Here is a 144,179-nt window from a genome sequence, read left to right as displayed (position 1 = left end):
GAACATGGAGAACTCTCTGAAGTTGATCTCCCCATCATGGTTCTTATCCAGGTTGGTCATCGCCTCCTGGAGCACTGCTGGTTCCACCTTTCCCTGAGACACACACACACACACACACACACACACACACACACACACACACACACACACACACACACACACACACACACACACACACACACACACACACACACACACACACACACACACGAAGGTATGTAGGCTTTCTAGGTATCTTGTAGACATCATTATGCAGTGGTACGTGTATGTTAATAAAACATTACTACTATGTTGTGGTATGGATATGTAAAACATGTGGATAGGCTGTGTGTGTGTGATAATAGAATAATATACCATTTAGCAGACACTTTAATCCAAAGTGACTTACAGTTATGCATGCATCGATTTTTCATATGGGTGGACCCAGGAATCAAACCCACTACCCTGGTGTTACTGGCACCATGCTCTACCAACTGAGCCATACAGGACAACACTGAGTTTGTGTGTGTGTGTGTGTGTGTGTGTGTGTGTGTGTGTGTGTGTGTGTGTGTGTGTGTGTGTGTGTGTGTGTGTGTGTGTGTGTGTGGTGTGTGTGTGTGTGTGTGTGTGTGTGTGTGTGTGTGTCTTACGTGGAACTCTGGGATGACCAGCTCTTTCTTCATCAGCTCTGCGAGCTCTGTACCGCTAAGCTGGCGATTCTTATCATCCTTTGTAGCATACTCCTCAAACACCTCCACCATGGATACAATGGCCTTCTCCAGACGAGACATACTGTACCTGGGGGAGAGAGAGGAGGAGGCAGGTGGACGGAGAGAGAGTTGGGAAGAGGGGATGAGAGAAAGAGGGAGGCAGGGGTGTGGGGTAGGAGGAGAAAAAAATTGAAAAGGGGGGAAGAGAGGAAGAGAGGGGGGAGGAAAGCAGGTAGAGGGGAAGTTATGAGTGAGGATATCACAGGGAGGAAGAGTATTGGATTATAGAGAGTAAAGCGAGGGAAGGAGGAGAAGAGAGAAGAGAAGATAGGATGAGAGTGACATGAGTATTCATCCTGTCTATGTCTGGTTATTACAATGGAACATATGATTCACAACAAGACAGAGGAAGATGAGAAGGCTCAGCTACACTAAAGATGAAAACATGTTTAATGTTATAAGACCCAGGAAATGGAATGTGTTCAGGTCTAGACCGTGTTGTTCTACAGTGTGTTTACAGCTGGTGTTTCCTGAGTAAATGAATGCAACATAAAAAAGGATCACATTGAAACATTGATTTGGCAAACAGTTGCAAATGTATAGTTATTGGCACTTTATAATGGAATGGCTGATGCATCTGTTCTTCATTCATCCATCCATCACCCGTCATCCATCACACACACACACACACACACACACACACACACACACACACACACACACACACACACACACACACACACACACACACACACACACACACACACACACACACACAAACACACACACACAAACACACACACACACACACACACACACACACACACACACACACACACACACACACACACACACACACACACAAACAAATACACACATCGCTATGCTCCGAATTTAGTCCATTCATTCATGTCCCGCCCATCTATCCAATTCTCATCTCTCTCATTCCCTGCTTCTAACTTCTCTACCTTTTTCATTCCCTCATTCCTAACTGTATATAATAGAACAGTTCTATCTTTATGTTCCTAACTCTCTCATTCCTCCCTGCTCCTTCCCTCCTCTATCTGAGAGTTGCAGCAGCCCCCCTCCCCCCTCCTAGCTCCCTCTCTACTCACCTCAGAGCAGAAGATAAGATCTATGATATGTGTAGCTGACCGGCTGGGTCCTGATGTGAGACTGATGTGAGACAGAGAGAAGAAAAGCTTCCTCTTAAAGTGAAAAACACCCCCTCAAGCAGAGCAGATGTGATCAGCCCACAAGCAGCCATTGATGCCCTGAAAATGAGGTCAGCTCCACCCAGACCTGCTCCATCAGACTTGATCTCAAATGATCATATGCCAATGCTATCATTTGCATTAATTCATGCTTTAAAGGTCAATAATATGTTCAATCTTGTTTTGAGGGTGTGAAGAGAGAAGCTTATTCCTTAATTGTATTTGGCATGTATTTGCTTGTGTAATAGGCCAGGCCCCAGCTGTGGTAACCTTCTATGTTATAACACTCCAACATGTTGTCGCCCTCCATATTGCCTTCCACAAACCTGGGGTTGGTTTGTTCTCTACAAATTGTGTGGAAAGTGGAGCTGTGGAGATTCCAGACTGCTCTAAAAATTGGTAATATGAGTCACAGCTCTGAGGCATGCCCTTATTTGTGTGTGTGTTTGTTAGAGCCCCTGTTTATATCACCACAGGGAGCACGCCTCTTATTTATCCAGCCCAACTGTTGTATAACCTAACCACTATTTTCCATCACTCTGCTACAAAACCCTGGGCTGCATTTTCATTCCAAAAAGTTATCCCCTCCTCTCTGTCCTGTTTCACTCCCCTTGGCAGATCTGAGAAGGCAGGCTAGGTGTAAGCAGTGGCCCCACCTAGAGTCTGCCATATTGCTTTCATTCACAGCATACCTATCAGATATTTGAAGTGGAGTGAGCTAGGGCAGAAGGGAAGAAACAACTTTTTGGAATGAAATGCAGCCCTGCCTCTTATCAGTACAATACAATCTGAGACATGTGTGTTACAATAGTGCTGTTAGATAACTGAAGACAGCCTGTTTGGCACTAGCAGAACTACTATTACTATACCTGCTCTAGTAGTATTACGAGAATGCCTGCTCTAGTGGTACTACTATTAGTATGCATGCTCTAGTAGTACTACTATTAGTAAGCCTGCTCTAGTAGTACCACTATTAGTATGCCTGCTCTAGTAGTACTACTATTAGTATGCCTGCTCTAGCAGTACTACTATTAGTATGCCTGCTCTAGTAGTACTACTATTAGTATGCCTGCTCTAGTAGTACTACTATTAGTATTCCTGCTCTAGTAGTACTACTATTAGTATGCCTGCTCTAGTAGTACTGCTATTAGTATGCATGCTCCAGTACTACTATTAGTATGCCTGCTCTAGTAGTACTACTATTAGTAAGCATGCTCCAGTACTACTATTAGTATGCCTGCTCTTTTAGTTCTACGATTAGTATGCCTGCTCTAGTAGTACTACTATTAGTATGCCTGCTCGAGTAATACTACAATTAGTATATCTGCTCTAGTGGTACTACTATTAGTATGCCTGCTCTAGCGGCAATACTATTAGTATGCCAACTCTAGTAGTACTACTATTAGTATGCCTGCTCTAGTAGTACTGCTATTAGTATGCCTGCTCTAGTAGTACTACTATTAGAATGCCTGCTCTAGTGGTACTGCTATTAGTATGCATGCTCCAGTACTACTACTACTAGTACTACTACTTGTGCAGCTTAACTAGGTCTTTCCTTGCAGAGCATCTCTTTATTATGGCTAGACCTCTAACCATCTTTCCAAACATTGAATCTACAGTGCCTTGCGAAAGTATTCGGCCCCCTTGAACTTTGCGACCTTTTGCCACATTTCAGGCTTCAAACATAAAGATATAAAACTGTATTTTTTTGTGAAGAATCAACAACAAGTGGGACACAATCATGAAGTGGAACAACATTTATTAGATATTTCAAACTTTTTTAACAATCAAAAACTGAAAAATTGGGCGTGCAAAATTATTCAGCCCCTTTACTTTCAGTGCAGCAAACTCTCTCCAGAAGTTCAGTGAGGATCTATGAATGATCCAATGTTGACCTAAATGACTAATGATGATAAATACAATCCACCTGTGTGTAATCAAGTCTCCGTATAAATGCACCTGCACTGTGATAGTCTCAGAGGTCCGTTAAAAGCGCAGAGAGCATCATGAAGAACAAGGAACACACCAGGCAGGTCCGAGATACTGTTGTGAAGAAGTTTAAAGCCGGATTTGGATACAAAAAGATTTCCCAAGCTTTAAACATCCCAAGGAGCACTGTGCAAGCGATAATATTGAAATGGAAGGAGTATCAGACCACTGCAAATCTACCAAGACCTGGCTGTCCCTCTAAACTTTCAGCTCATACAAGGAGAAGACTGATCAGAGATGCAGCCAAGAGGCCCATGATCACTCTGGATGAACTGCAGAGATCTACAGCTGAGGTGGGAGACTCTGTCCATAGGACAACAATCAGTCGTATATTGCACAAATTTGGCCTTTATGGAAGAGTGGCAAGAAAGCCATTTCTTAAAGATATCCATAAAAAGTGTCATTTAAAGTTTGCCACAAACCACCTGGGAGACACACCAAACATGTGGAAGAAGGTGCTCTGGTCAGATGAAACCAAAATTGAACTTTTTGGCAACAATGCAAAACGTTATGTTTGGCGTAAAAGCAACACAGCTGAACACACCATCCCCACTGTCAAACATGGTGGTGGCAGCATCATGGTTTGGGCCTGCTTTTCTTCAGCAGGGACAGGGAATATGGTTAAAATTGATGGGAAGATGGATGGAGCCAAATACAGGACCATTCTGGAAGAAAACCTGATGGAGTCTGCAAAAGACCTGAGACTGGGACGGAGATTTGTCTTCCAACAAGACAATGATCCAAAACATAAAGCAAAATCTACAATGGAATGGTTCAAAAATAAACATATCCAGGTGTTAGAATGGCCAAGTCAAAGTCCAGACCTGAATCCAATCGAGAATATGTGGAAAGAACTGAAAACTGCTGTTCACAAATGCTCTCCATCCAACCTCACTGAGCTCGAGCAGTTTTGCAAGGAGGAATGGGAAAAAATTTCAGTCTCTCGATGTGCAAAACTGATAGAGACATACCCCAAGCGACTTACAGCTGTAATCGCAGCAAAAGGTGGCGCTACAAAGTATTAACTTAAGGGGGCTGAATAATTTTGCACGCCCAATTTTTCAGTTTTTGATTTGTTAAAAAAGTTTGAAATATCCAATAAATGTCGTTCCACTTCATGATTGTGTCCCACTTGTTGTTGATTCTTCACAAAAAAATACAGTTTTATATCTTTATGTTTGAAGCCTGAAATGTGGCAAAAGGTCGCAAAGTTCAAGGGGGCCGAATACTTTCGCAAGGCACTGTATATGTTTTGACCATGACAGTTTACAATCTAAGGTATCGCAAAGTAATTTAGTCTCCTCAACTTGCTCTGCAGCCACACCATTCCTTACCAGAGGTCTAGCACTTCAGGAATGATTTGTACCAAATACTATGCTCTTAGTTTTAGAGATGCTCAGGAACAGTTTATTACTGGCCACCCATTCCAAAACAGACTGCAACTCTTTGTTAAGGGTTTCAATGACTTTATTAGCTGTGGTTGCTACTCGTAGTATGCCTCCTCTAGTCGTATTACTATTAGTATTTAGTATTTGAGTAGGATCCCCATTATCTGTTGCAAAAGCAGCAGCTACTCTTCCTGGGGTCCACACAAAACATGAAACATAATACATAATGACATAATACAGAACATCATTAGACAAGAACAGCTCAAGGACAGAACTACATACATTAAAAAAAGGCACACATAGCCTTCATATCAGTAGATACACACAAACTATCTAAGTCAAATAGGGGAGAGGCGTTGTGCCGCGAGCTGTTGCTTTATTTGTTTTGGGAAACCAGGTTTGCTGTTTATTTGAGCAATATGAGATGGTAGGAAGTTCCATGCAATAATGGCTCTATATAATACTGTACGCTTTCTTGAATTTGTTCTGGATTCAGGAACTGTGAAAAGACCCCTGGTGGCATGTCTGGTGGGATACGTGTGTGTGTCAGAGCTGTGTGTAAGTTAACTGTGCAAACAATTTGTGATTTTCAACACATTAATGTTTCTTATAAAAAGGTGAAGTGATGCAGTGTCACTGGAATTTCATAATTCCTATTAATTGTACATTAATTAAATCACTCAGTTAATTTTATAAGAATTTGTAAGATTCCTATTTGCATAAAATAGACAGAGGAGCGCGCTGCCATGAAACCACGAACAACAGTTTATATACAAAATATGACGTCATAGGTTATAAATTGTCCTTTCTCCCAACAGTTCAAAAGTTTATTCCCACCCCTTCTCTCTCTCACTCCAGACAAACAGTTAAATTGACATTAAAACTTCTGAAGTCTTCATCCATCACCATTCAGCAGACAGTTCCAGCTAATGGAAAACCTAAGAAAACACACACTGCCTTATCTAAACATCCCAGAGCTAAGTTGAGTTGGTTCAACCATAGGTTAACGACCCTTTTTGCTTACTTAAAAACCCACAATTCCAGTCTTCTCCAACCTGGCTGGAATGGTATTTATTTAATTTAGTTACCCCCTGTTTCATGCTCCACAATCCCTTCCTTATGAATTAATATTTTTAATCAGATATAATAAAACAGAGTAGAGTTTAATTAGTTATAGTTATATGTAAAATGTAGATATTGTTTAGTCATTATTCATAAAATTCCTAACATGCAGTCAGTCTCTCCTCGACTCTTAGCCAAGAGAGACTGGCATGCATAGTATTTATATAAGCCCTCTGATTACGATTAAGAGCAAAACATTCTGGGCCAGCTGCAGCTTAACTAGGTGTTTCCTTACAGAGCATCCCTTTATTATGGCTAGACCTCTAGCACTTAAGTAATGATTTGTATCAAATACAATGCTCTTAGTTTAAGAGATGTTCAGGAACAGTTTATTACTGGCCACCCATTCCAAAACAGACTGCAACTCTTTGTTAAGGGTTTCAATTACTTTATTAGCTGTGATTACTGATGCCTATATGGTTGAATCATCAGCATACATGGACATACATGCTGGGTTTAATGTCAGTGGCAGGTCATTGGTAAAAATAGAAAAGAGTAAAGGTGCTAGAGAGCTGCCCTGCGGTGCACCACACTTTACATGTTTGACATTAGAGACCCTTTGAGTACTATTAGATAGATCAGAATCCACATTATAGCAGAGGTTGAAAAGACACAGCATTTACGTTTTTTCAACAACAGGTTACGGTCAATAATATCAAAGGCTGCACTGAAATCTAACAATACAGCGACACACAATCTTCTTATTATCGATTTATAAGCATGCTGAAAGTCTGTTGTTAATTTGTTTACAGATAAATAGCATTGTATTTGGTCAAACACCATTTTTTCCAACAGTTTGCTAAGAGCTGGCAGCAAGCTGATAGGTCTGCTGTTAGAACCAGTGAAGGCAGCTTTACCACTCTTGGGTAGTGGAATTACTTTGGCTTCCCTCCAGGCCTGAGGACAAACACTTTCCTCTAGGCTCAGATGAAATATATGACAGCTAGAAGTGGCTATAGAGTCAGCCACCATCCTCAGTAGCTTTCCATCTAAGTTTTTAATGCCAGGAGGTTTGTCATCAATGATCGATAACAATAATTTTCCCACCTCTCCCACACTAACTTGCAATGCTTTTCTTTCATTATTAGCTTTTTTATGCATGAATACAATTGCTCACTGTTCGTTGCTGGCATTTCCTGCTTAAGTTTGCCCACTTTGCCAATGAAATAATAATTAAAATAATTGGCAACATCAAATGGTTTTGTAATGAATAAGCCATCTGATTCGAAGAAAGATCGAGTTGAATTTGTCCTTCTGCCCATCATTTCATTTACAGTACTCCAATTTTTTTCCATTGTTCTTTATATCATTGATCTTGGATTCATGAAAACCCTAAAATACACAGAAACATTTTAATACCAAAAACCCAAATACACATGTATTTGGACCCAGGTCTCCTCTCTACAAACTGTGGTCTACAAGTTTTTACTTCAATTTAGAAATGATGTTGTTTAATTTAATTGCATTGCTGGCTGCACAATTGACCCTTGTGGGATGAATAAAGTACAGTACTTAATGTACAGTTACAAAAGAAGAATATGTTTGCGTGTAACAACGCAGAGGGCTCTAATTAATCTTCCATGGAGAGAGGGCTCACCCTTTCTTTTGTTGCTTTGTTATGGTTGACCAATCTCCTGGCGGCTTCATCAAATGACAGTTTGGTGAGGAACTTGTTGACATTTTGTTGAACGTGAGGTAACAGACTTGGTTTATTTAGCAAAAATATATGACAGAAAGGACTCTCCAAACAGAGAGTCAATGTTGATAAGTTTTGTAAACAACAAACATTCATCCATCTATGTACAGACTACTGATGTAAGCAACTGGCATGGGTTGTTCACAGTTTGACTGACACCTGTATGTAGAGCGTCTGCAGGCCTCGTACCTCCCTCGTGGTGGGTCATTTTGAACTAGGTGGGGAGCGGCAGACATTCCTCTGGGCTGGTCTGGAAGAAGAGAACGGACAGCTTCCTCAAGCTGCACCACTCACAGCTAATCAGCTCCGCAGCCTCACCATCTCCAGTGTCCCCCTCAGGACTTGGGTAATAAAGCACTGGAATGTCACATACTGTTAGGTTGGCTAAATTCCAGTAACCTTTGTAAAAGGTTTTGTATTTACAAAACAGGGTGCAGGAAAACGACAGGTCCAGGGCAGGCAGAGGTCAGTAATCCAGAGCAGAGTCCGAGAGGTACAGAATGGCAGACAGGCTCAGGGTCAGGCTCAGGGTCAGGGCAGGCAGAGGTCAGTAATCCAGAGCAGAGTCCGAGAGGTACAGAATGGCAGACAGGCTCAGGGTCAGGCTCAGGGTCAGGGCAGGCAGAGGTCAGTAATTCAGAGCAGAGTCCGAGAGGTACAGAATGGCAGACAGGCTCAGGGTCAGGCTCAGGGTCAGGGCAGGCAGAGGTCAGTAATCCAGAGCAGAGTCCAAGAGGTACAGAACGGCAGACAGGCTCAGAATGTTCAATACTGGGAAAACTGGAAAACAGGGACTAGAGCGAAAACAGGAGTACAGGAAAACCGCTGGTAGGCTTGACTAGATAAGACGAACTGGCAACAGACAAACAGAAAACACAGGCATAAATACACAGGGGATAAACGGGGAAGATGGGCGACACCTGGAGGGGGGTGGAGACAAGCACAAAGACAGGTGAAACAGATCAGGGTGTGACAGTGTGGGTTTTTCCTTAACATTTTATTTTCTAAGGCAAATCTAGCGGGCATCCTTTGTGGGTATCTTTTAGGACCCTGTTTTAGTTGCTTTGCCAAATTTCAGTGTCTTTCATGGGTGTCTTTCAGTACCCGTTTGAAACCCATTCTCTTTTGGTTTGGGTGTTTAAGTGCCTCCTTTCCCAATGTTGTGTTACAGCGTTAAAATTGATTAAATTTAGATGTTGTGTCACTGGCCTAAACACAATACCCAATAATGACAAAGTGGAATTATTATTTATAGAAATGTTGACAAATTAATTAAAAATGAAAAGCTGAAATGTCTTGAGTCAGTAAGTATTTAACTCCTTTGTTAAGGCAAGCCTAAATAAGTTCAGCAACTGGGCGCAAATGGAGGCCAGGAAAAGCAGTCCAGGAGGCAAGAGCAGCCCTCAGACATGCTGACATTGTGGGTCATGTTCAGCAAGGGAGAGGAGGCCTTGGGCTAACTAGCCGTGCTGCTTGGAGTAAGGCCACTGCACCAGAGCGGCGGAAGATGGTAGTGCAGGAAGTACGCCATCAGGAGGAGGCTGCAAGGTGGGCCAAGGCAGTCTCTCTTTCCAAACAGGGACAGTGGACTCGATGGGACAGTGTGGAGAAGAGGAAGATAAGCTGGAAGGATCTGTGGGCCATGGAAGCGAGGCGGTTGAGCTTCTCCATCAGAGCAACATATGACGTCCTTCCAACACCAGTTAATCTTCACCAATGGTATGGTGAAGATCCGGACTGTGCCCTCTGTTCCATGCCAGCCAACCTCAGGCACATTCTCACAGGGTGTAAAACAAGCCTCACTCAAGGACGCTACACTTGGCGTCACAACCAAGTCCTTAAAAACCTTGCGTCCGCCCTGGAGGACAAGCGAGCTGCCACCAACTCCCTACCACCCCCAGCAGCATCACACCCCTTACGGACAAACTTTGTCCGCGAAGGGGCTAAACCACCGAAGCGCGGCTCGACACCATTAGAGCGAGACCAGCTGCGCTTGGCCCGCGACTGGAAAATGCTAGCTGACATTGGCCGGCAACTTGTGTTTCCTCCGGAGATCGCGACCACCACCCTAAGACCTGACATGGTGCTCTGGTCCCGTTCACTCAAGAAGGTCTTCATCATTGAGCTCACAGTACCCTGGGAGGACTCAGTAGATGAGGCTTATGAGCGAAAGCATCTGCGCTATGCCGATCTAGCTGCCGAAGCACGGCTGGAACACAGAAGTCCGACCAGTGGAGGTGGGCTGCAGAGGTTTTGTGGCAACATCTACAACCAGACTGCTTAGAGACCTTGGAATTAAGGGCCAGAGCCAGCGTTCGGCAATCAAAGCTGTATCGGAGGCGGCAGAAGGCAGCAGTCAGTGGCTCTGGATGAAGAGGAAAGACCCCAGCTGGGCCCCGAAGTGAGAGGGCCAGGAGGTATGCGGTCAACAATGCTTGACTCAGGGAGGAGGATGCCCCTGCCATGCATAGTCCCATGGGATGTTGGCTATCATCAACAAGGCAACTCCTATGACTAATTGGGAATGGGACGCAAGCGTAGGATTGATCACCCTGTCGCTGGCCGCCTTTGGGGAGGGTGTATAGTGTGAAAGGCCGAAACACCCTAGGAACCAAAGGTACACTACTGATGATGCGCTCCCCAAATTTCACCAGGCTCACTGTTCATTAACTCTTGGAAGTGCTTGCACAAAGGATAGTAACATCTCATCCTGTGTTCTTGGAATCTGAATATCTGGACTTGTCCAGTGACTGCTGAGAAAGATCAGCTGACAACAGGGGAAAGTCTTTGTGGCGGCACGGAGAGACGGCTGACAGGAGGGAATAGACCCCACTGGGACAGTCATGGGGTAGCTTCCCATTTCTGTAGTTTCCCATGCTTCGCAGTATGTTGGAAACACCCGCTTTTAGCTACAGAAAGTCAACATACGAGAATACCCCTAGAGTCTGCGAGAGCGGGGGCGGAAGATGACTCATCGGCTGACAACATGGTAACGACTGGACCGGAAACGACTACGAGTAATGAGAGCACAGCACAAGAGAACACCACAGCAACTGTCACAAGTTCTGCTGCAACAGCGGGCCACAAACAGATGCAGGTATGTGTCTGTGGTTGGAGGAAAGTTACATCACACCATGGGTTGAGGATCCACCAGGGGAAGAAGGGGTGTTTGGGTAAAGAGAGACAGAGGCCTCGCATTGATTACTTTCTGCGAAAGCGATCAAATCAGTCGAATGAAGCACAGCAACTGGACGCAAACCATAGTTTGCAGTGCATCAGCACCACTGTCATGGAGGACGTAAACTCAAGCACCGAAGTAACAACTGAGGTGGAACCAACAACAGGAGTGGAACTCACCGAGCCTCCCAGACCTGCAGTCGAGAGGAGACTACCAGGGCACAGGCCGTATGTGAAGTGGCCTGGCGCCAGTGACAAGAAGTTGTGGGAAACAGTGAATACTGACCTTACCTTGACCCTCGAGAAACTTTGAGGCACAGTGGAGAAGAAGTTGGAGAGGATGGGGGACATTATCTATGAGTACGGGACAGAAAGATTTGGAGTGGAAGAGGCAAAAGGCGGGAGAAAGGTTCCAACCCCACCAGTTTCCAGGAGGCAACAAGAAATCAAGCGCCTCGTTCAAGAAAGGCGACAGCTTAAGAAACAGTGGAAGAAGGCCTCGGAAGTGGAAAAGGAGGGCATAGAGGCACTTCAGGCTGATATCAAAACCCGGTTGGCATCCCTCCGCAGAGCAGAGAACCTACGGAAACGCAGAAGGAAGAAAGAACAAACTAGAACTCGATTCTATAAAGATCCCTTCAAGTTCCTTAAAAGTCTCTTCACGAAGGAAAAAAGTGGAGCTCTAAAAACAACAAAGAAAGACCTAGAGGAGCACCTGAGAACAACAAACTTTGACTCAAAGCGACATGAACATCTGGCCATCCCATCAGATATCCCACCCATTGAACCCCCGGAACATCATATTGAGACCAGCCCTCCGACATGGAAAGAGGTGGAAAACACAGTTCGACGGGCAAGAACAGCATCAGCCCCGGGGCCAAATGGAGTCCCGTACAAAGTGTATAAGAACGCACCAGACATCCTGAGGTTCCTCTGGAGGCTTATGAGAACAGCTTGGAAAAATAAGATAATACCCAAAGTGTGGCGTAGGGCAGGCGGGGTCCTGATCCCTAAGGAGAAGGATGCAGTGAACATCAGCCAATTCCGCCCAATCTCCTTACTGAATGTCGAGGGTAAAATCTTCTTTAGGGTCATTGCCCAGAGGATGGCCGAGTACCTGCAAAGGAATGCGTACGTCGATACATCTGTACAGAAGGCAGGAATATCAGGGTTCTCTGGCTGCTTGGAACATTCCAGCATGATCTGGCACCAGATCCAAATGGCCAAGGTGGAAAAAAGGGACCTCCATGTAGTCTTTCTTGACCTCACCAATGCATTTGGCTCTGTGCCCCATGAACTCCTGTGGTCTGCCTTCAGATTTTTCCACATACCGGACACCATCACAACCCTGGTGAAGTCGTACTTCCAGGATCTGCAGTTCTGCTTTACCACCTCAGAGTTCACCACCTCATGGCAGTGCCTGAATGTAGGTATAATGGCGGGATGTACCATTTCTCCGTTGGCATTCATAATGGCAATGGAGGTTATCATCAGATCCTCAAAATGGGTTGCTGGTGGACAGCGGGTCGACTCTGGTTTCCGCCTCCCTCCACTCAGAGCCTACATGGACGACATTACAACATTGACCACCACTGTCCCATGCACCAGGAGACTGCTCAGAAAACTCGAGGAGAACATCAGCTGGGCCCGTATGAAGATTAAACCATCCAAGTCACGCAGCCTCTCGATTGTGAAGGGAGTACTCTCTGACCTGAAATTCTTCATCGGAGATGACCAAATCCCAACAGTGTCTGAGCAGCCGGTAAAAAGCCTTGGAAGGTGGTATGATGCAAGCCTGAAGGACAAAGACCAGGTGCAACAGCTGCGCAAAGACATCAGTAGTAGCCTACAGTCCATCGACAACACCCAGCTACCTGGAAAGTTAAAGGCCTGGTGTCTGCAGTTTGGTCTCCTACCCCGGGTGTTGTGGCCCTTAGCAGTGTATGAGGTTCCAATCTCAACAGTGGAGAAGATGGAAAGAGGAGTCACAGGCTACTTAAAGAAGTGGCTCGGAGTTCCACGATGCCTTACCACCATAGGCCTCTATGGAGATGGTGTCCTCAAGCTGCCCCTCACCAGTCTAACAGAGGAATTCAAGTGTTCAAAAACCAGGCTCCAGATGACACTGAATGAATCTCGAGACCCAGTGGTGAGCAACAACGCGCCGACCTTGGCAACTGGGCGCAAATGGAGGCCAGGAAAAGCAGTCCAGGAGGCAACAGCAGCCCTCAGACATGCTGACATTGTGGGTCATGTTCAGCAAGGGAGAGGAGGCCTTGGGCTAACTAGCCGTGCTGCTTGGAGTGAGGCCACTGCACCAGAGCGGCGGAAGATGGTAGTGCAGGAAGTACGCCATCAGGAGGAGGCTGCAAGGTGGGCCAAGGCAGTCTCTCTTTCCAAACAGGGACAGTGGACTCGATGGGACAGTGTGGAGAAGAGGAAGATAAGCTGGAAGGATCTGTGGGCCATGGAAGCGAGGCGGTTGAGCTTCTCCATCAGAGCAACATATGACGTCCTTCCAACACCAGTTAATCTTAACCAATGGTATGGTGAAGATCCGGACTGTGCCCTCTGTTCCATGCCAGCCAACCTCAGGCACATTCTCACAGGGTGTAAAACAAGCCTCACTCAAGGACGCTACACTTGGCGTCACAACCAAGTCCTTAAAAACCTTGCGTCCGCCCTGGAGGACAAGCGAGCTGCCACCAACTCCCTACCACCCCCAGCAGCATCACACCCCTTACGGACAAACTTTGTCCGCGAAGGGGCTAAACCACCGAAGCGCGGCTCGACACCATTAGAGCGAGACCAGCTGCGCTTGGCCCGCGACTGGAAAATGCTAGCTGACATTGGCCGGCAACTTGTGTTTCCTCCGGAGATCGCGACCACCACCCTAAGACCTGACATGGTGCTCTGGTCCCGTTCACTCAAGAAGGTCTTCATCATTGAGCTCACAGTACCCTGGGAGGACTCAGTAGATGAGGCTTATGAGCGAAAGCATCTGCGCTATGCCGATCTAGCTGCCGAAGCACGGCATCATGGCTGGAACACAGAAGTCCGACCAGTGGAGGTGGGCTGCAGAGGTTTTGTGGCAACATCTACAACCAGACTGCTTAGAGACCTTGGAATTAAGGGCCAGAGCCAGCGTTCGGCAATCAAAGCTGTATCGGAGGCGGCAGAAGGCAGCAGTCAGTGGCTCTGGGCCCCGAAGTGAGAGGGCCAGGAGGTATGCGGTCAACAATGCTTGACTCAGGGAGGAGGATGCCCCTGCCATGCATAGTCCCATGGGATGTTGGCTATCATCAACAAGGCAACTCCTATGACTAATTGGGAATGGGACGCAAGCGTAGGATTGATCACCCTGTCGCTGGCCGCCTTTGGGGAGGGTGTATAGTGTGAAAGGCCGAAACACCCTAGGAACCAAAGGTACACTACTGATGATGCGCTCCCCAAATTTCACCAGGCTCACTGTTCATTAACTCTTGGAAGTGCTTGCACAAAGGATAGTAACATCTCATCCTGTGTTCTTGGAATCAGGAGTAAAAATGTGCTTAACAAATCATAATAAGTTGCATGGAATCTGTGTGCAATAGTGTTTAACATGATTTTTGAATGACTTTCTCATCTCTGTACCCAACACATACAATGACCTATAAGGATGGGGGAATAATGGCACATTGTCTGATTGTCATATTTTGCTGATGATTGTTAAATTGTAAAAAAAAAATGCTAACAATTGCATTTAAAAAAAAATATATACAATTATCTATAAGGTCCCTCAGTCGAGCAATGAATTTCAAACACACATTCAACTACAAAGAGGTTTTCTAATGCCTTGCAAAGAATGTCACCGAGTGGTAGATGGGTAGAAATAAAAAAGCAGACATTGAATAGCCCTGTGAGCATGGTGAAGTTATTAATTACACTTTGAATGGTGTATTAATCCACCCAGTCACTACAAAGATACAGGTGTCCTTCCTAACTCAGTTGCCGGAGAGGAAGGAAACTGCTCAGGGATTTCACCATGAGGCCAATGGTGACTTTAAAACAGTTACAGAGTTTTATGTCTGTGATAGGAGAAAACTGAGGATAGATGGATCGTGACTGACACTGTCTATTCTGTCTTACACTTACGGGACAAATTACAGGCCAAATACAACAGACAGACACACGTCAGACAAATGTGACAAACAGAGATACAGAGTGGGAAAGCCAGTGTTTATTCACAACAGTAAGACTTATTTATAAAAATGACACATATAAAAACAGCCATCTCTGCTTCTCTTTCTTTCTGTCCTGTCCTCCTTCACTTCTTGGCAGAAGCCTTCTGGGTGTGGAGCTGGTAGATCTGTTCACAGGCGATGGAGAGGCCCACCACCAGGGAGACAAACTCCTCAAAGTTCACCTTCCCATCACCATTCTGGTCCAGATCCTTCATGATCTTGTCTATGGCGGCTGGGTCCTTCTGGGACTGAGAGGGAAGGAGAGATGGAGGAGATGAAGTGAGTGAGTGAGTGAGTGAGTGAGTGAGTGAGTGAGTGAGTGAGTGAGTGAGTGAGTGAGAGTGCTAGAGGCGTCACTACAGACACCCTGGTTTTATTCCAGTCTGTAGGGCGGCGCACACTTGGCCCAGCGTCGTTCAGGTTTGGCCTGTGTAGGCTATCATTGCAAATAAGAATTTGTTCTTACTAACTTGCCTAGTTAAATAAAGGTTAAATGTAAAAAAATAAAAAATAAAATAAAAAGAGAGATGGAAGGAGGGAAGAGGAGGTTAGATTAACTTTGGGTGCTTTTTATTCTAATATAGTGACAGAGAAAAATCTGAAAGAAAGTGAAAAGAAATACAGGGAAAGTATAGAGGGACAGTGAGATAAAAACAGAGAGAGAGAGAGAGGGATGTCAGGGTTACCTTCAGGAAGCTGGCCAGTTCTGTCTGCATCAGTTCTTTCAGCTCCTTCTTGCTCAGTGTGTTGCAGTCACCGTCCTTGTCGGCATAGCGATGGAACACTGTGATCAGGGACTCCATGGAACTCTCCAACTGAGACGGCATGGCTGCAGAGAAGGATACACTGCGGAGGGGAGAGAGGGAGCGGGGAGATGGGAGGGGAGAGAGGGAGGTGGAGATGGGAGGGGAGAGAGGGAGCGGGGAGATGGGAGGGGAGAGAGGGAGGGGGAGATGGGAGGGGAGATAGAGGGAGGAGGGAGGTGGGAGGGGAGGGGAGAGAGGGAGGAGGGAGATGGAAGCGGAGATAGAGGGAAGGGGAGATGAGAGGGGAGAGAGGGAGCGGGGAGATGGGAGGGGAGAGAGGGAGCGGGGAGATGGGAGGGGAGAGAGGGAGGGGGAGATGGGAGGGGAGAGAGGGAGCGGGGAGATGGGAAGGGAGAGAGGGAGGGGGAGATGAGAGGGGAGATAGAGGGAGGTGGGAGGGGAGGGGAGAGGGGGAGGAGGGAGATGGGAGGGGAGATAGAGGGAGGGGGCGATGAGAGGGGAGGGGAGATAGAGGGAGGGGGAGATGGGAGGGGAGGGGAGAGAGGGAGGGAGGGGAGATGGGAAGGGAGGGGAGATGGAGGGAGGGGGAGATGGGAGGGGAGATAGAGGGAGGTGTAAATTGAAGTAGCAGATACATACTCAGTACAGTGAGTGTCTTGATATCACTAATATGTTGACTAATGGTGAACTATCCCTTTGCAGAAAACAAATGAACAATGCACATTTAGGGAGGATGGGAGTTGGCTTTCTTTGTCTCTGTATACAGTCTTTGGCTGGTGTTACTTCCTGGCATTTAAACTGTGATCTTCCACTCCTTTACACATTCCTTCTACCTCAGACCCCTCCTCTTTCTTTTGGTGCCTCCCACATTCTTTGGTAACATTCAACATCCAGCTAGGTCTAATAGAGTTCTAAAACAAAAACATTGCTTCAATGTTCAAAGGTTTTCCTATAAATAAACTATGACATAATGTAATCAGTAAATAGTATGGCCCGTCATCCTGCATAACAAACCATAGAAGAACATATTTTGGAATCAAATCAAGCGAAGACTAATGAACATTATAGCCTACAAGTTTGCCGGACAAGACAGATCAGTAGCTAGTCACACTTGGAAACAGTTGTTACAGTTGTGTGAGACCTGTTTATTACACTAGATAACCTCCTCTGTTGAACCAAAAGACACCAATAGTAATAGTAGAATAGGTGAAGAATGGTTACTTACCAAACAGAAGAGAGACGCTATCAGAACAGGGTGGGGAAGTAGGGTACTGCTGAATATATACCAATGATGCTGAATCTACTGCGCAAGAGCCGTGGGAAAGATTGTTCAGGAATGTATAAAGAACAGGCAACGCCCTTCTGATTATGAGTGTGTGTAGCCTATAGTGAGGGAGGGAGGGGGTTCGAGTTTAGACTTGATGTCTTTCAGTCCTCATCCTTGAATTCAACATGATAAAATAGACATGGGATCACCTAGAATGTTTTCATATCGCATTAACACACGGATCTCATTCACACAAATCTATACCAATGATGCTGAACACAGACCGATAGAGGGGTGACAAGAGTATATTGGTCATGTTTGCCATCTTCAGTTTAATACAGCATACAGTAGTCCTCCTGACCAGAATAAAAAGTCATTGGCAAAGCATGTGTTCTTCTGACACCATTGTGATGGATATTCCAAGCTGATGTTCTGTTGCTCCCCGTCATTTAGTAGGCCGTCATGGTAAATAAGAATTTGTTCTTAACTGACTTCCCTAGTTAAATAAAGGTTCAATAAAAAAAGTATATATAACATAACAGCCAGTCACTGATAGTCATGAGACTCTCCTTCTTCTGGGTCTTGTGTAACATACAGTAGTATAAGTAGCCTTTCCTGCAGTCAAATGAACAAAAGCGCCCTCTAGTGGTCTCATGGGTGGAATGTTATTAATCATTTTCATAATTTCATAATTGATCAGAAATAAATACAAATTAAAACACAGAAAGTCTGGTGTTTCAATGTCAAACGGTGTTGTTATATTTCAGTCTTCTATGATGTATAAAAGTGTAATATAGGGATGCAAACTCAAAATTGAATACATTTTAACTCTATTTCTGACACAAGCCTATAACCATGTGTGTTAGGTGTATACTTTTGTTTCAAAGTAGACTTGTTTAAGACTACCAAGAAACAGTCTTGACCCTGATGTATCCCAGTGCAGTAATGGGCTGCCCCTTACCTCTTTCTATATCCAGATATTATTGACCTCTTCTTCTATCTTTCATTCTGCAAAATACACATTAACTAGCCGACTGTATGTGACTGTATTACAACCCTCAAGTGTTAAAGAACAAGAAACATATGTATTAAAATTCTTACTACATTATCAGGAAACTCATTAGTAAAGGTATCAAGCATGACAAATTGCATATCAACTTGAAAGTCATTTCAGTGCCTGGGGACATCCTGTGGATTGTGTAAGAGCGTTCATCCCTGCTCCTCTTGGAGTATGTGGAGGTCTGAGGTTCCTCCCCACCCTCCCTGCTTCTCTTACTGGACTGGGAGAGCTGGGAGGGGAGGTCCTGACAGATCTCTCTGGATCTCTCCATGTGTCTGTGGTAGGAGGGTGGGTCTGCTGGTTCTCTCTGGATCTCTCCATGTGTCTGTGGTAGCAGGGTGGGTCTGCTGGTTCTCTCTGGATCTCTCCATGTGTCTGTGGTAGGAGGGTGGGACTGCTGGTTCTCTCCATGTGTCTGTGGTAGGAGGGTAGGTCTGCTGGTTCTCTCTGGATCTCTCCATGTGCCTGTGGCAGGAGCGGGGTCGTTCCCAAGTTAATTTACTGCATTTCTATACAGTTAGAAAACTTTCAAATGCTGTTTGGAGAACAGCAAAAACAAGCAACTGACCCCAGCCATTATCACCTTGGCTGCTGTAGGTTCATTCAGCTCAGTCGATCTACAAACACATAGTCTATTAGCTATACAATTGATTTAGTCAGAGTCAGCAGTAGCTTATAGGTCTATACTACCCTGTCATTTTTGTCATAAAAAAAAAACTTTTTGCTAATGTCTCCAGTCATATAAAGTGTAGTAGAATTGCATGAAAAAGAAAGGAGAAGAAACGTACCTGACATAGCTTATAGCTTAGGCCTCCTCTACGCCAATACAGGGGCAGCCATGCATTGTACACTGCAGTCTTTTAACACAAACAGTGATTGAGTTATATTATTAGCCTAAATGATCTAATCTACTCATCACATTATGAATAGTTGGCTTACTAGGATATTTTACATAAGTCTGCAAAAGCGATGACAGACAGATGCATGGAATGCTTTACTATAAAGGTGTATTTTTATGGTGAACATTAGCTTCCCAAAACTTGAAACTCAGGCGCTTCCTATGAGAGAGGGGAGAAGGACAGAGAGAGAGAGACCTGATTTAACTCAAACTAAACTGTCCATTGTACAGCAGAGTGGGTGTCCAACTCCAAACCCCAAAAACTGAATAGATAGGAGCATGTCATGAGTGCACCGCTTACATACCAGCGCTGAGAGCTCTCCATACAGAATGGGGAACATATACACTGCTCAAAAAAATAAAGGGAACACTTAAACAACACAATGTAACTCCAAGTCAATCACACTTCTGTGAAATCAAACTGTCCACTTAGGAAGCAACACTGATTGACAATACATTTCACATGCTGTTGTGCAAATGGAATAGACAACAGCTGGAAATTATAGGCAATTAGCAAGACACCCCCAATAAAGGAGTGGTTCTGCAGGTGGTGACCACAGACCACTTCTCAGTACCTATGCTTCCTGGCTGATGTTTTGGTCACTTTTGAATGCTGGCGGTGCTTTCACTCTAGTGGTAGCATTAAACGGAGTCTACAACCCACACAAGTGGCTCAGGTAGTGCAGCTCATCTAGGATGGCACATCAATGCGAGCTGTGGCATGAAGGTTTGCTGTGTCTGTCAGCGTAGTATCCAGAGCATGGAGGCGCTACCAGGAGACAGGCCAGTACATCAGGAGACGTGGAGGAGGTCGTAGGAGGGCAACAACCCAGCAGCAGGACCGCTACCTCTGCCTTTGTGCAAGGAGGAGCAGGAGGAGCACTGCCAGAGCCCTGCAAAATGACCTCCAGCAGGCCACAAATGTGCATGTGTCTGCTCAAACGGTCAGAAACAGACTCCATGAGGGTGGTATGAGGGCCCGACGTCCACAGGCGGGGGTTGTGCTTACAGCCCAACACCGTGCAGGACGTTTGGCATTTGCCAGAGAACACCAAGATTGGCAAATTCGCCACTGGCGCCCTGTGCTCTTCACAGATGAAAGCAGGTTCACACTGAGCACATGTGACACAGTCTGGAGACGCCGTGGAGAATGTTCTGCTGCCTGCAACATCCTCCAGCATGACCGGTTTGGCGGTGGGTCAGTCATGGTGTGGGGTGGCATTTCTTTGGGGGGCCTCCATGTGCTCGCCAGAGGTAGCCTGACTGCCATTAGGTACCGAGATGAGATCCTCAGACCCCTTGTGAGACCATATGCTGGTGCGGTTTGCCCTGGATTCCTCCTAATGCAAGACAATGCTAGACCTCATGTGGCTGGAGTGTGTCAGCAGTTCCTGCAAGAGGAAGGCATTGATGCTATGGACTGGCCAGCCCGTTCCCCAGACCTGAATCTAATTGAGCACATCTGAGACATCATGTCTCGCTCCATCCACCAACAGACTGCACCACAGACTGTCTAGGAGTTGGCGGATGCTTTAGTCCAGGTCTGGGAGGAGATCCCTCAGGAGACCATCCGCCACCTCATCAGGAGCATACCCAGGCGTTGTAGGGAGGCCACACACACTACTGAGCCTCATTTTGACTTGTTTTAAGGACATTACATCAAAGTTGGATCAGCCTGTAGTGTGGTTTTCCACTTTAATTTTGAGTGTGACTCCAAATCCAGACCTCCATGGGTTGATAAATTTGATTTCCATTGATAATTTTTGTGTGATTTTGTTGTCAGCACATTCAACTATGAAAAGAAAAAAGTATTTAATAAGAATATTTAATTCATTCAGATCTAGGATGTGTTATTTTAGTGTTATTTTTTTGAGCAGTGTATAAACATCCCATGTTTTTTCTCTCTCCTACCCCAATCCCATGGTCATTTATATCAATAATGCAATGGCAAAACATTTAAGAATTTTTTTACAACCCAAATTCTTCCTCTTTTTCTATTTCACTACCAGGAGTTTTATGCACATCCAAAATGACAACAGATGCTGCCTAAAATATTGTACAATACATATATAAAATAATGTACAATACACATATAAATAATGTACAATACATAAAATAATGTACAATAAATAGATAAAATAATGTACAATACATATAATAATGTACAATACACATATAAATAATGTACAATACATATAATAACGTACAATACACATATAAAATAATGTACAATACACATATAAATAATGTACAATACATAAAATAATGTACAATAAATAGATAAAATAATGTACAATACATATAATAATGTACAATACATATATAAAATAATGTACAATTCATAGATAAAATAATGTACAATTCATATATAAAATAATGTACAATACATAGATAAAATAATGTACAATACATAGATAAAATAATGTACAATACATAAAATAATGTACAATACATAAAATAATGTACAATACATAAAATAATGTACAATACATAAAATAATGTACAATACATATATAAAATAATGTACAATACATAGATAAAATAATGTACAATACATAGATAAAATAATGTACAATACATAAAATAATGTACAATACATAAAATAATGTACAATACATAAAATAATGTACAATACATAAAATAATGTACAATACATAAAATAATGTACAATACATAGATAAAATAATGTACAATACATAAAATAATGTACAATACATAGATAAAATAATGTACAATACATAGATAAAATAATGTACAATACATAGATAAAATAATGTACAATACATAAAATAATGTACAATACATAGATAAAATAATGTACAATACATAAAATAATGTACAATAAATAGATAAAATAATGTACAATACATATAATAATGTACAATACATATATAAAATAATGTACAATTCATAGATAAAATAATGTACAATTCATATATAAAATAATGTACAATACATAGATAAAATAATGTACAATACATAGATAAAATAATGTACAATACATAAAATAATGTACAATACATAAAATAATGTACAATACATAAAATAATGTACAATACATAAAATAATGTACAATACATATATAAAATAATGTACAATACATAGATAAAATAATGTACAATACATAGATAAAATAATGTACAATACATAAAATAATGTACAATACATAAAATAATGTACAATACATAAAATAATGTACAATACATAAAATAATGTACAATACATATATAAAATAATGTACAATTCATAGATAAAATAATGTACAATTCATATATAAAATAATGTACAATACATAGATAAAATAATGTACAATACATAGATAAAATAATGTACAATACATAAAATAATGTACAATACATAAAATAATGTACAATACATAAAATAATGTACAATACATAGATAAAATAATGTACAATACATAGAATAACGTACAATACATATATAAAATAATGTACAATACATCGATAAAATAATGTACAATACATATATAAAATAATGTACAATACATAGATAAAATAATGAACAATACACAGATAAATAGGGATGTCCACTCATTGTTTTTTTGCTCCCAAACTTGATATTTTAATAAAGCTTTGGTGATTAAGATTTATTTCAAGGAGGTCTCTATCCAAGCCCTTTATTGATAGTCTTGAATACTTTGGGAATGCATTGGGCATGACAAAAAAGGGCTTCATTGAGACTAATCTTGTTTTTTTAACCAAATGAAACTTAATGGCAAAAAAACAATTGTTATTTTTTTTCTAAATACGAGGTTTACAGGCACGAAAAACACATCTCTCTTGTTTGAATGCGCTTATTGGCACTGCGCGTCACAGCTGGATAGGCTGCGCTTCCGCTGTCAAAATCCATACCATAACCAACCATGTTAGTACCGCAAAGTGTTTAAGGAAACACATCAGATATTGCCAGCCCTCCCACCTCAGCGCAAGCGAGATCATATGAGACAGGTCAATTACCAATCCAAGCGTTAGAAAATAGAAGAGCGCTTGCTTTAACAAGTCGAAATGGCCAAGCATGTGTTTGACAATTGCACTGGCTCAAAGTCAGCCCAAAATAGAGCCCATAGTGCAGTGCTTCCCAAACTAGGGGTCACCACCCCATGTGGGGTCACCTGATTTGAAAATGGGGAGAAAATGTGCGTTTGGTTCATAGAACCGAGGTTACATCTTCCTTCAAGTGTGGCTCAGGAACACGTTGGCAGGGTTGGGGAATAACAGATGACATGCAATCTGTTGCAGACGGTGCTTCTACACCTGCATTGCTTGCTGTTTGGGGTTTTAGGCTGGGTTTCTGTACAGCACTTTGAGATATCAGCTGACGTAAGAAGGGCTATATAAATACATTTGATTTGATTTGATTTGATTTGATGATTACAAGAAAAGTTTACTGTAATCTGTTACGTTACCAGCTAAAATATTGTAATCAGATTAGACACTTTTGAAAAACTAGATGATTACTTCGAGGATTACTTTTAAATTCAGAAAGGATGTTCGCTATTCAAATCAGCATTGACAAAAGACGCAAGTTTAAGTTTGTTCCACCTGAGCGAGTCTGACCACAAGTCAGAGATCACCATGATGACACACCAAATGTGTTTGATGTATTGCGGGAAAAGAGCAGGAATAGGCTTTTGTAGGGTCCAGTCCAAGCTGCTATCGGCATCGAAAGATTATCCAACTTGAATAACCGCTTGGAGGTAAGGACGACTGCCGCAATGTAGTTTACGGTGATACGGATATAACTTATTATTGATATCTACATAGCGCATTGATGTGAATCACACTGCTGCTCTCTCATTTAGCTATTTGTGCCTTATGGATTGTGGTTGTTGTGGATGGCTGTTCACAAATCTACAGTGCCTTGCGAAAGTATTCGGCCCCCTTGAACTTTGCGACCTTTTGCCACATTTCAGGCTTCAAACATAAAGATATAAAACTGTATTTTTTTGTGAAGAATCATCAACAAGTGGGACACAATCATGAAGTGGAACGACATTTATTGGATATTTCAAACTTTTTTAACAAATCAAAATCTCAAAAATTGGGCGTGCAAAATTATTCAGCCCCTTTACTTCCAGTGCAGCAAACTCTCTCCAGGAGTTCAGTGAGGATCTCTGAATGATCCAATGTTGACCTAAATGACTAATGATGATAAATACAATCCACCTGTGTGTAATCAAGTCTCCGTATAAATGCACCTGCACTGTGATAGTCTCAGGAGGTCCGTTAAAAGCGCAGAGAGCATCATGAAGAACAAGGAACACACCAGGCAGGTCCGAGATACTGTTGTGAAGAAGTTTAAAGCCGGATTTGGATACAAAAAGATTTCCCAAGCTTTAAACATCCCAAGGAGCACTGTGCAAGCGATAATATTGAAATGGAAGGAGTATCAGACCACTGCAAATCTACCAAGACCTGGCCGTCCCTCTAAACTTTCAGCTCATACAAGGAGAAGACTGATCAGAGATGCAGCCAAAAGGCCCATGATCACTCTGGTTGAACTGCAGATATCTACAGCTGAGGTGGGAGACTCTGTCCATAGGACAACAATCAGTCGTATATTGCACAAATCTGGCCTTTATGGAAGAGTGGCAAGAAGAAAGCCATTTCTTAAAGATATCCATAAAAAGTGTCGTTTAAAGTTTGCCACAAGCCACCTGGGAGACACACCAAACATGTGGAAGAAGGTGCTCTGGTCAGATGAAACCAAAATTGAACTTTTTGGCAACAATGAAAGACGTTATGTTTGGCGTAAAAGCAACACAGCTCATCACCCTGAACACACCATCCCCACTGTCAAACATGGTGGTGGCAGCATCATGGTTTGGGCCTGCTTTTCTTCAGCAGGGACAGGGAAGATGGTTAAAATTGATGGGAAGATGGATGGAGCCAAATACAGGACCATTCTGGAAGAAAACCTGATGGAGTCTGCAAAAGACCTGAGACTGGGATGGAGATTTGTCTTCCAACAAGACAATGATCCAAAACATAAAGCAAAATCTACAATGGAATGGTTCAAAAAGAAACATATCCAGGTGTTAGAATGGCCAAGTCAAAGTCCAGACCTGAATCCAATCGAGAATCTGTGGAAAGAACTGAAAACTGCTGTTCACAAATGCTCTCCATCCAACCTCACTGAGCTCGAGCTGTTTTGCAAGGAGGAATGGGGAAAAAATGTCAGTCTCTCAATGTGCAAAACTGATAGAGACATACCCCAAGCGACTTACAGCTGTAATCGCAGCAAAAGGTGGCGCTACAAAGTATTAACTTAAGGGGGCTGAATAATTTTGCACACCCAATTTTTCAGTTTTTGATTTGTTAAAAAAGTTTGAAATATCCAATAAATGTCGTTCCACTTCATGATTGTGTCCCACTTGTTGTTGATTCTTCACAAAAAAATACAGTTTTATATCTTTATGTTTTAAGCCTGAAATGTGGCAAAAGGTCGCAAAGTTCAAGGGGGCCGAATACTTTCGCAAGGCACTGTATATGTGTATTGGAACCCAATAATGGTTGAATTCAAGAAGTTTAAACTGCCTATGAATCATTGATTTTGATACCAGTGGCAGACCCAAAAGCAGAACTACTGCTGCTCGTTAACCTACACTTCCTGTTCAGCCTCATACAGATTCTATGGTACCAGTTGTGTTTACGTAGATCTGTCCATGAGAGATTAGACCATTCAATATGTCATGTTAAGTATTCCCTGATGAGTTTGTTTAAGTTTGTGTTTACCACCATATCATTTCAACGTGGAGAATTGGGTAATATTTGGTGTATATGTTGATCAATAAGATTACAACCTTATTTCACCCACTAAAAATTATAGCCAAAATCAAATGTTATTGGTCTCATACTCATATTTAGCAGATGTTGTTTTGGGTGTAGAGAAATGATTGTGTTCCTACCTACCTCCAACAGTGCAGTAGTATCTATAATTCACAACAGTACACACAAATCTCAAAGTAAAAGACTGGAATTATAAATATTACGTTGAGCAATGTTGGAGTGGAATTGACTAGAATACAGTATATACATATGAAATGAGTAAAACAGTATGTAAACATTATTAAAGTGAACAGTGTTCCATTATTAACGTGACCAGTGATTCCATGACTGTGTACATAGGGCAGCAGCCTCTGAGATGCAGGTGTGAGTAACCGGGTGGTAGCTAGCTAGTGACAGTGACTAAGTTCAGGGCAGGGTACTGGGTGGAGGCCGGCTAGTGATGGCTATTTAACAGTCTGATTGCCTTGAGATAGAAGCTGTCTTTCAGTTTCTCTGTTCCAGCTTTGATGCACCTGTACTAACCTCGCCTTCTGGATGATAGTGGGGTGAACAGGGCATGGCTCGGGTGGTTTATGTCCTTGATGATCTTTTTGGCCTTCTTGTGACATCGGGTGCTGTAGGTGTACTGGAGGGCAGGTAGTTTGCAACCTCTGGAGAGCCATGCGGTTGCCGGCGGTGCCGTTGCCGTACCAGGCTGTGATACAGCCCGACAGGATGCTCTCAATGGTGCATCTGTAAAACTTGTGAGGGTCTTAGGGACCAAGCCATATTTCTTCAGCCTCCTGAGGTTGAAGAGACACTGTTGCGCCTTCTTCACCACACTGTCTGTGTGGGTGGACCATTTCAGATTGTCAGGGATGTGTATGCCAAGATACTTGAAGCTTTTCACCTTCTCTACTGCGGTCCCGTCGATGTGGGCGTGCTCCTTCTGCTGTCTCCTGAAGTCCACGATCAGCTCCTTAGTTTTGTTGACATTGAGGGAGAGGTTATTTTCCTGGCACCACTCCACCAGGGCCCTCACCTCCCTGTAGACTCTCGTCATTGTTGGTAATCAGACCTACAACGGTAGTGTTGTCTGAAAACATAATGATTGAGTTGAAAACGTGCGTGGCCACAAAGTCATGGGTGATCCATGAGTGGGCTGAGCACACACCCTTGTGGGGCCCCTGTGTTGAGGATCAGCATAGTGAGGGTGTTGTTTCCTACCTTCACCACCTGGATGCGGCCCGTCAGGAAGTCAAGGACCCAGTTGCACAGGGTGGGGTTCAGACCCAGGGCCCAGCTTAGTGATGAGCTTGGAAGGAACTATGGTGTTGAAGGCTGAGCTGTAGTCAATGAACAGCATTCTTACGTAGGTATTCCTCTTGTACAGATGGGATAGGGCAGTGTGCAGTGCAATGGCAATTGCATCGATTGTGGATCTATTGGGGCAGTGTGGAAATTGAAGTTGGTCTAGGGTGTCAGGTAAGGTAGAGGAATTTGGTATTTGGTATTTGGTATTTTATTAGTATTCCCATTATCTGTTGCAAAAGCAGCAGATACTCTTCCTGGGGTCCACACAAAACATGAAACATAATACAGAATGACATAATACAGAACATCAATAGACAAGAAGAGCTCAAGGACAGAACTACATACATTAAAAAAAGGCACACATAGCCTTCATATCAATGCATACACACAAACTATCTAAGTCAAATAGGGGAGAGGTGTTGCTTTATCTGTTTTTTGAAAACAGGTTTGCTGTTTATTTGAGCAATATGAGAAGGGCTCTATATAATACTGTACGTTTTCTTGAATTTGTTCTGGATTCAGGAACTGTGAAAAGACCCCTGGTGGCATGTCTGGTGGGATAAGTGTGTGTGTCAGAGCTGTGTGTAAGTTGACTATGCAAACAATTTGTGATTTTCAACACATTAATGTTTCTTATAAAAAGGTGAAGTGATGCAGTCAGTCTCTCCTCGACTCTCAGCCAAGAGAGACTGGCATGCATAGTATTTATATCAGCCCTCTGATTACAATGCAGAACAAGACGTGCTGCTCTGTTCTGGGCCAGATGCAGCTTAACTAGGTCTTTCCTTGCCGTACTGGACCACACGACTGGACAATAATCAAGGTTAGACAAAACTAGAGCCTGCAGAACTGGCTTTCTAGAGTGTGGTATCAATAAAGCAGAGCATCTCTTTATTACGGACAGACCTCTCCCCAACTTTACAACCATTGAATCTATATGTTTTGACTATGACAGTTTACAATCTAAGGTAACACCAAGTAATTTAGTCTCCTCAACTTGTTCAACAGTCACACCATTCATTACCAGATTCAGCTGAGGTCTAGCACTTAAGGAATGATTTGTACCAAATACTACGCTCTTAGTTTTAGAAATATTCAGGACCAGTTTATTACTGGCCACCCATTCCTAAACAGACTGCAACTCTTTGTTAAGCGTTTCAGTGACTTCATTAGCTGCGGTTGCTGATGCGTATATGGTTGAATCAGCATACAAGGACACACACGCTGTGTTTCATGCCAGTGGCAGGTCATTTGTAAAAATAGAAAAGAGTAGAGGGCCTAGAGAGCTGCCCTGCGGTACACCACACTTTATATGTTTGACATTAGAAACGCTTCCATTAAAGAAAACCCTTTGAGTTATATTAGATAGCTCTGAATCCACAATATGGCAGAGGTTGAAAAGCCATAGCACTTCAGTTTTCTCAACAGGTTACGGTCAATAATATCAAATGCTGCACTGAAATCTAACAATGCAGCTCCCACAATCTTCTTATTATCAATTTCTTTCAACCATCACTCATTTGTGTCATTGCAGTATGTTGAGTGCCCTTCTCTATAAGCATGCTGAACGTCTGTTGTTAATTTGTTTACAGATAAATAGCATTGTATTTGGTCAAACAACATTTTTTCCAACAGTTTGCTAAGAGCTGGCAGCAAGCTTATAGGTCTGCTGTTAGAACCAGTGAAGGCAGCTTTACCACTCTTGGGTAGTGTAATTACTTTGGCTTCCCTCCAGGCCTGAGGACAAAGACTTTCCTTTAGGCTCAGATTAAAAATATGACAGATAGGAGTGGCTATAGAGTCAGCCACCATCCTCAGTAGCTTTCCATCTAAGTTGTCAATGTTTGTCATTATTGATCTTTAACAATAATTGTTCCACTTCTCCCACACTAACTTTATGTCATGAACCGGCTCAAAGCCCGTAACAAAAGGGAGACAACGTGGAGATAAGGAGTAACAAAACATATATTTATTAAATACAGTAACTAAGTACAATATACAATGGTGTGTGTAATCAGTAATCAGTAGTGTAAGTGAGTGTTTTGCTTGCATGAATGTGATAATGCAGGGTGTTGAAAGATGCCAAAGCAACCAATCAAAAACCACCAAGAAACACAACTAAATCTTTAAAGGTGTCTGCATGGAGAGAGTCTCTTCCATGAATGTGGAAGAGGTCTATTTATCCTGGGACACACCTGGCCCAGGTGTTTCCCATGTAGCTGACGACCCTCCCAACTCCGCCCACCGGCATCCTAATAAGGAAACAACAAAGAGAGAATACAGCAGACAGAGTGGGAGGGTCGTCACACTTTAAAAAATTCAAACTTGCACTGCTTTTCTTTCATTATTAGTTTATTTTTATTTTTATGCATGAATATTTTGTTTTGTTGAATAATCTTTAAAATAATTAGCAACGTCAAATGGTCTTGTGATGAATAAGCCATCTGATTCGATGAAAGATGGAGATGAATTTGTCTTTCTGCCCATAATATAATTTAAAGTACTCCAAAGTTTTTTTCCATCATTCTTTATATCATTGATCTTGGCTTCATAATACAGTTTCTTCTTCTTTGTGTTGAGTTTAGTTACATCATTTCTACATTTGCAGTAAGTCAGCCAGTCAGATGTGCAACCAGACTTATTAGCCACTCCTTTTGCCCCATCTCTTTCAACCATACAGTTTTTCAATTCCTCATCAATCCATGGAGCCTTAGCAGTTCTAACAGTCAGTTTCTTAACAGGTGCATGTTTATCAATAATTGGAAGAAGCAATTTCATAAATTCATCAAGTGCAGCGTCTGGATGCTCCTCATTAATCACATCAGACCAACAAATATTTTTAACATCATCCACATAAGAGTCACAGCAAAATCTTTTGTATGATCTCTTATACACTATTTTAGACCCAGCTGATGGAACTTTGGCTTTCCTGGATATAGCCACTATATTGTGATCATTGCATCCAATGGGTATGGAAACAGCTTCAGAACAAAGTTCTACAGTATTAGTAAAAATGTGATTGATGCATGTGGATGATCTTGTTCCTGTAGTGTTTGTAAACACCCTGGTAGGTTGATTAATAACCTGAACCAGATTACAGGCACTGGTTACAGTAAGAAGCTTCCGCCAGACGGAACTCACTCCTCAGTAAAAGGCACATGACAGCCCGTTTGGAGTTTGCCAAAAGGCAACTAAAGGACTCTGACCATGAGAAACAAGATTCTCTGGTCTGATGAAACCAAGATAGAACTATTTGGCCTGAATGCCAAGCGTCACTTCAGGAGGAAACTTGGCACCATCCCTACGGTGAAGCATGGTGGTGGCAGCATCATGCTGTGGGGATGTCTTTCAGTGCCAGGGACAGGGAGACTAGTCAGGATTGAGGGAAAGATGAACGGAGCAAAGTACAGAGCGATCATTGATGAAAACCTGCTCCAGAGAGCTCAGGAGAGCTTTTCCCAGGCTCTCTTTTCTCTTCCTCCTGGTTTTGACCCTTGCCTGTCCTGACTCAGAGCCCACCTGCCTGACCTCTCTGCCTGTCCCTGAGCCAGCCTGCCGATCTGTACCTCTACCCCCCTCTGGATTACCGACCCCTGTCTGTCCCTGAGCCTGCCTGCCGACCTTTACCTCTGTCCCTCTCTGGATTACCGACCCCTGCCTGTCCCTGAGCCTGCCTGCCGACCTTTACCTCTGTCCCTCTCTGGATTACCGACCCCTGCCTGTCCCTGAGCCTGCCTGCCGACCTTTACCTCTGTCCCTCTCTGGATTACCGACCCCTGCCTGTCCCTGAGCCTGCCTGCCGACCTTTACCTCTGTCCCTCTCTGGATTACCGACCCCTGCCTGTCCCTGAGCCTGCCTGCCGACCTTTACCTCTGTCCCTCTCTGGATTACCGACCCCTGCCTGTCCCTGAACCTGTCTGCCGACCTTTACCTCTGTCCCTCTCTGGATTACCGACCCCTGCCTGTCCCTGAGCCTGCCTGCCGACCTTTACCTCTGTCCCTCTCTGGATTACCGACCCCTGCCTGTCCCTGAGCCTGCCTGCCGACCTTTACCTCTACCCCTCTCTGGATTACCAACCCCTGCCTGTCCCTGAGCCTGTCTGCCGACCTTTACCTCTGTCCCTCTCTGGATTACCGACCCCTGCCTGTCCCTGAGCCTGCCTGCCGACCTTTACCTCTGTCCCTCTCTGGATTACCGACCCCTGCCTGTCCCTGAGCCTGTCTGCCGACCTTTACCTCTGTCCCTCTCTGGATTACCGACCCCTGCCTGTCCCTGAGCCTGCCTGCCGACCTTTACCTCTGTCCCTCTCTGGATTACCGACCCCTGCCTGTCCCTGAGCCTGCCTGCCGACCTTTACCTCTGTCCCTCTCTGGATTACCGACCCCTGCCTGTCCCTGAGCCTGCCTGCCGACATTTACCCCTGTCCCTCTCTGGATTACCGACCCCTGCCTGTCCCTGAGCCTGCCTGCCGATCTGTACCTCTACCCCCCTCTGGATTACCGACCCCTGCCTGTCCCTGAGCCTGTCTGCCGACCTTTACCTCTGTCCCTCTCTGGATTACCGACCCCTGCCTGTCCCTGAGCCTGCCTGCCGACCTTTACCTCTGTCCCTCTCTGGATTACCGACCCCTGCCTGTCCCTGAGCCTGCCTGCCGACCTTTACTTCTGTCCCTCTCTGGATTACCGACCCCTGCCTGTCCCTGAGCCTGTCTGCCGACCTTTACCTCTGTCCCTCTCTGGATTACCGACCCCTGCCTGTCCCTGAGCCTGCCTGCCGACCTTTACCTCTGTCCCTCTCTGGATTACCGACCCCTGCCTGTCCCTGAGCCTGCCTGCCGACCTTTACCTCTGTCCCTGTCTGGATTACCGACCCCTGCCTGTCTCTGAGCCTGCCTGCCGACCTTTACCTCTGTCCCTCTCTGGATTACCGACCCCTGCCTGCCTTGACCTGTTTTTGCCTGTTACTTTGACAGTCTGCATCTGGGAATAGTGGATATTACATTGAAGATCTGATGTTGTTTCAAAGTAATGCATTCAACATATTTATATAAGATTTGTCTGTTGAAATTTGGTTAACCAGTTTGTGCCCAGTGGGTAGTTAAAGTAGTTTTAGCATAGGAACTAGAAAGGCTTTGCGCCAGTTGTGTCAATACTGAACTAGGAAGTGACTGGTACTGTCTATTCTGTCTTACACTTACAGGCCAAATACAAGACACACATCAGACAAATGTGACAAACAGAGACAGTGGGAAAGCCACTGTTTATTCACAACAGTAAGACTTCTTATAAAATGACTTATTTGACATATAGAAAAGCAAAATGACATATAGAAAAGCATCCATCTCTGCTTCTCTTTCTCCTTGTCCTGTCCTCCTTCACTTCTTAGCGGCAGCCTTCATGATGTGGAGCTGGTAGATCTGTTCACAGGCAATGGAGAGGTCCACCACCAGAGAGACAAACTCCTTGAAGTTTACCATCCCATCATCATTCTGGTCCAGATTCTTCATGATCTTGTCTATGGCGGCTGGGTCCTTCTGGGACTGAGAGGGAAGGAGAGATGGAGGAGATGAAGAGAATGAGTAAGAGAGAGAGCGAGAGTGAAAGAGAGATAAATGGGAGGAGGGGAGAGAGGGGGATAGATTGACTTTGGATACTCTTTAATAAAGTGAAAGAGAAATCAGAACGAAAGGGAAAGAGCGTGAGATGAGAAAGACGGAGAAAGTGTTGAGGGACAGTGAGATAACAACAGAGAGAGAGAGAGAGAGCGCGCGAGAGAGAGAGCGAGAGAGAGAGAGCGAGAGAGAGAGAGAGCGAGAGAGAGAGAGAGAGAGAGCGAGAGCGAGAGAGAGAGAGAGAGAGAGAGAGAGAGATCTATGGTACCTTCAGGAAGCTGCCCAGTTCTGTCTGCATGAGTTCTTTCAGCTCCTTCTTGCTCAGTGTGTTACAGTCACCGTCCTTGTCGGCATAGCGATGGAACACCGTGATCAGGGACTGCAAGGATCTCTCCAATTGAGACGGCATGGCTGCAGAGAGAAGGATACACTGAGGAGGGGAGAGAGGGAGCGGGGAGATGGTAGGGGAGAGAAGGAGGAGGGAGATGGGAGGGGAGACAAGGCGGAAGGGGGTGTAAATTAGTGTGACAGATTAAGGTCAAGACTAAGATTGATTCGTAAAACACTGGCTCTGACACTCGCCGGATGTGGCAGGGTTTGCAAACCATTACAGACTACAAAGGGAAGCACAGTGACATGAGCCTACCTGGTGAGCTAAACTGCTTCTATGCTCGCTTTGAGGCAAATAACACTGAAACATGCATGAAAGCACCAGCTGTTCTGGAAGACCGTGTGATCACGCTCTCCGCAGCCGATGTGAGTAAGACCTTTAAAAAGGTCAACCTTCACAAGGCCGCACGGCCAGACGGATTACCAGGACATGTACCCCGAGCATGCGCTGACCAACTGGCAAGTGTCTTCACTGATATTTTCAACCTCTCCCTGTCTGAGTCTATAATACCAACATGTTTTAAGCAGACCACCATAGTCCCTGTACCCAAGAACACTAAGGTAACCTGCCTAAATGACTACCGATCCATAGCACTCACGTCTGTAGCCATGAAGTGCTTTGAAAGGCTGGTCATGGCTCACATCAACAACATTATCCCAGAAACCCCAGACCCACTCCAATTTGCATACCGCCCAAACAGATCCACAGATGATGCAATCTCTATTGCACTCCACACTGCCCTTTCCCACCTGGACAAAAGGAACACCTATGTGTGAATGCTATTCATTGACTACAGCTCAGTGTTCAACACCATAGCGAGCTCATAGCTCATCAGTAAGCTAAGGACCCTGGGACTAAACACCTCCCTCTGCAACTGGATCCTGGACTTCCTGACGGGCCGCCCCCAGGTAACAACACATTCGCCACGCTGATCCTCAACACAGGGGCCCCTCAGGGGTGCATGCTCAGTCCCCTCCTGTACTCCCTGTTCACTCATGACTGTACGGCTAGGCACGACTCCAACACTACCATTAAGTTGGCGATGACACAACAGTGGTAGTCCTGATCCCCGACAACGACGAGACAGCCTATAGGGAGGAGGTCAGAGACCTGGCCGTGTGGTGCCAGGACAACAACCTCTCCCTCAATGTGATCAAGACAAAGGAGATGATTGTGGACTACGGGAAAAAGAGGACCGAGAGCTTCATGAGAGCTTCATGTTCCTTGGTGTCCACATCACCAACAAACTAACATGGTCCAAGTACTCCAAGACAGTCGTGAAGAGGGCACGACAAAACCTATTCCCCTTCAGGAGACTGAAAAGATTTGGCATGGGTCATCAGATCCTCAAAAGGTTCTACAGTTGCACCATCGAGAGCTGGTTGCATCAATGCCTGGTATGGCAACTGCTCGGCCTCCGACCGCAAGGCACTACAGAGGGTAGTGCATACAGCCCAATACATCACTGGGGCTAAGCTTCCTGCCATCCAGGACCTCTATACCAAGCGGTGTCAGTGTAAGGGCCTAAAAATTGTCAAAGACTCCAGCCGCCCTAGTCATAGACTGTTCTCTCTGCCACTGCACAGCAAGCGGTACCGGAGCTCCAAGTCTAGGTCCAACAGCTTCTACCCCCAAGCCATAAGACTCCTAAACATCTAATCAAATGGCTACCCAGACTATTTGCATTGGCCCCCCCTTTACACGTCTGCTACTCTCTGTTGTTAAAATCTATGCAAAGTCACTTTAATAAGTCTTCCTACGTGTACATATTATCTCAACTAACCGGTGCCTCAGCACATTGACTCTGTACCGGCACCCCTCTGTATATAGTCTCACTATTGTTATTTTACTTGTTACTTTTATTACTTATTCTACTTATTCTTATTCTTATTTTATTTTATTTTTTAGCTGCATTGTTGGTTAGGGGCTTGTAAGTAAGCATTTCACTGTAAGGTCTTCCTACACCTGTTGTATTCGGCACATGTCACTAATAAAATTTGATTTGATTTGATATCAGCTGATGTAAGAAGGGTTTTATAAATACATATAAATACAATTTTGATTTCATTATGATAGATACTCAGTACAGTTGTTGGTGTCAAACCCTGATCTGTTTCACCTGTCTTTGTGATAGTCTCCACCCCCCTCTAGGTGTTGCCGATCTTCCCTGTTTATCCCCTGTGTACTTATACCTGTGTTTTCTGTTTGTCTGTGCCAGTTCATCTTGTTTGTTCAAGTCAATCAGCGTTTTGTGTCTCAGCTCCTGGTTTTTCCACTCTCTCTTGTCTCGCCCTCCCGATTTTGACCCTTGCCTGTCCTGACTCCGAGCCACCCTGCCTGACCTCTCTGCCTGTCCCTGAGCCAGCCCGCCGATCCGTACCTCTGCCCCCCTCTGGTTTACTGACCCCTGCCTACCCTGACCCTGAGCCTACCTGGCATCCGGTACCGTTGCCCCAGCTCTGGTTTACTGACCCCTGCCTGCCCTGACCCTGAGCCTGCCTGCCGTCCGGTACCGTAGCCCCAGCCCTGGTTTACTGACCCCTGCCTGCCCTGACCCTGAGCCTACCTGCCGTCCGGTACCGTTGCCCCAGCTCTGGTTTACTGACCCCTGCCTGCCCTGACCCTGAGCCTACCTGCCGCCCGGTACCGTTGCCCCAGCCCTGGTTTATTGACCCCTGCCTGCCCTGACCCTGAGCCTGCCTGCCGTCCGGTACCGTTGCCCCAGCCCTGGTTTACTGACCCCTCCCTGCCCTGACCCTGAGCCTGCCTGCCGTCCGGTACCGTTGCCCCAGCTCTGGTTTACTGACCCCTGCCTGCCTTGCCCTGTTTATTGCCTGCCCCTGTTTGCAACATCAAACTATTGTTTATTCGACATGATCTGCATCTGGGTCTTCCCTTCATACCTGATAGATGGTACTAATATGCTGACTAATAGCAAACTATCCCTTTGAAGCAAACAAATTAACAATGCACATTCAGGGAGGATGGGAGTTGGCTTTCTTTGTCTCTGTAAGCACAGTCTGTTACTTAGTGGCATTTAAGCTGTCATCTTCCACTCCTTTACACATTCCTTCTACCTCTGACTCCTCCTCTTTCTTTTGGTGCCTCCCACTTTCTTTGGGAACATCCAACATCTCTAGCTGTGTAGACTGTCCTTTAACCAAGTTTTGCCCAGGGAAGGCCGTCATTGTAAATAAGAATTTGTTCTTCACTGACTTGCCCAGTTAAATAAAGGTGAAATAGCTTGACCATGTTGCACATGTGACGTATCATTATAACTGTCAAAGGGTGGGTATTTGGGGATGGAGAGGGGTGTGACAGGAGAGGAAAGGATTTTGCAACAGTTCAGTGTAAAGAGATGATAATTGGTGAGTAATGCCTATAAAATGACTTGAACCTGCCGAGAAAAACATTGTAGGCCTAATAGAGTTCTAAAACAAAAACATTGCTTCAATGTTCAAAGGTTTTCCTATAAATAAACTATGACATAATGTAATCAGTAAATAGTATGGCCCGTCATCCTGCATAACAAACCATAGAAGAACATATTTTGGAATCAAATCAAGCGAAGACTAATGAACATTATAGCCTACAAGTTTGCCGGACGAGACAGATCAGTAGCTAGTCACACTTGGAAACAGTTGTTACAGTTGTGTGAGACCTGTTTATTACACTAGATAACCTCCTCTGTTAAACCAAAGACACCAATAGTAATAGTAGAATAGGTGAAGAATGGTTACTTACCAAACAGAAGAGAGACGCTATCAGAACAGGGTGGGGAAGTAGGGTACTGCTGAATATATACCAATGATGCTGAATCTACTGCGCAAGAACTGTGTGAAAGATTTTATAAAGACAAAGAATTTATAGAGAACAGAACGCCTGCCTAATAGTGAGTGTTTGTAGCCTATAGTGGAGGTGTGTGTGTGTGAGAGGGAGGGAAGGAGGGAGGGGGTTAGAGTTTAGGCTTGATGTCTTTGAGTCCTCATCTTTGAATTCAACATGATAAAATAGACATGGATCACCTAGAATGTTTTCATATCGCATTAACACACGGATCTCATTCACACAAATCTATACCAATGATGCTGAATCTATACCAATGATGCTGAATCTATACCAATGATGCTGAATCTATCCCAATGATGCTGAATATTTACCAATGATGCTGAATCTATCCCAATGATGTTGAATCTATACCAATAATGCTGAATCTATACCAATGATGCTGACTCTATACCAATGATGCTGAATCTATACCAATGATGTTGAATCTATACCAATGATGCTGAATCTATACCAATGATGCTGAATATTTACCAATGATGTCAAATCATACCAATGATGCTGAATCTATACCAATGATGCTGAATCTATACCAATGATGCTGAATCTATACCAATGATGCTGAATATTTACCAATGATGTCAAATCATACCAATGATGCTGAATCTATACCAATGATGCTGAATCTATACCAATGATGCTGAATCTATACCAATGATGCTGAATATTTACCAATGATGCTGAATCTATACAAATGATGCTGAATATATACTAATGATGTTGAATCCATACCAATGATGCTGAATCTATACCAATGATGTTGAATCTATACCAATGATGCTGAATCTATACCAATGATGTTGAATCTATACCAATAATGCCGAATCTATACCAATAATGCTGATTCTATACCAATGATCCTGAATCTATACCAATGATGTTGAATCTATACCAATAATGCTGAATATATACTAATGATGCTGAATCTATACCAATAATGCTGAATCTATACCAATAATGCTGAACACCGACGTAGAGAGGGGTGACAAGAGTACACACTAGTATGTTTGGAAGAATAGTTCTATGGATGAAGAGGATGGGATGAAGTTTCTTGAATTAAATGCCATTTTGTCACGTATACTCCCTCTATGGTGTTCGAGTTCGCCAGTCTGGTCATCATTACGTTCACCTGTCACCATTGCTAGGTGCACCAACGCCTCATCAGACTCACCTGTGCTCCATCACCTCCCTGATTACCTCCCCTATATCTGCCACTCCTCTTGGTTCCTTCCCCAGGCGTTATTGTTTCTGTTTCAGTGTTTCATGTCTGTACGCTACTCGTGTTTCTTGTTTTGTTCCTTGTGTTATTTATTATTAAAGTCACTCCCTGTACTTACTTCCCGACACCCAGCGTCCACAAGTTACACTCTGCCTCAGCACACAGTGGCCTACCACTCCCTGTGTGTTATGGAACAGTCAAGCAGATCAGTATCTACTATTTTCTAGAACAGTCAGCTTGGCAACACCATACAGAGAACAGAGAGAGAGAGATGGGAGCATAACTCTCTCTTGCAGGCTGAAACATGCAGAAAAACAGGAAAGGTCACATAGGCCACTCCGGACTCAACTCCTAATGTTGGCATAGCATTGGCTTTGAGACGGTCATGAATGTGTGCATTTAACTGCCACAAAAATATATAGATAAAAAGCAACACAATCGCATATAGATTGTTCAATCTCCAAAATGAAGATTGGTGAACTGCAATGCGCTATGCACACTTATCAGGAGTTGGATGTACATTGGTCATGTACATTGGTCATGTTTGGCATCATCAGTTTAATACAGCATATAGTAGTCCTCCTGACCAGAAGAAAAAGTCATTGGCAAAGCATGTGTTCTTCTGACACCATTGTGATGGATATTCCAAGCTGATGTTCTGTTGCTCCCCGTCATTTAGTAGGCCGTCATGGTAAATAAGAATTTGTTCTTAACTGACTTCCCTAGTTAAATAAAGGTTCAATAAAAAAAGTATATATAACATAACAGCCAGTCACTGATAGTCATGAGACTCTCCTTCTTCTGGGTCTTGTGTAACATACAGTAGTATAAGTAGCCTTTCCTGCAGTCAAATGAACAAAAGCGCCCTCTAGTGGTCTCATGGCTGGAATGTTATTAATCATTTTCATAATTTCATAATTGATCAGAAATAAATACAAATTAAAACACAGAAAGTCTGGTGTTTCAATGTCAAACGGTGTTGTTATATTTCAGTCTTCTATGATGTATAAAAAGTGTAATATAGGGATGCAAACTCAAAATTGAATACATTTTAACTCTATTTCTGACACAAGCCTATAACCATGTGTGTTAGGTGTATACTTTTGTTTCAACGTAGATTTGTTTAAGACTACCAAGAAACAGTCTTGACCCTGATGTATCCCAGTGCAGTAATGGGCTGCCCCTTACCTCTTTCTATATCCAGATATTATTGACCTCTTCTTCTATCTTTCTTTCATTCTGCAAAATACACATTAACTAGCCGACTGTATGTGACTGTATTACAACCCTCAAGTGTTAAAGAACAAGAAACATATGTATTAAAATTCTTACTAAATTATCAGGAAACTCATTAGTAAAGGTATCAAGCATGACAAATTGCATATCAACTTCAAAGTAATTTCAGTGCCTGGGGACATCCTGTGGATTGTGTAAGAGCGTTCATCCCTGCTCCTCTTAGAGTATGTGGAGGTCTGAGGTTCCTCTCCACCCTCCCTGCTTCTCTTACTGGACTGGGAGAGCTGGGAGGGGAGGTCCTGACAGATCTCTCTGGATCTCTCCATGTGTCTGTGGTAGGAGGGGTGGGCCTGCTGGTTCTCTCTGGATCTCTCCATGTGTCTGTGGTAGGAGGGTTGGTCTGCTGGTTCTCTCTGGATCTCTCCATCTGTCTGTGGTAGGAGGGTGGGTCTGCTGGTTCTCTCTGGATCTCTCCATGTGTCTGTGGTAGGAGGGGTAGGTCTGCTGGTTCTCTCTGGATCTCTCCATGTGTCTGCGGTAGGAGGGGTGGGCCTGCTGGTTCTCTCTGGATCTCTCCATGTGTCTGTGGTAGGAGGGTGGGTCTGCTGGTTCTCTCTGGATCTCTCCATGTGTCTGTGGTTATAGGGGTGGGTCTGCTGGTTCTCTCTGGATCTCTCCATGTGTCTATGGTAGGAGGGGTGGGTCTTCTGGTTCTCTCTGGATCTCTCCATGTGTCTATGGTAGGAGGGGTGGGTCTTCTGGTTCTCTCTGGATCTCTCCATGTGTCTGTGGTTATAGGGGTGGGTCTGCTGGTTCTCTCTGGATCTCTCCATGTGTCTATGGTAGGAGGGGTGGGTCTTCTGGTTCTCTCTGGATCTCTCCATGTGTCTGTGGTTATAGGGGTGGGTCTTCTGGTTCTCTCTGGATCTCTCCATGTGTCTGTGGTAGGAGGGTGGGTCTGCTGGTTCTCTCTGGATCTCTCCATGTGTCTGTGGTAGGAGGGGTAGGTCTGCTGGTTCTCTCTGGATCTCTCCATGTGCCTGTGGTAGGAGGGGTGGGCCTGCTGGTTCTCTCTGGATCTCTCCATGTGTCTGCGGTAGGAGGGGTGGGCCTGCTGGTTCTCTCTGGATCTCTCCATGTGTCTGTGGTAGGAGGGTGGGTCTGCTGGTTCTCTCTGGATCTCTCCATGTGTCTATGGTAGGAGGGGTAGGTCTGCTGGTTCTCTCTGGATCTCTCCATGTGCCTGTGGCAGGAGCGGGGCCGTTCCCAAGTTAATTTACTGAATTTCTATACAGTTAGAAAACTTTCAAATGCTATTTGGAGAACAGCAAAAACAAGCAAAATGACCCCAGCCATTATCACCTTGGCTGCTGTAGGTTCATTCAGCTCAGTCGATCTACAAACACATAGTCTATTAGCTATACAATTGATTTAGTCAGAGTCAGCAGTAGCCTATAGGTCTATACTACCCTGTCATTTTTGTCATATAAAAAAAATGTTTTTGCTAATGTCTCCAGTCATATAAAGTGTCGTAGAATTGCATGAAATGTGTTTATTAACACAAAAAGAAAGGAGAAGAAAGGTATCTGACATAGCTTATAGCTTAGGCCTCCTCTATGCCAATACAGGGGCAGCCATGCATTGAACACTGTAGTCTTTTAACACAAACAGTGATTGAGTTATACTATCAGCTGTCACGTTCGTTCCACATCATTTTAATGATAAAGTGAAACTTAACAAAGACAAAAAACAAATAAACAATAAACTAACAATGAACCATGACAACAGAGATGCTACGTGCACTAACTCAAACGTACAATACATAGATAAAATAATGTACAATACATAGATAAAATAATGTACAATACATAGATAAAATAATGTACAATACACAGATAAATAGGGATGTCCACTCATTGTTTTTCTGCTCCCAAACTTGATATTTTAATAAAGCTTTGGTGATTAAGATTTATTTCAAAGATGTCTCATTAGCCAAACCCTTTGTCGATAGTCTTGACTACTTGGGGAATGTATTTGGCATGACAAAAAACAAACAAAGACGCTGTGACCACAAGTCAGAGATCACCATGATGACACACCAAATGTGTTTGATGTATTGCGGGAAAAGAGCAGGAATAGGCTTTTGTAGGGTCCAGTCCAAGCTGCTATCGGCATCGAAAGATTATCCAACTTGAATAACCGCTTGGAGGTAAGGACGACTGCCGCAATGTAGTTTACGGCGATACGAATATCACTTATTATTGATATCTACATAGCGCATTGATGTGAATTACACTGCTGCTCTCTCATTTAGCTATTTGTGCCTTACGGATTGTGGTTGTTGTGGATGGCTGTTCACAAATCTATATGTGTATTTGAACCCAATAATGGTTGAATTCAAGAAGTTTAAACTGCCTATGAATCATTGATTTTGAAACCAGTGGACAGCCAGTGAAATTGCGCACTTGCAACAGCTGCATAGCACGGTTCCAAGCCTTTTATTGCTCAATCTAATTAATACTCATAGAAAACATATATACATATATATATAAAAATCATATATACAGTACCAGTCAAACGTTTGGACACACCTACTCATTCAAGTGTTTTTATTTATTTTGACTATTTACTGTAGAATAATAGTGAAGACGTCAGAACTATGAAATAACACTTAAGGAATCACGTAGTAACCAAAAAAGTGTTAAGCAAATCCAAATAGATTTTAGATTTTAGATTCTTCAAAGTAGCCACCCTTTGCCTTGATGATATATTTGTACACTCTTGGCAAAGTATGCCATTCCATGAGTGCAGCATTTATTATTCAACTAGAATCAATGAGCCCAATCAGTCCTCATTGACAACAAAATCATAAACAACAGAGTAGGGCTGGCTGGGGCAATAAATCAGACTGAGGTGAAAAGATAATCAATGATGTTCTTTTCTACACAGAAAATCATACAACATGATTATTGCCTAATGATCTTTGGAACTTCCCAATACCTTTCTGATGCATTTCAGTCACTTCAAACCATTCTGTCTTTAGATTTAAATACTGTCAAAAATACTGTCAGACTGATTCGTAATAGACTGTCATAGTCCAAATGAACAAATAAACAGAAACTGTGGCATAGCGATATCATCATTGAGGGAGAAAGGAAAGAGAGGGATGAGAGATGGAGGACAAGCAGTACTTTAAGAGTTCTCATGACATCTAGTGGTGAGTTTTGGATGATTTTTTATCTCCACAATCAACACATTGAACATTGATGATATCATCTTAAACCACAGAGCTACAGACAGACAAACAGACAGACAGACAGACAGACAGACAGACAGACAGACAGACAGACAGTATAAATTAAATAAAGTATAAATTAAATAAAGTATAAATTAAATAAAGTATAAATTAAATAAAGTATAAATTAAATACTATAACAAAGTATCAAATTAAATTATTTTAAGTAAAGGTTTGTAAAGGTTTGTGTATCATGAGTTAATATTACAGGGAACAAAGGGATATGTGTAGTCTTGGTTAACCCAGGTAATTGTTCACCCAGGTAATTGTTCACCCAGGTAATTGTTCACCCAGGTAATTGTACTAGAACGAGGAGAAGAACTGGAACGAGGACCTCCAACCTCTCTTTTTGCAAGTTACGGGCAGAATATCCCCTCCCCTTCAAAATTCGAAAGATGCTGACACCTGTGAAATCGTGATTTGTGCAAATAACCAGTGAAGAAAAAACCCAAAAGCAGAACTACTGCTGCTCGTTAACCTACACTTCCTGTTCAGCCTCATACAGATTCTACGGTACCAGTTGTGTTTACGTAGATCTGTCCATGAGAGATTAGACCATTCAATATGTCATGTTAAGTATTCCCTGAAGAGTTTGTTTAAGTTTGTAACTGTTTACAGTCACATCCTTTCAACATGGAGAACTGGGTAATATTTGGTGTATATGTTGATCAATAAGATTACAACCTATTTTCACCCACTAAAAAAGACAGCCAAAAGTTTCAAATCAAATCAAATCTAATTGTATAGATATATATGTATAGGTCACATACACATATTTAGCAGATGTTATTGCGGGTGTAGCGAAATGCTTGTGGTCCCAGCTCCAACAATGCAGTACTATTTTTCAATTCACAACAATACACACAAATCTAAAAGTAAAATAATGAAATATATAAATATTACGATGAGCAATGTCGGAGTGGAATTGACTAGAATACAGTAGAATACAGGACATACATATGAAATGAGTAAAACAGTATGTAAACATTATTATAGTGACAAGTGTTCCATTATTCAAGTGGCCAGTGATTCCATGTACATCAGGCAGCAGCCTCTAAGGTGCAGGGTTGAGTATCCGGGTGGTAGCCGGCTAGTGACAGTGACTAAGTTCAGTGATTAAGTTTCAGTTTCTCGGTCCCAGCTTTGATACACCTGTACGGACCTTGTCTTCTGGATGACAGCGGGATGAACAGGCCGTGGCTCAGGTGGTTGATGTCTTTGATTATCTTTGTGGCCTTCCTTTGACATCGGGTGCTGTAGCTTTCCTAGAAGGCAGGCAGTGTGCCCCCGGTGATGCATTGGGCATACCGCACCACCCTCTAGAGAGCCTTGCGGTTGCAGGTGGCCCAGTTGCCGTACCAGGCGGTGAAACAGCCCGACAGGATATTTTTTTTTATTTTTATTTATTTCACCTTTATTTAACCAGGTAGACCAGTTGAGAACAAGTTCTCATTTACAACTGCGACCTGGCCAAGATAAAGCAAAGCAGTGTGACACAAACAACAACACAGAGTTACACATGGAATAAACAAACGTACAGTCAATAACACAATAGAAAGAGAAAAAAAGTCTATATACAGTGTGTGCAAATGGCGTAAGGAGGTAAGGCAATAAATAGGCCACAGTAGCTAAGTAATTACAATTGAGAAAATTAACACTGGAGTGATAGATGTGCAGAATGATGTGCAAGTAGAAATACTGGTGTACAAAATGGCAAAAAAGTAAATAAAAACAATATGGGGTTGAGGTAGGTTGTTGGGTGGGCTATTTACAGATGGGCTGTGTACAGCTGCAGCGATCGGTTAGCTGCTCAGATAGCTGATGTTTAAAGTTAGTGAGGGAGATATCAGTCTCCAACTTCAGGGATTTTTGCAATTTGTTCCAGTCATTGGCAGCAGAGAACTGGAAGGAAAGGCGGCCAAGGGGGGTGTTGGCTTTGGGGGTGACCAGTGAGATATACCTGCTGGAGCGCGTGTTACGGGTGGGTGTTGTTATGGTGACCAGTTAGCTGAGATAAGGCGGAGCTTTACCTAGCAAAGACTTGTAGATGACCTGGAGCCAGTGGGTCTGGTGATGAATATGTAGTGAGGGCCAGCCGACGAGAGCATACATGTCGCAGTGGTGGGTGGTATATGGGGCTTTGGTGACAAAACAGATGGCACTGTGATAGACTGCATCCAGTTTGCTGAGTAGAGTGTTGGAGGCTATTTTGTAAATGACATCGCTGAAGTCGAGGATTGGTAGGATAGTCAGTTTTACGAGGGTATGTTTGGCGGTGTGAGTGAAGGAGGTTTTGTTGTGAAATAGGAAGCCGATTCTGGATTAAATTTTGGATTGGAGATGTTTAATATGAGTCTGGAAGGAGAGTTTACCGTCTAGCCAGACACCTAAGTATTTGTAGTTGTCCACATATTCTAAGTCAGAATCGTCCAGAGTAGTGATGCTAGTTGGTCGGGCAGGTGCAGGCAGCGATCGGTTGAAAAGCATGCATTTAGTTTTACTAGCGTTTAAGAGCAGTTGACGGCCACGGAAGGAGTGTTGTATGGCATTGAAGCTCGTTTGGAGGTTTGTTAACACAGTGTCCAAAGAAGGGCCAGAAGTATACAGAATGGTGTCGTCTGCGTAGAGGTGGATCAGGGAATCACCCGCAGCAAGAGTGACATCGTTGATATATACAGAGAAAAGAGTCAGCCCGAGAATTGAACCCTGTGGTACCCCCATAGAGACTGCCAGGCCCTCCGATTTGACACACTGAACTCTATCTGAGAAGTAGTTGGTGAACCAGGCGAGGCAGTCATTTGAGAAAACAAGGCTGTTGAGTCTGCCGATAAGAATACGGTGATTGACAGTGTCGAAAGCCTTGGCCAGGTCGATGAAGACGGCTACACAGTACTGTCTTTCATCGATGGCGGTTATGATATTGTTTAGTACCTTGAGCGTGGCTGAGATGCACCCGTGACCAGCTCAGAAACCCGGACTGCACAGCGGAGAAGGTAAAGTGGGATTTGAAATTGTCAGTGATCTGTTTATTAACATGGCTTTCGAAGACTTTAGAAAGGCAGGGCAGGATGGATATAGGTCTGTAACAGTTTGGGTCTAGAGTGTCACCCCTTTTGAAGAGGGGGATGACAGCGGCAGCATTCCAATCTTTAGGGATCTCGGACGATACGAAAGAGAGGTTGAACAGACTGGTAATAGGGGTTGCAACAATGGCGGCGGATACTTTTAGAAAGAGAGGGTCCAGATTGTCTAGCCCAGCTGATTTGTACGGGTCCAGGTTTTGCAGCTCTTTCAGAACATCTGCTATCTGGATTTGGATGAAGGAGAAGCTGGGGAGGCTTGGGCAAGTAGCTACGGGGGGTGCGGAGCTGTTGGCCGGGGTTGGGGTAGCCAGTAGGGTTGGGGTGGCCAGCCGTAGAGAAATGCTTATTGAAATTCTCGATTATCGTGGATTTATCGGTGGTGACAGTGTTTCCTATCCTCAGTGCTGTAGCCTTAGCTTTCCTAACTGACTGCGTGTATTGTATACAGACCTGGAAAGTATGACAGGACTTTGCAGGCAATCTCTGCAGTAGATTGCAACTCCTCCCCCTTTGGCAGTTCTATCTTGATGGAAAATGTTGTAGTTTGGGATAGGAATCTCAGAATTTTTAGTGGCCTTCCTAAGCCATGATTCAGACACGGCAAGGACATCAGGGTTGGCGGAGTGTGCAAAAGCAGTGAGTAAAACAAACTTAGGGAGGAGGCTTCTGATGTTAACATGCATGAAACTGTTAATGTAATTTAATTATGCCAATGTGCTTTCATTAATTGAAAACCCTTAATCTATTTTATGAGAATTTGTAAGATTCTTGTTTGCATAAAATAGACGCAGACCAGTCTTTCAATAATAGATAACAGAATTTATTCTCGGAGCGCGCTGCCACTTAACCACGAACAACAGTTTATATACAGATCATGACGTCATTTCATTACTTTAACAGAATCCCCTCCTCTCGACCGGGACAAAGTGAGGTGAAAAGTTCATTCTAACTTACTAACACACTCCCAGGTAACTTTTGACCCCTCAACATTATCAATCACCACTGAGCTGACAGTTCTAATTAACAGAAAACTTAGGAATGCACTCACTGTCTTATCTAAAAACCCCAGAGCTAAGTTTCTGTAGGGTCAACCATAGGCTAACGACCTTATCTGTTTTCACAGTCCCCAACCTATTCGTTTCTTCCTAGTTGAAATGGTGTTCATTAACTTTAATTACTCCTTTTCCGTGTCTCACAATCCCTTCTTATGAACTCATATTGTTAATCAGATATAATAAAACAGAGTATAAGTTTTACTTAGTTACAGTTCTATTTAAAATGATTTGTTTAGTCATTTAATCATAATTTTACCAACAATCCACCCTCAAAATGACTTAACAACTCATACCATCATTTAACACTACATGGAAATATAAATGATATACTAGAAGAAGACAATCAATACATGTATGTACATAATCAACTTCAATGACTGTTCTAACCTACATCAGAATCTTAATTCTACTTATCAGGATTTTCTGTTAATCTTCATGAAAAAACTGTCTATACATTGAAACAAGAAAACATCTACATTTCCTAAACATCACATATGGTCTCCTCGCGAGTGAAAGGATCCGGATTCTTCTATTACGTCCAAGCCATGTATTTTATATTCCACTGGTCAGAGTTTAGGATTGGTCCATATATCACCATCTGAAGTGTCATCGATTTCTCCAGAGTCCTGGAAATGATAACTTTCATACACGCAATCAAACACACCCGCACAAAACTAACACAGTCACACAGGTGAAGGTAGCCCATAACACAGTAATCATTTTTCCATCTTCCAAACACACTGTCAACCCAATTAGTCAGAGAAGTATCCACCCCTGAGTTTACTGCCAACTCGTGAACTAGGGTGTGTAAACCAGACAAGGCCTTGGTCACTGATCCATCCGAAACTATATCCTTGGAGTCCAAATTACCTCCATACACTCCCACCCTTTTCAGCCAGCAAACATCCAAGACTATTCTATTCTGCCAAGTCATTCATTACATCTCTAATATAATTGGTGAAGCGCTGTGGATTTTTAATAGATATAATTGATCCAATCCACATTCTCATTGAGAGTGGACCACCAAAAAATACTTGACTCTAATCCTGCCAGGATCTAATTTATAGCTTTGATCTCATCTGCCACCCCCCCGTGGAATATTTACACGTTAAGTTTGCTGAAAATAAATGCAGTTGACAGTGAGAGGACGTTTCTTTTTTTGCTGAGTTTATGTACAATGTTAGGGTTCGTTCCTTACGTCCTTTGTCAATCATTGGTTCATTGGTGAAATTAGCATTATTACAATATCTTTAATTGAATCATTCAAAAACCTTTATTATTGCAATTGCAGACAGAAGTTGACAAACAGGAACATAGCACGCATGTTTCTGAGTAAGTTCTGCATCAAACAAAAGATCTCCAATTGTTTTATTAAAACCTGTCTAGGACACAGGTTCCGCTAGCGGAACCTCCCCCCCCAACATTCCGCTGAAAAGGCAGCGTGGGAAATTCAAAAATGTTTTTTAGAAATATTTAACTTTCACACATCAACAAGTCCAATACAGCAAATGAAAGTTAACCATCTTGTTAATCTACCCATCGTGTCCGATTTTTTTAATGTTTTACAGCGAAAACACAACATATATTTATGATCGATCACCACCAAATCCAAAAAAACACAGCCATTTTTCCCAGCCAAAGATAGAGTCACAAAAGCAGAATTAGAGATAAAATGAATCACTAACCTTTGATAATCTTCATCAGATGACACTCATATGACATCATGTTACACAATACATTTATGTTTTGTTCGATAATATGCATATTTATATCCACAAATCTCGGTTTACATTGGCGCCATGTTCAGAAATGCCTCCAAAATATCCGGAGTAATTACAGAGAGCCATGTCATATAACAGAAATAGTCATCAGAAACTTTGACGAAAGATACAAGTTTTACATATAATTAAAGATACACTGGTTCTTAATACAACCGCCGTGTCAGATTTTTTAAAAACTTTACGAAAAAAGCATACCATGCAATAATCTGAGACGGCGCTCAGACGAAAAAAATATTTCTCCGCCATGTTGGAGTCATGATCTTTCATCAGAATGCAGTGCAAGGAATCCTAGTTCCGCAATAAATCACTGTTTTTTTCGATAATGTCCATTACTAGTGTCCAATTAGCTACTTTTACTAGCACGTTTAGTTCACATGTCCAAAAGCTGGCGCTGGTCCAGGCGAACTCGGACGAAAACTTCAAAAAGTTATATTCCAGGTCGAATAAACTGGTCAAACTAAGTAGAGAATCAATCTTCAGGATGTTATTATCATATATATCCAATAACGTTGCAACCGGAACATTCGTTTTTGTCGACAGAGTAATGGAACACAAGGCGATATAATGACTACTGCGCGTAACCAGGAACTGGCATTCTGCCAGACCAGTGACTCAAATAGCTGCCATCCGGTCCCACATCACACTAGAGGCTTCATTCCACGTTCTACTGACTGTTGACGTCTAGTGGAAGGCGTAGGAAGTGCAAACAGATCCATATCTTATTTGGATGTGAATAGGCGACGAGTTGAAAATCAACCAGCCCCAGAATTTCCACTTCCTGGAAGTTTGCCTGCCCTATGAGTTCTGTTATACTCACAGACATAATTCCAACAGTTTTAGAAACTTCAGAGTGTTTTCCATCCAATAGTAATAATAATATTAGCATCTGGGACAGAGTAGGAGGCAGTTCACTATGGGCACGCAATTCATCCAAAGTGAAAATGCTGCCCCCTATCCCTAAAAGGTTCAACCCTAAGTCGCGCCCTGGAGATGTCACTGCTTACGTCATCATCCTCTACTCCTGGGACCAGAACCATGCCAACAAAGCTGTAGAAACAGGGCCTTTATTGTTAGCTAAACACTTAGCAGTAAATGTCCCCTTCCCCCAAAGTTGATTTGTTGTGGAATGTTTACCTCGTCTTATCTCCTTCACTCCCCTGCAGAGTTCTGTCTAAGTCTCATTTCTAAGAGGAGCCTCTTTATAATGAGGCAGAAAGAGAGAGAGAGAAAACTAAAATACAACTGTAGAACAATATTAAACTTCTACAATGAATATATGTTCTTAATCCATGTCATCATTCATGCACGATTCCTTGAAACACAAGATGTTACAGTTTCTGATGTCCCATTGGTAGGATTTTCATGATCGTACCTCGTCAAATTTATTTTCCAATGATTGTATATTAGCAAGTAATACTGACGGTAATGGCAGCTTTCCCACTCGCCGTCTGCGGATCCTTACGAGGCACCCTGCTCTGTGTACTCTGTACCTGCGGCTCTTTCTCTTGCCAATGACGGGGATTTCGGCCTTGTCGGGTGTTCGAAGTACATCCTGTGCATCCTGCTCGTTGAAGAAAAAATCTAATCTAATCCAAGATGAGTGATCGCTGTCCTGATATCCAGAAGCTATTTTTTGCATTAAGATACGGTGGTAGAAACATTATGTACAAAATAAATTACAAATAATGCAAAAAAAAAACACATAATAGCACAGTTGGTTAGGCGCCCGTAGAAATGCTGCCATTTCCTCTGGCCCCATTTTACGTCATTCTTAGATAGGTATTCCTCTTGTCCAGATGGAATAGGGCAATAAGGCAATGTGCAGTGAGTTGTATTTGAAGTTTGTATTTGAAGTTTAATTTCCAATGTGTTATGTTTTGTTTATTTATACAACAATTCCATGTGTTATCACTGTGACGAATCTAATAGCACAACCAAATGACCTGGATTTCAGAGATTACGTTAAAGTACATGGTGCATGTTATCAATGCCATTCGTGATTCTGCTCAGATTATTATATTCATTGTGAAGATCTCCACACTCTGGTGATCTCTGCATGCTCTTGAACATGCATGCTTTCTGTGATTACATAAGACATTTGTTACTGTAAACTCAAAATGTGGAAATGGATGTGGGTTAATCATTACTTAAGTTAAATACTGTTACATTGCAATTATATACATTAGTTTGTAAGAAAGCCTTAACTTCAGGCGATTTACTGTATTACAAAAGTAATATTGAATTGTTTTTGGTTGACAATGCAACCAAATAATAACATTTAAAGGACATGTAACTGCTGCTTGAATAGTTGCATCTGAGACACAGCTTTAATCATATTCTTTAACTTGTATTGATGGTTGAAATGGAGATGTGAATCCAACATAGCCTAACTTGTCAAGATAAAGATATTTACTCTATTGCAAAAGTGATGTTGAATTGTGCTTGGTTGTCAATGGAACCAAATATTAACATTTGAGGGAGATGCATCTTCTAATTGGATAGTTCCATCTGTGCCACGGAGTCTGGCTGCAATTAGTGTCTACAAATTAATAATTTATATGTTGGATTCATGTCTCCATTTCAACCAAAAATCTAAGTTAATTAGCACTAAATCAAACTGTTTTTTAAATAGTTTGATTTAGTCCTATTCTTCAACTTGGATTGTTGGTTAACATGAAGATGTGAATCCAACATTTATTAACTTGTAGATTCCATTAGAAAAGCCTAGGCCTATATCTATTGTCTATTTTTAGTAGAATCCTGGGCTGAATTTAAACAGCTGTTGATGACTTCCCAATTCTATATAAGCAAATAACGTTGATAAAGTATGGTTACATTTCATTTGCTGTTAAATCTACCCATTGGAATGACTTAAATAGCATTAGTGAATCTATTTAGTAGAAATTTCCCAACAATCATGCTCAAGATAGCACAATGGTAAGTCAGTGACAAAACTAAGCAGGGCTTGGTTAGAACCCTGAATGGGTGCCCAAAGCGATAGCTGTAGATAATTAAACTCTCCATCCAGTATGTGTTGCCCATCCTAGTGTATTTTCTTAGTTGATATGAAGAGCTGACGTTGATTCAAAGTAATAAATTCAACATATTTATATAAGGATTTTCTATGTTGAAAATTGGTTAACATGATGACATAATCCTGTGGTTGGAATGTCACCCTCAATGACTTTTTGCAAACCCACATCACAATAGGTTAACAAATTACGTTGAAACATTGATTTAATCAGTTGGTAATTAGTGGTTTTAACATAGAACAAAGCCTTTCTAGTTCCTATGTTTTACTAAGAGGTTGTGTCAATACTGAACTAGGAAGAAGTGACTGGCACTGTCTATTCTGTTTTACACTTACAGGCCAAATACAAGACACACATCAGACAAATGTGACAAACAGAGAGAGTGGGAAAGCCACTGTTTATTCACAACAGTAAGACTTTTATAAAATGACTTATTTGACATATAGAAAAGCAAAATGACATATAGAAAAGCATCCATCTCTGCTTCTCTTTCTCCTTGTCCTGTCCTCCCTCACTTCTTGGCAGAAGCATTCTGGGTGTGGAGCTGGTAGAGCTGTTCACAGGCAATGGAGAGGCCCACCACCAGAGAGACAAACTCCTCAAAGTTCACCTTCCCATCACCATTCTGGTCCAGATCCTTCATGATCGTGTCTATGGCGGCTGGGTCCTTCTGGGACTGAGAGATGGAGGAGATGAAGAGAATGAGTAAGAGAGAGAGAGATTGGGAGGAGGGGAGAAGGAGAGAGGGGAGAGGTAGATTGACTTTGGATACTCTTTAATAAAGTGAGAGAGAAATCAGAACGAGAGGGAAAGAGCGTGAGATGAGCGACAGAGAGAAAGTGTAGAGGGACATAAAAGAGAGAGGGATGTCAGTGTTACCTTCAGGAAGCTGGCCAGTTCTGTCTTCATCAGCTCTTTGAGCTCCTTCTTGCTCAGTGTGTTGCCATCACCATCCTTTTCAGAATAGAGATGGAACACCATGATCAGGGACTCCATGGAACGCTCCAGCTCAGATGGCATGGCTGCAGATATTGACACACTGAGGAGGGGAGAGAGATTATGTCATTTAGGGTGGGTGTACTACTGTAGTCCCTGTATCTAAATACACTTACACACTGGAGATCCTGCAACAGCCAGGCTGCTGGTTCAAACCCAACTCAGGCCAGTTCCATTAAATCACTACTTATCAGCTCTATTAGACAGATAATATAACCTACCCCACAATTAGTCTTTTATGCAAACAAACAATGCACTTTTAGAGAGGATAGGAGTTGGCCTTCTTTGGCTCTGTAATCACATTCCTTGGCTGCTGTAAAGTTGTTCCATTCCTTATCTGCTGTCGACCCCTGTTTCTTTTAGTGCCTACCCCATTTCTTTGGGAACAGCCAGCATATCTAACTGTGTAGACTGTCCTTTAACCTCTGGTTTTGCAACAGTTCAGTGTAAAGAAATCAGGCTGTTGAAAATTGGAGTAATAATGCCTATAAAAATGACTCGAACCCGCTGAGAATAACGTTTGTAACAAAAACATTGCGTCAATGAAACATGAAAAGGTTAGACTATAGATATACTACATTATGTTAATCAGTAAATATTATGGCCCATAAAACTGCATAACAAACCATAGAATTACTGATTTTTGAATCAAAGCAAGCAAAGACTGACGAACATTTAAGCCAACAAGTTTGCCATTGACGAGACAGATCATTAGCTAGGCACACTTTATAAACCCGAAACAGTTATTAAAGTTATTTGCGACCTGTTTATTACAGTAGATAACCTTGTCCGTTAAACGATGGACGCTACTGTATAGAATAAGCGAAAAAGTGTTACTTACCGAACTGAGAGCTGCTGGAGAACAGGGTGGGGAAGTAGCGCAACTACGAAAATTTAAAGCGTGCAGGCAACGCCCATCTGATTGGGTGTTTTAGCCTGTGTTTCCAAGAGACGATGTCTGAGAGCCTGGTCTCAGAGCATTTCGTATGATTATTTATGTAAATCCGAGACACACCATTTAGTATATGTCACCTTTCGTATGGTAACGTTATGTATTAAATTGTCGATTCATCCCCATTTCGTATGATATGTTACGAATTATAATTCTTATTATGTTTCGAATTTGCAAAATGTACAGTATGTTACGAATTTGCTAAACGTACAGTATTTTACGAATTTGCTAAACGTACTATATGACAAGCATTTCGCTACACCCGCAATAACATCTGCTAAATATACTGAAAAAAAGATATATAAACGCAGCATGCAACAATTGCAAAGATTTTACTGGGTTTTACAGTTCATATAAGGAAATCAGTCAATTGAAATACATTTATTTGGCCCTAATCTATGGATTTCACATGACTGGGCAGGGGTGCAACCATGGGTTAGCAGCCAGGCCCACCCACTGGGGAGCCAGGCCCAGCCAATCAGAATCAGTTTTTCCCCACAAAATGGCTTTATTACAGACAACAACCCCCCTCTCAGACGATCCCACAGGTGAAGAAGCCGAATGTGGAGATCCTGGGCTGGCATGGTTACACGTGATCTACGGTTGTGAGACGGTTGGACGTATTGCCAAATTCTCTAAAACGATGTTGGAGGCAGCTTATGGTAGAAAAATAAACATTCAATTATCTGGCAACAGCTCTGGTGGAATATCCATGTACCACATGAGGGAGGAGGATGTCTTCCCTGTAACGTACAGCATTGAGATTGCCTGCAATGACAACAAGCTCAGTCCGATGATGCTGTGACACACCGCCCCAGAGCATGACGGACTCTCCACCTCCAAATCGATCCTGCTCCAGAGTACAGGCTTCGGTGTAATGCTCATTCCGTTGACGATAAACGCGAGTCCGACCATCACCCCTTGTGAGACAAAACCGTGACTCATCAGTGAAGAGCACTTTTTGCTAGTTCTGTCTGGTCCAGTGACGGTGGGTTTGTGCCCATAGGCGACGTTGTTGCCGTTGATGTCTGGTGAGGACCTGCCTCAGTCCAGCCTCCCTCAGCCTATTGCGGACAGTCTGAGCACTGATGGAGGGATTGTGCGCTCCTGGTGTAACTGGGGCAGTTGTTGTTGCCGTCCTGTACCTGTCCTGCAGGTGTGATGTTTGGATGTACCGATCCTGTGCAGGTGTTGTTACACGTGGTCTGCCACTGTGAGGACGATCAGCTGTCCGTCCTGTCTCCATGTAGTGCTGTCGTAGGAGTTTCACAGTCCGGACATTGCAATGTATTGCCCTAGCCCCATCTGCAAACCTCATGACTCCTTGCAGCATTCCTAAGGCACGTTCACGCAGACCCTGGGCATCTTTTTTGGTGTTTTTTAGAGTCAGTAGAAAGGACTCTTTAGTGTCCTAAATGTTCATAACTGTGACCTTAATTGCCTACTGTCTGTAAGCTGTTAGTGTCTTAATGACCGTTCCACAGGTGCATGTTCATTAATTGTTATGGTTCATTGAACAAGCATGTAAACCTTTTACAATGAAGATCTGTGAAGTTATTCCGATTTTTACGAATTATCTTTGAAAGACAGGGTCCTGAAAAAAGGATGTTTCTTTTTTTGCTGAGTTTATTTGAATAGTTGCTAATTAGCTAAAATTGTCTATGAGTTGTCAAACTCGCAACCTTTAATTAACCGTCTGCCTTATGTAACCATACCAAACGTAACATATCATAATAAATTCAGTGTCTCGGATTCACATTTTCTATGTTACATCTAGTCTATGAGACCAGAGCTGCTGAGAGAGAGAGAGCAAAGGAGGGGAGGGGGAATTTGAGTTAAGGCTTGATGTCATCTTTCAGTTATCTCAACTTAAACGTGATGAAATAACACAGATGGAGAGAGGGGTGACAAGAGTGCACACTAGTATGTTTGTCAGAATAGTTCTATGGATGAAGAGGTTGGGATGAAGTTTGAATAGAATGTAATTTTATTCAGTTACATCTTCATTGTCCCCAGAGAGAGAACACATTTAGATCAGTTGGAGCGTCATTGGCTTTGAGACTGTCCTGAATGCGTGCATTTAACTAGCACAAGCAGATACAAATAAAAAGCTTCACAATCTCCAAAAGATTGTTCAAACTCCAAAATTCAAATTGGTAAACTGCAATGCACCATGCACGCCACAGGAGGCTGCTGATGGAAAGATGGCTCATAATAATGGCTGGAATGGTGCCAATGGAATCTATGTGTTTGATACGATTTCACCGATTCCGCTCCAGCCAATATCACAAGCCCGTCCTTCCCAATTAAGGTAACACCAAACTCCGTTGATGCGCACTTATCAGGAGTTGGCTGTATATTGGTGTTTGGCATCATCAGTTTAATACAGCATACAGTAGTTCTCCTGACCAGAAGAAGAAACCTGGGCGTAAGCAATAGGCAAGGCATGTGTTATTCTGACACATATGTGATGGATATTCCAAGCTGATGTTCTATTGCTTCCCCAGCATCAGAACAGCACAGTCAGTCACTGGTAGTCATGAGAATCAACTCTCCCTCTTTTGGGTCTTGTGTTACATAGTATAATTAACCTCTTTCTATATACATACAGTTGAAGTCGGAAGTTTACGTACACATAGGTTGGAGTCATTAAAACTCGTTTTTCAACCACTCCACAAATGTCTTGTTAACAAACTATAGTTTTGGCAAGTCGGTTAGTACATCTACTTTGTGCATGACACGAGTAGTTTTTTCAACAATTGTTTACAGACAAGATTATTTTTACTTATAATTCAGTGTATCACAATTCCAGTGGGTCAGAAGTTTACATACACTAAGTTGACTGTGCCTATAAACAGCTTGGAAAATTCCAGAAAATTCTGTCATGGCTTTAGAAGCTTCTGATAGGCTAATTGACATCATTTGATTAAATTGGAGGTGTACCTGTGGATGTATTTCAAGGCCTACCTTCAAACTCAGTGCCTCTTTGCTTGACTTCATGGGAACATTTTTTAAAAATCAGCCAAGACCTCAGAAAAAATTGTAGACCTGCACAAGTCTGGTTCATCCTTGGGAGCAATTTCCAAACCAAGTTCATCTGCACAAACAATAGCACGTAAGTATAAACGCCATGGGACCTCCTAGAGATGAACGTACTTTGGTGTGAAAAGAGCAAATCAATCCCAGAACAACAGCAAAGGACCTTGTGAAGATTCCTTGATGCCCTTCCAGACTCCCTCTGCCTACCCAAGGACGTCAGAGGACAAAAATTAGTTAACCACCTAACTGAGGAACTCAATTTAACCTTGCGCAATAGAAACATTATGTACAAAATAAGTTACAAATAATGCAAAAAAAACCCACATAATAGCACAGTTGGTTAGGCGCCCGTAGAAATGCTGCCATTTCCTCTGGCCCCATTTTACGTCATTCTTAGATAGGTATTCCTCTTGTCCAGATGGAATAGGGCAATAGGGCAATGTGCAGTGAGTTGTATTTGAAGTTTGTATTTGAAGTTTAATTTCCAATGTGTTATGTTTTGTATATTTATACAACAATTCCATGTGTTATCACTGTGACGAATCTAATAGCACAACCAAATGACCTGGATTTCAGAGATTACATTAAAGTACATGGTGCATGTTATCAATGCCATTCGTGATTCTGCTCAGATTATTATATTCATTGTGAAGATCTCCACACTCTGGTGATCTCTGCATGCTCTTGAACATGCATGCTTTCTGTGATTACATAAGACATTTGTTACTGTAAACTCAAAATGTGGAAATGGATGTGGGTTAATCATTACTTAAGTTAAATACTGTTACATTGCAATTATATACATTAGTTTGTAAGAAAGCCTTAACTTCAGGCGATTTACTGTATTACAAAAGTAATATTGAATTGTTTTTGGTTGACAATGCAACCAAATAATAACATTTAAAGGACATGTAACTGCTGCTTGAATAGTTGCGTCTGAGACACAGCTTTAATCATATTCTTTAACTTGTATTGATGGTTGAAATGGAGATGTGAATCCAACATAGCCTAACTTGTCAAGATAAAGATATTTACTCTATTGCAAAAGTGATGTTGAATTGTGCTTGGTTGTCAATGGAACCAAATATTAACATTTGAGGGAGATGCATCTTCTAATTGGATAGTTCCATCTGTGCCACGGAGTCTGGCTGCAATTAGTGTCTACAAATTAATAATTTATATGTTGGATTCATGTCTCCATTTCAACCAAAAATCTAAGTTAATTAGCACTAAATCAAACTGTTTTTTAAATAGTTTGATTTAGTCCTATTCTTCAACTTGGATTGTTGGTTAACATGAAGATGTGAATCCAACATTTATTAACTTGTAGATTCCATTAGAAAAGCCTAGGCCTATATCTATTGTCTATTTTTAGTAGAATCCTGGGCTGAATTTAAACAGCTGTTGATGACTTCCCAATTCTATATAAGCAAATAACGTTGATAAAGTATGGTTACATTTCATTTGCTGTTAAATCTACCCATTGGAATGACTTAAATAGCATTAGTGAATCTATTTAGTAGAAATTTCCCAACAATCATGCTCAAGATAGCACAATGGTAAGTCAGTGACAAAACTAAGCAGGGCTTGGTTAGAACCCTGAATGGGTGCCCAAAGCGATAGCTGTAGATAATTAAACTCTCCATCCAGTATGTGTTGCCCATCCTAGTGTATTTTCTTAGTTGATATGAAGAGCTGACGTTGATTCAAAGTAATAAATTCAACATATTTATATAAGGATTTTCTATGTTGAAAATTGGTTAACATGATGACATAATCCTGTGGTTGGAATGTCACCCTCAATGACTTTTTGCAAACCCACATCACAATAGGTTAACAAATTACGTTGAAACATTGATTTAATCAGTTGGTAATTATAGTGGTTTTAACATAGGAACTAGAAAGGCTTTGTTCTATGTTTTACTAAGAGGTTGTGTCAATACTGAACTAGGAAGTGACTGGTACTGTCTATTCTGTTTTACACTTACAGGCCAAATACAAGACACACATCAGACAAATGTGACAAACAGAGAGAGTGGGAAAGCCACTGTTTATTCACAACAGTAAGACATTTATAAAATGACTTATTTGACATATAGAAAAGCTAAATGACATATAGAAAAGCATCCATCTCTGCTTCTCTTTCTCCTTGTCCTGTCCTCCCTCACTTCTTGGCAGAAGCCTTCTGGGTGTGGAGCTGGTAGAGCTGTTCACAGGCAATGGAGAGGCCCACCACCAGAGAGACAAACTCCTCAAAGTTCACCTTCCCATCACCATTCTGGTCCAGATCCTTCATGATCGTGTCTATGGCGGCTGGGTCCTTCTGGGACTGAGAGATGGAGGAGATGAAGAGAATGAGTAAGAGAGAGAGAGATGGGGAGGAGGGGAGAAGGAGAGAGGGGAGAGGTAGATTGACTTTGGATACTCTTTAATAAAGTGAGAGAGAAATCAGAACGAGAGGGAAAGAGCGTGAGATGAGCGACAGAGAGAAAGTGTAGAGGGACATAAAAGAGAGAGGGATGTCAGTGTTACCTTCAGGAAGCTGGCCAGTTCTGTCTTCATCAGCTCTTTGAGCTCCTTCTTGCTCAGTGTGTTGCCATCACCATCCTTTTCAGAATAGAGATGGAACACCATGATCAGGGACTCCATGGAACGCTCCAGCTCAGATGGCATGGCTGCAGATATTGACACACTGAGGAGGGGAGAGAGACGTCATTTAGGGTGGGTGTACTACTGTAGTCCCTGTATCTAAATACACTTACACACTGGAGATCCTGCAACAGCCAGGCTGCTGGTTCAAACCCAACTCAGGCCAGTTCCATTAAATCACTACTTATCAGCTCTATTAGACAGATAATATAACCTACCCCACAATTAGTCTTTTATGCAAACAAACAATGCACTTTTAGAGAGGATAGGAGTTGGCCTTCTTTGGCTCTGTAATCACATTCCTTGGCTGCTGTAAAGTTGTTCCATTCCTTATCTGCTGTCGACCCCTGTTTCTTTTAGTGCCTACCCCATTTCTTTGGGAACAGCCAGCATATCTAACTGTGTAGACTGTCCTTTAACCTCTGGTTTTGCAACAGTTCAGTGTAAAGAAATCAGGCTGTTGAAAATTGGAGTAATAATGCCTATAAAAATGACTCGAACCCGCTGAGAATAACATTTGTAACAAAAACATTGCGTCAATGAAACATGAAAAGGTTAGACTATAGATATACTACATTATGTTAATCAGTAAATAGTATGGCCCATAAAACTGCATAACAAACCATAGAATTACTGATTTTTGAATCAAAGCAAGCAAAGACTGACGAACATTTAAGCCAACAAGTTTGCCATTGACGAGACAGATCATTAGCTAGGCACACTTTATAAACCCGAAACAGTTATTAAAGTTATTTGCGACCTGTTTATTACAGTAGATAACCTTGTCCGTTAAACGATGGACGCTACTGTATAGAATAAGCGAAAAAGTGTTACTTACCGAACTGAGAGCTGCTGGAGAACAGGGTGGGGAAGTAGCGCAACTACGAGAATTTAAAGCGTGCAGGCAACGCCCATCTGATTGGGTGTTTTAGCCTGTGTTTCCAAGAGACGATGTCTGAGAGCCTGGTCTCAGAGCATTTCGTATTATTATTTATATAAATCCGAGACACACCATTTAGTATATGTCACCTTTCGTATGGTAACGTTATGTATTAAATTGTCGATTCATCCCCATTTCGTATGATATGTTACGAATTATAATTCTTATTATATGTTTCGAATTTGCAAAATGTACAGTATGTTACGAATTTGCTAAACGTACAGTATGTTACGAATTTGCTAAACGTACTATATGACAAGCATTTCGCTACACCCGCAATAACATCTGCTAAATATACTGAAAAAAAGATATATAAACGCAGCATGCAACAATTGCAAAGATTTTACTGGGTTTTACAGTTCATATAAGGAAATCAGTCAATTGAAATACATTTATTTGGCCCTAATCTATGGATTTCACATGACTGGGCAGGGGTGCAACCATGGGTTAGCAGCCAGGCCCACCCACTGGGGAGCCAGGCCCAGCCAATCAGAATCAGTTTTTCCCCACAAAATGGCTTTATTACAGACAACAACCCCCCTCTCAGACGATCCCACAGGTGAAGAAGCCGAATGTGGAGATCCTGGGCTGGCATGGTTACACGTGATCTACGGTTGTGAGACGGTTGGACGTATTGCCAAATTCTCTAAAACGATGTTGGAGGCAGCTTATGGTAGAAAAATAAACATTCAATTATCTGGCAACAGCTCTGGTGGAATATCCATGTACCACATGAGGGAGGAGGATGTCTTCCCTGTAACGTACAGCATTGAGATTGCCTGCAATGACAACAAGCTCAGTCCGATGATGCTGTGACACACCGCCCCAGAGCATGACGGACTCTCCACCTCCAAATCGATCCTGCTCCAGAGTACAGGCTTCGGTGTAATGCTCATTCCGTTGACGATAAACGCGAGTCCGACCATCACCCCTTGTGAGACAAAACCGTGACTCATCAGTGAAGAGCACTTTTTGCTAGTTCTGTCTGGTCCAGTGACGGTGGGTTTGTGCCCATAGGCGACGTTGTTGCCGTTGATGTCTGGTGAGGACCTGCCTCAGTCCAGCCTCCCTCAGCCTATTGCGGACAGTCTGAGCACTGATGGAGGGATTGTGCGCTCCTGGTGTAACTGGGGCAGTTGTTGTTGCCGTCCTGTACCTGTCCTGCAGGTGTGATGTTTGGATGTACCGATCCTGTGCAGGTGTTGTTACACGTGGTCTGCCACTGTGAGGACGATCAGCTGTCCGTCCTGTCTCCATGTAGTGCTGTCGTAGGAGTTTCACAGTCCGGACATTGCAATGTATTGCCCTAGCCCCATCTGCAAACCTCATGACTCCTTGCAGCATTCCTAAGGCACGTTCACGCAGACCCTGGGCATCTTTTTTGGTGTTTTTTAGAGTCAGTAGAAAGGACTCTTTAGTGTCCTAAATGTTCATAACTGTGACCTTAATTGCCTACTGTCTGTAAGCTGTTAGTGTCTTAATGACCGTTCCACAGGTGCATGTTCATTAATTGTTATGGTTCATTGAACAAGCATGTAAACCTTTTACAATGAAGATCTGTGAAGTTATTCCGATTTTTACGAATTATCTTTGAAAGACAGGGTCCTGAAAAAAGGATGTTTCTTTTTTTGCTGAGTTTATTTGAATAGTTGCTAATTAGCTAAAATTGTCTATGAGTTGTCAAACTCGCAACCTTTAATTAACCGTCTGCCTTATGTAACCATACCAAACGTAACATATCATAATAAATTCAGTGTCTCAGATTCACATTTTCTATGTTACATCTAGTCTATGAGACCAGAGCTGCTGAGAGAGAGAGAGCAAAGGAGGGGAGGGGGAATTTGAGTTAAGGCTTGATGTCATCTTTCAGTTATCTCAACTTAAACATGATGAAATAACACAGATGGAGAGAGGGGTGACAAGAGTGCACACTAGTATGTTTGTCAGAATAGTTCTATGGATGAAGAGGTTGGGATGAAGTTTGAATAGAATGTAATTTTATTCAGTTACATCTTCATTGTCCCCAGAGAGAGAACACATTTAGATCAGTTGGAGCGTCATTGGCTTTGGGGCTGTAATGAATGCGTGCATTTAACTAGCACAAGCAGATACAAATAAAAAGCTTCACAATCTCCAAAAGATTGTTCAAACTCCAAAATTCAAATTGGTAAACTGCAATGCACCATGCACACCACAGGAGGCTGCTGATGGAAAGATGGCTCATAATAATGGCCGGAATGGTGCCAATGGAATCCATGTGTTTGATACGATTTCACCGATTCCGCTCCAGCCAATATCACAAGCCCGTCCTTCCCAATTAAGGTAACACCAAACTCCGTTGATGCGCACTTATCAGGAGTTGGCTGTATATTGGTGTTTGGTATCATCAGTTTAATACAGCATACAGTAGTTCCCCTGACCAGAAGAAGAAACCTGGCCGTAAGCAATAGGCAAGGCATGTGTTATTCTGACACATATGTGATGGATATTCCAAGCTGATGTTCTATTGCTTCCCCAGCATCAGAACAGCACAGCCAGTCACTGGTAGTCATGAGAATCAACTCTCCCTCTTTTGGGTCTTGTGTTACATAGTATAATTAACCTCTTTCTATATACATACAGTTGAAGTCGGAAGTTTACGTACACATAGGTTGGAGTCATTAAAACTCGTTTTTCAACCACTCCACAAATGTCTACTTTGTAGACATGTACATCTAATGTACAACTACTTTGTGCATGACACAAGTAGTTTTTTCAACAATTGTTTACAGACAGATTATTTTTACTTATAATTCAGTGTATCACAATTCCAGTGGGTCAGTAGTTTACATTCACTAAGTTGACTGTGCCTATAAACAGCTTGGAAAATTCCAGAAAATTATGTCATGGCTTTAGAAGCTTCTGATAGGCTAATTGACATAATTTGAGTAAATTGGAGGTGTACCTGTGGATGTATTTTAAGGCCTACCTTCAAACTCAGTGCCTCTTTGCTTGACTTCATGGGAAAATGTTAAAAAATCAGCCAAGACCTCAGAAAAAAAATTGTAGACCTCCACAAGTCTGGTTCATCCTTGGGAGCAATTTCCAAACCACGTTCATCTGTACAAGCAATAGCATGTAAGTATAAACGCCATGGGACCTCCTAGAGATGAACGTACTGTCAGTATGTTTTTGTCAGAGGACAAAAATTAGTTAACCACCTAACTGAGGAACTCAATTTAACCTTGCGCAATACCCTAGATGCAGTTGCACTCCTAAAAACATTTGTCATAAGAAACTAGCTTCCTGCTATACAGAAAATACTCGAGCTCTGAAGCAAGCTTCCAGAAAATTGGAAAGTAAATGGCGCCACACCAAACTGGAAGTCTTCCGACTAGCTTGGAAAGACAGTACTGTGCAGTACCGAAGAGCCCTTACTGCTGCTCAATCATCCTATTTTTCCAACTTAATTGAGGAAAATAAGAACAATCCAAAATTTATTTTTGATACTGTCGCAAAGCTAACTAAAAAGCAGCATTCCCCAAGTGAGGATGGCTTTCACTTCAGCAGTAATACATTCATGAACTTCTTTGAGGAAAAGATCATGATTATTAGAAAGCAAATTACGGACTCCTCTTTAAATCTGCGTATTCCTTCAAAGCTCAGTTGTCCTGAGTCTGCACAACTCTGCCAGGACCTAGGATCAAGAGAGACACTCAAGTGTTTTAGTACTATATCGCTTACACAATGATGAAAAGAATCATTGCCTCTAAACCTTCAAGCTACACACTGGACCCTATTCCAACTAAACTACTGAAAGAGCTGCTTCCTGTGCTTGGCCCTCCTATGTTGAACATAATAAACAGCTCTCTATCCACCGGATGTGTACCAAACTCACTAAAAGTGGCAGTAATAAAGCCTCTCTTGAAAAAGCCAAACCTTGATCCAGAAAATATGAAAAACTATCGGCCTATATCGAATCTTCAATTCCTCTCAAAAATGTTAGAAAAAGCTGTTGCACAGCAACTCACTTCCTTCCCAAAGACAAACAATGTATACGAAATGCTTCAGTCTGGTTTTAGACCCCATCATAGCACTGAGACTGCACTTGTGAAGGTGGTAAATTACCTTTTAATGGCATCAGACCGAGGCTCTGCATCTGTCCTTGTGCTCCTAGACCTTAGTGTTGCTTTTGATACCATCGATCACCTTTTGGAGAGATTGGAAACCCAAATTGGTCTACACGGACAAGTTCTGGCCTGGTTTACATCTTATCTTTCGGAAAGATATCAGTTTGTGAACTCTGTGAATGGTTTGTCCTCTGACAAATCAACTGGACATTTCGGTGTTCCTCAAGGTTCCGTTTTAGGACCACTATTGTTTTCACTATATATTTTACCTCTTGGGGGATGTCATTCGAAAACATAATGTTAACTTTCACTGCTATGCAGATGACACACAGCTGTACATTTCAATGAAACATGGTGAAGCCCCAAAATTGCCCTTGCTAGAAGCCTGTGTTTCAGACATAAGGAAATGGATGGCTGCAAACAGTCTACTTTTAAACTCAGACAAAACAGAGATGCTCGTTCTAGGTCCCAAGATACAAAGAGATCTTCTGTTGAATCTGACAATTAATCTTGATGGTTGTACAGTCGTCTCAAATAAAACTGTGAAGGACCTTGGCATTACTCTGGACCCTGATCTCTCTTTTGACAAACATTTTTTTTATTTTTTTTTATTTCACCTTTATTTAACCAGGTAGGCTAGTTGAGAACAAGTTCTCATTTGCAACTGTGACCTGACCAAGATAAAGCATAGCAGTTCGACACATACAACAACACAGAGTTACACATGGAATGAACAAAACATATAGTCAATAATACAGTAGAAAAAAAGAAAACAAAGTCTATATACAGTGAGTGCAAATAAGGTCAATTAAGGGAGATAAGGCAATAAATAGGCCATGGTGGCGAAGTAATTACAATGTGGCAATTAAACACTGGAATGGTAGATGTGCAAAAGATAGATGTGCAAGTAGAGATACTGTGGTGCAAAAGGAGCAAAATAAATAAATACAGCATGGGGATGAGGTAGTTGGATGGGCTGTTTACAGATGGGCTATGAACAGGTGCAGTGATCTTTGAGCTGCTCTGACAGATGGTTCTTAAAGCTAGTGAGGGAGATGGGAATCTCCAGATTCTGTGATTTTTGCAGTTTGTTCCAGTCAGTGGCAGCAGAGAACTGGAAGGAAAGGCGACCAAAGGAGGAATTGGCTTTCGGGGTGACCAGTGAGATATACTTGCTGGACCGTGTGCTACGAGTGGGTGCTGCTATGGTGACCAGTGAGCAGAGATAGGGCGGGGCTTTACCTAGCAGAGACTTGTAGATAACATGTAGCCAGTTGGTTTGGCGATGAGTATGAAGCGAGGGCCAGCCAACGAGAGCTTACAGGTCGCAGTGGTGGGTAGTATATGGGGCTTTGGTGACAAAACGGGTGGCACTGTGATAGACTACATCCAGTTTGCTGAGTAGAGTGTTGGAGGCTATTTTATAGATGACATCGCCAAAGTCAAGGATCGGTAGGATGGTCAGTTTTACGAGGGTATGTTTGGCAGCATGAGTGAAGGAATCTTTGTTGCGAAATAGGAAGCCAAATTCTAGATTTAATTTAGGGTTAGGGTTAGGTTAATGTGAGTCTGGAAGGAGAGTTTACAGTCTAGCAAGACACCTAGGTATTTGTAGTTATCCATGTATTCTAAGTCAGAGCCGTCCAGAGTAGTGATGCTGGATGGGCGGGCAGGTGCGGGCAATGATCAGTTGAATAGCATGCATTTAGTTTTATTTGTGTTTAAGAGCAGTTGGAGGCCACGGAAGGATAGTTGTATGGCATTGAAGCTCGTCTGGAGGTTAGCTAACACAGTGTCCAAAGAAGGGCCAGAAGTATACAGAATGGTGTCGTCTGCGTAGAGGTGGATTAGAGAATCACCAGCAGCAAGAGCGACATCATTGATGTATACAGAGAAGAGAGTCGGACCGAGAATTGAATCCTGTGGCACCCCCATAGAGACTGCCAGAGGTCCAGACAACAGGCCCTCCGATTTGACACACTGAGCTCTATCAGAGAAGTCATTTGAGAAACCAAGGCTGTTGAGTCTGCCAATAAGAATGTGGTGATTGACAGAGTCGAAAGCCTTGGCCAGGTCGATGAATACAGCTGCACAGTAATGTCTCTTATCGATGGCGGTTATGATATCGTTAAGGACCTTGAGCGTGGATGAGGTGCACCCATGACCAGCCCGGAAACCAGATTGCATAGCGGAGAAGGTACGATGTGATTCAAAATGGTCAGTAATCTGTTTGTTAATTTGACTTTCGAAGACCTTGGAGATGCAGGGTAGGATAGATATAGGTATGTAGCAGAATGCCACAGGATGTTTTTGTGTTGGTCAAGGGCAGACAGGTCTGTGACAGGTCAGTGAACCAAGGGCTATATCTATTCCTGGTTCTACATTTTCTTAATGGGGCATGCCAATTTAAGATGGTGAGGAAGGCACTTTTAAAGAATAACCAGGCATCCTCTACTGTCGGGATGAGGTCAATGTCGTTCCAGGATACCCCGGCCAAGTCGATTAGAAAGGCCTGCTCGCAGAAGTGTTTTAGGGAGCGTTTGACAGTGATGAGGGGTGGTCGTTTGCTCGCAGACCCATTACGGATGCAGGCGGAACATATCAAGACTGTTTCAAGGACAGCTTTTTTCCATGTACTTAACATTGCAAAAATCTGAAACTTTCTGTCCAAAAATAATGCAGAAAAATGTATCCATGCTTTTGTTACTTCTAGGTTAGACTACTGCAATGCTCTACTTTCCGGCTACCCGGATAAAGCACTAAATAACTTCAATTAGTGCTAAATACGGCTGCAAGAATCCTGACTAGAACCAAAACTTTTGATCATATTAATGCTAGCCTCCCTACACTGACTTCCTGTTAAGGCAAGGGATGATTTTAAGGTTTTACTGCTAACCTACAAAGCATTACATGGGCTTGCTCCTACCTATCTTTCTGATTTGGTCCTGCCATACATACCTACACGTACGCTACGGTCACAAGACGCAGGCCTCTTAATTGTTCCTAGAATTTCTAAGCAAACAGCTGGAGGCAGGGCTTTCTCCTATAGAGCTTGATTTTTATGGAATGGTCTACCTACCCATGTGAGAGACGCAGACTCGGTCTCAACCTTTAAGTCTTTACTGAAGACTCATCTCTTCAGTAGGTCCTATGATTGAGTGTAGTCTGGCCCAGGAGTGTGAAGGTGAACGGAAAGGCTCTCGAGCAACGAACCGCCCTTGCTGTCTCTGCCTGGCCAGTTCCCCTCTTTCCACTGGGATTCTCTGCCTCTAACCCTATTACAGGGGCTGAGTCACTGGCTTACTGGTGCTCTTTCATGCTGTCCCTAGGAGGGGTGCGTCACTTGAGTGGGTTGACTCACTGACGTGATCTTCCTGTCTGGGTTGGCGCCCCCCCTTGGGATGTGCCGTGGCGGAGATCTTTGTGGGCTATACTCAGCCTTGTCTCAGGATGGTAAGTTGGTGGTTGAAGATATCCCTCTAGTGGTGTGGGGGCTGTGCTTTGGCAAAGTGGGTGGGGTTATATCCTTCCTGTTTGGCCTTGTCCGGGAGTATCATTGGATGGGGCCACAGTGTATCCTCACCCCTCCTGTCTCAGCCTCCAGTATTTATGCTGCAGTAGTTTATGTGTCGGGGGGCTAGGGTCAGTTTGTTATATCTGGAGGACTTCTCCTGTCTTATCCGGTGTCCTCTGTGAATTTAAGTATGCTCTCTCTAATTATCTTTCTCTCTTTCTTTCTCTCTCTCGGAGGACCTGAGCCCTAGGACCATGCCTCAGGACTACCTGGCATTTGGACTCCTTGCTGTCCCCAGTCCACCTGGTCGTGCTGCTGCTCCTGTTTCAACTGTTCTGCTTGCGGCTATGGAATCCTGACCTGTTCACCGGACGCGCTACCTGTCCCAGTCCTGCTGTTTTCAACTCTCTAGAGACAGCAGGAGTGGTAGAGATACTCTTAATGATCGGCTATGAAAAGCCAACTGACATTTACTCCTGAGGTGCTGACTTGCTGCACCCTCGACAACTACTGTGATTATTATTATTTGACCATGCTGGTCATTTATGAACATTTGAACATCTTGGCCATGTTCTGTTATAATTTCCACCCAGCACAGTCAGAAGAGGACTGTCCACCCCTCATAGCCTGGTTCCTCTCTAGGTTTCTTCCTAGGTTTTGGCCTTTCTAGGGAGTTTTTCCTAGCCACCGTGCTTCTACACCTGCATTGCTTGCTGTTTGGGGTTTTAGGCTGGGTTTCTGTACAGCACTTTGAGATATCAGCTGATGTACAAAGGGCTAGATAAATACATTTGATTTGATTTGAAGATACTTTTGTAGCTGTTTCCTAAAGCATCTACATCCACAGTAAAATGAGTCCTATATCGACATAACCTGAAAGGCCGCTCAGCCAGGAAGAAGCCACTCACTGAGGAGGGAAAATGGTGTGGATATATTGAAGCAACGGCTCAAGACATCAGCCGGGAAGTTAAAGCTTGGTCGCAAATGGGTATTCCAAATGGACAATGACGCCAAGCATACTTCCAAAGTTGTGGCAAAATGGCTTAAGTACTACAAAGTCAAGGTATTGGAGTGGCCATCACAAAGCCCTGACCTCAATCCCATTGAGAATTTTTGGGCAGAACTTGATAAGCATGTGCGAGTAAGGAGGCCTACAAACCTGACTCAGTTACACCAGCTGTCAGGAGGAATGGGACAAAATTCACCCAACTTATTGTGGGAAGCTTGTGGAAGTCTACCTGAAATGCTTGACCCAAGTTAAACAATTTAAAGGCAATGCTACCAAATACCAATTGAGTGTATGTAAACGTCTGACTCCCTGGGAATGTGATGAAAGAAATAAAAGATGAAATAAATAATTCTCTCTACTATTATTCTGACATTTCACATTCTCTTAAAATAAAGTGGGAATCCTAACTGACCTAAGACAGATAATTTTTACTTGGGTTAAAAGTCAGGAATTGTGAAAAACTGTGTTTAAATGTATTTGGCTAAGGTGTATGTAAACTTCCCACTTCAACGGTATATTATTCTCTTCTACTTTCTTATGACTCTTCTACTTTCTTTCATTCTGCACATAAACAATATATGTTTCATTGTCACATACACAGGTTAGGTGCAGTGAAATGTGTTGTTTTACAGGGTCAGCCATAGTAGTATGGTGCCCCTGGAGCATATTAGAGTTAAGTGCCTTGTTCAAGGGCACATCGGCAGGTTGTCTGTGGATCTCTCCATGTGTCTGTGGTAGGTCTGCTGGTTCTCTCTGGATCTCTCCATGTGTCTGTGGTAGGAGGGGTGGGTCTGCTAGTTTTCTAGTGAAAGTTCACATTTGAGAGTAGGCTTGGTTTTGTCTGCCGGGATATACAGTACCAGTCTAAAGTTTGTACACCTACTCGTTCCAGGGTTTTTCTATTTTATTTTATTTTTTTTACTATTTTCTACATTGTAGAATAATAGTGTAGTTACTACACGATTTCATGTGTTGTTTCATAGTTTTGATGTCATCACTATTATTCTACAATGTAGAAAATTGTACAAATAACTTGACTGGTACTGTATATATATGTACAGTGGGGCAAAAAAGTATCTAGTCAGCCACCAATTGTGCAAGTTCTCCCACTTAAAAAGATGAGAGAGGCCTGTAATTTTCATCATAGGTACACTTCAACTATGACAGACAAAATGAGAAAAAAAATATCCAGAAAATCACATTGTAGGATCTTTAATGAATTTATTTGCAAATTATGGTGGAAAATAAGTATTTGGTCACCTACAAACAAGCAAGATTTCTGGGTCTCACAGACCTGTAACAACTTCTTTAAGAGGCTCCTCTGTCCTCCACTCGTTACCTGTATTAATGGCACCTGTTTGAACTTGTTATCAGTATAAAAGACACCTGTCCACAACCTCAAACAGTCACACTCCAAACTCCACTGTGGCCAAGACCAAAGAGCTGTCAAAGACACCAGAAAAAAATCCATTGTGTACACTGGTGTGCTACAACTGAGTTAAAGCATCTTAGTACATGGCTGCTCTGTAAAAGGGATGTCAGATGTGTGTGTACCTGGAGCATCGATAAGGGGAACTTAAGCGACAGTGCTTACCTTGACTTGTCTGTTTCAAGTAGCTTAAACAAAAAACAAATCTAGACACTATTTTCAATGGGTTTTAATTACAAATTCATTAACCACAAAGTTTTCATACCAAAACAAAAAGGGGGTCAATCAAAAGTATGGATCTGTAGACAAGCATTTTGAAACAAGTGCTGAGTACATGGGGATGATGTAGGGAATGTAGAGACATGATTCTGGCTAGATCCCAAACGGCTTCCTTTCCTCCACCCCAGGCCTCATGACTGCTGAGAACAGTGTATGGATGGGCTGGGTAGATCTCAGGCTATCTATACTGCTGAGAGGTGTCCAGTCCTTGGAGATCAGTGATCATTGAGTTAAGAAGTCAAGGAAAATATCTAAGAATGCTGGTTGGCTCGACCTACAAAAAGGAAACTGGGGTACACTGTCATTGGCTAACCTACACCATTTCTCCCTTGCCTGGTTAGCCGTTGTAGTGGATGCTGATTGGATGACGGTATGAAAGTTTGATCTAATTAGTGACTTAGTTCTTTTTCTTGCCCTTGCTGGCAGCCTTGGCTGGCATTACCGTGGGAACGGCTGCCTGGTACAGAGCAGCAGACACTTTGTTGATGTAGTAGAGGGCGAACAGAGAGAATATCAGACTGGAGAGAGAACAAAATGAAACAGTCAGCACAGCAACAGCACAATATGGTTTGAGAAGAAAAAAAAACTTCACCCAAAGTTCATTGATAATAGTAGTACTGTTATCATCATCATCATTACTATTCCTTTTTTTCCCTATAAGATTTTATTTGATCAACAATACAAAACATACAAACAATCGACAACATCATACAAACAACTACATCAGTCCTGCCCAGACCCACCAGCCCTCACCCCCTTATCTCCAGCGCCCGCATCACTTTCTGCCACATGACCTCAAACAGCACACATTTGTTTCTCTCCATCACCTGCTCACTTTCCATTTTTAGATGTAAAGCATTTGACCCTTCCATCGCGTGAACGACAGATGATTGGTTGATTTCCAGTTGTATATGTTTTTTTTTAAAGATGATTGATGAGAAAAGTGTTGTCCTACCCATCGGGTATCTCACTGCACCCTCATATGTCATGTCTTTAAATACGCAGACAGACTCATTAAAAGCTCATTTACATTGTAATACTTCTGAGCCATCTTTCCAACTCCACCCATAACTTTTGGATTTTATAGCAATTCCAGAAGGTCATGAATTATTGAGTCATTAGTAGTTTTACACTTCAGACCTCTCTGTCTCTTGTATAATAAATTCAATACATGAATTTATACTGGATTAAGCATACATTTTTGTTAACTGTAATGTCGTTAGTTATGATCCAACATTACTTCCATCTTGTGCCAATATCAGTTATTTTTTAAATCTTGGTTCCAATAGTTTCTATTTCTCTCTAAGAGATTGTCAGTTGGATAGGCTCTCTGCTATTCCATAAGTCCTTCATGTCATCACTGAGTTCAGTTGTTAAGAGAGTTTCTGTGTGTGGTGCGCCTGGGTTTGTCAGTAGTCTGGGAGTTCATACTTACCATGTGGTGACACACACACGGTGCACCAGCCCAGAGGCAAACAGAGAGAGGCACAGGCACACCAGGACTGGTGGACAGGAGAGAAATGAACACCCGTTAAAACAGGACCGAGTGGTTGCTGAGCCGCTACACTATTCAGATGCACCCATACTCATGACAAGAGGCTCAGTGAATGTGTGTGAAACACAGGAAATAGATTCTGTGCATCACTCTGTAGTTGTGAAGACAGACTTACTCTCTGGGAAGATCTTGACCTGGAATCCCTTGCCGAAGATGAGGTTTTCCAGGTTACTGAAGGCCTGGTTGGAGAAAGGGTTAAGGAGGGAAACACATAGTGGGAGAGAAGAGACACCTAATGTGGTGGTTTTATTTGACCTTTATTTATTTATCCACATACGGTATTTATTTATTTATCTTGCTCCTTTGCACCCCAGTATCTCTACTTGCACATTCATCTTCTGCACATCAATGACTCCGAGTGTTTAATTGGTATATTGCAATTACTTCGCCTCCATGGCCTATTTATTGCCTTACCTCCCTTATCTTACCTCATTTACACACACACCTTATATAGACTTTTTGTACTGTATTATTGACTGTATGTTTGTTTATTCCATGTGTAACTCTGTGTTGTTGTTTGTGTCGAACTGCTTTGCTTTAGTCTTGGCCAGGTCGCAATTGTAAATGAGAACTTGTTCTCAACTAGCTCACCTGGTTAAATAAAGGTGAAATAAAAAAATAAACCCTGCCACCATGACTCACATTGCTGCATGTGGACTATAGAACCAACCAACTGACTATCTGCTTCCATCACTTGGGAACTCAAGGGACCACAGAACATAAACAAAGACTTTAGCAGTCTGGCTTTACAAACAGCTTACTCTAACAAGTTTACAACCCTAAGCCTATCTGAGGTCTACTTAGATTGCATTGTATGCAGTGCTGCTATGTTGTGGTGTGTTTTGGTGCAAGGAGGATACTGTGAGGGAGCAGATGAAGAGGACAGAGCCCAGGAAGCCTCCCAGGATGGTGAGCAACTCTGTAGAGCCCAGCTGTCTGCTGAACATCTGCATCCCAGCAAACACCAACACAGAGAACAGACTGGACAGAACCAGGGATGTGCCTGTGTTCACCGCTAGAGGGAGGGGAGAGGCAGATTACACAGATAGATGATTGTTCTACTACTGTCACAAACTAAGGGACTGCAGCTGGACTGAAGAGGCCAGATTCTAACATAATAATAATAATAATAATAATAATAATATCAAGTTGGGTTTATATTTCATCTTTGAGTGACAGAAACATAAAATAACTAGCCTATGCGAAATATTTCACTGCATCTTATTAACAGCAATCTTTACGCCACGTCAGTGTACACTCTTGAAAGATTCCGTGTGGAAACACCCTCTCCCGAATAATGAAAATACCTAACGAGGTAGCTACAAGAAAACTTTATCATACATTTTGACAAAACAGCCTACCTACCGTTAAACTGAAGAAATATATATTGTTGGCAAGTGTATTCTGCACAAAATAGCTACGTAACTAACAAAGTTAGCAATGGATGGCAAGCCTACAGTTACACAGCTAGCTATCGTTAGCTAGTTCCCATTACGTTTGTTTTCTATCCCTCAATACATATGTTCAAATCACAAACATTGATCAAAATTAAACAGTAACGTTCGCCTTGCAGAACTTACCCATGTTTTGATATTTAATCAATAATTACGTTTTTGACACAAAAGATCATGTGTTTTCGAAATCCTTTCAAAACACGAGCAGCTCCAGGAACAAACTCCGTTTCTGCTACCCGGAACCGGTGAGAGGTGGCACACGTAGGAGTCGAATGTGAAGTGCCAATCAGATTCTAGCGACGCAAAAAGTGCGTCAAGACTGACACACCCACCGCACAAATTTTTTCAAGGAAGGTTTATGAAATAAATACTAGATTACACAGGTAAAATACTTTAATCGTAAAAAAAAGAAAGAATAACACTTTGACATATAGAGGTGTAGCAACCATCAGATATCACCACATGTTAAATTAATGTAAAAAGCATACTAAAAGGAAGGAAGGAATGGTATAGCTTCAGCTTGATAAAACATATATTTTTTAGGTAAACGTTTTAGAAAGGTGGTACTAAAATCCTATGGTACACAAGACCATTTAGCATGGTGAAGAGAAATATGGTTACTTGTGTCTATACATTCAGCGTAGCAATTAGGATCAATACGCTGGAGTTTTTAGAAATCGTCCTCTCTGCCTTGGTACATACAGTAGCTCTGTTTCCATCTACAACGCACAGAGTCCACACAATCGCCCTCTCTGCCTGGTACATATAGTATCTGTTTCCATCTACAACGCCCACAATCCTGAAACAAACACCACAGCTTAAAATAAATAAATAAAATAATCTGACTATTGACGGATAAAGGCTGTGTCAAAAGTCAGAAGGCCAGATTCGAACCTATGCTGTCACCGTATCGGATGCTGCAGCTTAGACCACCCACATCTTAACCAGCTCTGTTGTCTTTATCACTACGATCACCATCCAGCATCACTAACATCAACTATGTCTCCTTGACACTATTGAACAGTCACAATGTGTCACTTGGACAGCTGTGTACAAGTCCTGGGAAGGATGGACACTACATTCCAGACCGAACATTGATGTGAAACACTGCTCTCTGTTATAGTGGCTTCTTCTTCAGTCCGAACACTGCGATGAAGAGTAGGATCTCCACAAATGCAGGGAGAACACTACGGGAGATATAGAGGATGGCAGCATTATAAGCAAAGCATCAACCTGCACGAGGCAAAAATTACCCAAATAACTCCAGGACACACACACACACAATGTCTGTCTGTCAGTCTGTCACACACACACACACACAAACCTGCAGAAGGCAAAAATAACCCAGTATGTCCAACACTCCCATCTCTGGAAGACAAAGAAAGACAGGGAGATGGACGCACTGCAGTGGACAGCCAACGCTGGAGGAGACGTCAGTCAGGGAAACAAAACCTCTGAGGAGAAGCGCGCACACACACACACACTAACCTGCAGAAAGCAAGGATCCACCAGTATATTTCACATGCCCATTGTTCAAACAGAAAGAACAGCAGAGCCACAGAGGCACTGGCATGGGCTGCAGTCGCTAGTGTGTGGATGGAGAGATGGATGCATGGATGGTGTATGGGGAGGGAGTCCGGGAATCTTAACCAAACCAATAAAAAGATGACTTCCTCAACCTTATATCCATGTCCATATTAACGTCCCCTTGCTGATCTGAAAGAAGAGTATAACTTCTTGCATACTGCTTACATCTGTCAATTCCCTCTCATGTTCTTCACTATTCCTAGAGTCACACTGTGCAGGCTTTCATTCTTGCCCAGCACCAACACTCAGCTACTCAACAAAACATCAAGACCTTGAGTAGCCTACTTGTTGATGTGACTGGCCACGCAAAATTAGTACTGTGCAAGAACGAAAGCAAACTGTAGATCTCCAGGACTAGGACTGGTGACCACTGCTGTACTATGCATTATGTGTACTTTGGTAATGTACAGGGTTTTGTGGAAGAGTTTTGAGAACATGTAAAGGATACAGAGGAGGCCCTGGGTGCAGTTGAACATAGACACACCAGAGAAGAAGCCAGCCAGCTCTATAGCAAACAGACCCATGGTGACTGGCAACGCTACCACCAACCTAGAAGAGAGAGACAGAGAAAGATAGAGGAGAGAAAGATCGAGAGAGTGTGTAAGACATGTGATTATTCAAAACCTCTAGCAATTATTTTGGGATATACTGTGTGTGTGTTGGGTTAGGAGTCATGTCCTGGGTGAAAGATGCTTACTTGGTGTCCTCCTTGTCGTATTGGTCCTGTGTGAAATCCAAAGGCAGGCAAGCTTCAACATTGTTCTACTGTGGGCCAATGAGTACGATTACTTCAGAGATAGATCTACACAGTATCACTAGATTCCGAGCACGGTTGAAACACAATATACACTGCTCAAAAAAATAAAAGGGAAATAACTAAAATAACACATCCTAGATCTGAATGAATGAAATATTCTTATTAAATACTTTTTTCTTTACATAGTTGAATGTGCTGACAACAAAATCACACAAAAATTATCAATGGAAATCAAATTTATCAACCCATGGAGGTCTGGATTTGGAGTCACACTCAAAATTAAAATGGAAAACCACACTACAGGCTGATCCAACTTTGATGTAATGTCCTTAAAACAAGTCAAAATGAGGCTCAGTAGTGTGTGTGTGGCCTCCACGTGCCTGTATGACCTCCCTACAACACCTGGGCATGCTCCTGATGAGGTGGCGGATGGTCTCCTGAGGGATCTCCTCCCAGATCTGGACTAAAGCATCCGTCAACTCCTGGACAGTCTGTGGTGCAATGGATGGTGGATGGAGCAAAACATGATGTCCCGGATGTCCTCAATTGGATTCAGATCTGGGGAACGGGCGGGCCAGTCCATAGCATCAATGTCTTCCTCTTGCAGGAACTGCTGACACACTCCAGTCACATGAGGTCTAGCATTGTCTTGCATTAGGAGGAACCCAGGGCCAACCGCACCAGCATATGGTCTCACAAGGGGTCTGAGAATCTTATCTCGGTACCTAATGGCAGTCAGGCTACCTCTGGCGAGCACATGGAGGGCTGTGCGGCCCCCCAAAGAAATGCCACCCCACACCATGACTGACCCACCACCAAACCGGTCATGCTGGAGGATGTTGCAGGCAGCAGAACGTTCTCCACGGCGTCTCCAGACTGTCACGTCTGTCACATGTGCTCAGTGTGAACCTGCTTTCGTCGGTGAAGAGCACAGGGCGCCAGTGGCAAATTTGCCAATCTTGGTTTTCTCTGGCAAATGCCAAACGTCCTGCACGGTGTTGGGCTGTAAGCACAACCCCCACCTGTGGACGCCGGGCCCTCATACCACCCTCATGGAGTCTGTTTCTGACCTTTTGAGCAGACACATGCACATTTGTGGCCTGCTGGAGGTCATTTTGCAGGGCTCTGGCAGTGCTCCCCCTGCTCCTCCTTGCACAAAGGCGGAGGTAGCGGTCCTGCTGCTGGGTTGTTGCCCTCCTACGGCCTCCTCCACGTCTCCTGATGTACTGGCCTGTCTCCTGGTAGCGCCTCCATGCTCTGGACACTACGCTGACAGACACAGCAAACCTTCTTGCCACAGCTCGCATTGATGTGCCATCCTGGATGAACTGCACTACCTGAGCCACTTGTGTGGGTTGTAGACTCCGTCTCATGCTACCACTAGAGTGAAAGCACCGCCAGCATTCAAAAGTGACCAACACATCAGCCAGGAAGCATAGGTACTGAGAAGTGGTCTGTGGTCACCACCTGCAGAACCACTCCTTTATTGGGGGTGTCTTGCTAATTGCCTATAATTTCCACATGTTGTCTATTCCATTTGCGCAATAGCATGTGAAATGTATTGTCAATCAGTGTTGCTTCCTAAGTGGACAGTTTGATTTCACAGAAGTGTGATTGACTTGGAGTTACATTGTGTTGTTTAAGTGTTCCCTTTATTTTTTTGAGCAGTGTATTATAGAAGAGCATGTTGATGATGTCGTGAACAACTGGTGTCTTCTAGATGCCAGATACAGGCATGAGACATGTCACACACAGAGGATATGGTTTGTCCAGAACCTTGCCAGTACTCAGAACATACCCGTGACCAGAATGACGATGACGAGGTGAGCAGTAAGAGTCAGGAATCGAGCCGGGACCAGGCTGCTGACTGCAGACATTGCCCCAGCAAAGAAGTGTCTGTATGGGTACTATGGTACCTAGAATAAAGAGGCGGAATAGGCAAAAGTTGACAAGTAACGTTCATGTAAATATTGCCAATAGAAACAACAAAATCCGTGTGTAGACTTGAGCCTGCTACAATATGCAATACAATATTGGCTGTATACAATGTGTAGACTAAGTAACGTTACTATTAGCAAATGTATAAGCTAATTTATCCGCACACTCACCTTGATAGTGCTAACTTAGCTAGCTAATGTACCCAATACAGGACATACGACGTTGTTCAACTCGTTAGTCAATATTTGGAGCCAAAAACTAGCCACATTTGATGATGTATTTACCATTAATTGAAACAACTGTGTCTAGGACTAGAAACAACAGAAACTTCAGCTGCAGGCATGGCTTAGCTCGTTGCTACAACAACTTAAATCTGGGGTGCATTCAAGAACGTAAGGTTTCGTTAACGATTTAGGACGGAAACAGACCAGTTGAGGATGAGGAACGCTTCTTCGTGAACGCGTCATTCTAGTAGCGTTTTATAATCTCACGTCGCCATCTAGTGGCAAGAATAAAATCTAAATGTATTGGTCACAAACACATATTTAGCAGATGTAATTGCGGGTGTAGCGAAATGCTTGTGTTCCTAGCTCCAACAGTGCAGTAGTTTCTAACAATTTACAACAATACACACAAATCTAAAAGTAAAATAATTGAATTAAGAATTATATAAATATTAGGATGAGCAATGTCGGAGTGGCGTTGACTAAAATACAGTAGGATAGTGTACAGTATATGAGATGAGTAAAGCAGTATGTAAACATTATTAAAGTGAAACAATTGTCATATAGGTAGGGTCATGTGCAATGCATGCATCAATATCAGTGTTCTGTTTTCTCCAGACATGATATGCAGTGGCAGTAAAATAATGTCATTCATTTTTGTGACAATTACATTTCAAACCAATTCTGCCCAAAATATTCTGAATGATTACGTGTATAGGTCTACACAGTGAGAAACACACACACACACACACACACACACACATACAGTAGCGGATTTAGGTATAAGGCCCCGGGGGGCGGCCGCACAAAAAACATTTGGAATGGTGGCATTTCCGCGATCAGTTTTCTATCGCTCATTTGCACTTCAAGTCAATGATATCATATCACGAGTGGGACTGTGGGTCAATTAACCATGCCGGAGTGGGTGCCCTGATTCTAGTTTGTGAGCTAGGCAGGCTACTGCCTGGGAAGGTCTCCCACTCAGAAGTATGAGATGGGGAGGGGGGCGGGGGTAGGATGACCTCAGGTCTCCCCACTGGAAGCCCGAGGTAGGGGGAGCTGGGGAATCTATGAAATAGCGCACCTCTAACTTTGTACAGTACAAATGCAATTAGTAAAATCAGTCACGCTAAGAAATACTACCAAATAAACCACAATTCATTCATAATACTGTGAATAATATGTAGTTTCAGAGACATATTGTTGCATTTTTTTCTGGTTTGTGCGAAATCGTTAAAAATAAAATAAAACCAGTCTGCACACCACCAAGGTGAATTGGTTTAGTCTTGTCTCTTGGTTAACAGTGTTGGGGGATGAGTAATGTATTAATGCTAGAGGGGGAGGCGGCTGAAGGGGGGTTCGCTCAGGGAGCTATAGAAGCTAGAACCGCCACTGCACACGCACACACACAGATAGAGCGAGAAAGAGAGCACTTAAACCTGTTTCACTCAGCAGAAATCGCCACGCATGCTCTATCCCCCACTATTGAACATCACCTTATCAGCGCGAGCCCAGTGGAAAGGGACAGAAGTCAACGCTGCGCACTCCAGACCATATACATCCGGTCAGACTAATATGCGATAGCCTATATCTAGGCTACATATGGTTCATTGACCAAGCTATTAACATTTTCCTTATTCACCCTAGGACAACATATTTGAGTATATTACTAGGCCTAGGCTACGATTGTGAATTTGACAGACCAGGCTACATTCGCATCAACACCGCGTTTTATCCTAAAGGATGGCTGAAGCAGAACTACAGGCGTTTACGTCTATGATGGACGCACTCGTTCAAATCAGCGTAAGTGTGGTGATGATTAATTAGACCTATTTGTTTACCATAAATGTGATGTGGAGACTGGAGCCTATTTTGTTATTCTGTAGGCCAACAGACCTAGGCTATAGCAAACATAAATGTGGTTTGGTTACCTGTATTTCAATTGGCCGTTCAGCTAGAAATTCCTCAGCTAAGCTATATATATATATATATTAATATTGCATATACGTTTTTAGTTAAACTGTGTTTTCAGCACGCCACCTAGGCCAGCCTACATAAGATATAGAGGCCTTCACATCCGTTTTGGCATCAACATTTCATCATCCTTCATACATAATTCTTAGGCTATATTTTTCTTCAATGTGAAATGGTCTGCTTTTGTTATTAGATTGAATAAAATTGAACCAGACATTCATTAATGAGTTAATGAGCTATAAATTAGAAATGGGTGGCATTTGGCTCCAACACTTGACGCCAGCGGCTGGTCACTATCGGCTGGTTATTGACACACCTAGCTATGAGGTAAAAGGAGGATTAAATGGATAGGATTCAAAAATAGATATAATGCCTATCTGTCGAATGTGTACCCCAGCATGCACAGACAAAAACAAGGGGTCCGATGATATGATTTGCTTTCTCGCAACACGGTGAGCAGGGAACGGACGATGTTTGTCGCCATAGAAACGGGATTCAGGGAGCGCCAGCACGCGGCGGCGATCTTGGTTCTCGCGCAACCCCCCCCTGGGCGCAGAAAGGACCCGCTGACACCAACTATTCTGGCCGAGCCCGGGAAAGAAAACACATTGATAGAGGAGAGAGAGAGGTGTAGTCATTCGTATCGAAGCCTAATCCATGTGAATGCTATTTTCCCGGTAGCCAGTAGCCTTGGCCTATCATGAATCCCATTGATATTTCTATAGCCGGCCTAGGGAAGATGAAGTCGGCTAGGACTTGACCGGTAATATAGCCTATTTTGTGCATTGAAATCCATTTTAATGTAATTCATTGTTCCGGTAAAATGAATCTCTTCTCGCCATCATGGTGGCTTGTATTAACTGAACTGAGGAAGGTTAGAATCAAGCAACTAGTCCTACAACAGAGCTATAGATAGAGGGATCTATTACTCCTCTATACTGGGTTTACATCATGCTGTTGGCCAGACAGAGCTGGAATGAAGTGATTAGACTCATATTTAAGGAGACTGGCTGTAGCGCCTTAGTCAGCCCTGGCCTGGGTATTTATACACACACACACCTGCTTTCTCCTTTCATGTGTCCAACATAAATTCTAAACTAGGAATGGTTCAATAATGTAAGATGCTGTTTCTATCTCCCTCTCTCTCATTCTCTCTCTCCTCTATTTAGAGCAGTTAAGTTATTCCTCTGCCTCATTCTCACTCCTGTTTTCACTTCCTCCTCTTTCCCCTCACACCCTCTGCCCTGCTCACTCACCCTTTATTTTCTTCACTGCTCCTTTAACTCCTCTCCCCGTCTCTCTACTATCTCCAACCCCTTATCCCCCCTCCCTGCTCCTCTAACTCCTCTCCCCGTCTCTCTACTATCTCCAACCCCTTATCCCCCCTCCCTGCTCCTCTAACTCCTCTCCCCGTCTCTCTACTATCTCCAACCCCTTATCCCCCCTCCCTGCTCCTCTAACTCCTCTCCCTGTCTCTCTACTATCTCCAACCCCTTATCCCCCCTCCCTGCTCCTCTAACTCCTCTCCCTGTCTCTCTACTATCTCCAACCCCTTATCCCCCCTCCCTGCTCCTCTAACTCCTCTCCCCATCTCTCTACTATCTCCAACCCCTTATCCCCCCTCCCTGCTCCTCTAACTCCTCTCCCCATCTCTCTACTATCTCCAACCCCTTATCCCCCCTCCCTGCTCCTCTCCCCGTCTCTCTACTATCTCCAACCCCTTATCCCCCCTCCCTGCTCCTCTAACTCCTCTCCCCGTCTCTCTACTATCTCCAACCCCTTATCCCCCCTCCCTGCTCCTCTCCCCGTCTCTCTACTATCTCCAACCCCTTATCCCCCCTCCCTGCTCCTCTCCCCGTCTCTCTACTATCTCCAACCCCTTATCCCCCTCCCTGCTCCTCTAACTCCTCTCCCCATCTCTCTACTATCTCCAACCCCTTATCCCCCCTCCCTGCTCCTCTAACTCCTCTCCCCGTCTCTCTACTATCTCCAACCCCTTATCCCCCCTCCCTGCTCCTCTAACTCCTCTCCCCGTCTCTCTACTATCTCCAACCCCTTATCCCCCCTCCCTGCTCCTCTAACTCCTCTCCCCATCTCTCTACTATCTCCAACCCCTTATCCCCCCTCCCTGCTCCTCTAACTCCTCTCCCCGTCTCTCTACTATCTCCAACCCCTTATCCCCCCTCCCTGCTCCTCTCCCCGTCTCTCTACTATCTCCAACCCCTTATCCCCCCTCCCTGCTCCTCTAACTCCTCTCCCCGTCTCTCTACTATCTCCAACCCCTTATCCCCCCTCCCTGCTCCTCTAACTCCTCTCCCCGTCTCTCTACTATCTCCAACCCCTTATCCCCCCTCCCTGCTCCTCTCCCCGTCTCTCTACTATCTCCAACCCCTTATCCCCCCTCCCTGCTCCTCTAACTCCTCTCCCTGTCTCTCTACTATCTCCAACCCCTTATCCCCCCTCCCTGCTCCTCTAACTCCTCTCCCCGTCTCTCTACTATCTCCAACCCCTTATCCCCCCTCCCTGCTCCTCTAACTCCTCTCCCCGTCTCTCTACTATCTCCAACCCCTTATCCCCCCTCCCTGCTCCTCTAACTCCTCTCCCCATCTCTCTACTATCTCCAACCCCTTATCCCCCCTCCCTGCTCCTCTAACTCCTCTCCCCGTCTCTCTACTATCTCCAACCCCTTATCCCCCCTCCCTGCTCCTCTAACTCCTCTCCCCGTCTCTCTACTATCTCCAACCCCTTATCCCCCCTCCCTGCTCCTCTAACTCCTCTCCCCGTCTCTCTACTATCTCCAACCCCTTATCCCCCCTCCCTGCTCCTCTAACTCCTCTCCCCGTCTCTCTACTATCTCCAACCCCTTATCCCCCCTCCCTGCTCCTCTAACTCCTCTCCCCGTCTCTCTACTATCTCCAACCCCTTATCCCCCCTCCCTGCTCCTCTAACTCCTCTCCCTGTCTCTCTACTATCTCCAACCCCTTATCCCCCCTCCCTGCTCCTCTAACTCCTCTCCCCGTCTCTCTACTATCTCCAACCCCTTATCCCCCCTCCCTGCTCCTCTAACTCCTCTCCCCGTCTCTCTACTATCTCCAACCCCTTATCCCCCCTCCCTGCTCCTCTAACTCCTCTCCCCATCTCTCTACTATCTCCAACCCCTTATCCCCCCTCCCTGCTCCTCTAACTCCTCTCCCCATCTCTCTACTATCTCCAACCCTTATCCCCCTTCCCTCCCTCTCTCGTCCTCCAGTGTAACATGAAGAGTATGGAGCGGGAGCTGCATTGCCCGGTGTGTACTGAGATGGTGAAGCAGCCCATCATCCTGCCGTGCCAGCACAGTGTGTGTCTGCTGTGTGCTGCTGAGGTGTTAATCCAGAGAGGATACCCTGCCCCAGACCTCCCCCCAGAGCCCAACTCCCCGGCCGCCTCCCCCAACACACGCTCCCCGCGCGGGGCACGCAGGCCACCGCCCAAGACCACCGACCGCCTGGACCGCGTCCTCAGACCAGGTGGGTTAGTGTGTGTGTGAATGCTGATGTCGATCTCACTTGTGTGCCAGTGCCTACATTTTTTGTCCATTAAAATAACATCAAATTGATCAGAAATACAGTGTAGACATTGTTAATGTTGTAAATTACTATTGTAGCTGGTAACGGCGGATTTTTAGTGGAATATCTACATAGGCATACAGAAGCCCATTATCAGCAACCATCACTCCTGTGTTCCAATGGCACGTTGTGTTAGCTAATCCAAGTTTATCATTTTAAAAGGCTAATTGATCATTAGAAAACCCTTTTGCAATTATGTTATTACAGCTGAAAACTGTTGTGCTGATTAAAGATGCAATAAAATTGGCCTTCTTTAGACTAGTTGAGTATCTGGAGCATCAGCATTTGTGGGTTTGATTACAGGCTCATGATGGCCAGAAACAAAGCCCCATTCTTCTGAAACTCATCAGTCTATTCTTGTTCTGAGAAATGAAGGCTATTCCATGCGAGAAATTGCCAAGACACTGAAGATCTCGTTCAACGCTGTGTACTACTCCCTTCACAGAACAGTGCAAACTGTCTCAAACCAGAATAGCAAGAGGAGTGGGAGGCCCCGGTGCACAACTGAGCAAGAGGACAAGTACATTAGAATGTCTAGTTTGAGAAACAGACGCCTCAAGTCCTCAACTGGCAGCTTCATTAAATAGTACCCGCAAAACACCAGTCTCAATGTCAGCAGTGAAGAGGCGACTCCGGGATGCTGGCCTTCTAGGCAGAGTTGCAAAGAAAAAGCCCTATCTCAGACTGGCCAATAAAAAGAAAAGATTAAGATGGGCAATGTAACAATAGGAGAGCTCCTCCTCCAGTTCCCTATGAAATGACCCGCTGTAAACAAACAAAACAGAACTGCGAATTTAAAATCGTTTTTTATTGATTACCATTCTGCATAATGTGCATCCAAGTCTGTACAGTGTTGGTGTGTTTTCATTGGTTTGGAAATCTGAAATAAACAACACAATTTGGAAGTGTCAATTTTCACTTAGTAATAGCTACAGTTGAAGTCGGAAGTTTACATACACCTTAGCCAAATAAGTTTGAACTGAGTTTTTCTCAATTCCTGACATTTAATCCTCGTAAAAATTCCCTGTCTTAGGTCAGTTAGGACCACCACTATATTTTAAGAATGTGAAATGTCAAAATAATAGAGAGAATTATTTATTTCAGCTTTTATTTCATCACATTCCCAGTGGGTCAGAAGTTTACATACACTCAATTAGTATTTGGTAGCATTGCCTTTAAATTGTTTAACTTGGGTCAAACGTTTCGGATATCCTTCCAAAAGCTTATGTAAGTTGGGTGAATTTTGGCCCATTCCTCCTGACAGAGCTGGTGTAACTGAGTCAGGTTTTTAGGCCTCCTTGCTCACACACGCGTTTTCAGTTCTGCCCACACATGTTCTATGGGATTGAGGTCAGAGCTTTGTGATGGCAACTCCAATACCTTGACTTTGTTGTCCTTAAGCCGTTTTGCCACAACTTTGGAAGTATGCTTGGGGTCATTGCTGTTGTTCTGAGATTGATTTGCACTTTTCGCACCAAAGTACGCTCATCTCTAGGAGACCGAACGAGTCTCCTTCCTGAGCGGTATGACGGCTGCGTGGTCCCATGGTGTTTATACTTGCGTATTATTGTTTGTACAGATGAACGTGGTACCTTCAGGTGTTTGGAAATTGCTCCCAAGGATGAACCAGACTTGTGGAGGTCTACAATTTTTTGTTTTCTGAGGTCTTGGTTGATTTCTTTTGATTTTCCCATGATGTCAAGTTATAGGCACTGTGTTTGAAGGTAGGCCTTGAAATACATCCACAGGTACACCTCCAATTGACTCAAATGATGTCAATTAGCCTATCAGAAGCTTCTAAAGCCATGACATAATTTTCTGGAATTTTCCGAGCTGCTTAAAGGTACAGTCAACTTAGTGTATGTAAACTACTGACCCACTGGAATTGTGATACAGTGAATTAGAAGTGAAATAATCTTGTCTGTAAACAATTGTTGGAAAAATGACTTGTCATGCACAAAGTAGATGTCCTAACCGACTTGCAAAAACTATAGTTTGTTAACAAGACATTTGTGGAGTGGTTGAAAAATGAGATTTAATGACTCCAACCTAAATGTATGTAAACTTCAGATTTCAACTGTATGTAGGAGAAAGAGTCGCTCTCTGAACGTTCAACTGCAATGGTCCAACTCTCTATATACACAGAGTATACTGAACATTAGGAACCTCCTTTTGCCCTCAGAACAGCCTCAATTCAAGGTGTCCAAAGCTTTTCACTTGGATGCTGGCTCATGTTGACTCCAATGCTTTCCACTTTTGTGTCAAGTTGGCTGGATGTCCTTTGGGTGGTGGACCATTCTTGATACACACAGGAAACTGTTGAGCGTAAAAACCCAGCAACGTTGCAGTTCTTGACACAAACTGGTGCGCCTGACACCTACTACCAGACCCTGTTCAAAGGCACTAAAATCCTTTGTCTTGCTCATGCACCCTCTGGATGGCACACATACACAATCCATGTCTCAGTTGTCTCAAGGATTACAATCCTTGTTTAACCTGTCTCCTCCCCTTCATCCACAATAAGGGATCATAGCTTTCACCTGGATTCACCTGGTCACTCTATGTCAGGAAATGAGCAGGTGTTGTTAATGTTTTTTAGATGCGGTGTATATGACTGGTTCATACATCATAACACTTCAAAGATGCTGAGAGAGAGATGTTGAGAGAGAGAGTTGGGGGGCAGTAGTGTGTGTGTGTGTGTGTGTGTGTGTGTGTGTGTGTGTGTGTGTGTGTTTGAACTAGCAGGTGTTCTAGGTGTGAAGCAGCAGTTTCTGTCTGTGTCAGCATGTAGTGTGCAGTGCAGTCAGGGGATAGAAAAGTATGGCTCTAGTTCTATCAAACTGTGATGGAGCTATCCCACTCATACTGATTACTTTCTATCTCACACTGTCTCCTCTCTCCCTCTCCAAACTTACCCCCTCCTCCCCCCACCTCTCAGGTTTTGGGACGTACCCCGGGCGTCGTCGTAAGGACATGTCTCCTGCCCCCATGCTGTTCCCCTGTCCGTCCTGTCACAAGGAGGTGGAGCTGGGGGAGAGAGGACTGACCAATTGCCTCAGGAATCTCACCTTGGAACGCATTGTAGAGAGGTAGACAGACAGACAGACAGACAGACAGACAGACAGACAGACAGACAGACAGACAGACAGACAGACAGACAGACAGACAGACAGACAGACAGACAGACAGACAGACACGTAGAGAGAGTTGCTTACTTACAGAGGAATGTAGGTTCTGAACCAATCCTGCAGGAAATAAAGATAAGCACAGAAAGAAGGAAAAGTCAATAGTGCTTTATAAATGGGACAGAAAATCACTGATTTTGGTACGGGGAGAACCCCCCCTCTCCTGAAGCAGGGCCTAACCAGCTGAGTGTGTGGGAACTGGGAAGCTGAGGTGACTTCATCATTCACACGAACGTTAAATGGACTTTCTGAACAACAAGTTGAGGTTCTGAACGCTTCAAGAGACAAACACAGACATTGTGATTATCATAAATAGCCTCCTTTCCTTGTTTCCTTTCCTTCATTAGTAGTGATCTGAAAGAGAGGAAGAGAGGAGGCCTTTGTAGACTACTGAGATTCACATAGAGAAGGCAAGAGAGATTTGGGAGAGGTATAGGGAGAGAGTGGGAAAGAATTGGGATAAGAGAGAGAGGGAGAGGGGGAGAGAGAGAGAGAGAGATATAATATCCATTGTTTGAGATGCAGCAGCAGCAGTTTCAGAGGAGTTTGCTGCAGCTGTTCTCTCTCCCCTGGAGGCTGGGTTGTCTCTGTCAGTAAAGACTGGACATGTTGAGAGTCCATAGCTCACTGGAAGTAGAAACAGTGCAGTCTGCAGGAACACAGAACACAGCTGAAGGATCCAGGTCAGGAAGTTAGATAACATTTAAAAAAGCATACATCTGAATGCAGAGCAGAACAGGACAGAACAGAACAGACCTTACAGTAGCACATTTAGCTCATACCCCCTCTCCTTCTCACCTCTCATGCCCCCTCTGCTTCTCACTTCTCATACCCCCTCTCCTTCTCACCTCTCACCCCCTCTCCTTCTCACCTCTCATACCCCCTCTCCTTCTCACCTCTCATACCCCCTCTCCTTCTCACTTCTCATACCCCCTCTGCTTCTCACTTCTCATACCCCCTCTCCTTCTCACCTCTCATACCCCCTCTGCTTCTCACTTCTCATACCCCCTCTCCTTCTCACCTCTCATACCCCCTCTGCTTCTCGCTTCTCATACCCCCTCTCCTTCTCACCTCTCATACCCCCTCTGCTTCTCACTTCTCATACCCCCTCTCCTTCTCACCTCTCACCCCCTCTCCTTCTCACCTCTCATACCCCCTCTCCTTCTCACCTCTCATACCCCCTCTCCTTCTCACTTCTCATACCCCCTCTGCTTCTCACTTCTCATACCCCCTCTCCTTCTCACCTCTCATACCCCCTCTGCTTCTCACTTCTCATACCCCCTCTCCTTCTCACCTCTCATACCCCCTCTGCTTCTCGCTTCTCATACCCCCTCTCCTTCTCACCTCTCATACCCCCTCTGCTTCTCGCTTCTCATACCCCCTCTCCTTCTCACCTCTCATACCCCCTCTGCTTCTCGCTTCTCATACCCCCTCTCCTTCTCACCTCTCATACCCCCTCTCCTTCTCACCTCTCATACCCCATCTCCTTCTCTCCTTCTCACCTCTCATACTCCCTTTCCTTCTCTCCTTCTCACCTCTCATACCCCCTCTCCTTCTCACCTCTCATACCCCCTCTCCTTCTCACCTCTCACACCCCCTCTCCTTCTCACCTCTCATACCCTTTCTCCTTCTCACCTCTCATACCCCCTCTCCTTCTCACACCCCCTCTCCTTCTCACCTCTCATACCCCCTCTCCTCATCTCTCATACCCCCTCTCTTTCTCACTCTCCTCTTTTTGTATCAACCCCCACCCTCTCCACTGTTTCTCCCCCTCCCCTGTCTGGCTCCAGGTACAGACACACAGTGAGCCTGGGCAGCGTGGCTATAATGTGTGGCTTCTGTAAGGCTCCTCAGTCCTTGGAGGCCACTAAGGGCTGTGCTGACTGCAGGTCCAACTTCTGCAACGAGTGTTTCAAGCTCTACCACCCCTGGGGAACGCTCCGCTCCCAGCACGAACACATACTGCCCACCAACAACTTCAGACCCAAGGTGTGTGTGTGTGTGTGTGTGTGTTTACATAGTATTTGGGGTGTGTATGTAAGGGTTAATTAACTATGTTCATGAAATTGCTGTTTTTGTCCTGCATCTCCCTCTTCTCTGTATCTATCCATATCTCTATAACTTCTTTACCTGTTTCATCTGCAGTACCTCTCTCTCTCTCTCTCTCTCTCTCTTCACCTGTTTCCTCTACAGTACCTCTCTCTCTCTCTCTCTCTCTTCACCTGTTTCCTCTACAGTACCTCTCTCCTTCACCTGTTTCCTCTACAGTCCCTCTCTCTCTCTCTCATTTACCTGTTTCCTCTACAGTACCTCTCTCTCTCTCGCTCTCTCTTCACCTGTTTCCTCTACAGTACCTCTCTCCTTCACCTGTTTCCTCTACAGTCCCTCTCTCTCTCTCTCATTTACCTGTTTCCTCTACAGTACATCTCTCTCTCCTTCACCTGTTTCCTCTACAGTACCTCTCTCTCTCCTTCACCTGTTTCCTCTACAGTCCCTCTTTCTCTCTCTCCTTCACCTGTTTCCTCTACAGTCCTTCTTTCTCTCTCTCCTTAACCTGTTTCCTCTACAGTCCCTCTCTCACTCTCCTTCACCTGTTTCCTCTACGGTACATCTCTCTCTCCTTCTCCTGTTTCCTCTACAGTACCTCTCTCTCCTTCACCTGTTTCCTCTACAGTACCTCTCTCTGTCCTTTACCTGTTTCCTCTACAGTACCTCTCTCTCCTTCACCTGTTTCCTCTACAGTACCTCTCTCTGTCATTTACCTGTTTCCTCTACAGTACCTCTCTCTCATTCACATGTTTCCTCTACAGTACCTCTCTCTCCTTCACCTGTTTCCTCTACAGTACCTCTCTCTCTCCTTCACCTGTTTCCTCTACAGTACCTCTCTCTCTCCTTCACCTGTTTCCTCTACAGTACCTCTCTCTCTCCTTCACCTGTTTCCTCTACAGGACCTCTCTCTCTCCTTCACCTGTTTCCTCTACAGTACCTCTCTCTGTCTTTCACCTGTTTCCTCTACAGTACCTCTCTCTCTCCTTCACCTGTTTCCTCTACAGTACCTCACTCTGTCCTTCACCTGTTTCCTCTACAGTACCTCTCTCTCTCCTTCACCTGTTTCCTCTACAGTACCTCTCTCTGTCCTTCACCTGTTTCCTCTACAGTACCTCTCTCTCCTTCACCTGTTTCCCCTACACTACCTCTCTCTTTCTCCTTCACCTGTTTCCTTTACAGTACCTCTCTCTCATTCACCTGTTTCCTCTACAGTACCTCCCTCTCTCCTTTACCTATTTCCCCTACACTACCTCTCTCTTTCTCCTTCACCTGTTTCCTCTACAGTACCTCTCTCTCATTCACATGTTTCCTCTACAGTACCTCTCTCTCCTTCACCTGTTTCCTCTACAGTACCTCTCTCTCTCCTTCACCTGTTTCCTCTACAGTACCTCTCTCTCTCCTTCACCTGTTTCCTCTACAGTACCTCTCTCTCTCCTTCACCTGTTTCCTCTACAGTACCTCTCTCTCTCCTTCACCTGTTTCCTCTACAGGACCTCTCTCTCTCCTTCACCTGTTTCCTCTACAGTACCTCTCTCTGTCTTTCACCTGTTTCCTCTACAGTACCTCTCTCTCTCCTTCACCTGTTTCCTCTACAGTACCTCTCTCTGTCCTTCACCTGTTTCCTCTACAGTACCTCTCTCTCTCCTTCACCTGTTTCCTCTACAGTACCTCTCTCTGTCCTTCACCTGTTTCCTCTACAGTACCTCTCTCTCCTTCACCTGTTTCCCCTACACTACCTCTCTCTTTCTCCTTCACCTGTTTCCTTTACAGTACCTCTCTCTCATTCACCTGTTTCCTCTACAGTACCTCCCTCTCTCCTTTACCTATTTCCCCTACACTACCTCTCTCTTTCTCCTTCACCTGTTTCCTCTACAGTACCTCTCTCTCATTCACATGTTTCCTCTACAGTACCTCTCTCTCCTTCACCTGTTTCCTCTACAGTACCTCTCTCTCTCCTTCACCTGTTTCCTCTACAGTACCTCTCTCTCTACTTCACCTGTTTCCTCTACAGTACCTCTCTCTCTCCTTCACCTGTTTCCTCTACAGGACCTCTCTCTCTCCTTCACCTGTTTCCTCTACAGTACCTCTCTCTGTCTTTCACCTGTTTCCTCTACAGTACCTCTCTCTCTCCTTCACCTGTTTTCTCTACAGTACCTCTCTCTGTCCTTCACCTGTTTCCTCTACAGTACCTCTCTCTCTCCTTCACCTGTTTCCTCTACAGTACCTCTCTCTCTCCTTCACCTGTTTCCTCTACAGTACCTCTCTCTGTCCTTCACCTGTTTCCTCTACAGTACCTCTCTCTCCTTCACCTCTTTCCCCTACACTACCTCTCTCTTTCTCCTTCACCTGTTTCCTTTACAGTACCTCTCTCTCGCCTTCACCTGTTTCCCCTACACTACCTCTCTCTCCTTCACCTGTTTCCCCTACACTACCTCTCTCTTTCTCCTTCACCTGTTTCCTTTACACTACCTCTCTCTCATTCACCTGTTTCCTCTACAGTACCTCCCTCTCTCCTTTACCTATTTCCCCTACACTACCTCTCTCTTTCTCCTTCACCTGTTTCCTTTACAGTACCTCTCTCTCATTCACCTGTTTCCTCTACAGTACCTCCCTCTCTCCTTTACCTATTTCCCCTACACTACCTCTCTCTCTCTCCTTCACCTGTTTCCCCTACACTACCTCTCTCTTTCTCCTTCACCTGTTTCCTTTACAGTACCTCTCTCTCATTCACCTGTTTCCTCTACAGTACCTCCCTCTCTCCTTCACCTGTTTCCCCTACACTACCTCTCTCTTTCTCCTTCACCTGTTTCCTCTACAGTACCTCTCTCCTTCATGTGTTTCCTATATATTACCTCTCTGTGAGTTTGGCTGGTGACCTCCTTTTCTTCCTCCTCCTGTTATATCTTCTTGCTCTCTCCTCCCTGCCCACCCCTGTATCTACACCTCTACTATACCTGTCTTCCTCCTCTCCCCTCCTCCCTGCCCACCCCTGTATCTACACCTCTACTGTACCTGTCTTACTCCTCTCCCCTCTTCTCCTCCCTGCCCACCCCTGTATCTACACCTCTACTGTACCTGTATTCCTCCTCTCCCCTCCTCCCTGCCCACCCCTGTATCTACACCTCTACTGTACCTGTATTCCTCCTCTCCCCTCCTCCCTGCCCACCCCTGTATCTACACCTCTCCTGTACCTGTCTTCCTCCTCTCCCCTCCTCCCTGCCCACCCCTGTATCTACACCTCTACTGTACCTGTCTTCCTCCTCTCCCCTCCTCTCCTCCCTGCCCACCCCTGTATCTACACCTCTACTATACCTGTCTTCCTCCTCTCCCCTCCTCCCTGCCCACCCCTGTATCTACACCTCTACTGTACCTGTCTTCCTCCTCTCCCCTCCTCCCTACCCACCCCTGTATCTACACCTCTACTGTACCTGTCTTCCTCCTCTCCCCTCCTCTCCTCCCTGCCCACCCCTGTATCTACACCTCTACTATACCTGTCTTCCTCCTCTCCCCTCCTCCCTGCCCACCCCTGTATCTACACCTCTACTGTACCTGTCTTCCTCCTCTCCCCTCCTCCCTACCCACCCCTGTATCTACACCTCTACTGTACCTGTCTTCCTCTCTCCTCCCTGCCCACCCCTGTATCTACACCTCTACTGTACCTGTCTTCCTCCTCTCCCCTCCTCTCCGCTCCTGCCCTCTCCCCCTCCTCTCATCTCCTCTCCCGTCCTGCCCTCTCCTTTCCCCTCCTCTCCCCCTCAACCCTCTCCCCCTCCTCCCCTCTCCTCTCCCCTCCTGCCCTCTCCTCTCTCCTCCTTCTCTCCTCTTGCCTTCTCTCCTCTCCCCCGTTCTCCCCTATTAGGTCTTAACGTGTCTGGAGCATGAGCAGGAGAGGTTGTTGTGGTACTGTCGCTCCTGCCAGAGGCTGCTGTGTCCTGTCTGTAAGCTCCACAGAGTCCACCATGGCCACAAGGTGGCGCCCATCGCACAGGCCTGCCAGGCACTAAAGGTATCTATCTATCTATCTATCTATCTATCTATCTAACCATGAAGCTACATCTTTGCTTGCTGATATTGTCATCTGTCTCTCTTAACACCTGAGGACAAAATCACCAAGGAGATCAACTACATTCTGGCCAATCAGGACACAGTAAAGGCTCAGATAACTCAGCTGGAGAGTGCCATCACACACATGGAGGTAAACTCTCTCTCCATCCTTTCTGTCTCTCTTTCATCCAATCCACTACTTTCTTCCCTCTATCCTTCGATTGCCTCTTTCTCTCCATCACAGTATAACCATGCTCTTCTTTCCCTCCCTCTACCCCTCCCTTCTTCTCCCCTCCCCCACACTCTCTCCCTCTCACTCTACCCTCTCCCTTCTCCCCCCCCTCTCTCTCTCCCTCTACCCTCTCCATTCCCCCCCCCCTCTCTCTCTCCCTCTACCACATCCCCTTAAACCCCCTCTCAACTCCCTCTCTAGTTGAACAGTGCGTTGGCGAGGGAGCAGTTGTCCCAGTCTGTGAGGGAGCTGGGGGCGTCTCTAGTGGAGCGACAGGGAGCATTGACCCTGGCCCTGGAGGGGGCCCGGCTGAGGAGGGGGGAGGCCCTGTCGGCCCAGGTGTCTGAGAGGAGGGGTCTGCAGGAGCACGGCGGTTTAATGGCCTACACACAGGAGCTGCTCAAAGAGACCGACCAACCCTGCTTCGTACAGGCCGCACGAATCACCCACAACAGGTACGGGTGGTAGATGCAAGACACACATGCGCACACACACACACACACCGTGGGTAATATCAACACTTAACACTTACCAGCACCCCCCTCTATATTTTCTCTCTCCCCGTTTCTATTTTCTCTCTCGCTCTTTCTCTCTCTTTTTCTCTGTCTCTGACTCTCTCTCATTCTCTCTCTCCAGGCTGGTGAAAGCCATAGAGAATCTGCAGTGTTTCTCTCTCTCGGCTGATCCCTCCTTCAGACACTTCCACATGGACGCCTCCAGAGAAGTGAAACTCATCAGCAGCATGGGATACATAAGAGGTCCGTCTGTGTAAGAGGTTAGATCTGAAAGCTAACTCATCCCATCCACCAATATAACTCCCTTTTCTTCTCTGCCCCGCCCCTGCTACAGCCCCATTGGCTCCTGTGATTGACACTCAGCGCACGCTTGCCTATGACCAGCTGTTCCTGTGCTGGCGACTCCCCCAGGACTCCGCCCCTGCCTGGCACTTCTCTGTGGAGTTCCAGCGGCGAATGGGATTGACCGAGGCAGGCTGGGGAGGAGAGGTCAGGAGTCCCAATGCTCCACTGGTGTGGCAACGCCTGGAGGAGGTGGGCGGGACTAGTGCTGTGATTGACAGGCTGGAGATGGACAGTGTGTACGTGTTAAGGGTGAAAGGAAGCAATAAGGCGGGGTTTGGAGAGTACAGCGAAGAGGTTTACCTACACACACCACCCGCACCAGGTGAGACACACACACAGACACGTCCGTACGCAATTCCTGATACAATTATTGTTGGGGAATTGTTTAACAAAGTCAATACCTCTTTTGTCCCAATCCATCCCTTCACCTTCTCAATTCCCTCATTTTCTCTCTGCATAACCCACTACCTCTGTTCTGTAACCCAGCTCCACCCCCAGCCCTCTCTCCATCCCTCCATCCTCTCTCCATCCTCTCTCCATCCCCCATCCTCTCTCCATCCTCTCTCCATCCCTCCATCCTCTCTCCATCCCTCCATCCTCTCTCCATCCCTCCATCCTCTCTCCATCCCTCCATCCTCTCTCCACCCCCCGGCCCTCTCTCCATCCCTCCATCCTCCATCCTCTCTCCACCCCTCCATCCTCTCTCCATCCCTCCATCCTCTCTCCACCCCCGGCCCTCTCTCCATCCCTCCATCCTCTCTCTATCCCTCCATCCTCTCTCCACCCCCCGGCCTTCTCTCCATCCCTCCATCCTCTCTCCATCCGTCCATCCTCTCTCCATCCTCCATCCTCTCTCCATCCTCTCTCCATCCATCCATCCTCTCTCCATCCTCCATCCTCTCTCCATCCTCTCTCCATCCGTCCATCCTCTCTCCATCCGTCCATCCTCTCTCCATCCGTCCATCCTCTCTCCATCCTCCATCCTCTCTCCATCCTCTCTCCATCCGTCCATCCTCTCTCCATCCCTCCATCCTCTCTCCATCCCTCCATCCTCTCTCCATCCCTCCATCCTCTCTCCACCCCCCGGCCCTCTCTCCATCCCTCCATCCTCTCTCCATCCGTCCATCCTCTCTCCATCCTCTCTCCATCCTCTCTCCATCCATCCATCCTCTCTCCATCCATCCATCCTCCATCCTCCCTCCATCCTCTCTCCATCCTCTCTCCATCCGTCCATCCTCTCTCCATCCTCCATCCTCTCTCCATCCTCTCTCCATCCGTCCATCCTCTCTCCATCCTCTCTCCATCCATCATCCTCTCTCCATCCTCCAGCCTCTCTCCATCCTCCATCCTCCCTCCATCCTCTCTCCATCCCTCCATCCTCTCTCCATCCGTCCATCCTCTCTCCATCCTCCATCCTCTCTCCATCCGTCCATCCTCTCTCCATCCCTCCATCCTCTCTCCATCCGTCCATCCTCTCTCATCCCTCCATCCTCTCTCCATCCGTCCATCCTCTCTCCATCCGTCCATCCTCTCTCCATCCTCCATCCTCTCTCCATCTCTCCATCCCTTTATCTCCCTATCTCTCCTTCCTCTCTTTCACCTTGCTAACACTTGATTCATCTCAGAAGAATCCTACCATCCCATTCTCTGTCCTTCTCCTACCTCTCTCTCTCTCTCTTTATCGACATCTTTCCCTCTCTGTCCTTCTCCTACCTCTCTCTCTCTCTCTTTATCGACATCTCTCCCTCTCTGTCCTTCTCATACCTCTCTCTCTCTCTTTATCGACATCTCTCCCTCTCTGTCCTTCTCCCACCTCTCTCTATCAACATCTCTCCCTCTCTGTCCTTCTCCTACCTACCTCTCTCTCTCTTTATCGACATCTCCCCCCTCTGTCCTTCTCCCACCTCTCTCTATCAACATCTCTCACTCTCTGTCCTTCTCCTACCTCTCTCTCTCTCTTTATCAACATCTCTCACTCTCTGTCCTTCTCCTACCTCTCTCTCTCTCTCTCTCTCTTTATCGACATCTCTCCCTCTCTGTCCTTCTCCTACCTCTCTCTATCAACATCTCTCCCTCTCTGTCCTTCTCCTACCTCTCTCTCTCTCTTTATCAACATCTCTCCCTCTCTGTCCTTCTCCTACCTCTCTCTCTCTCTCTTTATCGACATCTCTCCCTCTCTGTCCTTCTCCTACCTCTCTCTCATTATCGACATCTCCCCCCTCTGTCCTTCTCCCACCTCTCTCTATCAACATATCTCCCTCTCTGTCCTTCTCCTACCTCTCTCTCTCTCTTTATCAACATCTCTCACTCTCTGTCCTTCTCCTACCTCTCTCTATCAACATCTCTCCCTCTCTGTCCTTCTCCTACCTCTCTCTCTCTCTTTATCAACATCTCTCCCTCTCTGTCCTTCTCCTACCTCTCTCTCTCTCTTTATCGACATCTCTCCCTCTCTGTCCTTCTACTACCTCTCTCTCTCTTTATCGACATCTCCCCCTTCTGTCCTTCTCCCACCTCTCTCTATCAACATCTCTCACTCTCTGTCCTTCTCCTACCTCTCTCTCTCTCTCTCTTTATCGACATCTCCTCCCTCTGTCCTTCTCCCACCTCTCTCTATCAACATCTCTCACTCTCTGTCCTTCTCCTACCTCTCTCTCTCTCTCTTTAGCGACATCTCCCCCCTCTGTCCTTCTCCCACCTCTCTCTATCAACATCTCTCACTCTCTGTCCTTCTCCTACCTCTCTCTCTCTCTCTCTTTATCAACATCTCTCCCTCTCTGTCCTTCTCCTACCTCTCTCTATCAACATCTCTCACTCTCTGTCCTTCATCCTACCTCTCTCTCTCTCTTTATCGACATCTCTCCCTCTCTGTCCTTCTCCTACCTCTCTCTATCAACATCTCTCACTCTCTGTTCTTCATCCTACCTCTCTCTCTCTCTTTATCAACATCTCTCCCTCTCTGTCCTTCTCCTACCTCTCTCTCTCTCTCTATCAACATCTCTCCCTCTCTGTCCTTCTCCTACCTCTCTCTCTCTCTTTATCAACATCTCTCACTCTCTGTCCTTCTCCTACCTCTCTCTCTCTATCAACATCTCTCACTCTGTTCTTCTCCTACCTCTCTCTCTCTCTTTATCAACATCTCTCCCTCTCTGTCCTTCTCCTACCCCTCTCTCTCTCTCTTTATCGACATCTCTCCCTCTCTGTCCTTCTCCTACCTCTCTCTCTCTTTATCGACATCTCCCCCCTCTGTCCTTCTCCCACCTCTCTCTATCAACATCTCTCACTCTCTGTCCTTCTCCCACCTCTCTCTATCAACATCTCTCCCTCTCTGTCCTTCTCCTACCTCTCTCTCTCTTTATCAACATCTCTCACTCTCTGTCCTTCTCCTACCTCTCTCTCTCTCTCTCTTTATCGACATCTCTCCCTCTCTGTCCTTCTCCTACCTCTCTCTCTCTTTATCGACATCTCCCCCTTCTGTCCTTCTCCCACCTCTCTCTATCAACATCTCTCACTCTCTGTCCTTCTCCTACCTCTCTCTCTCTCTCTCTCTTTATCGACATCTCCTCCCTCTGTCCTTCTCCCACCTCTCTCTATCAACATCTCTCACTCTCTGTCCTTCTCCTACCTCTCTCTCTCTCTCTTTAGCGACATCTCCCCCCTCTGTCCTTCTCCCACCTCTCTCTATCAACATCTCTCACTCTCTGTCCTTCTCCTACCCCTCTCTCTCTCTCTCTCTTTATCAACATCTCTCCCTCTCTGTCCTTCTCCTACCTCTCTCTATCAACATCTCTCACTCTCTGTCCTTCATCCTACCTCTCTCTCTCTCTTTATCGACATCTCTCCCTCTCTGTCCTTCTCCTACCTCTCTCTATCAACATCTCTCACTCTCTGTCCTTCATCCTACCTCTCTCTCTCTCTTTATCAACATCTCTCCCTCTCTGTCCTTCTCCTACCTCTCTCTCTCTCTCTCTATCAACATCTCTCCCTCTCTGTCCTTCTCCTACCTCTCTCTCTCTCTTTATCAACATCTCTCACTCTCTGTCCTTCTCCTACCTCTCTCTCTCTTTATCAACATCTCTCACTCTCTGTCCTTCTCCTACCTCTCTCTCTCTCTATCAACATCTCTCACTCTGTTCTTCTCCTACCTCTCTCTCTCTCTTTATCAACATCTCTCCCTCTCTGTCCTTCTCCTACCCCTCTCTCTCTCTCTTTATCGACATCTCTCCCTCTCTGTCCTTCTCCTACCTCTCTCTCTCTTTATCGACATCTCCCCCCTCTGTCCTTCTCCCACCTCTCTCTATCAACATCTCTCACTCTCTGTCCTTCTCCCACCTCTCTCTATCAACATCTCTCCCTCTCTGTCCTTCTCCTACCTCTCTCTCTCTTTATCAACATCTCTCACTCTCTGTCCTTCTCCTACCTCTCTCTCTCTCTCTCTTTATCGACATCTCTCCCTCTCTGTCCTTCTCCTACCTCTCTCTCTCTTTATCGACATCTCCCCCTTCTGTCCTTCTCCCACCTCTCTCTATCAACATCTCTCACTCTCTGTCCTTCTCCTACCTCTCTCTCTCTCTCTCTTTATCGACATCTCCTCCCTCTGTCCTTCTCCCACCTCTCTCTATCAACATCTCTCACTCTCTGTCCTTCTCCTACCTCTCTCTCTCTCTCTTTAGCGACATCTCCCCCCTCTGTCCTTCTCCCACCTCTCTCTATCAACATCTCTCACTCTCTGTCCTTCTCCTACCCCTCTCTCTCTCTCTCTCTTTATCAACATCTCTCCCTCTCTGTCCTTCTCCTACCTCTCTCTATCAACATCTCTCACTCTCTGTCCTTCATCCTACCTCTCTCTCTCTCTTTATCGACATCTCTCCCTCTCTGTCCTTCTCCTACCTCTCTCTATCAACATCTCTCACTCTCTGTCCTTCATCCTACCTCTCTCTCTCTCTTTATCAACATCTCTCCCTCTCTGTCCTTCTCCTACCTCTCTCTCTCTCTCTCTATCAACATCTCTCCCTCTCTGTCCTTCTCCTACCTCTCTCTCTCTCTTTATCAACATCTCTCACTCTCTGTCCTTCTCCTACCTCTCTCTCTCTCTATCAACATCTCTCACTCTGTTCTTCTCCTACCTCTCTCTCTCTCTCTTTATCAACATCTCTCCCTCTCTGTCCTTCTCCTACCCCTCTCTCTCTCTCTTTATCGACATCTCTCCCTCTCTGTCCTTCTCCTACCTCTCTCTCTCTTTATCGACATCTCCCCCCTCTGTCCTTCTCCCACCTCTCTCTATCAACATCTCTCACTCTCTGTCCTTCTCCCACCTCTCTCTATCAACATCTCTCCCTCTCTGTCCTTCTCCTACCTCTCTCTCTCTCTCTATCAACATCTCTCCCTCTCTGTCCTTCTCCTACCTCTCTCTCTCTTTATCAACATCTCTCACTCTCTGTCCTTCTCCTACCTCTCTCTCTCTCTTTATCGACATCTCTCACTCTCTGTCCTTCTCCTACCTCTCTCTCTCTATCAACATCTCTCACTCTGTTCTTCTCCTACCTCTCTCTCTCTTTATCAACATCTCTCACTCTCTGTCCTTCTCCTACCTCTCTCTCTCTCTATCAACATATCTCACTCTGTTCTTCTCCTACCTCTCTCTCTCTCTTTATCAACATCTCTCACTCTCTGTCCTTCATCCTACCTCTCTCTCTCTCTTTATCGACATCTCTCCCTCTCTGTCCTTCTCCTACCTCTCTCTCTCTCTCTCTCTCTCTCTCTCTATCAACATCTCTCACTCTCTGTCCTTCTCCTACCTCTCTCTCTCTTTATCAACATCTCTCACTCTGTTCTTCTCCTACCTCTCTCTCTCTCTCTTTATCAACATCTCTCCCTCTCTGTCCTTCTCCTACCCCTCTCTCTCTCTCTTTATCGACATCTCTCCCTCTCTGTCCTTCTCCTACCTCTCTCTCTCTTTATCGACATCTCCCCCCTCTGTCCTTCTCCCACCTCTCTCTATCAACATCTCTCACTCTCTGTCCTTCTCCCACCTCTCTCTATCAACATCTCTCCCTCTCTGTCCTTCTCCTACCTCTCTCTCTCTCTCTCTCTCTCTATCAACATCTCTCCCTCTCTGTCCTTCTCCTACCTCTCTCTCTCTTTATCAACATCTCTCACTCTCTGTCCTTCTCCTACCTCTCTCTCTCTCTTTATCAACATCTCTCACTCTCTGTCCTTCTCCTACCGCTCTCTCTCTCTATCAACATCTCTCCCTCTCTGTCCTTCTCCTACCTCTCTCTCTCTCTTTATCAACATCTCTCACTCTCTGTCCTTCTCCTACCTCTCTCTCTCTCTATCAACATCTCTCACTCTGTTCTTCTCCTACCTCTCTCTCTCTCTTTATCAACATCTCTCACTCTCTGTCCTTCATCCTACCTCTCTCTCTCTCTTTATCGACATCTCTCCCTCTCTGTCCTTCTCCTACCTCTCTCTCTCTCTCTCTCTCTCTCTCTCTCTATCAACATCTCTCACTCTCTGTCCTTCTCCTACCTCTCTCTCTCTTTATCAACATCTCTCACTCTGTTCTTCTCCTACCTCTCTCTCTCTCTCTTTATCAACATCTCTCCCTCTCTGTCCTTCTCCTACCCCTCTCTCTCTCTCTTTATCGACATCTCTCCCTCTCTGTCCTTCTCCTACCTCTCTCTCTCTTTATCGACATCTCCCCCCTCTGTCCTTCTCCCACCTCTCTCTATCAACATCTCTCACTCTCTGTCCTTCTCCCACCTCTCTCTATCAACATCTCTCCCTCTCTGTCCTTCTCCTACCTCTCTCTCTCTCTCTCTCTCTCTATCAACATCTCTCCCTCTCTGTCCTTCTCCTACCTCTCTCTCTCTTTATCAACATCTCTCACTCTCTGTCCTTCTCCTACCTCTCTCTCTCTCTTTATCAACATCTCTCACTCTCTGTCCTTCTCCTACCGCTCTCTCTCTCTATCAACATCTCTCCCTCTCTGTCCTTCTCCTACCTCTCTCTCTCTCTTTATCAACATCTCTCACTCTCTGTCCTTCTCCTACCTCTCTGTCTCTCTATCAACATCTCTCACTCTGTTCTTCTCCTACCTCTCTCTCTCTCTTTATCAACATCTCTCACTCTCTGTCCTTCATCCTACCTCTCTCTCTCTCTTTATCGACATCTCTCCCTCTCTGTCCTTCTCCTACCTCTCTCTCTCTCTCTCTATCAACATCTCTCACTCTCTGTCCTTCTCCTACCTCTCTCTCTCTTTATCAACATCTCTCACTCTCTGTCCTTCTCCTACCTCTCTCTCTCTTTATCAACATCTCTCCCTCTCTGTCCTTCTCCTACCTCTCTCTCTCTTTATCAACATCTCTCACTCTCTGTCCTTCTCCTACCTCTCTCTCTCTCTTTATCAACATCTCTCACTCTCTGTCCTTCTCCTACCTCTCTCTCTCTCTCTATCAACATCTCTCACTCTCTGTCCTTCTCCTACCTCTCTCTCTCTCTTTATCAACATCTCTCACTCTCTGTCCTTCTCCTACCTCTCTCTCTCTCTATCAACATCTCTCACTCTCTGTCCTTCTCCTACATCTCTCTCTCTCTCTCTTTATCGACATCTCTCCCTCTCTGTCCTTCTCCTACCTCTCTCTATCAACATCTCTCACTCTCTGTCCTTCATCCTACCTCTCTCTCTCTCTTTATCGACATCTCTCCCTCTCTGTCCTTCTCCTACCTCTCTCTATCAACATCTCTCCCTCTCTGTCCTTCTCCTACCTCTCTCTCTCTCTTTATCAACATCTCTCCCTCTCTGTCCTTCTCCTACCTCTCTCTCTCTCTTTATCGACATCTCTCCCTCTCTGTCCTTCTCCTACCTCTCTCTCATTATCGACATCTCCCCCCTCTGTCCTTCTCCCACCTCTCTCTATCAACATATCTCCCTCTCTGTCCTTCTCCTACCTCTCTCTCTCTCTTTATCAACATCTCTCACTCTCTGTCCTTCATCCTACCTCTCTCTCTCTCTTTATCGACATCTCTCCCTCTCTGTCCTTCTCCTACCTCTCTCTATCAACATCTCTCCCTCTCTGTCCTTCTCCTACCTCTCTCTCTCTCTTTATCAACATCTCTCCCTCTCTGTCCTTCTCCTACCTCTCTCTCTCTCTCTTTATCGACATCTCTCCCTCTCTGTCCTTCTCCTACCTCTCTCTCTCTTTATCGACATCTCCCCCTTCTGTCCTTCTCCCACCTCTCTCTATCAACATCTCTCACTCTCTGTCCTTCTCCTACCTCTCTCTCTCTCTCTCTCTTTATCGACATCTCCTCCCTCTGTCCTTCTCCCACCTCTCTCTATCAACATCTCTCACTCTCTGTCCTTCTCCTACCTCTCTCTCTCTCTCTTTAGCGACATCTCCCCCCTCTGTCCTTCTCCCACCTCTCTCTATCAACATCTCTCACTCTCTGTCCTTCTCCTACCTCTCTCTCTCTCTCTCTTTATCAACATCTCTCCCTCTCTGTCCTTCTCCTACCTCTCTCTATCAACATCTCTCACTCTCTGTCCTTCATCCTACCTCTCTCTCTCTCTTTATCGACATCTCTCCCTCTCTGTCCTTCTCCTACCTCTCTCTATCAACATCTCTCACTCTCTGTCCTTCATCCTACCTCTCTCTCTCTCTTTATCAACATCTCTCCCTCTCTGTCCTTCTCCTACCTCTCTCTCTCTCTCTATCAACATCTCTCCCTCTCTGTCCTTCTCCTACCTCTCTCTCTCTCTTTATCAATATCTCTCACTCTCTGTCCTTCTCCTACCTCTCTCTCTCTCTCTATCAACATCTCTCACTCTGTTCTTCTCCTACCTCTCTCTCTCTCTCTTTATCAACATCTCTCCCTCTCTGTCCTTCTCCTACCCCTCTCTCTCTCTCTTTATCGACATCTCTCCCTCTCTGTCCTTCTCCTACCTCTCTCTCTCTTTATCGACATCTCCCCCCTCTGTCCTTCTCCCACCTCTCTCTATCAACATCTCTCACTCTCTGTCCTTCTCCCACCTCTCTCTATCAACATCTCTCCCTCTCTGTCCTTCTCCTACCTCTCTCTCTCTCTCTCTCTCTCTCTCTCTCTATCAACATCTCTCCCTCTCTGTCCTTCTCCTACCTCTCTCTCTCTTTATCAACATCTCTCACTCTCTGTCCTTCTCCTACCTCTCTCTCTCTCTTTATCAACATCTCTCACTCTCTGTCCTTCTCCTACCGCTCTCTCTCTATCAACATCTCTTACTCTGTTCTTCTCCTACCTCTCTCTCTCTTTATCAACATCTCTCACTCTCTGTCCTTCTCCTACCTCTCTCTCTCTCTATCAACATCTCTCACTCTGTTCTTCTCCTACCTCTCTCTCTCTCTTTATCAACATCTCTCACTCTCTGTCCTTCATCCTACCTCTCTCTCTCTCTTTATCGACATCTCTCCCTCTCTGTCCTTCTCCTACCTCTCTCTCTCTCTCTCTCTCTCTCTCTCTATCAACATCTCTCACTCTCTGTCCTTCTCCTACCTCTCTCTCTCTTTATCAACATCTCTCCCTCTCTGTCCTTCTCCTACCTCTCTCTCTCTTTATCAACATCTCTCCCTCTCTGTCCTTCTCCTACCTCTCTCTCTCTCTTTATCAACATCTCTCCCTCTCTGTCCTTCTCCTACCTCTCTCTATCAACATCTCTCACTCTCTGTCCTTCATCCTACCTCTCTCTCTCTCTTTATCAACATCTCTCCCTCTCTGTCCTTCTCCTACCTCTCTCTCTCTCTTTATCAACATCTCTCACTCTCTGTCCTTCTCCTACCTCTCTCTCTCTCTCTATCAACATCTCTCACTCTCTGTCCTTCTCCTACCTCTCTCTCTCTCTTTATCAACATCTCTCACTCTCTGTCCTTCTCCTACCTCTCTCTCTCTCTATCAACATCTCTCACTCTCTGTCCTTCTCCTACATCTCTCTCTCTCTCTCTTTATCGACATCTCTCCCTCTCTGTCCTTCTCCTACCTCACTCTATCAACATCTCTCACTCTCTGTCCTTCATCCTACCTCTCTCTCTCTCTTTATCGACATCTCTCCCTCTCTGTCCTTCTCCTACCTCTCTCTATCAACATCTCTCCCTCTCTGTCCTTCTCCTACCTCTCTCTCTCTCTTTATCAACATCTCTCCCTCTCTGTCCTTCTCCTACCTCCCTCTCTCTCTTTATCGACATCTCTCCCTCTCTGTCCTTCTCCTACCTCTCTCTCATTATCGACATCTCCCCCCTCTGTCCTTCTCCCACCTCTCTCTATCAACATATCTCCCTCTCTGTCCTTCTCCTACCTCTCTCTCTCTCTTTATCAACATCTCTCACTCTCTGTCCTTCATCCTACCTCTCTCTCTCTCTTTATCGACATCTCTCCCTCTCTGTCCTTCTCCTACCTCTCTCTATCAACATCTCTCCCTCTCTGTCCTTCTCCTACCTCTCTCTCTCTCTTTATCAACATCTCTCCCTCTCTGTCCTTCTCCTACCTCTCTCTCTCTCTCTTTATCGACATCTCTCCCTCTCTGTCCTTCTCCTACCTCTCTCTCTCTTTATCGACATCTCCCCCTTCTGTCCTTCTCCCACCTCTCTCTATCAACATCTCTCACTCTCTGTCCTTCTCCTACCTCTCTCTCTCTCTCTCTCTTTATCAACATCTCCTCCCTCTGTCCTTCTCCCACCTCTCTCTATCAACATCTCTCACTCTCTGTCCTTCTCCTACCTCTCTCTCTCTCTCTTTAGCGACATCTCCCCCCTCTGTCCTTCTCCCACCTCTCTCTATCAACATCTCTCACTCTCTGTCCTTCTCCTACCTCTCTCTCTCTCTCTCTTTATCAACATCTCTCCCTCTCTGTCCTTCTCCTACCTCTCTCTATCAACATCTCTCACTCTCTGTCCTTCATCCTACCTCTCTCTCTCTCTTTATCGACATCTCTCCCTCTCTGTCCTTCTCCTACCTCTCTCTATCAACATCTCTCACTCTCTGTCCTTCATCCTACCTCTCTCTCTCTCTTTATCAACATCTCTCCCTCTCTGTCCTTCTCCTACCTCTCTCTCTCTCTCTATCAACATCTCTCCCTCTCTGTCCTTCTCCTACCTCTCTCTCTCTTTATCGACATCTCCCCCCTCTGTCCTTCTCCCACCTCTCTCTATCAACATCTCTCACTCTCTGTCCTTCTCCCACCTCTCTCTATCAACATCTCTCCCTCTCTGTCCTTCTCCTACCTCTCTCTCTCTCTCTCTCTCTCTCTATCAACATCTCTCCCTCTCTGTCCTTCTCCTAACTCTCTCTCTCTCTTTATCAACATCTCTCACTCTCTGTCCTTCTCCTACCTCTCTCTCTCTCTTTATCAACATCTCTCACTCTCTGTCCTTCTCCTACCGCTCTCTCTCTATCAACATCTCTTACTCTGTTCTTCTCCTACCTCTCTCTCTCTTTATCAACATCTCTCCCTCTCTGTCCTTCTCCTACCTCTCTCTCTCTCTTTATCGACATCTCTCCCTCTCTGTCCTTCTCCTACCTCTCTCTCTCTCTCTCTCTCTATCAACATCTCTCACTCTCTGTCCTTCTCCTACCTCTCTCTCTCTTTATCAACATCTCTCACTCTCTGTCCTTCTCCTACCTCTCTCTCTCTTTATCAACATCTCTCCCTCTCTGTCCTTCTCCTACCTCTCTCTCTCTCTTTATCAACATCTCTCACTCTCTGTCCTTCTCCTACCTCTCTCTCTCTCTTTATCAACATCTCTCACTCTCTGTCCTTCTCCTACCTCTCTCTCTCTCTCTATCAACATCTCTCACTCTCTGTCCTTCTCCTACCTCTCTCTCTCTCTTTATCAACATCTCTCACTCTCTGTCCTTCTCCTACCTCTCTCTCTCTCTATCAACATCTCTCACTCTCTGTCCTTCTCCTACCTCTCTCTCTCTCTATCAACATCTCTCACTCTCTGTCCTTCTCCTACCTCTCTCTCTCTCTCTCTCTTCATCAACATTTCTCCCTCTCTGTCCTCACACTGTCCATACTGTATAAACACTCCCCCAGTCTCCTGTGTTATTAAGTGTTCATGTGGCTCACTAAAGGAGATTTGTTTATTCATTTCTCAAAACCTGATCAGTGATCAGCAGTCGTACCTGTATTGGGCTAGGTTTCTCTCCCTCTTTAGAACGCTCTCTCTCTTATTTCCTGCTCTCCTCGTTCCCTCTCTTTCCTGGGGTGTATTTATTCCTCCAGAATACATCAGTTTCCTGTAGATGTAAGCAGGTCTGCTCCTCTGCTCCTCTCCCTGATGCTATATCAAACCCTTCCCCTTCCTCACCCTCTCCCACCTCTTCCTCTTCCCCCACCTCTCCTCCATCCTCCTCCTCTCACTGTCCCTCCTCTTCCTCTCCCTCCCCTCTTCCTCTCCTTCTCCCTCCCCTCTTCCTCTCCTTCTCCCTCCCCCTCTCCCTCTCCTCTTCCTCTCCTCCTCTCCTCCTCCACTCCTCTCCCTCTCCTCCTCCTCTTCCTCTCCCTCTCCTCCTCCCCCTCTCCTCCCCCTCTCCTCCTCCCCCTCTCCTCCTCCCCCTCTCCTCCCCCTCTCCTCCTCCTCTCCCTCTCCTCCTCCTCTTCCTCTCCCTCTCCCCCCCCCTCCTCCCCCTCTCCTCCCCCTCTCCCCCTCCTCCCCCTCTCCTCCCCCTCTTGTCCTCCTCCTCCCCCTCTCCCTCTCCTCCTCTCCCTCTCCTCCCCGTCTCTCCCTCTCCTCCTCCCCGTCTCTCCCTCTCCTCCTCCCCCTCTCCCTCTCCTCCTCCCCCTCTCCCTCTCCTCCTCTCCCTCTTCTCCTCCTCTCCCTCCTCCTCCTCCCCCTCCTCCCCCTCTCCTCTCCCTCTCCTCCTCCTCCTCCTCCCACTCTCCTCTCCCTCTCCTCCTCTCCTTCTCCTCCCCTCTCCCTCTCCTCCTCTCCCTCCTCCCCCTCTCGTCCTCCTACTCCCCTCTCCCGCTCCTCCTCCTCCCCCTCTCATCCGCCTCCTCCCCCTCTTCCTCTCCTCCTCCCACTCTCCCTCTCCTCCTCTCTCTCCTCCCCCTCTCCCTCCTCTCCCTCTCCTCCTCCTCCTCCTCTCCCTCCTCCCCCTCTCCCTCTCCTCCTCCTCCTCTCCCTCTCCCCCTCTCCTCCTCCTCCTCCCCCTCTCCCTCTCCTCCTCCCCCTCTTCCTCTTCCTCTTCCTCTCCTCCTCTCCCGTCCCTCCTCTCCCTCTCCTCCTCCTCTCGTCCTCCTACTCTCCCCCTCCTCCCCCTCTCCCCCTCCTCTCCCTCTCCTCTCCCTCTCCTCCTCTCCCTCTCCTCCCCCTCTCATCCTCCTACTGCCCCTCTCCTCCTCCTCCCCCTCTCCGTCTCCTCCTCCCCCTTTCCCCCTCCTCCCCCTCTCCTCCTCCTCTCCCTCTCCTCCTCTCCCTCTCCTCCCCCTCTCATCCTCCTACTCCCCCTCTCCTCCTCCTCCCCCTCTCCCTCTCCTCCTCCTCCTCTCCCTCTCCTCCTCCTCCTCCCCCTTTCCCTCTCCTCCTCTCTCTCTCCTCCCCCTCTCCCTCCTCCCCCTCTCCCTCTCCTCCTCCTCCTCCTCTCCCTCTCCCCCTCTCCTCCTCCTCCTCCCCCTCTCCCTCTCCTCCTCCCCCTCTTCCTCTTCCTCTCCTCCTCTCCCGTCCCTCCTCTCCCTCTCCTCCTCCTCTCGTCCTCCTACTCTCCCCCTCCTCCCCTTCCTCCCCCTCTCCCTCTCCTCCCCCTCTCCTCCTCCTCTCCCTCTCCTCCTCTCCCTCTCCCCCCCCTCTCATCCTCCTACTCCCCCTCTCCTCCTCCTCCCCCTCTCCGTCTCCTCCTCCTCCTCCTCCTCTCCCTCTCCCCCTCTCCTCCTCCTCCTCCTCTCCCTCTCCCCCTCTCCTCCTCCTCCTCCCCCTCTTCCTCTCCTCCTCTCCCGTCCCTCCTCTCCCTCTCCTCCTCCTCTCGTCCTCCTACTCTCCCTCTCCTCCTCCTCCCCTCTCCTCCTCCTCCTCCCTCTCCTCCTCCTCCCCCTCTCCCTCTCCCTCCTCCCCCTCTCCCTCCTCCGTCAGTGTTGTGTTTCTCTCTGGACTCTCGCTGGGGTTTGCATGCTGACCGACTGGCTCTGGGTAAAGGACAGACGTATGCCCGCAGCGTGCCCGGCCTCTCCCTTCTGCAGGCCGCTGACCGCTCCCTCACTTCCTGTCACCTGACCTCTGACCTCCTCATAGGCGACCTGGCCATCACCCAGGGAAGGCACTACTGGGCATGCTCGGTGGAGCCCGGCTCCTACCTGGTCAAGGTGAGAAATGAAGATTTTGAGTGTGTGTGTGTATGCGTGTGTGTGCGCGTGCGTGGGTGTGTGTAATTTACTCAATTTAATTTGTCATTTTTCTATCTGCGTTCCTCAGGTGGGAGTTGGACAGGAGGCCAAGCTCCAGGAGTGGTTCCACCTTCCCCAGGACATGGCCAGCCCCCGGTGAGAGAGGAGAGAGGGAGGTAGAGGGAGGGATGGAGAGGGAGGGATGGAGGTAGGGGGGACAGAGGGAGGTAGAGGTAGGGGGACAGAGGGAGGTAGAGGTAGGGGGGACAGAGGGAGGTAGAGGTAGGGGGGACAGAGGGAGGTAGAGGTAGGGGGGACAGAGGGAGGTAGAGGTAGGGGGACAGAGGAAGGTAGAGGTAGGGGGACAGAGGAAGGTAGAGGTAGGGGGACAGAGGGAGGTAGAGGTAGGGGGACAGAGGGAGGTAGAGGTAGGGGGACAGAGGGAGGTAGAGGTAGGCATGGAGAGGGAAGGGGGACAGATGGAGGGGGGACAGAGGGAGGTAGAGGTGGGGGACAGAGGGAGTTAGAGGTAGGGGGACAGAGGGATGTAGAGGTAGGGGGGCAGAGGGAGGTAGAGGTAGGGGGACAGAGGGAGGTAGAGGTAGGGGGACAGAGGGAGGTAGAGGTAGGGGGACAGAAATCAAATCAAATAAAATTGTATTTGTCACATACACATGGTTAGCAGATGTTAATGCGAGTGTAGCGAAATGCTTGTGCTTCTAGTTCCGACAATGCAGTAATAACCAACAAGTAATCTAGCTAACATTTCCAAAACTACTACCTTATAGACACAAGTGTAAGGGGATAAAGAATATGTACATAAAGATATATGAATGAGTGATGGTACAGAACGGCATAGGCAAGATACAGTAGATGGTATTGAGTGCAGTATATACATATGAGATGAGTATGTAAACAAAGTGGCATAGTTAAAGTGGCTAGTGATACATTTATTACATAAAGATGCAGTAGATGATATAGAGTACAGTATATACAGTGCCTTGCGAAAGTATTCGGCCCCCTTGAACTTTGCGACCTTTTGCCACATTTCAGGCTTCAAACATAAAGATATAAAACTGTATTTTTTTGTGAAGAATCAACAACAAGTGGGACACAATCATGAAGTGGAACGACATTTATTGGATATTTCAAACTTTTTTAACAAATCAAAAACTGAAAAATTGGGCGTGCAAAATTATTCAGCCCCTTTACTTTCAGTGCAGCAAACTCTCTCCAGAAGTTCAGTGAGGATCTCTGAATGATCCAATGTTGACCTAAATGACTAATGATGATAAATACAATCCACCTGTGTGTAATCAAGTCTCCGTATAAATGCATCTGCACTGTGATAGTCTCAGAGGTCCGTCAAAAGCGCAGAGAGCATCATGAAGAACAAGGAACACACCAGGCAGGTCCGAGATACTGTTGTGAAGAAGTTTAAAGCCGGATTTGGATACAAAAAGATTTCCCAAGCTTTAAACATCCCAAGGAGCACTGTGCAAGCGATAATATTGAAATGGAAGGAGTATCAGACCACTGCAAATCTACCAAGACCTGGCCGTCCCTCTAAACTTTCAGCTCATACAAGGAGAAGACTGATCAGAGATGCAGCCAAGAGGCCCATGATCACTCTGGATGAACTGCAGAGATCTACAGCTGAGGTGGGAGACTCTGTCCATAGGACAACAATCAGTCGTATATTGCACAAATCTGGCCTTTATGGAAGAGTGGCAAGAAGAAAGCCATTTCTTAAAGATATCCATAAAAAGTGTTGTTTAAAGTTTGCCACAAGCCACCTGGGAGACACACCAAACATGTGGAAGAAGGTGCTCTGGTCAGATGAAACCAAAATTGAACTTTTTGGCAACAATGCAAGACGTTATGTTTGGCGTAAAAGCAACACAGCTCATCACCCTGAACACACCATCCCCACTGTCAAACATGGTGGTGGCAGCATCATGGTTTGGGCCTGCTTTTCTTCAGCAGGGACAGGGAAGATGGTTAAAATTGATGGGAAGATGGATGGAGCCAAATACAGGACCATTCTGGAAGAAAACCTGATGGAGTCTGTAAAAGACCTGAGACTGGGACGGAGATTTGTCTTCCAACAAGACAATGATCCAAAACATGAAGCAAAATCTACAATGGAATGGTTCAAAAAGAAACATATCCAGGTGTTAGAATGGCCAAGTCAAAGTCCAGACCTGAATCCAATCGAGAATCTGTGGAAAGAACTGAAAACTGCTGTTCACAAATGCTCTCCATCCAACCTCACTTAGCTCGAGCTGTTTTGCAAGGAGGAATGGGAAAAAATGTCAGTCTCTCGATGTGCAAAACTGATAGAGACATACCCCAAGCGACTTACAGCTGTAATCGCAGCAAAAGGTGGCGCTACAAAGTATTAACTTAAAGGGGCTGAATAATTTTGCACGCCCAATTTTTCAGTTTTTGATTTGTTAAAAAAGTTTGAAATATCCAATAAATGTCGTTCCACTTCATGATTGTGTCCCACTTGTTGTTGATTCTTTACAAAAAATACAATTTTATATCTTTATGTTTGAAGCCTGAAATGTGGCAAAAGGTTGCAAAGTTCAAGGGGCCCGAATACTTTCGCTAGGCACTGTACATATACAAATAAGATGAATATTGTAGGGTATGTAAACATTATATTAGGTAGCATTGTTTAAAGTGGCTAGTGATATATTTTACATCATTTCCCATCAATTCCCATTATTAAAGTGGCTGGAGTTGAGTCAGTGTGTTGGCAGCAGCCACTCACTGTTAGTGGTGGCTGTTTAACAGTCTGATGGCCTTGAGATAGAAGCTGTTTTTCAGTCTCTCGGTCCCAGCTTTGATGCACCTGTACTGACCTCGCCTTCTGGATGATAGCGGGGTGAACAGGCAGTGGCTCGGGTGGTTGTTGTCCTTGATGATCTTTATGGCCTTCCTGTGATATCAGGTGGTGTAGGTGTTCTGGAGGGCAGGTAGTTTGCCCCCAGTGATGCGTTGTGCAGACCTCACTACCCTCTGGAGAACCTTACGGTTGTGGGCGGAGCAGTTGCCGTACCAGGCGGTGATACAGCCCGACAGGTTGCTCTCGATTGTGCATCTGTAGAAGTTTGTGAGTGCTTTAGGTGACAAGCCAAATTTCTTCAGCCTCCTGAGGTTGAAGAGGCGCTGCTGCGCCTTCTTCACGATGCTGTCTGTGTGGGTGGACCAGTTCAGTTTGTCTGTGATGTGTACGCCGAGGAACTTAAAACTTACTACCCTCTCCACTACTGTCCCATCGATGTGGATAGGGGGATATTCCCTCTGCTGTTTCCTGAAGTCCACAATCATCTCCTTAGTTTTGTTGACGTTGAGTGTGAGGTTATTTTCCTGACACCACACTCCGAGGGCCCTCACCTCCTCCCTGTAGGCCGTCTCGTCGTTGTTGGTAATCAAGCCTACCACTGTAGTGTCGTCTGCAAACTTGATGATTGAGTTGGAGGCGTGCGTGGCCACGCAGTCGTGGGTGAACAGGGAGTACAGGAGAGGGCTCAGAACGCACCCTTGTGGGGGCCCCAGTGTTGAGGATCAGCGGGGTGGAGATGTTGTTACCTAACCTCACCACCTGGGGTGGCCCGTCAGGAAGTCCAGTATCCAGTTGCACAGGGCGGGGTCGAGACCCAGGGTCTCGAGCTTGATGACGAGCTTGGAGGGCACTATGGTGTTAAATGCCGAGCTGTAGTCGATGAACAGCATTCTCACATAGGTATTCCTCTTGTCCAGATGGGTTAGGGCAGTGTGCAGTGTGGTTGAGATTGCATCGTCTGTGGACCTATTTGGGCGGTAAGCAAATTGGAGTGGGTCTAGGGTGTCAGGTAGGGTGGAGGTGATATGGTCCTTGACTAGTCTCTCAAAGCACTTCATGATGACGGAAGTGAGTGCTACGGGGCGGTAGTCGTTTAGCTCAGTTACCTTAGCTTTCTTGGGAACAGGAACAATGGTGGCCCTCTTGAAGCATGTGGGAACAACAGACTGGGATAGGGATTGATTGAATATGTCCGTAAACACACCAGCCAGCTGGTCTGCGCATGCTCTGAAGGCGCGGCTGGGGATGCCATCTGGGCCTGCAGCCTTGTGAGGGTTGAGGTAGAGGTAGGGGGCACAGAGGGAGGTAAAGGTAGGGGGGACAGAGGGAGGTAGAGGTAGGGGGACAGAGGGAGGTAGAGGGAGGGGGACAGAGGGAGGTAGAAGTGGCTCCAGTGACACTAAAACTAACCAAGTAAACTCAGTCTCCCCCGTCCTCCCTCTTCCTCACTCCCCATCCCCCCTTCTCTCTTCCCGTTCCCCCTCCTCTCTCTCTCCCTTCCCTCTCTCCAGCTATGATCCAGACAGTGGCCATGACAGTGGGGCTGAGGATTCCCCAGACTCCTCCCCTCCCTTCTGCTTCCTCACCATGGGCATGGGCAAGGTCCTCTTACCCCAGGGGGCAGCAAACTTACACCACAGTACCCATGGGAACAACCATGGCCCCCCTACTGCCCCCCTGCCTCCGCGCCTGGGGGTTTGTCTGGACTTCGAAAAGGGGCGGGTCACGTTCTACGACGCCCACTCGCTGCGCACCCTGTGGGAGGGGCATGTGGATTGCTCTGCCCCTGTGTGCCCGGCCTTTTGTTTCATTGGTGGAGGGGCACTGCAGCTGCAGGAGCTGGTGGCCAATCGGAGCACAGAGGAGCCACCGCACAGAAGGGTTACCATCCAATCACGCGCCACCAATTTAGGTAACTGAAGAAGTATGGAGTGGAATGATGTGGAAAGACCCTTCATCAACTTGATGTTTACTTGTTTATGTTTAGGTTTCATTTGTAATGTCTGCAACTGTTGATGATGTACATTATGCAGAATAGAAGAATGTCAATGTCCCGGAATCCAGGGGATTATAAAGCGTTCTGCAGGTTACATCAGGATACGTGTATTCTGTGATTCCAACTGTTGCTGTGTTGCATCTGAAAAGGACTCATGAGTGGGACATTAACTGTTAAAGGGCTCATGAGTGGGACGTTATCTGTTAAAGGGCTCATGAGTGGGACATTATCTGTTAAAGGGCTCATGAGTGGGACGTTACATGTTAAATGACTCATGAGTGGGATGTTAACTGGTAAATGACTCATGAGTGGGATGTTAACTGTTAAATTACTCATGAGTGGGACGTTAACTGTTAAATGACTCATGAGTGGGACGTTAACTGGTAAATGACTCATGAGTGGGACGTTAACTGTTATCTGTTAAAGGGCTCATGAGTGGGACGTTACATGTTAAATGACTCATGAGTGGGATGTTAACTGGTAAATGACTCATGAGTGGGACGTTAACTGTTAAAGGGCTCATGAGTGGGACGTTTATTGTTAAATGACTCATGAGTGGGACGTTAACTGGTAAATGACTCATGGGTGGGATCTTAACTGGTAATTGACTCATGAGTGCGACGTTAACTGCTAAAGGGCTCATGAGTGGGACGTTTATTGTTAAATGACTCATGAGTGCGATGTTAACTGGTAAAGGGCTCATGAGTGGACGTTATCTGTTAGGACTCATGCTACCTGCACTTCACATAGATCTTATTGTTTGAAACCAAACCAAAATGCTCACATTGTGGACGATTCTCTCATAAGCTTCAAACATGTATTACAAATCAAGAGGGTATAAATATCTATTCTATATTTTCAGACAAAATAGAGATGAATGGGATTTACACATTATGGATAGAAAGGATTTTGCGTAAATCATGCGTTGATGTCAATGGGAAGATTTAGGATGTGTGTGTGTTCACCTGAATTAAAATTATAATACTTATTTTATCATTCTCATCTGAGCTGGCTGAATATTTATACTGTTTTATAGCTTTTTATTCATAGCTTTTATGATTATTATGACTGGCAATAATACATTTTTACTCAACAGATTATTACTAAAAAGATAGATCTTACAGGGTCAAGGCTCAGACTGTCAGTATTCATACAGTATATTGAGTGTGTGTGTGTGTGAGAGTGTGTATTTTTCCTTGAATGCATGTGTGTACGTGTGTGTGTGTGAGAGAGAGTGAGAGACAGAGAGAGAGGGAGATATATACAGTGCCTTGCGAAAGTATTCGGCCCCCTTGAACTTTGCGACCTTTTGCCACATTTCAGGCTTCAAACATAAAGATATAAAACTGTATTTTTTTGTGAAGAATCAACAACAAGTGGGACACAATCATGAAGTGGAACGACATTTATTGGATATTTCAAACTTTTTTAACAAATCAAAAACTGAAAAATTGGGCGTGCAAAATTATTCAGCCCCCTTAAGTTAATACTTTGTAGTGCCACCTTTTGCTGCGATTACAGCTGTAAGTCGCTTGGGGTATGTCTCTATCAGTTTTGCACATCGAGAGACTGACATTTTTTCCCATTCCTACTTGCAAAACAGCTCGAGCTCAGTGAGGTTGGATGGAGAGCATTTGTGAACAGCAGTTTTCAGTTCTTTCCACAGATTCTCGATTGGATTCAGGTCTGGACTTTGACTTGGCCATTCTAACACCTGGATATGTTTATTTTTGAACCATTCCATTGTAGGTTTTGCTTTTACGCCAAACATAACGTTTTGCATTGTTGCCAAAAAGTTCAATTTTGGTTTCATCTGACCAGAGCACCTTTTTCCACATGTTTGGTGTGTCTCCCAGGTGGCTTGTGGCAAACTTTAAACAACACTTTTTATGGATATCTTTAAGAAATGGCTTTCTTCTTGCCACTCTTCCATAAAGGCCAGATTTGTGCAATATACGACTGATTGTTGTGCTATGGACAGAGTCTCCCACCTCAGCTGTAGATCTCTGCAGTTCATCCAGAGTGATCATGGGCCTCTTGGCTGCATCTCTGATCAGTCTTCTCCTTGTATGAGCTGAAAGTTTAGAGGGACGGCCAGGTCTTGGTAGATTTGCAGTGGTCTGACACTCCTTCCATTTCAATATTATCGCTTGCACAGTGCTCCTTGGGATGTTTAAAGCTTGGGAAATCCGGCTTTAAACTTCTTCACAACAGTATCTCGGACCTGCCTGGTGTGTTCCTTGTTCTTCATGATGCTCTCTGCGCTTTTGACGGACCTCTGAGACTATCACAGTGCAGATGCATTTATACGGAGACTTGATTACACACAGGTGGATTGTATTTATCATCATTAGTCATTTAGGTCAACATTGGATCATTCAGAGATCCTCACTGAACTTCTGGAGAGAGTTTGCTGCACTGAAAGTAAAGGGGCTGAATAATTTTGCACGCCCAATTTTTCAGTTTTTGATTTGTTAAAAAAGTTTGAAATATCCAATAAATGTCGTTCCACTTCATGATTGTGTCCCACTTGTTGTTGATTCTTCACAAAAAAATACAGTTTTATATCTTTATGTTTGAAGCCTGAAATGTGGCAAAAGGTCGCAAAGTTCAAGGGGGCCGAATACTTTCGCAAGGCACTGTATATACAGTACGCGTCAAAAGTTTATTTTAACTATTTTCTAATTATAGTGAAGACATCAAAACTATGAAATAACACATTTGGAATCATGTAGTAACCAAAAAAGTGTTTAACAAATATATTTGTGGAGGCCAGGTCATCTGATGCAGCAGTCCATCATTCTTGATCAAATAGCCCTTTCACAGTCTGGAAGTGTGTTGAGTTATTGTCCTGTTAAAAAACAAATGATAGTCCCACTAATCCAGATGGGGTGGTGTATCGCTGCAGAATGCTGTGGTAGCCATTCTGGTTAAGTGTGCCTTGAATTCTAAATAAATCACAGACAGTGTCACCAGCAAAGCACCCCCACACCATCACACCTCCTCTTCCATGCTTCACGGTGGGACCAACACATGCAGAGATCATCTGTTTACCAACTCTGCTTCTCACAAAGACACTGCAGTTAGAACCAAAAATCTAAAATTTTGACTAATCAGACCAAAGGACAGATTTCCACCAGTCTAATGTCCATTGCTTGTGTTTCTTGGCCCAAGCAAGTCCCTTCTTCTTATTGGTGTCCTTTAGTAATGGTTTATTTGCAGCAATTCAATCACGAAGGCCTGATCCATGCAGTCTCTGAACAGTTGATGTTGAGGTGTTTGTTACTTGAGCTCTGTGAGGCATTTATTTGGGCTGCAGTCTGATGTGCAGTTAACTCTAATGAACTTATCCTCTGCAGCAGAAGTAACTCTGGGTCTTCCTTTCCTGTGGCGGTCCTCATGAGAGCCATGTCTTAAAGTAATGATGGACTGTCGTTTCTCTTTGCTTATTTGAGCTGTTCTTGCCATAATATGGACTTGGTCTTTTACCAAAAAGGACTATCTTCTGTATACCACCCCTACCTTGTCGCAGCACAACTGATTGGCTCAAACACATTAAGAAGGAAATTAATTCCACAAATTAACTTTTAACAAGGCACACCTGTTAAAACCTCTTTGGGCTAGACGTGGCGCTAGCGACCCACCTCGACAACATCTGGTGAAATTGCAGAGCGCGAAATTCAAATGATAGAAATAGTCATATTTAACATTCATGAAAATACAAGTGTCATACATCAGAAAAAAGCTTAACATCTTGTTAATCCAGCTGCTGTGTCAGATTTCAAAAAGGTATTACGGCGAAAGTACACCATGCGATTATCTGAGGACAGCGCCCCGAACACAAAATAATTAAAAACATTTTCCAACCAGGCAGGGGCGCCACGAAAGTCAGAAATAGCAATAAAATAAATGCCTTACCTTTTGAAGATCTTCTTCTGCTGGCACTCCAAAAGGTCCCAGCTACATCACAAATTGTCCTTTTGTTCGATAAAGTCCTTCTTTATATCTCCAAAAACTCAGTTTAGCTGGCACGCTTCATTCAATAATCCACTGGTTTCCCTCCTTCAAAATGCATACAAAATGACTCCCAAACGTTGCCAATAAACTTCTCCAAACAAGCCAAACAACGTTTATAATCAAACCTCAGGTACGATAACACGTAAATAAATGATCAAATTTAAAACGGAGAATCGTTATTGTCTTTACCGGAGATAAACAACAAAGTACACGCTCTCATCCACGCTCATTAAAACACTACAGCGAAAATGGGAGCCACTTAGAAAAGCTACAAATTCTAGCTAATTTTTTACAAAAACAAGCCTGACACTCTTTCTAAAGACTTGACATCTAGTGGATGCCCTAGGAACTGCAATCTGGGAGGTTTTCCCTTCATATTAAACATGACAGCCATTGGAATCAGTGGTGGGCAGATTTTTTTGGGGATGATTTGTCCTCGTGTATTCGCCTGCCATATCAGTTCTGTTATACTCACAGACATTATTTTTAACAGTTTTAGAAACTTTTGAGTGTTTTCTATACAAATCTATCCAATTATATGCATATCCTAGCTTTTGGGCCTGAGTAACAGGCAGTTTACTTTGGGCACGCTTTTAATCCAGGCGTCAAAATACTGCCCCCTAGCCCAGAGAGGTTAATTGAAATGCATTCCAGGTGACTACCTCATGATGCTGGTTGAGAGAATGCCAAGAGTGTGCAAAGCTGCCATCAAGGCACAGGGTGGCTACTTTTAAGAATCTCAAATATAAAATATATTTTGATTTGTTTAACACTTTTTTGGTTACTACATGATTCCATATGTGTTATTTCATAGTTTTGATGTCTTCACTATTATTCTACAATGTAGAAAACAGTACAAATAAAGAAAAACCCTTGACTGAGTAGGTGTGTCCAGACTTTTGACTGGTACTGGATATATATCAATAGAGCCTGCTGAGGGGAGAACAGCTAATAATAATGGCTGGAATGGAGTGAATGGAATGGTATCAAGAACATGGTTTTCATGTGTTTTATTCCACTCCATTCCAGTCATTATTATGAGCCGTCCTCCCCTCAGCAGCCTCCACATATATTTATAAAGAGAGAGTCCAGTCCAATCCAATCCAATCTGTTGCTCGGAGGTCTGGCTGTAACAACCATGCTTTCTGTTCTGTCTGTCCTGAATGATCCTGGTTGTAAAATACAGTCTTATACCTTACAGCACTTGAATGACTTTAGACTGTAGCATCTCCCTCATTTAGACTTTTCCATGCTGGCAGAATGTTTGTAAACGTCATGACAAAAAGGAATAAACAATTCAACAGTTACATTGAGGTGTGGATGATGTTCTGTATCAGTAATGAGGACCAGACAGGAAGAGGAATCACTGGGACATTCAAGAACCCTGCATACTTGTGTTGTCAAATTTAGAACATAGAACAGAAGACACTGGTCATTAGTTATTACATCACGTTGAATTGACGGGTCGTTATGAGAAAATTCATGGCTCTTTGAACTCAGATTTAGCGTCTGATTTCATCACAGCTTTTGTTTTGGTTCTCTCTGGCCTCATATAGGGAAGAGCAGGAAGCCACTGAAGGGGCAACGTTGATTTGAATCTTCCTAGAGACCATAGCCTGAGGGAAGGGACATGTACAGTGCCTTGCGAAAGTATTCGGCCCCCTTGAACTTTGCGACCTTTTGCCACATTTCAGGCTTCAAACATAAAGATATAAAACTGTATTTTTTGTGAAGAATCAACAACAAGTGGGACACAATCATGAAGTGGAACGACATTTATTGGATATTTCAAACTTTTTTAACAAATCAAAAACTGAAAAATTGGCGTGCAAAATTATTCAGCCCCCTTAAGTTAATACTTTGTAGCGCCACCTTTTGCTGCGATTACAGCTGTAAGTCGCTTGGGGTATGTCTCTATCAGTTTTGCACATCGAGAGACTGACATTTTTTCCCATTCCTCCTTGCAAAACAGCTCGAGCTCAGTGAGGTTGGATGGAGAGCATTTGTGAACAGCAGTTTTCAGTTCTTTCCACAGATTCTCGATTGGATTCAGGTCTGGACTTTGACTTGGCCATTCTAACACCTGGATATGTTTATTTTTGAACCATTCCATTGTAGATTTTGCTTTATGTTTTGGATCATTGTCTTGTTGGAAGACAAATCTCCGTCCCAGTCTCAGGTCTTTTGCAGACTCCATCAGGTTTTCTTCCAGAATGGTCCTGTATTTGGCTCCATCCATCTTCCCATCAATTTGAACCATCTTCCCTGTCCCTGTTGAAGAAAAGCAGGCCCAAACCATGATGCTGCCACCACCATGTTTGACAGTGGGGATGGTGTGTTCAGCTGTGTTGCTTTTACGCCAAACATAACGTTTTGCATTGTTGCCAAAAAGTTCAATTTTGGTTTCATCTGACCAGAGCACCTTCTTCCACATGTTTGGTGTGTCTCCCAGGTGGCTTGTGGCAAACTTTAAACAACACTTTTTATGGATATCTTTAAGAAATGGCTTTCTTCTTGCCACTCTTCCATAAAGGCCAGATTTGCGCAATATACGACTGATTGTTGTCTTATGGACAGAGTCTCCCACCTCAGCTGTAGATCTCTGCAGTTCATCCAGAGTGATCATGGGCCTCTTGGCTGCATTTCAATATTATCGCTTGCACAGTGCTCCTTGGGATGTTTAAAGCTTGGGAAATCCGGCTTTAAACTTCTTCACAACAGTATCTCGGACCTGCCTGGTGTGTTCCTTGTTCTTCATGATGCTCTCTGTGCTTTTGACGGACCTCTGAGACTATCACAGTGCAGGTGCATTGATACGGAGACTTGATTACACACAGGTGGATTGTATTTATCATCATTAGTCATTTAGGTCAACATTGGATCATTCAGAGATCCTCACTGAACTTCTGGAAAGAGTTTGCTGCACTGAAAGTAAAGGGGCTGAATAATTTTGCACGCCCAATTTTTCAGTTTTTGATTTGTTAAAAAAGGTTGAAATATCCAATAAATGTTGTTTCACTTCATGATTGTGTCCCACTTATTGTTGATTCTTCACAAAAAAATACAGTTTTACATCTTTATGTTTGAAGCCTGAAATGTGGCAAAAGGTCGCAAAGTTCAAGGGGGCCGAATACTTTCGCAAGGCACTGTACGTAGCAGCAGTACCTGTATGTGGGTTGTAGTTGTCTGTTACTAATGTCATATACGTAGCAGCAGTACCTGTATGTGGGCTGTAGGTGTCTGTTACTAATGTCATATACGTAGCAGCAGTACCTGTCACTGGGCTGTAGTTGTCTCTTACTAATGTCATATACGTAGCAGCAGTACCTGTATGTGGGCTGTAAGTGTCTGTTACTAATGTCATATACGTAGCAGCAGTACCTGTCACTGGGCTGTAGGTGTCTGTTACTAATGTCATATAACGAGCAGCAGTACCTGTATGTGGGTTGTAGGTGTCTGTAACTAATGTCATATACGTAGCAGCAGTACCTGTATGTGGGTTGTAGGTGTCTGTTACTAATGTCATATACGTAGCAGCAGTACCTGTCTCTGGGCTGTATGTGTCTGTTACTAATGTCAGATACGTAGCAGCAGTACCTGTATGTGGGTTGTAGGTGTCTGTTACTAATGTCATATACGTAGCAGCAGTACCTGTATGTGGGCTGTAGGTGTCTGTTACTAATGTCATATATGTAGTAGCAGTACCTGTATGTGGGTTGTGGGTGTTGCCAATGTTGGTGAAGACTTTGGTGTAGATCAGTTGGGTCTCAGTATCAAAAGGTCCTTTCTTGAGTTAGACAAACCAGCAGAGAAGGCCAGCTTCTGTCTGTCTGAGCACAAAATAGTTCAATAAGTCACTGTATGTTGAGTAAGATAAATTCATAAAATGAACATATTCCCACACCACATTAGATACAATGAGATTCTGAAAGTCTGTGTTTGTCTTACCTGTGTTCTCTCTCTTCAGACCCTCCACTCCCCCTTTCAGTTCCTCCACCTCTCCTTTCAGCTCCTCCACCTCTCCTTTCAGCTCCTCCACCTCTCCTTTCAGCTCCTCCACCTCTCCTTTCAGCTCCTTCACTTCTCCTTTCAGCTCCTCCACCTCTCCTTTCAGCTCCTCCACCTCCTTTCAGCTCCTCCACCTCTCCTCCACCTCTCCTTTCAGCTCCTCCACCTCCTTTCAGCTCCTCCACCTCTCCTCCACCTCTCCTTTCAGCTCCTCCACCTCTCCTTTCAGTTCCTCCACCTCTCCTTTCAGCTCCTTTCAGATCTCTTGGTGTAATGGCTAAGACGTTGGACTGACACTTGCAGGGACTCGGGTTGAAGTCCCAATTGCCCTATATCCTGAATTTGCTATTATTATACACAAACACCCTTCTTTACCTGAGTTCTCTCTCTTCAGTTCCACTGCCTGACCCTCACTGACCCTCACTGACCCTCACTGGCTGTCACTCTGGCCACCATGTTCCTCAGCTCCACTCTCTGTTCCACCACCATGTTCCTCAGCTCCTCTCTCTGTTCCTCCACCATGTTCCTCAGCTCCTCTCTCTGTTCCACCATCATGTTCCTCAGCTCCACTCTGTTCCACCACCATGTTCCTCAGCTCCTCTCTCTGTTCCACCACCATGTTCCTCAGCTCCACTCTCTGTTCCACCACCATGTTCCTCAGCTCCACTCTCTGTTCCTCCACCATGTTCTTCAGCTCCACTCTCTGTTCCACCACCATGTTCCTCAGCTCTACTCTCTGTTCCACCACCATGTTCCTCAGCTCCACTCTCTGTTCCACCACCATGTTCCTCAGCTCCACTCTCTGTTCCACCACCATGTTCCTCAGCTCCACTCTCTGTTCCACCACCATGTTCCTCAGCTCCTCTCTCTGTTCCACCACCATGTTCCTCAGCTCCTCTCTCTGTTCCTCCACCATGTTCCTCAGCTCCACTCTCTGTTCCACCACCATGTCTCTCAGCTCCTTCAGTTCAGTCCAGATGTCAGGCTGGGTGGTCAACGGTTCAGCATCACTCTCCCTGCTCTCTCCCCCTGTTCACTGTGACCCTGTAGAGTGATGTCATTCTCCCTAACCCCTCCACTCTGGCCCTGAGCCCATGTCCCAGATAGACAGAACAACAACACCAGCAGAGCTACAGCATCCCTCATTCTGAAACAATACCTCTTCAGAACTAATGTAGTCTACTGGGCTCAGTCCTCCTCTTTATACACACTGGTCTTATTGAACCAATACATGAGATGTTGACACGTGTCCTCTGTGGAAAGTTCCAGATAGCCTTGGCAGTGTGATAAAACAGGGAACATTTTGCACAGACCAAAAGCAGGTCATGTTTATCTGATGCTGTGCATGTGGGACAATCAAACCTGTTACTTCTGTTGGTCTGTTTTGTGCCCTCTAGTAAGATGGGTCGGCAGGTAGCCTAGTGGTTAAGAGCGTTGGGCCAGTAACCGAAAGGTCACTGGTTTGAATCCCTGAGCCAACTAGGTGAAAAATGGATAGATTACTCTTGAGCAAGGCACTAAACCCTAATTGCTCGTGTAAGTCACTCTGGATAAGAGCGTCTGATAAATGACTCAAAGGTAAGTAAATATAAAGCAGCAAGGTATCAGAAATATCACCATGGTTACCAAAGGGCTAGCTGCTAGAGTTACTTTTATTATTAATTGGAGGTCTAGGTACAGTCCTCACCATAGTCTGCTCACCTAGATCCACAAGGTGGAGTTAACTTGGAGGGGAGGGAGAAGGGAGTGAGGGTTGAAAACAAAGCCTTGCCTCTGTGGCTGTTGTCAAAGCAACAGAGAAGGAGCAGGAAGTATCCAGGTAGTTAAATAGAACACACACACTCCCTCTGGTAATCTCCGGTCCTCACACACTGAACAGCCACTGCGCCACCTGACCAGCCTCATACAGGTAAGAGACACCTGCTGCTAGCTACACCTGATCTCCTCTGAGAAAACACATGAACCTGGGCATGTGTGTTCTCTCTTTCACTCTCCTCTCTTTCTCACACATCTGTCTCCATTTTCATGTGTTCTCTCCCTGTGCCCGAACAATGCCAATAGTATGTCTGTCATATGAGAATGTTCCAGATGGGTCTGGCATGGGCTATATTATAAAGTTGTCATATTTTCATAGACTAATGGGACAATATATGTGGGAAATGGCTCTCAGCACTTGACTTTGCCCAGTTTAAATGCCAGGTAAACAGGAGTGGTATTATTTGCGCATGTCAACGTGCGTATATGCTGCCAAGCTCCAAACTGGCAGAACTGGAATGGCAGTGTATCCGCCCAGGCAGCCATTGTTCTGACAATCATTGTTCCACAGTCTCATAATGGGCCACCAGAATAGCTCAAGACACACCTGACTGTAGCATGTAACTATATAATAATCACTGAGTAACATCATAATAATCACTGAGTAACATCATAATAATCACTGAGTAACATCATAATAATCACTGAGTAACATTATAATAATCACTGAGTAACATCATTATAATCACTCAGTCAGACAGAGTGATTATTATTCAAAAAAATTCAACATCACAAAAAGTATCTCATTCACAGAGAAAGGTTTATTTAAGCATACAGTTTGCATGGTTAGTGAATAGTTCAAGTGTAAATTGCCTTTCTTGATGGCTCCTGAGATGAGATCATTCAAGTTGAATTGAATTATGATTTAAATGGAGGAGTATGAGGAAGAGAGGAGGAAGAGGTGGTTTGTGATAGGAATTTATCAGCACAGCGGCAGCCAGGTGAATACCAGCCAGGTCCAGGTGAATACCAGCCAGGTGAATTCCAGCCAGGTAAATATCAGCCAGGTGAATACCAGCCAGGTGAATATCAGCCAGGTGAATACCAGCCAGGTCCAGGTGAACACCAGCCAGGTGAACACCAGCCAGGTGAATACCAGCCAGGTGAATACCAGCCAGGTGAATACCAGCCAGGTGAACACCAGCCAGCTGAATACCAGCCAGGTGAATACCAGCCAGGTGAATACCAGCCAGGTGGACACCAGCCAGCTGAATACCAGCCAGGTGAATACCAGCCAGGTTAATACCAGCCAGGTGAATACCAGCCAGGTGAACATCAGCCAGGTGACATCAGCCAGGTGAACACCAGCCAGGTGAACACCAGCCAGGTGAATACCAGCCAGGTGAATACCAGCCAGGTAAACACCAGCCAGGTGAATACCAGCCAGGTAAATACCAGCCAGGTGAATACCAGCCAGGTAAATACCAGCCAGGTGAATACCAGCCAGGTGAATACCAGCCAGGTGAATAACAGCCAGGTAAATACCAGCCAGGTGAATACCAGCCAGGTGAATACCAGCCAGGTAAATACCAGCCAGGTAAATACCAGCCAGGTGAATACCAGCCAGGTAAACACCAGCCAGGTGAATACCAGCCAAGTGAATACCAGCCAGGTGAATACCAGCCAGGTAAATACCAGCCAGGTGAACACCAGCCAGGTGAACACCAGCCAGGTGAATACCAGCCAGGTGAATACCAGCCAGGTAAATACCAGCCAGGTGAATACCAGCCAGGTAAACACCAGCCAGGTGAATACCAGCCAGGTGAATACCAGCCAGGTGGACACCAGCCAGGTAAACACCAGCCAGGTAAATACCAGCCAGGTGAATACCAGCCAGGTGGACACCAGCCAGGTGAATACCAACACTTTGTTTTGAAGTGACAGAACAGGTTTTAATCTGTAAAACAGATGGAGGAAAAAGAGGAACAGCGGAACAGCGAAACAAGGTGAGGTTTAAAAATATTTTAGGTATGTAGGTATCTGTGTGTCTGAGTGAGTAATATTTGGTGGTGTGATCTCAGTCTATTTTTTCATCAACTATCTTGGGCTTTCATGTTCAACTTTGCACACATTTCCAACAATGAAGCTTCATAGACAACCCTGTCCAACTTCAGACCATGCCCGCCCGACTAGCATCACTACCCTGGATGGTTCTGACCTAGAATATGTGGACAACTACAAATACCTAGGTGTCTGGTTAGACTGTTAACTCTCCTTCCAGATCTCCAATCCAAAATCAAATCTAGAATCTGCTTATTTCGCAACAAAGCCTCCTTCACTCACGCCGCCAAACTTACCCTAGTAAAACTGACTATCCTACCGATCCTCGACTTCGGCGATGTCATCTACAAAATAGCTTCCAATACTCTACTCAGCAAACTGGATGCAGTGCCATCCGTTTTGTTACCAAAGCCCCATATACCACCCACCACTGCGACCTGTATGCTCTAGTCGGCTGGCCCTTGCTACATATTCGTCGCCAGACCCACTGGCTCCAGGTCATCTATAAGTCGATGCTAGGTAAAGCTCCGCCTTATCTCAGCTCGCTGGTCACGATAACAACACCCACCCATAGCACGCACTCCAGCAGGTATATCTCACTGGTCATCCCCAAAGCCAACACCTCCTTTGGCCGCCTTTCCTTCCAGTTCTCTGCTGCCAGTGATTGGAACGAATTGCAAAAATCGCTGAAGCTGGAGACTTATATTTCCCTCACTAACTTTAAATATCAGCTATCTGAGCAGGTAACCGATCGCTGCAGCTGTACATAGTCCAACTGTAAATAGCCCACCCAATCTACCTACCTCATCCCCATATTGTTTTTATGTGCTTTTCTGCTCTTTTGCACACCAGTATCTCTACTTGCACATCATCATCTGCTCATTTATCACTCCAGTGTTAGTCTGCTAAATTGTAATTACTTCGCTACTATGGCCTATTTATTGCCTTAAATCCTCACACCATTTGCACACACTGTATATAGACTTTCTTTTTTTTCTATTGTGTATTGACTGTACGCTTGTTTATTCCATGTGTAACTCTGTGTTGTTGTTTTTGTCACACTGCTTTATCTTGGCCAGGTCGCAGTTGTAAATGAGAACTTGTTCTCAACTAGCCTACCTGGTTAAATAAAGGTGAAAACAAAAAATAAATAAATACAAAGGCCCATTTTGAATATCTTTTACAGGTTACTGCAATGACATTTCTCCGCCACTTGGGGGCAGTGCTGGCTCTTTCTTGTCTTGTCGCCATGGCCCAAACTGAGAAAAGTGAGCAGTCAAAATAGCATCGTTATTTAACCCAATTTTCTCTCCTCATGTGTTTGTCTTTGCTGGATGGGAGGAAGGACATTCCTAAGAGCAATAAGTGTCGCACCCTCTTCCCTCTTCTATCTCCCTCCAGCCACTCCGCAGGGCTCCAGCAGGCCCATGACGAGAGCTCTGTTCCTCAGCTACAGCTCAGATGGAGAATCCCTCACCACCGAGCAGCTCCGCAGCCTCCTCTCCAATGAGTTCAGCCAGGTCCAGGTGTGTGTGTGTGTGTGCTTGTGCTTATGTGTGTGAGTACTGAACTGAAAGGGCAGAATCCTAAATCTCTCTCTCTTTCTCTCTGTAGGCACTGAATGATCAGCTGCTGGAGGAGTTCATTGTGGCTTATGATGGAAATGGAGATCACAAGCTCGATATGATGGAGTTTGCAGATCTGGTCAAATTCATCACCAAAGACGGCCACTAGACAACACTGGAAATATATAATAAATCTGGGCTTATGATGGGCCTAACATTATCTGACACATAGAAAATGTAATATAGATCACAAAACCTGAAACATACACACATTCCTGATGAATAAATCTGTCTACTGCTTATAGTCATTTAATATCACAACCCACTTTACTTCAAGTGAATAACTAATTCTATAACAATGAAGTATGATATATGCCTCTTGTATCCATGTAGGATTACTTACAGATGAGTAGTAGCTTACTTGAAGTGCCTACAGTGCAGAATACTAGGAGGCTGGCGAGGGTAGGATGGCTCATAACAAGGAAACCATGTGTTTGATGTATTTGATACCATACCACTGATTCCATTCCAGCCATTACTATGAGCCCGTCCTCCCCAATTAAGGTGCCACTAGCCACCTGTGTGATAGCATCAGTATGCTATTCCAAGAAAAACACCACAGTTCCCTCAAAAGCTGTGTCTCCTGTTTTCTGTCGTCAGCACATCTGTAAGTCTAACACACACACACACACACACACACACACACACACACACACACACACACACACACACACACACACACACACACACACACACACACACACACACACACACACACACACACACACACACACACACACACAGAGGTGATCTAGCTTTTTCAGACAGGACCACTTCCTCAGGGTGTGTGTGTGTGTCTTACTCTGACTAGAAAAACATTATTGGTTCTCCACAAAGATGTAGCCCTTTCCTGCAGTTACATTACCTAGTGGCCTTATGGGTGGAATGTTATTCATATTTTTCATAATTTCGTAATTAATTATCAAAATCCGGTGTTTCTATCTCAAACGGTTTTGTTATATTTCAGTCTCTGTGATGTATATAAAGTGTAATATTGAGATGCAAACTATAAACTCTATATCTGACATGGTACAGGTGTCTTCTTTCTTTAAGCCCATAACCATGTGTGTGAGGTATATACTTTTGTTTCACAGTAGATGTGTTTAAAACTACCTAGAAACACTCTGTGTGACCCTGATTTATCCCACTGCAGCAACAACTGCTTTAAATCCTCTGTGTCTGTCAACTCTTATAGCAGCCAGGTCAGAATATGTTGTTCATCTATGTTTCTCAAAGGTCAAATGTTGAAGTTGTTCCAAATGTCAAATTTCGATGTGTTTAAGGGTAAGTTTAGACATTAACTCATAGTTTTTAAGGTTAGGGTTATGTTAAGGTATTAACTCCAAATTCTTAAAGAATAGCATTAATGGTTAAGGTATTAACTCTGAATGGTTAAGGTAAGGTGCACATAGTCTATCGGTAAATAGCCCACCCATTTTTACCTACCTCATCCCCATACTGTTTTTATTTATTTTATTTTCTGCTCTTTTGCACACCAATATCTCTACCTGTACATGACCATCTGATCATTTATCACTCCAGTGTTAATCTGCAAAATTGTAATTATTCACCTACCTCATGCCTTTTGCACACAATGTATATAGACTCTCTTTTTTTCTACTGTGTTATTGACTTGTTAATTGTTTACTCCATGTGTAACTCTGTGTTGTCTGTTCACACTGCTATGATTTATCTTGGCCAGGTCGCAGTTGCAAATGAGAACTTGTTCTCAACTAGCCTACCTGGTTAAATAAAGGTGAAATAAAAAAATAAAATAAAAAAGGGTCAAGGTTAGGCATTAATGAATGGTTAAGGTAAGGGTTAAGGTTAGGCATTAACCTGTCTAACCCCGTTCCGCTAGCGGAACCCCTCGCCAACAGCCAATGAAATTGCAGGGCGCCAAATACAAATCAACAGAAATCTCATAAATCAAATTTCTCAAACATTCAAGTATTAGACACCATTTTAAAGATATAATTATTCTTAATCCAGCCACAGTGTCTGAATTCAAAAATGCTTTACAGGGAAAGCTCCACAAACGATTATGTTAGGTCCCCACCAACTCACAGAAAAACCCAGCCATTTTTCCAGCCAAAGAGAGGAGTCACAAAAAGCACAAATAGAGATAAAATTAATCACTACCCTTTGATGATCTTCATCAGATGACACTCATAGGACTTCATGTTACACAATACATGTATGTTTTGTTCGGTAAAGTTCATATTTATATCCAAAAATCTTATTTTACATTGGCGTGTTATGTTCCGTAGTTCCAAAACATGCAGTGATATTGCAGAGGGCCACATTAATTCACAGAAATACTCATTATAAATGTTGATGAAAATTCAAGTGTTATGCATGGAACTTTAGATACACTTCTCCTTAATGCAACCCGCTGTGTCAGATTTCAAAAAAACTTTATGGAAAAAGCATAATCTCAGAATGGCGCTCAGAGCCCAAACCAGCCAAAATAAATATCTGCCATGTTGGGTAGTCAACATTAGTCATAAATAGCATTATAAATAATAACTTACCTTTGACGATCGTCATCAGAATGCACTCCCAGGAATCGCAGTTCCACAATAAATGCTTGTTTTGTTCGATAATGTCCATAATTTATGTCCATTTATGTCCAAATAGCTTATTTTGTTAGGGCGTTTGGTAAACAAATCCAAAAGCGCGTTCTGGTCCAGTCGGAAGAAAAGTTCAAAAAGTTATATTACAAGTCGAAGAAACTTGTCAGACTAAGTATAGAATCAATCTTTAGGATGTTTTTATCATAAATCTTCAATAATTTTCCAACCGGAGAATTCCATTGTCTGTAGAAAAGCAATGGAACGAGAGATACATAAAAAGTGTCGTTTAAAGTTTGCCACAAGCCACCTGGGAGACACACCAAACATGTGGAAGAAGGTGCTCTGGTCAGATGAAACCAAAATTGAACTTTTTGGCAACAATGCAAAATGTTATGTTTGGCGTAAAAGCAACACAGCTGAACACACCATCCCCACTGTCAAACATGGTGGTGGCAGCATCATGGTTTGGGCCTGCTTTTCTTCAGCAGGGACAGGGAAGATGGTTAAAATTGATGGGAAGATGGATGAAGCCAAATACAGGACCATTCTGGAAGAAAACCTGATGGAGTCTGCAAAAGACCTGAGACTGGGACGGAGATTTGTCTTCCAACAAGACAATGATCCAAAACATAAAGCAAAATCTACAATGGAATGGTTCAAAAATAAACATATCCAGGTGTTAGAATGGCCAAGTCAAAGTCCAGACCTGAATCCAATCGAGAATCTGTGGAAAGAACTGAAAACTGCTGTTCACAAATGCTCTCCATCCAACCTCACTGAGCTCGAGCTGTTTTGCAAGTAGGAATGGGAAAAAATGTCAGTCTCTCGATGTGCAAAACTGATAGAGACATACCCCAAGCGACTTACAGCTGTAATCGCAGCAAAAGGTGGCGCTACAAAGTATGAACTTAAGGGGGCTGAATAATTTTGCACGCCCAATTTTTCTGTTTTTGATTTGTTAAAAAAGTTTGAAATATCCAATAAATGTCGTTCCACTTCATGATTGTGTCCCACTTGTTGTTGATTCTTCACAAAAAAATACAGTTTTATATCTTTATGTTTTAAGCCTGAAATGTGGCAAAAGGTCGCAAAGTTCAAGGGGGCCGAATACTTTCGCAAGGCACTGTACCTCTCATGTGAAAGCGCGTGACTGAGAACGAGGCTGCTGCCAGACCCCTTAGTCAAACAGCTCTCATCTGGCCCCCCTTCAAATGATCTTCCTGAAACAACGTTCTAAAGACGATTGACATCTAGTGGAAGTCTTAGGAAGTGCAACATAACCCATATCCCACTGTGAATAGGGGCTGAGTTCAAAAACTACAAACCTCAGATTTCCCAATTCCTGTTCGGATTTTTCTCAGGTTTTTGCCTGCCATATGAGTTCTGTTATACTCACAGACATCATTCAAACAGTTTTAGAAACTTCAGAATGTTTTCTATCCAATACTAATAATAATATGCATATATTAGCATTTGGGACTATGTAGGAGGCAGTTCACTCTGGGCATGTTATTCATCCAAAAGTGAAAATGCTGCCCCCTATCCCAAAGAAAGTAATGAATGGTTAAGGTATTAACTCTGAATTTTTAAGGTAAGGGTTAAGGTTAGGCATTAATGAATGGTTAAGGTATTAACTCTGAATGGTTAAGGTAAGGGTTAAGGTTTGGTATATACTTAAAACAACAACCATTTTAAATAACTTTCTATCGCTGGATTCAAACTTGCAACCTTTTCAAATAGAGGCAGATGCTACACAACGTCCTAGCAAACCGAAACCTATTTGAATGTAACAGCGCTCACTGTAGCCCCTGGTGTCCAGTTTCCACGTCATCTCCCGATGTCCTTAGACATGGAACAGAATTCCTGTACACCTTTAGAGGAGAGGAGAGGACAGGAGAGGAGTAGAGGTGAAACAGGACAGTCAGACCTGGGACGTAAAGCCCTGAAGTCATACTGTGTAGGTACAATATTAGTAAGAAAGAGAGAGAGACAGACATAGAGACAGAGAGAGAGAGAGAAAGACATAGAGACATACCTGGTTCCAATCCCATCAATTACATGTGGTGTATTTAACCCTCTGCTTCCCCTCATGTCCTTGTTGGTGATTGTTTATTGTAAGTGTATGTGTACGTCTGTACTGGTGTGCGTCGGGTTGTGTTACCCATTGATTTTTATTACTATGTTTTCCGGTGGGTTTTTGTAAATAAACTGCGCCGTTGGAAACACTTATTTCTCTCCTGCGTCTGACTTCTCTGTCGTCAGTTAAACACCCTTACACACAGAGAGAGACAGAGAGAGACATGGAGAGAGAGAGACATACACAGAAAGAGAGAGAGAGAGACTGACATAGAGAGAGAGAGAGAGAGAGAAAGACATAGAGACAGACAGACAGACAGACAGACAGACAGACAGACAGACAGACAGACAGACAGACAGACAGACAGACAGACAGACAGACAGACAGACAGACAGACAAAGAGAGAGACAGAGAGAAAGAGACAGACATAGAAAGAGAGAGAGAGACTGATATAGAGACAGAGAGAGAGAAAGACATAGAGACAGACAGACAGACAGACAAAGAGAGAGACAGAGAGAAAGAGACAGACATAGAGACAGACAGACAGACAGACAGACAGACAGACAAAGAGAGAGACAGAGAGAGAGACAGACATAGAGACAGAGAGTGGCAAACAGAGAGACAAAGAGAGAGAGACAAACAGAGCGAGACAAAGAGAGAGAGACAAACAGAGAGAGACAAACAGAGAGAGAGAGAGAGAGAGACAAACAGAGAGAGACAAAGAGAGAGAGACAAACAGAGAGACAAACAGAGAGACAAAGAGAGAGAGACAAACAGAGAGAGACAAACAGAGAGAGAGAGAGAGAGACAAACAGAGAGAGACAAACAGAGAGAGAGAGAGAGAGAGAGAGAGAGAGACAAACAGAGAGAGAGAGAGAGAGACAAACAGAGAGAGAGAGAGAGACAAACAGAGAGACAAAGAGAGAGAGACAAACAGAGAGAGAGAGAGACAAACAGAGAGAGACAAAGAGAGAGAGACAAATAGAGAGAGAGAGAGACAAACAGAGACAAAGACAGAGAGACAAACAGAGAGAGAGAGAGAGACAAACAGAGAGAGACAAAGAGAGAGAGACAAACAGAGAGAGAGAGAGAGACAAACAGAGAGAGACAAAGAGAGAGAGACAAACAGAGAGAGAGAGAGAGATACAAACAGAGAGAGAGAGACAAACAGAGAGACAAAGAGAGAGAGACAAACAGAGAGAGAGAGAGAGATACAAACAGAGAGAGAGAGACAAACAGAGAGACAAAGAGAGAGAGACAAACAGAGAGAGAGAGAGAGAGAGAGAGAGAGAGAGAGAGAGACAAACAGAGAGAGACAAAGAGAGAGAGACAAACAGAGACAGAGAGAGAGACAAACAGAGAGAGAGAGAGAGAGAGAGAGAGAGAGAGAGAGAGAGAGAGGCAAACAGAGAGACAAAGAGAGAGAGACAAACAGAGAGAGAGAGAGAGAGAGAGAAACAGAGAGAGAGAGAGAGAGACAAACAGAGAGACAAAGAGAGATAGACAAAGAGAGAGAGACCGAGAGAGAGAGAACAAATAACAAATAAATTGAGAGATAGACGTCATGTAGAAGAACAGCTCCTGACTCGTTATAACTTTTTGGTTGTTAAGAGCGAGATTGACACGATTAAATTAGCAAAAAAATGTGTAGTTAATCAAATTGTACAACTGCAGATCAACACAGGAGGAAAAGATTGACAGAGAGTGAGTTAAAAGATCTTCATCGTGGTAGCTAGCCAAATTCAAATCTAGCTTACCGTCTAGCTCCAACTGTTTACTGGTGGTAACCATAGCAACATGGCCACTGAGGCAGCCCCTGCAGCACCAGCAGCAGCAGAGACTGAGAGACTTCCCCCCCACTTGTTTTTGAATATCCAGCAGAAATCAAATCAGAGAAGGAAAGAATGAATTTAAACACAGAATTGTGAGGGAGAACCCAGAAACTTTGTTTGCCGACTGCTCACAAAACAGGACTATTGGAAACCTGTTATTTTACACAGACCACACTACTGCCTGGCATACAGCTGTAACCAGGGATTTCAGCTGTACCACAAAGACAGGCATCTGCAAGGGAAGGCAAATCCACATTTTTGAGGACAGCGATAAAGAGCAGGAAAAAAGGTTTCTGACGGTAAACATGTACCAGAACGCCACTGTCACGGTCCAGGGCAGTGAGGCTGCACTCAGCTCTGTTGTGCAGGACTTCCCCACCCCCTAAGGAAGACAAGGACAGCACCCCGACCTCTCCGCACACCTCAGGCACCCCAACAGCAGGACTATCCTCCCCCTTGCCTGCCTACAACCACCAGAGCCAATACCACACCACCTCCAGCCTGCTGAGAGACAGACTGTCTCTGTTAGAGCAGCCCCCCAGCTACACTACCATCAGCCTGCTGAGAGACAGGCTGGCTCTGTTAGAAGTATGGGTTACTGAGCTGACAGAGCAGCCCCCAAGCTACACCACCACCAGCCTAGACACAGAGCTTCTACAGGACCAGATCAACCAGTGTGGGACCCAGCTGAAGAACTCTGCCCAGGAGCTGAGAGAGAACCTTACCACAGGGCTTGAGGAGGTACAGGCCACCATGAGGAGGAGAGAGCTGGTGCAGGTAAAGGAGGAGATGGCAAAGGAGTTGTCTGTCATCAAGAGGGTGCAGCAGCACAGAGAACAGACTGTAGAGACTCCTAGAGAGAAGCTGCAGCCCCTCACCACCCCTAACAACCCCCCTGACCCACCTTTACCCACAACCCCCCCATACCGACAACCCTTTACCCACATTCCCAGTCAACAAGGAGGCTCAAATGGGGACACCTACTACAGAGAGAAGCTCTTTGGCCCCCCCTGACACACCCCCACACCCCCCTCCATGTACACAGGCCCTGTGTACTCCAGCCCCAGACCGTAAACACACTAATCTGGTAAAACCCACTGAGGTGGCCATCCTCATTGACTCAAATGGAAATTCATCCAAGAGGACAAACTCTTCCCCCACCACAGGTGTGCAAAATATGGGGCCCAAAAACACAGGATGCACTCCACATCCTGTCCCAGCCTGACTTTGGCACACCAGGCCATGTTATTATTCACACCGGCACCAACAACCTGCAAAAGGAGCAGGAGAGAGTAGGCAGCCTGGTCAACAGAGTAGCAGAGAGGGCCTCTGAGTGGTTCCCCAACTCCCACATCACCATCTCCACTCTGCTGCCCCGCAAAGACTTTCATCCCCGTACCATTCAGAAAGTCAACGCTGACATCACCAGAGGGTGTGGCCTACTCCCGCACGTGCACATTGCTCACCACCCAACAATCACCCCAGAGCACCTGCACGACCACTCCCACCTGAGGAAGCAGACAGTAGGGATGTTTGCCAAGTCTCTAAAGGTCGTGGCACTTGGTGGACAAATACCCCATGAGGCACTGGATAGAGGACCACCCAGAGACCCCTACCAGAACACTGCACCAACAAGGAGCACCAGGCCCCTTCAACACCACACCAGACCCAGTGCACCCCACAGGCCCCGCCCACCACCAGAGCATCACCATTTCCACCGGCTTAGCCAGACCGGACCGGGCCCAGACTACTACCCCGCACCAGACCACCACCCCTACCAGACCAGAGAGGAAGCCCTCCGGCCCAGACCTGGCCCCCCTCCACTCAACAGGGCCCAACAGCAGGACCAGTGGAGCCATGGGGAGGTCGTCAGAGGACAAGAGAACCCTGTAGGATCAAGTGAGATTAAACAGCTCCTCCAATACATCTGCACTAAACTGCACTGAACACACACGGATGCATGTATGCACACACACACACACACACACACACCTACACACACACGGACGCATGCACACCCACACACACACACACACACACACACACACACACACACACACACACACACACACACACACACACACACACACACACACACACACACACACACACACACACACACACACACACCTATTGTACTAAAAGTTTACCTGTTCAATGAATATGAATATTTATGTATATAACATAGCTGTTTATCTCACTCTTAACAACTTATTAGTTAGTAGTTACTGTATTTCTGACTGTTATTCTTTCTTTTTGCAACATCAAATCGCTATCAGTTGGCATGTGGAACATTCAGGGCCTAAACTTATCAACCTATCAGTTAGCATGTGGAACATTCAGGGCCTAAACTTATCAACCTATCAGTTAGCATGTGGAACATTCAGGGCCTAAACTTATCAACCTATCAGTTAGCATGTGGAACATTCAGGGCCTAAACTTATCAACCTATCAGTTAGCATGTGGAACATTCAGGGCCTAAACTTATCAACCTATCAGTTAGCATGTGGAACATTCAGGGCCTGAACTCATCAACCTATCAGTCAGCATGTGGAACATTCAGGGCCTAAACTCATCAACCTATCAGTTAGCATGTGGAACATTCAGGGCCTAAACTCATCAACCTATCAGTTAGCATGTGGAACATTCAAGGCCTAAACTCATCAACCTATCAGTTAGCATGTGGAACATTCAGGGCCTAAACTCATCAACCTATCAGTCAGCATGTGGAACATTCAGGGCCTAAACTCATCAACCTATCAGTCAGCATGTGGAACATTCAGGGCCTAAACTCATCAACCTATCAGTCAGCATGTGGAACATTCAGGGCCTGAACTCATCAACCTTTGGACTGAAGAGTTTAGCACTGGAGTTCAACAAACATCTAAAAGATGTTGACATCATCATTCTGCAGGAGACATGGTGTAAGGCTGACATTGTCACTCACTGTCCCACAGACTACAGAGAGGTAATTGTGCCATCACAGAAACACAGCTCTGTAAATAGAGGCAGAGATTCTGGAGGACTGATCATTTCGTACAAATCCGAACTACAAAATCTAATTGATCCCCTCAAAATGGGTAAATATCACATTTGGTTAAAACTGAAAAAAAGAACTTGTACTGACAGAAAAAGATGTGTTCCTTTGCGCAATATATACCCCCCCCCCCCCCCATATTACTCAGAGGAGACCTTCCCCACCCTTGAGGAAGAGACGTGCCATTTCCAGGCCCAGGGAAATGTACTAATCTGTCGGGACACAAATGCGCGCACAGGAACACTACCTGATCTAACGAGCACATGAGGGGACAGCTTTATTACAGGCCATAGTGTCTCTAACTGTCTCAATCTCCCCCATAGGAACAACAGTGACAGCACAGTCAACAACAAAGGAAGGGATATGTTGCAGCTCTGTAGAAGCCTGGGTCTGTACTTTGTCAATGGTAGGTTTACAGGGGGACTCTTTGGGGAGATTCACCTACTGCTCACCTCTTGGCCACAGTACAGTAGGCTATATGATCACAGACATTGACCCTTTCCCTCTCAGCTCATTCACTGTCAAGCCACTAACACCTCTGTCTGATCACAGCCAAAATATGTTGTTCCTCACAAGAACAGACATGGAAACAACCACACATTCACAGCCCAGTAAGCTGTACAACATCAGACATTCACAGCCCAGTAAGCTGTACAACATCAGACATTCACAGCCCAGTCAGCTGTACAACATCAGACATTCACAGCCCAGTCAGCTGTACAACATCAGACATTCACAGCCCAGTCAGCTGTACAACATCAGACATTCATACAGATGGGCCCAAAACAGCACAGAAGAATACCAGAAAGCAACCTGTAACCAGAATATCCAGACACTCTTAGATAACTTTCTGGATAGCACATTCACTCACAGTAAAGAAGGCATCATTCTAGCAGTACAAAACATCAACTATATATTCAGACCACATTCACTCACAGTAAAGAAGGCATCATTCTAGCAGTACAAAACATCAACTATATATTCAGACCACATTCACTCACAGTAAAGAAGGCATCATTCTAGCAGTACAAAACATCAACTATATATTCAGACCACATTCACTCACAGTAAAGAAGGCATCATTCTAGCAGTACAAAACATCAACTATATATTCAGACCACATTCACTCACAGTAAAGAAGGCATCATTCTAGCAGTACAAAACATCAACTATATATTCAGGCCACATTCACTCACAGTAAAGAAGGCATCATTCTAGCAGTACAAAACATCAACTATATATTCAGACCACATTCACTCACAGTAAAGAAGGCATCATTCTAGCAGTACAAAACATCAACTATATATTCAGACCACATTCACTCACAGTAAAGAAGGCATCATTCTAGCAGTACAAAACATCAACTATATATTCAGACCACATTCACTCACAGTAAAGAAGGCATCATTCTAGCAGTACAAAACATCAACTATATATTCAGACCACATTCACTCACAGTAAAGAAGGCATCATTCTAGCAGTACAAAACATCAACTATATATTCAGACCACATTCACTCACAGTAAAGAAGGCATCATTCTAGCAGTACAAAACATCAACTATATATTCAGGCCACATTCACTCACAGTAAAGAAGGCATCATTCTAGCAGTACAAAACATCAACTATATATTCAGACCACATTCACTCACAGTAAAGAAGGCATCATTCTAGCAGTACAAAACATCAACTATATATTCAGACCACATTCACTCACAGTAAAGAAGGCATCATTCTAGCAGTACAAAACATCAACTATATATTCAGACCACATTCACTCACAGTAAAGAAGGCATCATTCTAGCAGTACAAAACATCAACTATATATTCAGACCACATTCACTCACAGTAAAGAAGGCATCATTCTAGCAGTACAAAACATCAACTATATATTCAGACCACATTCACTCACAGTAAAGAAGGCATCATTCTAGCAGTACAAAACATCAACTATATATTCAGACCACATTCACTCACAGTAAAGAAGGCATCATTCTAGCAGTACAAAACATCAACTATATATTCAGGCCACATTCACTCACAGTAAAGAAGGCATCATTCTAGCAGTACAAAACATCAACTATATATTCAGACCACATTCACTCACAGTAAAGAAGGCATCATTCTAGCAGTACAAAACATCAACTATATATTCAGGCCACATTCACTCACAGTAAAGAAGGCATCATTCTAGCAGTACAAAACATCAACTATATATTCAGACCACATTCACTCACAGTAAAGAAGGCATCATTCTAGCAGTACAAAACATCAACTATATATTCAGACCACATTCACTCACAGTAAAGAAGGCATCATTCTAGCAGTACAAAACATCAACTATATATTCAGACCACATTCACTCACAGTAAAGAAGGCATCATTCTAGCAGTACAAAACATCAACTATATATTCAGACCACATTCACTCACAGTAAAGAAGGCATCATTCTAGCAGTACAAAACATCAACTATATATTCAGACCACATTCACTCACAGTAAAGAAGGCATCATTCTAGCAGTACAAAACATCAACTATATATTCAGGCCACATTCACTCACAGTAAAGAAGGCATCATTCTAGCAGTACAAAACATCAACTATATATTCAGACCACATTCACTCACAGTAAAGAAGGCATCATTCTAGCAGTACAAAACATCAACTATATATTCAGACCACATTCACTCACAGTAAAGAAGGCATCATTCTAGCAGTACAAAACATCAACTATATATTCAGACCACATTCACTCACAGTAAAGAAGGCATCATTCTAGCAGTACAAAACATCAACTATATATTCAGACCACATTCACTCACAGTAAAGAAGGCATCATTCTAGCAGTACAAAACATCAACTATATATTCAGACCACATTCACTCACAGTAAAGAAGGCATCATTCTAGCAGTACAAAACATCAACTATATATTCAGACCACATTCACTCACAGTAAAGAAGGCATCATTCTAGCAGTACAAAACATCAACTATATATTCAGACCACATTCACTCACAGTAAAGAAGGCATCATTCTAGCAGTACAAAACATCAACTATATATTCAGACCACATTCACTCACAGTAAAGAAGGCATCATTCTAGCAGTACAAAACATCAACTATATATTCAGACCACATTCACTCACAGTAAAGAAGGCATCATTCTAGCAGTACAAAACATCAACTATATATTCAGACCACATTCACTCACAGTAAAGAAGGCATCATTCTAGCAGTACAAAACATCAACTATATATTCAGGCCACATTCACTCACAGTAAAGAAGGCATCATTCTAGCAGTACAAAACATCAACTATATATTCAGACCACATTCACTCACAGTAAAGAAGGCATCATTCTAGCAGTACAAAACATCAACTATATATTCAGACCACATTCACTCACAGTAAAGAAGGCATCATTCTAGCAGTACAAAACATCAACTATATATTCAGGCCACATTCACTCACAGTAAAGAAGGCATCATTCTAGCAGTACAAAACATCAACTATATATTCAGACCACATTCACTCACAGTAAAGAAGGCATCATTCTAGCAGTACAAAACATCAACTATATATTCAGGCAAACGGCAAAAGAAGGACAATTGAAATGATTATTTTTTAAATAAAAAAAGACCACAGATAACAACTGGTTTGATGCAGATTGTAAAATTATAAGGAATTAAAAAATAAAATAAAAACTTAAAACAACCAAAAGCACAGAGACCCAAATAATGGTGAATTACGCCTTTATAAACGTACACTCAGAACCAAAAAAAGCACAATACAACAGCAAGCAGCTGACACTAATTGAGGAGTCCATAAACACAAACAACTTCTGGCAAAATTGGAAGAAAGTAAAAAAATCTAAACAACAGGAATTAGCGATACAAAAGGGTGACATATGGACAACCCCATCTTAAAAGACTCTACAACACTGTTCAAAGCTACACAAACGCAGAGCAACACCAAATTCACGAGAAGTTGAATGGATTAGAAAAAGCTATAAAGAACAATCCATTGGACTCCCCAATTACTGACCAGGAGCTCTATGAGAAACTAAACTATTACTGACCAGGAGCTCTATGAGAAACTTCAGGCTCTCAAATTTATAAAAGCATTGCGGACCTGATGGCATCCTAAATGAGATGCTCAAACTCACTAGTGCAACATTTCAAGTGGCTATATTAAAACTGTTTAATTTGATCCTTAGTGTAGGTTATTTCCCTGACATCTGGAATCAAGGACTCATAACCCCAATCTTTAAGAACAGAAACAATTTTGACCCTAACAATTACAGAGGCATTTGTGTGAACAGTAACCTGGGGAAGGTTTTCTGTAGTATTATAAATGTAAGAGTTCTAAACTTCCTTAAACATATATATCAGCGCTTCCCAGGCTAGGGGTTGCGACCCCATGTGGAGTCGACTGATATGAATTTCCAAAATCCTGGAGAGAAAAAAAATATGCAAAAAATATATATACTGAACAAAAATTCTACAGCTGAGTGACCGAATCAGTCGATTCAGAGGAAAGAATTCTTATTGAAGAGAAAGTCTTTCAAAAGCGAACCATGCCCCATTCCTTCCCTCGGCTGTGCTTGTTTCTAGAAAAAAAGCATTAGTAATTGTCCCACAAGAGTGATGACTGCTCACTTCTAACGCTTGGAAGAGCTCTTTGGGACCTACTTCCCAATTTGTTTGACTGTGATCAGTTGACATGCCGGTAAGTGAAATCGAACAGCTGATCGAGCTGTCATGTGACAGAATAGATTCATGGGTTGCTACTGAGGAGTATTGGTTCCTAACTCAAAGGGAATAACCTGCACTCTCCCTCTGAGCATTAATGCCTCGTTCAAAACACACGGGAACTCGGAATTGGGAAATCAGAAATCTAAGACTTGGAAAATTGTTTTGAACAGTCATCCAACTGGGAATTCCAACTCTGGAACACGAGCCTCTTTCTGGAGCTCAGACTTTCCTTCCTGAAGATCATTGACATCATGATTTGACCTTGTATTTTTTTTGAGTTCCCAGTTGTCTTGAAAGCACCATAAAACTCATGGTACCATTCGCCAACTCATATCTTTGTGAAACTGAATTCACTGCTCTCGTCTGCATTAAAACCAAATATTGATACAGGTTGGATGTGACAGCAGAGATGAGGTGCTGTCGACTCCTGACTTTGAGATGCTCCGATGCGACTTGCATCAAGCACACCCATCTCATTAGTGGTGGTGATAAGATGCATTATGTCAGACTCATTTTCCTGAAGACAATCAGAAATACTGATAGAATGTTTTTCAATTGGCTGCCATAGCCCCAAATAAAAAAGTAAACATTGGCTGTTAATAAAAAAATAAAAATTCACATGGTTGGGGACAATTATCAGATATCAAAATGGGGTCGTGGGCTAAAACATATACAGTTACATCTAAATAAACTACATGTTAAAAACAGACATTTCCATTTATATAGGTAGTAATGTATAGGCCCAGATATCCCATATCCCTGGATATGAAGTGTAATGCCTCTTATTTCATAGTTTATGATCTCACCTGATGAAATGTTTGTCACAGATAATACGGTACTTAAGTAAAAATATGTTAAAGTACTACTTAAGCAATTTTTTGGCACCCAAAAGTACAGGAAAATGGTCCAGTTCACGCATTTATCAAAGAAATATCCCTGGTCATCCCTACTACCTCTGCACTGGCTGACTCACTTAACACACATGCTTCGACTGCAAATTATGGCTAAGTGTTGGAGTGTGTTCCTGACTATCCAGAAAAAAATGGTGCTGTCTGGTTTGCTTAATAGAAAGAAAGTTAAATGATTTATACTTTTACTTTTAATATATTTTATTACAATTACATTTACTTTTGTTACTGAAGTATATTTCAATTCAAATACTTTTATACTTTTACTCAAGTAGTATTTTACTGGGTGACTTTCACTAGTATCTTTACTTTTAGTATGAGTCTCTCTCTCTCTCTCTCTCTTTGGAGAATAGACCCTGCTACTCTGTGGGAGTAATCTGACCATATCTGCGATAAACTGGACCTGGAGCTGGTGGTTTACCTTCCGGATTGGATTTGAATTTGGAGGGGGGAGGGAGGTTTCTATCACCCTTCCCCATCTTGTTCTAGCATTGGGACTCACCCCACTCCTTCCCCTTGTACCCCAGTACCCCCTTCTTCTGTCTTAAAAGGCAATCAAAAAATTATGGCACACACACCAAGCTCTTAACCAGCTGAGTCCCTCCACCAATGAGGAGAGCCTAAAGTTGGTATTTATGTTTGAATAGAGGTTATTGTTTTAGTGCAGTAAAGACTCTTTTGGGTTTTTTTTCAGTTAAGTATTGATGTTTTGTAGAGGTCCAGACGTGTTGGCATCCATTTTGATTATTTAAAACATTCTGAAAATATCTGTTAATTTTAACAGTGTAGATCAACTCAATTCGGTGATACATGTAGCTCTATCAAGATTAACGGCTCTTTAGTACAGGTTACCCTGTATTGTTTTAAGGTTATAAAACATAAGTTTTCATTTCATTTTTTACAAATAACATAAATTCCATTTTATTATCAATGTGTACTTTCTGATTAATATCTGTTGGTTAGATAAGACATTTATGAATTAATTTCTTATTTTTCTATCATAAAATAAATATCAGGGAACACTAAAGTGTACTAACTATGTTGATTACAAAATCTATCACGGAGCTAACAATTATAAATGTTGTGTTTGGTTTTCAAAAGGTTTAACTGAAATGATTGTTATTTATTTATTCCCCCCTAAAACAGTACAGATTTAATTAAATCCTTCTGATTATTTCATTAACTTAATCAAACATAATTCGTTGACAATTTCCCCCCTTAATATTACAAAATAAAGGCTTTTCTGTACTGCAGTTTCTCCCACATTCTAATGTTGTCTTTTGTCACAGCATTTACAATATGTTGACTCATAGTTATGCCTGTAAGAACTAACTCATGAAGAGGAGTCTGTAGTATTACTGTACTCACACATTTGGATAACAATATACTTTAAATGACGTTTAAATCGTTTTGTTTGGTCTAAGCAGGTTATTTAGGAATGTAATGATTATTCCAGAAGTTTGAACACTGATGTCTGGAACCATGTTGTGTAAATCTGGTGCTCCCAGATTTAGAGTTTATTGCGATCAGTTCATCTGAAAAATATGTCGTTTTGTGTTCATTTTTTTTGGTGAAGAATGTAATATCTTCTATGAAGAGTGAACTGCAATCTCTGCAAGGAGAGAAAATAAAATGATTGCAATAAGACTGTTGAATTTTGCTATTTGTGAATTTTCATGGTTTATTTGTCTTCATTTGTGTTTCTTTGTTTTACTACAGGAAGTTCTTGTAAAAAATACACACACATACAAATACACACACATACAAATACACACACATACAAATACACACACATACAAA

At 44.2% G+C, this 144,179-nt stretch overlaps 8 protein-coding genes across 9 annotated transcripts in view; 1 reads left to right on the top strand and 7 right to left on the bottom strand.

Moving 5' to 3' along the window:
- The window catches only part of LOC118936983 (protein S100-A5-like), a 2,168-nt gene extending 253 nt beyond the window's left edge, over window positions 1-1,915 (bottom strand). Inside the window, exons 1-3 of the mRNA XM_036934599.1 lie at window positions 1,805-1,915; window positions 630-777; window positions 1-93 (exon numbers count right to left, since the gene is read on the bottom strand). The exon at window positions 1-93 is cut by the window's left edge and continues 253 nt beyond it. Coding sequence (XP_036790494.1) covers window positions 1-93; window positions 630-770 — 234 coding nt within the window. The 5' untranslated portion in view covers window positions 771-777; window positions 1,805-1,915. The remainder of the gene's footprint in view (window positions 94-629; window positions 778-1,804) is intronic.
- A 13,559-nt stretch (window positions 1,916-15,474) lies between these two features.
- On the bottom strand, window positions 15,475-17,641 carry LOC110536252 (protein S100-A1). The gene is made up of 3 exons (XM_021621938.2): window positions 17,491-17,641; window positions 16,185-16,344; window positions 15,475-15,746 (listed from the first exon to the last, which is right to left on the bottom strand). Exons 2-3 carry the CDS (start codon window positions 16,323-16,325, stop codon window positions 15,582-15,584), a joined length of 306 nt encoding a protein of 101 aa, XP_021477613.1. The 5' UTR covers window positions 16,326-16,344; window positions 17,491-17,641; the 3' UTR covers window positions 15,475-15,581.
- A 15,198-nt stretch (window positions 17,642-32,839) lies between these two features.
- LOC118936967 (protein S100-A1-like) lies at window positions 32,840-37,496 on the bottom strand. Its single transcript, XM_036934598.1, has 3 exons — window positions 37,341-37,496; window positions 33,474-33,635; window positions 32,840-33,133 (listed from the first exon to the last, which is right to left on the bottom strand). The coding sequence occupies exons 2-3, from the start codon at window positions 33,612-33,614 to the stop codon at window positions 32,969-32,971; spliced, it is 306 nt and encodes a 101-aa protein (XP_036790493.1). The 5' UTR covers window positions 33,615-33,635; window positions 37,341-37,496; the 3' UTR covers window positions 32,840-32,968.
- Window positions 37,497-52,521: 15,025 nt separating this feature from the next.
- Window positions 52,522-54,046, bottom strand: LOC110534232 (protein S100-A1-like). Its single transcript, XM_021618966.2, has 3 exons — window positions 53,981-54,046; window positions 53,023-53,182; window positions 52,522-52,819 (listed from the first exon to the last, which is right to left on the bottom strand). Exons 2-3 carry the CDS (start codon window positions 53,161-53,163, stop codon window positions 52,655-52,657), a joined length of 306 nt encoding a protein of 101 aa, XP_021474641.2. The 5' UTR covers window positions 53,164-53,182; window positions 53,981-54,046; the 3' UTR covers window positions 52,522-52,654.
- A 5,115-nt stretch (window positions 54,047-59,161) lies between these two features.
- Window positions 59,162-60,768, bottom strand: LOC110536234 (protein S100-A1). Its single transcript, XM_036939665.1, has 3 exons — window positions 60,618-60,768; window positions 59,663-59,822; window positions 59,162-59,459 (listed from the first exon to the last, which is right to left on the bottom strand). The coding sequence occupies exons 2-3, from the start codon at window positions 59,801-59,803 to the stop codon at window positions 59,295-59,297; spliced, it is 306 nt and encodes a 101-aa protein (XP_036795560.1). The 5' UTR covers window positions 59,804-59,822; window positions 60,618-60,768; the 3' UTR covers window positions 59,162-59,294.
- Window positions 60,769-70,993: 10,225 nt separating this feature from the next.
- LOC110536226 (keratinocyte-associated protein 2) lies at window positions 70,994-74,352 on the bottom strand. The gene is made up of 5 exons (XM_021621876.2): window positions 74,195-74,352; window positions 73,475-73,629; window positions 72,730-72,793; window positions 72,495-72,561; window positions 70,994-71,577 (listed from the first exon to the last, which is right to left on the bottom strand). Exons 1-5 carry the CDS (start codon window positions 74,196-74,198, stop codon window positions 71,457-71,459), a joined length of 411 nt encoding a protein of 136 aa, XP_021477551.1. The 5' UTR covers window positions 74,199-74,352; the 3' UTR covers window positions 70,994-71,456.
- A 94-nt stretch (window positions 74,353-74,446) lies between these two features.
- Window positions 74,447-78,804, bottom strand: LOC110536210 (transmembrane protein 107). Of its 2 annotated transcripts, XM_036939656.1 has the most exons (7): window positions 78,521-78,804; window positions 78,211-78,328; window positions 76,353-76,378; window positions 76,104-76,204; window positions 75,557-75,691; window positions 75,393-75,436; window positions 74,447-75,255 (listed from the first exon to the last, which is right to left on the bottom strand). In XM_036939656.1, the coding sequence occupies exons 2-7, from the start codon at window positions 78,287-78,289 to the stop codon at window positions 75,203-75,205; spliced, it is 438 nt and encodes a 145-aa protein (XP_036795551.1). In that variant the 5' UTR covers window positions 78,290-78,328; window positions 78,521-78,804; the 3' UTR covers window positions 74,447-75,202. The 2 variants fall into 2 exon arrangements, with proteins under 2 accessions (XP_036795551.1, XP_036795552.1); XM_036939657.1 differs by lacking the exon at window positions 75,393-75,436.
- A 1,175-nt stretch (window positions 78,805-79,979) lies between these two features.
- On the top strand, window positions 79,980-114,727 carry LOC110536202 (tripartite motif-containing protein 46). Its single transcript, XM_036939652.1, has 12 exons — window positions 79,980-80,377; window positions 83,799-84,057; window positions 87,095-87,245; window positions 89,132-89,330; window positions 93,250-93,396; window positions 93,490-93,585; window positions 93,868-94,121; window positions 94,303-94,424; window positions 94,516-94,848; window positions 108,629-108,858; window positions 108,968-109,035; window positions 113,245-114,727. Exons 1-12 carry the CDS (start codon window positions 80,318-80,320, stop codon window positions 113,651-113,653), a joined length of 2,328 nt encoding a protein of 775 aa, XP_036795547.1. The 5' UTR covers window positions 79,980-80,317; the 3' UTR covers window positions 113,654-114,727.
- The last annotated feature ends 29,452 nt before the right edge of the window (window positions 114,728-144,179 follow it).

This window comes from Oncorhynchus mykiss, chromosome 2 (assembly GCF_013265735.2).
Source record: "Oncorhynchus mykiss isolate Arlee chromosome 2, USDA_OmykA_1.1, whole genome shotgun sequence".
NCBI classification, from domain to species: Eukaryota; Metazoa; Chordata; class Actinopteri; order Salmoniformes; family Salmonidae; genus Oncorhynchus; species Oncorhynchus mykiss.
The sequence above is the reverse complement of the archived record's forward strand: the minus strand, read 5'-3'. Positions and strand labels throughout refer to the sequence as shown.

Coding starts and splice junctions, on each gene's coding strand:
- LOC110536252 (XM_021621938.2), bottom strand. CDS start 16,325: ATGCCGTCTCAGTTGGAGAGTTCCATGGAGTCCCTGATCACAGTGTTC. Junction 15,747..16,184: donor AACTGGCCAGCTTCCTGAAG/GTAACCCTGACA, acceptor CTTCCCTCTCAG/TCCCAGAAGGACCCAGCCGC.
- LOC110536202 (XM_036939652.1), top strand. CDS start 80,318: ATGGCTGAAGCAGAACTACAGGCGTTTACGTCTATGATGGACGCACTC. Junction 93,586..93,867: donor GTGCCATCACACACATGGAG/GTAAACTCTCTC, acceptor CTCCCTCTCTAG/TTGAACAGTGCGTTGGCGAG. Junction 109,036..113,244: donor CAGGACATGGCCAGCCCCCG/GTGAGAGAGGAG, acceptor CCCTCTCTCCAG/CTATGATCCAGACAGTGGCC.
- LOC118936967 (XM_036934598.1), bottom strand. CDS start 33,614: ATGCCGTCTCAATTGGAGAGATCCTTGCAGTCCCTGATCACGGTGTTC. Junction 33,134..33,473: donor AACTGGGCAGCTTCCTGAAG/GTACCATAGATC, acceptor CTTCCCTCTCAG/TCCCAGAAGGACCCAGCCGC.
- LOC110534232 (XM_021618966.2), bottom strand. CDS start 53,163: ATGCCATCTGAGCTGGAGCGTTCCATGGAGTCCCTGATCATGGTGTTC. Junction 52,820..53,022: donor AACTGGCCAGCTTCCTGAAG/GTAACACTGACA, acceptor TCCATCTCTCAG/TCCCAGAAGGACCCAGCCGC.
- LOC110536226 (XM_021621876.2), bottom strand. Junction 72,794..73,474: donor TCTTCATCTGCTCCCTCACA/GTATCCTCCTTG, acceptor TTCTCCAACCAG/GCCTTCAGTAACCTGGAAAA. Junction 72,562..72,729: donor GGTCAAGATCTTCCCAGAGA/GTAAGTCTGTCT, acceptor CCTGTCCACCAG/TCCTGGTGTGCCTGTGCCTC.
- LOC110536234 (XM_036939665.1), bottom strand. CDS start 59,803: ATGCCATCTGAGCTGGAGCGTTCCATGGAGTCCCTGATCATGGTGTTC. Junction 59,460..59,662: donor AACTGGCCAGCTTCCTGAAG/GTAACACTGACA, acceptor TCCATCTCTCAG/TCCCAGAAGGACCCAGCCGC.
- LOC110536210 (XM_036939656.1), bottom strand. CDS start 78,289: ATGTCTGCAGTCAGCAGCCTGGTCCCGGCTCGATTCCTGACTCTTACT. Junction 76,379..78,210: donor CATCGTCATTCTGGTCACGG/GTATGTTCTGAG, acceptor GATTTCACACAG/GACCAATACGACAAGGAGGA. Junction 76,205..76,352: donor TACGACAAGGAGGACACCAA/GTAAGCATCTTT, acceptor TCTCTCTTCTAG/GTTGGTGGTAGCGTTGCCAG.